Raw genomic sequence first — 144,179 nt, 5'->3', positions numbered from 1 at the left:
CAAAATAAGGAACCACTTTCAAACCAAATGTGTGTGCATTTTAATAAATAAAGTGCTTTGGAATTATTTTAAAATGATTTTTAGATGAGACATACGTTTACGTTAACCGAGTATGGGGATATCCTACCAAATGAAACGCGGATATCATTAAGTTAGATTGGCTGTTGTAATCAATACCACTATTTGTATTACTCGGGTGTTAAATCAGGCTTATTCAAGCTATTTTAGATACCTATCTCAATTTTGCCATAGATTCTCGACATCATGAAGTTCAAGATGTAGAACGTGCATATTGTTTTGGAAAAGAATACTTTGACATGATAAAAAATAATTATATAGTGGAATGTATTGTGGAATAATTAGGATTCCTAAAAAGTATTAAGAAATGATATGCAAAACTGAATATTAAATATCATATAATTTATATATATATATTTTTATATTTGAATTGAAAAATAAATTGCTTGCCTAAGATTTGGCTTATATAAATATCACCACTGTAGCTAAAAAAGAAACACCCCTGTTATTTTAGATAAAAATTCGAGAATATGCACGGTTTTTGAACAGAAATGTTGATATATAAGGATCACAAGAATGCAGATAATATAAATGGTTTGTGTATTTGCGAAGTCTTAAACATATATTTCCTTTCGTATCTTTTATTCAGACCTGAAAACATCATAAACATTTGCAACGTATTTTTAAAAAAACCTGAGCTTGTTTTCTGTTGTCAAAAACCCACCCTACACCCTTACAGCTACATTTTCTTTTGGTTTGCTGTCGTGTATGTATTGCAGTTCATTGGTAACAAATATATTAGATATTGAGAATCTAAAGATACAAACAATGTCCCAAGACTCGTTGTGACATACCTTTGCACACCAAATCATGTGATGCCTTTACAATGTCGGGCTGACTTCTTTTAATTTGAAAATTGATGTGGCAATTGATAAAGTCGGTGAACTGTTTACTCCAATAGTTTAAAGGAAACAAGAGAAAAGCTGTCAATGTGACAGCAAACCGGGTTTTCTTTTATGTGAACTGTATCCATAATCCATGTCAACACGTATCCAGTGAAATGGAGTACCCTATATGCAACATTTTGAAAAAAAATGACCAAATTCAAAAGCTAGTATTTTTTCATAAATCATCAGAAATCAAAATCCTAGCAATATGCACACCTCTGATATATGTACAATTGATCTGCAAAAGAACAACTTCCTATCTTGAGAACTGTAGGAGGAGTTATCCGTACAATGAGGGTACCCTATATGCAACATTTTGAAAAAAAATGACCAAGTTCAAAACCTGATTTTTTTTTCCATTAATTATCAGAAATCAAAATCCTAGCAGTATGCACACCTCTGATATATGTACAATTGATCTGCAAAAGAACAACTTCCTATCTTGAGAACTGTAGGAGGAGTTATCCGTACAATGAGGGTACCCTATATGCAAAATTTTGCCAAAAAATGACTAAGTTCAAAACCTGGTATTTCTTCGATAAATTATCAGAAATCAAAATCCTTGCAATATGCACACCTCTGATATATGTACAATTGATCTGCAAAAGAACAACTTCCTATCTTGAAAACTGTAGGAGAAGTTATCCGTACAATGAGGGTACCCTTTTGACAGCCGCCCGCCCGCCCGCCCGCCATTTTCACCGTTTTAATAACCGGATTTTTCCGTTGGAAAACCCGGTTAAAAACCCAAAAGGATATAAAAGAAATGATTGTTACTATATCAGACAAAATAGCTACCAATGAATTATAATGTAATGAATTGTAAAGTGCATATTTACAATCACTTCTTTCTGAAAAATGGCAGAATTTTTTTTATCAAAAGGATACAAATCAAAAATAATTTCGGGATCGCTTCGTTACTATATCAAGTAGTGCAACACTGAACCTGTATAGTCTCATATATTAACAATCGACAATCTGTGTTTTGTCGACCTTTTTTCACATTCCGCAATTTCTGAGTAAAAACATCGATCATTTTGATATTATTTAAAAAATAAACAACGTTATTTAGTGAACATGGCGTTATGAATAGTAATTGTTCTGTTGGCATATTCCATGATGCGCGTTTAAAAAGGTATAGCTCGAATAATAAGAAATATGTTTTGCTACTTTATACACACATTTAATTATGAATTATTTATGAACCATTTTAGAATGGGCTCATTTAAAAGGCTTGATCTTAACTGTGCAATGATATATTGTTTTCCCTTGGACTGAAATGTCACATTTTCATTGGTTTAAACATAACACGTGATTGCCTCATATATCTCTATATTTGTTCTGTGAGAATTAATGGCCGTCATTGGTCAACGCTTCGCTTACTCATTTCGACATTTCATAGTATTTAATACATAAACCGCATGCCGTAAGTTCTTAAAGTTTTTGGAGTAGTTGCCCTTTGAAATTCTTTAAAATTAGAGTAGTTGCCCTTAGAATATTGACGTCATATTGTTTTGTCTTGAGCAGAACAAAATGGCAGCGTCGAAATTTGCTCAAATCTCTGCAGAGAAAAGGGAGAAAACATGAAAAATTGAATAGCAATAAAACATTGTAGGTAAACATGGGTGAAGCAAAGATTTTTAAAAAGTATTTGAAAGGTGAGATTGAAAATTTTGAAGAGTTTAAATGAGTTAAATTGGACGAGATTTTAGGCATCTTGTACATGGCTGGGCCATGATCATCGCTATTTGTGAATAAATATGTCGCTAAATAGTCCTCGGGAAAACAAAACACTTATTAGGTTAGTTACTGACTCACTACGGAAATATATTGGGTTGATCAATCTCATAGACGGCTCGGCTTCGCCTCGCCATCTATGAGATTGATCAACCCAAAATATTTCCGTCGTGCGTCAGTAACTAACCTAAAAAGTAATATTGTACATTGTCATTTCTGTCAGTGTATACATGTACTTATTTATCGAGAGGTCATTGGTTTCGTTTATAATTATTGTATAATCTGAGATATTAGGTTTTTTCTAAGTATAAAGTTGTCGGAATTTTTAAAGAAACGTAATACGATGAATTTATCCCAATTATTGTCTTCATGTTAACTAAGACACCTCAAAATAATTATACATTTTGTTTGAAGAATTTGGATAGTGATGATTTATGATTTGGCTATAACGATGTTGTTTTAAACATAAAAAATTTACCATGTCTTTGACAACCTTTGATGATATCACATTCTAACTGGCCACAGTTGCATTTCTGCGTGCATAACCTTCCAAAGAATGGGTAAGGACAGCTAAACAAACAGTTTATCCCATAATATCCTGAAGGGCAGGCTAAGTATAAAAATACGAAAAATAACAATATTAACATATTCATGTACTGCCTTTTGTTTCCAAAAAAATATGTTTTATTTTCTAACCTTGACACTTTCCTCGAACCATATGATAATTAGTAACACATTCACCCCTAAAATAAAAAAAAGGACATATTTAATAACATTTCTTACATTTGTTCTTAAAATAACCGAGAAGAAATACAAAAACTTACGTGGATTTCTTTTGGTCATTGTTATATATATCCTGGCTACAATTTATCACTCCAAAACAGCTTAAGACACTCAAACAGATGTATTGACTAAATGCATGACAAACCATGGCCAATTCATAAACACATTTGGAAAGAATATATCTGAGCAAACTGCTATATCTCCAAACTCATTGTCAGAACTGTGTTATGAATGGCTACGAAAGTCATGTGACACAAAACGAACAAATCACTATGTTTTGTGAAAAAGAATAAGTGCATGTGTCTCTTATGAAATCCCGATATTTTTGGCATATACAGAGGTTTTAGAATGCCTGGAGAAATCCAGAGTTATTTTTTTTAAAATGTAACTTGAAGGGGCATGGTCACATTTTTTGGCAATATTTATTTTTCTGTTTGTAATATTTACAGTGTCTTCGTGAGGCATTTTTAACACTTGTAGTTAACCAAAATATGAGTTTCAGTTATCAAATTATAAGCGAGATACAGAGCTGACAATTCTTTGGTATGTATATAAAAGCTCTGATCATGTGTTTGTTTACATTCTGAAAGTCCAGGTTTAGACCTAAATTAATGTAACAAACATTAGGAACTGTTTATCTGTGTTCAAAACAAATACGCAGATATAAAAAAGATGAAAAAAAGAACTTGTTTCGGTATGTTTAACCAATGTAAACATAAACATGGCACGAACCTTGTTCACACAACAAAGAATTGTCAGCCCTGTATCTTGCTTTTAACTCTATAACTGACAATTAAATTGTGAAATGATCCCTAACACTGCATTACTAAAGCATTGTACACAATAAAAAAAAATTGACCAAAACCGTGGCCATGTCCAAAGAGAAAATAACATAAGATTAAGCATAGTTTGAATGAGTTTGTAAATTGTTCAGAAAAAATGGATTTATTTATAGAGACAATACAGCGTATCTTATTAAAAAAAAACGATTTGAAAAAATTGTCCGATCGGGTTCGGTATTTTTGTACTTCTCATGAATGTATAAACTTTCAGAAAATTTCAAAGTTCCCATGAAATAATTGTAATTATTTCATTAAAATTAATAATTACGTATTACCTATCACATATTTACATCGCAATGCGTTACGGGGTTCAGCCTTCTATACTATTACGCATGCGTATTTACTGTAAACAAAATACATGCAGGGTTCGCGAAGATTCTCCTGGACATGTTTGTTGATAATAATATGTCTTTTTTACTTCTTCCAGGTAATAATTGTTCAAAGTTTTTAAAATTACCACAATTATTATTTTGTAAGCATGTATTTTGCATGTTTATCATAGGCGTTGCTAAAACCTAAATTCATTTTTGCAAATGAAGCCCCTTGAGGGGTTATTTGACATATTTATGTCTGTTCATTTTAAAATAAACCGAAAGTGGTAAACTATTTATAAATTATCGAGTAAGTGAGGATGTGTTCCGTTGTGAGTTCCTTTAACCTGATGACCATGATGACCTTAGTCGGACGAATATCTTGTAGTTTTCAGCACGTGTCAATTACTGTCAATCAAAATCCACGTGGTACAAATAAACGATATTAGATTATTCCGGTTTGTACGACCCTTAATTTTTTGGAAGCACAAAATTACGTTAATTTAGTATGTGAAAGGGATTTTTATGTATTTCAACTATTACAATCAACGTTATTTCGTATTTCCTAACGATACAATAGGTAAATCTGAAGTTATCCACACATGTTTTCAGCTGTACTGTCTCTTTAAAAATAGTTTTAAAAATTATTTTAATTTAATAGTTCAATTTTTCTGAACCTTTCTTTCTTTTGGGATTTTTATACATTGTATTTTTCCTTTATTCAGATTAATCAATTTGTCTCTGACAACAATATTATATACATTCTGTTAAATAATGCTCATTTTAAAAATCATGTTATAGTTTGTAAATAACTATATTGTAGCATGTTTAGTTAAGTTGTATACGAACAGAAAAACCGGAGTAAATCTTTTATAAATGTCAAGTGATGAGGTAAAAGACAAAATGATTCCTTTGAAGATAAGACGCAAAAAGTGAATTACATTTGTACGTGTATTAGAATATTTATTAAGCTCTAGTATTATTGAGAGTGAATTTACTTTTTATGGTCCTAATCCTCTTTCATTAATACTCTATACGGATTGTATAATTAACGTATGATAACATAACCCAATAGACATGATTGTATACTTTCACATGTGATAACCTGTCAAGACTTCATTTTTCCATGAAAAGAAGAGAATGTGGTGAAGAAACCACACCGAAATTACCTTTGTACAGCATTGTATATTGTTTAGATTCACTTTTCACTTTGAAAAATCTTACATTAATTTGAATTGTGACCTCTCATATCAATTTCTCAAGATTTTTTTGAATATGCATGCAGTTAATATCATTTTATCCAAGATACCTGATGAAACAACTAAGAGAGATTGATTAGGACTAAATACTTTATTATGGTTTGGCGTTACTGGCCGCAGTGACTTTAGGCTACCAATGGGCTGCCTCACAACAATTCAAACAATACAACAATACGTGACGGTCCATCAATAGGCTCATTGCGCAGTGGGTGAGCGCAAATGCACAAACGTCACAAAATATAATATTCTGTACAGTGGGTAAGTGCAAATGCACAGACATACAAATGACAAAGTTATACACAAGGCTTGTGCGAATGGGTAAACGCAAATGCACAAGTTTCAAAGTTCAAAACACATTAAAATTGTCAAAGTTCTTGTGCAGCAAGTATGTGCGCGAATGCACAAGCATGAATACACAGCATTTTAAACACATTAACAGCATTATAAACACATTATATTGACAGTAAAAAACTGTATCCTATGATAATTTGAATGATTGCACTCTTCCATTGGAGTTGGGGTGCGGCGATAGCGCCATAAATCAACGACAATGTCAGGAATAGAACGAGTGTCTCTGCGACGATTTTTTGTTTAGAGCTGCAGGTATTACAAAGATTACGTGGGTGTCACACCGGAACTGAAGGTATCACAAAGGTTATGATGGTTGACCTGAAAAAAATAATGTAAAGAAAAGCAGTATGTGGTTCTAAGGAAAGGAAATGGGAGAGGAAGGGAGGGTAAATTAATCTAAAGAGTATACTTTATTACAGAGAATTAAAACATGTCTTACCAGTTTCAAGAAGAATCAAGAAATGATGCAAAAAGAGGCCTAATTTTAAAGCGAGTATATTCAACCGGAAAAATTCCGGAAAAACATAAACACTATTTATAGGTCTTTGGATAAATTTGCATATCTTTGACAAGCCAAGATATGCCATATTATCCAAGATACCTGATGAAACAACTAAGAGAGATTGATTAGGACTAAATACTTTATTATGGTTTGGCGTTACTGGCCGCAGTGACTTTAGGCTACCAATGGGCTGCCTCACAACAATTCAAACAATACAACAATACGTGACGGTCCATCAATAGGCTCATTGCGCAGTGGGTGAGCGCAAATGCACAAACGTCACAAAATATAATATTCTGTACAGTGGGTAAGTGCAAATGCACAGACATACAAATGACAAAGTTATACACAAGGCTTGTGCGAATGGGTAAACGCAAATGCACAAGTTTCAAAGTTCAAAACACATTAAAATTGTCAAAGTTCTTGTGCAGCAAGTATGTGCGCGAATGCACAAGCATGAATACACAGCATTTTAAACACATTAACAGCATTATAAACACATTATATTGACAGTAAAAAACTGTATCCTATGATAATTTGAATGATTGCACTCTTCCATTGGAGTTGGGGTGCGACGATAGCGCCACTTGCAAGGGTCATGAACGTTTGTTTATGACACTGCAACCGCCACCAATGGAGTGCGCCACTTTCCAAAAGTAACATTGGTGACGGCGGCAGGACCGCAACTCCAATGGTCACCACGAGCCAGTAGTAGTTAATTGTGATGTGGTTAGTCCGGAAGGCCAACACCGCCACAATTCAATAAATCTTGCAACGCACCTTTAATGGTATTTAAAAGGATATCATTACCCAGCTGGGGCAGGTGAACTCCATCAGGGTCAAACAACGTAGGTGGTTTTTGGGAAAACTGAGGGTTTTTGATGTAATGACCGCCCCTGGATGTTACAAATTTTATCGCTTCTCTATTCATTCGACCCCTTATTTCATTCATTGCTTTAACATTCTCTGAAAAGCGCCAAGCTTATCTAGGCAGGGCAGAGGACCAAACTATCGTTATGGTAGGGAACATGTCACAAATTCGGGACAAGGTTGTGGAAAGGAGCTCCGGCCGCTCTTCAGTGGTTTTCTGGCCAACATTGTTTGCTCCGCAATGAATGATGAGAAACTCAGGACGATCTTCTAACGTTAGCAACGTTGATAGCCTAGTATTAAGGTGTTGTAGCTTCATGCCACTATATCCCTGCCATAAGACTGAAGTATTCTCGAGATTAAGATTAAGCCCCCCCCCCCCTGTCTTGATACTGCACTCATAGCTGCTCGTTTGATGATAGAAGATCCGACAATCCAAACTCTGACAGGACCTAGAATTATCTTGTTTATGGTTAGTAAAATAGATACTGTTGGAATGATAAGGTTACCGAATGTATGTACGAAATGCATTAGAGCGCCATCGTCCTGACCCTTGGGTGACGTCACTGTGAACGCCTTGAATAGCAAGGGTTGTAGCTGCACCCATTCTAAATGAGTGGGAATTATAATTGGAGCTATCAACCCCTATTGCATTAAGACAACGCTTCAATATGGTGATAAATTGATAACGGGTCAATGGTTGACCTTCAAAATGAATAAACAATGGGCCAGTTTGAGATGTGCGCATGTGTAAGTGGGCATGCATGGCGGCAAAAGGACAAGCAACACCATTTGAAGCAGGAATCTGCAAGTTTGCCCCAACACCTAATTGGTCTGTCTTTGAATGACAAATTGTCAATTGAATGTTGGTCTGCTGCATTGTTTTGTCATGAAATTGGATGATAGTTGCTGGTGTGTTGCCTTTAGACACTGTGAATTCCCCAATGCGCAAGAGGGCGTGAAATGCTAAAGTGAAAGCTGCAGTGAATAGTTTGGTTTCGTATATGGTGTTGCATACAGTTTGCAATGTTGGTATAATTTTGTTTAAGAGCTGTAATGTAATAGGCAAACGAGTGTCCTTGTGTAGTGTTGTTCTTTGCATGCCCTGAAGTAGCTTTCTTATAATAAAATGATTAGTAGGATCTACATTGTAAATTGCTTTGCTGTAAAAACTGATGGCTGCAATGTATGACTGAGCTGTGGAGTATTTGTAGCCTGAAAGTGACAGATAAGCGATAAACCTTGTAATGTGAGTGTCGAGAGGTGGCCACAGACTGGGTAGGTTATGAGACCGGCGAAATGTTTCAAATGAATTGATGCCTGCTGTGTGTGTTTGCCTAGTGTTTACAGCAACTGAAGCGTTGAACAATGATTGGATGTGACTTGTGAGAGTAATGTCTGGAATAGGGCTGGAATGGCCTGCGGATGAAGGTCTGCCTAAGGTGCTGCTGCTCGAAAGACTTTCCACTGTTTGCGAGATATAGAATCAGCAATAATGTTTGATTTTCCCGGAATATGTTGTGCTTTAAATTGTATGTTGTGTTTTAAAGCCATTAAGACTAACGAACTGACAAGTACCATTACTCTTGGGGACTTGGCTGACTGTTTGTTGAGAATATGTACAAGGGAAATATTATCTACATGGAGGATGACTTTTTTGTTTTGCAAACGCAATCCCCATATCATGAAGGCTAATACAACAGGTACTAATTCGAGAAAAGTTATGTCCCGCAAAATTGGCTTGTTTAACCATGAAGATGGCCAGGTAAAATGAACCCACTGACCCTGAAAGAAACTGCCGCAACCAAGGTGGCCAGAACCTGCACTATCCGTGTAAAGTTGCAAAGTATCTAGTGTAACCCATTCAGTGTCTGTGAAGTATACAACGCCGTTAAAGTTGTCTAAAAATTGTAGCCATGTGAACATGTCTTCACGGATAGGGTTCGTAATTCTGATGTGATGATAGGGAGAGGACACCCCGGACATAACATTGTAAAATCTCCTATTAAATGCGTGGCTACCTGGGATGGTTTTACTAACGAAATTGAGCTTGCCCACTTGCCAGACATTCGACCTGCCGTAACTTCACTATATATTTTTTCCAAGAGAACCTCCTCACTGTCGGAAGCTGAACTCAAGTTTTTTGAAAAAACTGAAATGCGTGGTCCAGAGTATTGCAATTTAAAGCCATGTTTTAGACCATCCTCTAAATACCTTGCCGAGACCCTATTTGGGTATTGACTCAAATAATTGCTAATTGTGCTAATGATTATGGGAGAATACCCTAGGACCCAAATGTCTCTGGGGTTGACGAGGGTTTCCCGCCCAATGTTGGTTGGTGCGTGTTTGGTGTGCTGGTGTCTGATACCTGAATGTGGCATAAGAGTTGTTGCGGACTGGAGTGGATGCCCGAAAGGTGTTATTTGCATGCCTCGGGGGTGGGTTAGCACTGTTGTACAACATAGATGGATGGGTGCCATTGCATTTAAGGCATCGGTGTATGTACGGACAATGGGGCTTGTAACAGTTTGCTTTGATTGTAATCGAAGCACTTGTGGTGTTGGGTACTAGAAGATTTATTTGAATTGGCAGTCATGTATAATAACCAAAGCTCATTATCTATGATTCCCCAGTTCTGTGACGGGTTGTGTGCAATCCTTAGCCTAAATTGTTCATCGTACAAAACCCACCCATTAGAATTCTGCGCCCCTAAGCGAACGTCATGCATATATTTAATAAGCTGATGCGATCTAGGTGGGTGCACTGCAGTGTAAATGCTAAAATAAATGAGAAATGCATCTGTCCATTTTTCGATAGATGTTATTCTGGTTGTGGGTTTTGCTTGTGATATGATGTTACCCTGTGCATCAATTGTGAGAGTAGATGTTGCATGGGCATTAGTGGGGTCCCTTACCAATAATGTTCCCAGATTGACGAATTCGCCCTTGATGATTTTTTGCTTAATTGGTTGGTTTACATGATACCCAATGGGAACTGTAATAGAGTTGATTGGTTTAGGAGTAGGCTGATGGGTTGAGGTGATAATGGAAGTTATCCCTGTATCTGTGCATGTAGATGTGAGACTAGAATTGACAGGCGAAGTGAGGCCGGGCATTAGAGTGGTGGTTTGTTGTAATGTTGCTACAGGGGGATTAAAAATCACATTACCCGCCTGATCCTGGGCTTGCTGTGGTGGGGCTGCCTGTTGTAACAGTGCCGCCTGATGCTGTGGGGCTGCCTGGGGTAGTTGGACTGCCTGGGGCTGAGGGGGTGCCAGTTGAGCCTGGACATCTTGCTCGTTATTGTTGGTCTGTTGGCGTTGAGCCATGCGCCGGCCTGGCCTGCGTGCTTGTCCTGGGTCTTGAGTATTACGGGCAGCCGCCCGTTTAACTTGTCTCTTCGGCCTTGGCATTGACCCCGTTGATCTCGTGGTATTTTAAAACAAAAGCGAAAATTGTTACCTAATTAATTTGTAAATAAATTAATGTTAATCAATTTCATAAAATTCTATTGGTATATTGGTAGCTAACCCGAAAAAAGCAGTAAATTTAAGATCAAGCTAAAATAATGTGCGCCATTGAAGATTGCACTCGAGAGATTGTTGCATCTAAATCCATACAATCAAAGGACCTCAGTGGCCATCGAGCGGAAATCGGTGGCATATATGCCTTTTCTCGACTTAATAAAATTGATAAAAGTATTTGAACGATTAAATTAATCTAAAGAGTATACTTTATTACAGAGAATTAAAACACGTCTTACCAGTTTCAAGAAGAATCCAGAAATGATGCAAAAAGAGGCCTAATTTTAAAGCGAGTATATTCAACCGGAAAAATTCCGGAAAAACATAAACACTATTTATAGGTCCTTGGATAAATTTGCATATCTTTGACAAGCCAAGATATGCCATAATATTATTACATAAAACACAGGGAAATTCACTATATTGGTGCTCCACTTTGGCCCCGGAGTGTATCGTTATGTTCCTCTCAAATTGTCGTTTAACTGAATTCCACCTGTATCCCAAACGACCGTGTAGTGCGCTACCAATGCGCTAGGTTCCATTTGTCATCGAAAGCAAGACTTTTTGTCTTACCTAGATGGCCGAGTAGAGAGCATGGTGGCTGCTCAAAGCTAGGAGAGTGGGTTGCAGAGGTCATGAACCAATTAAGTAAAACGTAGATCACAAAAAAAAATAATTTTTGTTATTCTGAGAACGTACATTTTATCGTTAAGCCGGGACCTTACTGTCAGACTCACATTTGACCGGTACCGTAAAAATAGTAGAGATACTAAAAAAGAAACCCGACAACATCCTAATTTCTGTTCCATTTAAAAGAACCCGAATCAGTGATCATGATAACATGTTGTTTAGTTGACCAAAAAACAAGTAATAAATCAGAAGGCACGTGCTTTATACCTAATCCGAGTAACAGTTATGTCTTTTTTTGTATCTTCGTCTGTATTTTTAAGTAATGCTATTCAAACCTAAATTGCTCCAACGTTCGATCTAATCTGGGTATGAACCCGCTATAAGCAGAGCGTTATTTATCCACTATTTGATCAAATGATTTTTGTTGACTTAATTGAAAATGATAAAAAAAAATTCATTGATTGATGGATCACAATTGATTGAACAATCCTATTGCCGATGATTGATCATAGATAGATTGATTGAACAACCCTATTGCTGATTATTGATTGATTAAACAGTTCTATTGCTGATGTGATTAATTTATTTTCATTGATTGATTGATTGAACAAGTTAATTCATGTTGATATGATGATTGATTTCTGCAATGTGCAGCCATATACCAGCTTACTAACTGGTGGTAGGTCGGTTGTTAAAATGCATGGCTTAATCTTAATAAATAAGCCATGACTAAAGTCGCCAGTTTGTGTTCTGTTCTTGTCTTTTATAATGCTATTTTGTTTTAGTTAGGACATTGCTGTTTTTAATTTGTTTTAATATGATTCAGAATCTCAGAAAAAAAAAATCAAAATACGCGCAGGTTTGAGGATATTTGCATTGCAGAAAAAATAAATAATCCGCGTTAGCGCACAATGTTACTTGCTACCTAAATGCATATGGCTCATCAAAAAAGGTATCTTATTCCTTATTTTATATCTATCTCGGGGTCAATTAATTGATTTTATTCTCTTTTTTTTAAATCTATATGAGGGTCAATTGCATAGGTCCTATAAAAAAGAAAAACATTATCATGATCAGCATTTTCCAAAAAAGGAACAGTTAAATTGTCATATATGTTAAGGCTACCGTGGTTACAAAAATATCTTGGATATCGTGTCAGTCTAAAACAGGCTTAAGTTTCTATCGAGCAAGAAATGATTCAGACAAAAACGACACTAAAAATACATAAAAGACAACAACGACAATAACAACAAATGAATGCGATTTACTCATTTTTAGATTCTTGAATTAAAGTTGACATTTAATTACATACATCTATACAATTCATTTAAAAAAAACGTTCAAAAAATTTAAAAAAACTCGTTTATTCAAGAGCGAACAGGTCATTTAACTAGATCACGTATAGTGTATACTTAAGGTCAGACGACACGCTCCTCAGTTTTATATAACTTTTTCCAGGAATTTGTTGATGGTTTACTAGCTTTCTTGCAAAATATTAGGGTACCTTACCAGGCATTTCTGCAAAATACTAGAGTATGCAGTTTCCTATATAATCTTCTTGGAAATACAATTGAATGGCTGATATAAAAATAAATACATACATGTATACAGCACAGCAAAATTCCCTATAGATGAACTCTATCTCGGCCGGAGCAGGGATTTGAACTCACGACCTCTAGAAAATGCACGCTTCTGGCAGTGTGCAGCCACGGTTCTAACCACTCGGCCATCTAGACACATAACCACATCTAATTAAATTTTTTTCATTTTTAAAATAATCATAAAATTAATATTTTTTATTGGAACTCTCTATAACGAGGAGATACATAAAAGATTCTCGAGGAACGTGTCGTCTGACCTTATTTCCTGTCAATTTCTAAATGCATAGAAATTGGTTTTTTTCATGAATACCGGAAAATACTCGACTCGGTGGATATATTGCTCATATCAATATTGCTCATTGTATATTTTTGCCAAATTTTCTTTTTCGTCATTATTATTCTAGACGTAATTTTTAAAACACTACAGTAACAGCGATTTCAGTTTTTCAGACATTTAACGGAAAAATATATCTTTGGCATCATAATATAATTAAGTTTGTTGGTGATTGTCGATTTTTTTTTATCTAAATGATGCTAATCATTTATATAAAGATATACTGTTAACGCAACAGGTACAGAGTTTGTATATCTGATGATCATGCAAATGTTTCAGTTATACGAATGGTTACACGGAAAACAAACAAATACAAGGAATATCAATTTAAAATTTTGAAAATTTATCATTTCAGTTTTTCAATCAAATTGAATGTAATTGATTTCATAATTTGAAAAGGTTAAAAAAACAAGTGTCTCTCCAATTGTGTCTCTCCATTAATCACATTATTTTTTTTTACGGAAATTGATTTAAACATAATGCACATATATAAATAAATATATATATATATGAAATATATATGAAAAAAATCACAACACCAAAATAAACTCAACTAGTTTCATTTTAAATCATCAGGATGATTTAAAATGAAACTAGTTGAGTTTATTTCGGTGTTGTTTTTTTTCTTCATATAATACTACGTGTGTGGATTTATATATATATATATATATATATATATATATATATATATATATATATATATATATATATATATATATATATATATATATATATTAAACAAACATGAAAGTTGATGCACAGTTTTAACATAATGTACACAAGTCTTATACTACTATCATAAGGTATATTTAGCCCTAAATCATAGCAATTTTCCTATTTTTACATATTATGTATTTTCAATATTTGATTATAGTTTCTATCATGTTGTAGATAAATAGCGCAAAAAATGAATAATAAATGTACATCTTGTGTTTAAAATTCTTTCATGAAATAATGTTTATCTGCTTCGTAAATATTCTTTTTTTATCAGAGTGACGAGAAAATTTTCTATCTAAGGTCAAACAAAAACTACATAAGAAATTAACTTCATGTTTGATCTACTCAATCAGTGTCAGTTTGTTGGATCAAGTTCTTTTTTCTGTACACACGCCATACCTATATAAATTGTTATAGTTGACTCAGTAGATTTTTGTTTCAATATTCCGGCGCGTCTGTGGCAACATACTTTGAAAAAAATACGCACATCAATTTTCTGTTTACAAAGTGTGTTTTTAGGATAAATCAACGCACTTTGAATTTTTCAAAATATAAAACTATTTTCAAATTGCGTTAAGAGTGTAGATACTAAAAAATATTGATGAAACTTCCTAACGCACTTTGAAAAATTTTTTCGAACTAGGTTAACTTGGTCCCAAAATTAACGCACTTTGACATTTTTTTCAAAGTGCGTAATTTTTCAAAGTGTGTTGTAACACGCGCCACATCATACTGAATCTCTGGAAAAATAACTTTATTATTTCAAATCGACTTATTTTTCCACTTATATCAAACTAAAATATCAAACTACCCTTGATAAAATGCTAAATTCTGAAACCTCCATGCGTATATGACACCACAAATCTTGTTTTACTAAAACAATTGGTTACTGCTAAAATTATTAAGAATAGAGCTCACGTATCGTGTCGGACAAACAGGCTTAGGTTAACAGCAATAAACCACAATTGCTTTTCAAAATGCTGATTTTAAATTGGAGAAGAGCAAGATAATGCGAGAGAAAAAATAATGAAGGATTTATAAATGACAATCTGAATACGACGACCTGACGGGTGCTACCATTTAACATCGCTAGCACAAGACTTCTGAATCTGTTAGTTTGTTTCTATTGATACGACATATTTTACAACATGTCTGTATAAAAAAGAATAAGGAACCCATTAATCATTATAAATAAAGACAAGATGTTTTTTATGTAAATTGTCAAACTATGTAAGTTCATGAGAAAAGTAAAATAAGTCTAATCGAACAAATGTTATCAAGTTAGCTGAAAATGCATTGATTTTTTTTTAATATATATCCCAATAAGCTAAGCAAGATTAAAACAATTATTCGTTGTATAACAAATCATATATTATTTCGACAAAACCCTGAACATTTTTTTTCAAAGTGCATTAATATCGACGATATCAACGCACTTTGAAAAAAAAAGAAAATAAGTGCGTTGACTTGGTCCCAAACTTCAACGCACTTCTAATTATTTTTCAAAGTGCGTAATTTTTCAAAGTGCGTTGTAACATATCAGCTTTGTTAATGTAAGAGAAATAACTCTTTTCTAAAACTAGTAATAACATTGTTGTTTAGAAATTCTATATTACATTGTAGTTGTGCATAAAAACTATAGAATACATCGGTAAAAACACTTTACTTCCCCTTTGATCTATTTCGTTTTTAAAATGCTTTCATCTTTTTCCTTCAAAATATCTTCTTTCGGCAATTTTTGTTTTATCAATATTTTACAGGGATTGTGTTTTAAAGCAAAGAAAGAAAATCAAACGTTCATCTACGTGATATACATTCCATCGGTGTTAAAGGTAGGAACATTGCAATTGCCTACAAACCTAATCTCTGGGTATACATTTTATGCCCATTAATATTCATGCCCAGCCATATAATAAGAAAATGACTTGTACATCTGCATTGAGGCTGTTATGTTTAAAAATCGAATGAAAAACATTTTAAATATAACCAAATATCTATGATCATACACATTCAAAATTATAACAGCTGCCTTTCATATACATTTGTGATTTAAATAAGGTCTTCCGTTTTCAATGGTAGACCTTGTACTAATTCTGATGGAAATTCTTCATTATTGTTATTCTTCTTCTAGACATGTTTTAAAATCTTAATAACTTTTTTGTATGTCATCCAATTTCATTCAAATTTGGCAATCGGTTTTTAGAACGCAGTTCGCAGTTCGCAATTGAATAGTGAACTGCGTTCTATAGAACGCAGTTCGCAATTCAAAATTTTGTGCGATTGAATAGTGAACTGCGTTCTATAGAACGCAGTTCGCAATTCAAAATTTAGAATTCATATTTGGGGCCCGCTTGCCTTATATGCAATTGAATAGTGAACTGCGTTCTATAGAACGCAGTTCGCAATTCAAAATTTAGAATTCATATTTGGGGCCCGCTTGCCTTATATGCAATTGAATAGTGAACTGCGTTCTATCTAGAACGCAGTTCGCAATTCAAAATTTAGAATTCATATTTGGGGCCCGCTTGCCTTATATGCAATTGAATAGTGAACTGCGTTCTATAGAACGCAGTTCGCAATTCAAAATTTAGAATTCATATTTGGGGCCCGCTTGCCTTATATGCAATTGAATAGTGAACTGCGTTCTATAGAACGCAGTTCGCAATTCAAAATTTAGAATTCATATTCGGGGCCCGCTTGCCTTATATGCAATTGAATAGTGAACTGCGTTCTATAGAACGCAGTTCGCAATTCAAAATTTAGTGCGATTGAATAGTGAACTGCGTTCTAACTAGAACGCAGTTCGCAATTCAAAATTTAGAATTCATATTTGGGGCCCGCTTGCCTTATATGCAATTGAATAGTGAACTGCGTTCTATAGAACGCAGTTCGCAATTCAAAATTTAGAATTCATACTTGGGGCTCGCTTGCCTTATATGCAATTGAATAGTGAACTGCGTTCTATAGAACGCAGTTCGCATTTCAAAATTTAGAATTCATACTTGGGGCCCGCTTGCCTTATATGCAATTGAATAGTGAACTGCGTTCTATAGAACGCAGTTCGCAATTCAAAATTTAGAATTCATATTTGGGGCCCGCTTGCCTTATATGCAATTGAATAGTGAACTGCGTTCTATAGAAGCAGTTCGCAATTCAAAATTAAGAATTCATATTTGGGGCCCGCTTGCCTTATATGCAATTGAATAGTGAACTGCATTCTATAGAACGCAGTTCGCAATTCAAAATTTAGTGCGATTGAATAGTGAACTGCGTTCTATCTAGAACGCAGTTCGCAATTCAAAATTTAGAATTCATATTTGGGGCCCGCTTGCCTTATATGCAATTGAATAGTGAACTGCGTTCTATAAAACGCAGTTCGCAATTCAAAATTTAGAATTCATATTTGGGGCCCGCTTGCCTTATATGCAATTGAATAGTGAACTGCGTTCTATAGAACGCAGTTCGCAATTCAAAATTTAGAATTCATATTTGGGGCCCGCTTGCCTTATATGCAATTGAATAGTGAACTGCGTTCTATAGAACGCAGTTCGCAATTCAAAATTTAGAATTCATATTTGGGGCCCGCTTGCCTTATATGCAATTGAATAGTAAACTGTGTTCTATAGAACGCAGTTCGCAATTCAAAATTTAGAATTCATATTTGGGGCCCGAAATTTTCAGGGGCATCTACTAGTGGTATTTCACTACCACTGTTAAAATATGGTGATGCAGCTTTCTCTAGTTTTTAGCTCACCGAGCCGAAGTCGGGGGGAGCTTATGCTATACCCCCGGCGTCGGCGTCCGGACCTGGTTAAAGTTTTTGTTGCAGGTCCTCTATCTATATAAGTTATTACTTGTCCTATCTTCACCAAACTTGCATGGATGATGCATCTGGACCTACGTGTGGACTTGAAAGACTTGGATGCTGAATCTGGATCCTAAATTTCAGATGCTGAAGGAGGTTAGGGTTTTTGGAGCAGGTTAAAGTTTTTGTTGCAGGTGCCCTTTGATAGCAATATCTAAGTTACTGCTGGTCCTAACTTGACCAAACTTGCATGGATGGTGTGTCTTATGATACTGATCCACCAGGCAGACTTGAGTGCTGAATCTGAGCTATAGGTTTCGGATGCTGGAGGAGGTTAATGTTTTAAGAGCTGGTTAAAGTTTTTGTTGCAGGTGCCCTTTGATAGCAATATCTAAGTTACTGCTGGTCCGTACTTGACCAAAATTGCATGGATGGTGTGTCTTATGATACAGATGCACAAGACAAGCTTGAATGCTGAATCTGAGCTATAGGTTTCGGATGCTGGGGGTGGTTAAGGTTTTAAGAGCTGGTTAAAGTTTTTGTTGCAGGTGCCCTCTGATGATAATATCTTATTTACTACTGGTCCTTACTTCACCAAACTTGTATGGTTGGTGCGTCTTATGATACTGATGCACCTGACAGGCTTGAATGCTGAATCTGAGCCATAGGTTTCGGATGCTGGAGGAGGTTAAGGTTTTTGGAGCTGGTTAAAGTTTTTTGAGTAGGTGCCCTCTAATGATTATATCTTAGCTACTCCTGGTCCAAACTTCATCAAACTTGTGTGGATGGTGCGTCTTATTATACTGATGCACCTGAACGGCTTGAATAATGAATCTGAGCCATAGGTTTCGGATGCTGGAGGCGGTTAAGGTTTTAAGACCTGGTCAAAGTTTTTGAAACAGGTGCCCTTTGATGATGATATCTTAGTTATTACTTGTCCTAACTTCACCAGATGGTGCGTTTTATTATATTGATGCACCTCACAGGCTTGAATGCTGAGTTTGATCCATAGGTTTCGGATGCTGGATAAGGTTAAGTTTTTTTTAACAGGTCACATGTTACATAGATATTAGTACTATTTCAAACTTGCATAGTTGATTAAACTGTAATATGAATGAATCGCAGAGGAAGCTTCAGATGCAGAGCTTGATCTCCATTATCAAGGATGATAAAAAAATATTTTAGTTATTACAGGTCCTAACTTCACCAAACTTGAATGGATGGTGTGTCTTATGATACAGATGCACATGATAGGCATGGATGCTGAATCTCAGCCATAGGTTGCGGATGCTGGAGGAGGTTAAGGTTTTAATTGGTGGTGCCCTCTGATGATGATATTTTAGTTATAACTGGTCCTAACTTCACCAAACTTGCATGGTGATGCGTCTTATGATACTGATGCACCTGACAGGCTTGAATGCTAAATCTGAGCCATTGGTTACGGATGCAGGATGAGGTTTAGATTTTTGGAACAGTTCACATGTTTTATAGATGATAGCTTGCAAAGTTGATTTAACTATATCATAAATGAAACGCAAAGGTTGCTTCAGATGCAGAGCCTGATCTCCATTATCAAGGATGCTAAAGAAATCTCCTACCTCACTTAAACCTGCTTGATGTGGTTGTTGTTAAATGATATAACATGATTCCTATGATAAAGTATTGTATGATTTGAAACACTTTTGTTTAATATGATACAATATAATATCATATGTTATATTGTAAAAAGTTATATGATACGATATGATATGTATCATTTTTTTTTTATATTTTATGATATGATATTGTATCATGATAGTGTTCTGTATAGTATTGTATATAATGATACAATATTATATGATATTATATTGTATCTATAATATTGTATCATATAATATAATATGATATTGGTTTCTGTAATATACAATTATATCACATGAAATTGTATTATATGATATTTTTATATTATATTTTATCGTATCATACGATATTGTACAATATGATATTTGTTTATATGATATATAATTGTATCATATGATACAATATGTATTATATAAATAGTGCCTGTTTGGGAGGGTAACAGTTGAAATCGACACCCCTTCAAAAAACCATTGTCAACCGACGCGAAGCGGAGGTTGACAATGGTTTTCAAGGGGTGTCAATTTCAACTGTTATCCTCCCAAACAGGCACTATTTATTTTGTTATACTGAATGTCTTAATTTTAAAGAAAACCTAACTGCTTTTACATAGGAATAACGTGAATTCTACGGCGAACCGTACGCGCATAATTTTCGCGCATGTAACAATTTTTAATGTTACCCGTTGGTAAGTGCGTTGCTAACGCTGAGGGTAATAGAACGGATTATGAACTGCGTCTAAACAAACAAATGGCATTAATATTAAAAGATGTGAAGTTCCTTCTGCGCTCGCCCCAACAGTCGCACTTTAAACATATTATTAAGAAATGACTTTGAAAACTACTTTAAGAAAACTACCTTTAGGTGGTATGGGACACCTGACGATATCAATTAAGAATAAAGTACATTATATTTGAAATATTTTCACCGGTTTAGAATTTTCAAATTTTACAATATTTAATCAAAAAAATAGATTTTAAAAATATTTTGAGAGGTGAAAATTGTAAAAACCTCATAATAAAAGTACACATACCTGTGAAAGAAGTGCAATTGAAATAGTTAAAAGGGATATTTTCCAAGATAATTTCATTGACTCATTATCATCTTTCACTCAGAAAAATTCACAGGAAGGAAAACCGATTCCTTACGGAGATTTATAACGGGGAATGTTTACATCTTTTCTCCATTCGGAATACACTCGGAATACATCGCGCAATTTTACAACGTTATCATCCGGGCTTGCTGCAACGACATCACATTTTTTAGCATTGTATTGAAACCTGATCAGCTAACAGGGGCGTTTCGAATGAAATATCTTGGAAATTTTGCATACTTTTGAATGAACATCGTTTAAACTCTGAGGTATTTATAGATATCATGCAATTAAGCAAAATGAGAATCCAAGATATCTTGGGACAGAGTATAATAGCTTTCGATTGCTATAGGAAAAACCTTGAAATTTTCATATTTTTTTCATTTTTTAGGTCCCAGCCTAATGTAGTACAAACCTCTTACTTTCACAGGAGTTTTCTTAATGCGCATTTTGTCTTTCCAACAAGTTTGTCCTCGGTTAGGCAGTAAACAAAGGCTTTGAAATGAATGCCCGTCGTCGATTTACTATACAAAATCACGAATGTATGCTGACCCCTACCATGTTTAAAAGCTTCGTGCTTTTTATATACAATAAATTCAGCGCTAAAACTTGTTAATTATTATGGAATAGATATCAATAGATAATGTTAGGGGAAAAATATGCTTCATTTGAATCTTTATTTTTTTCACTTTTTACCGGGGCCCATAGGTATTCTACATTTTGAATTGGGAACTGCGTTCTAGATAGAACGCAGTTCACTTTTCAATTGTATATTAGCCCGATTCTTAAAAACTAGAGATAGCTGCATCACCGTATGTTCACAGTGGTATTGAAATACCACTAGTAGATGCCCCTGAAAATTTCGGGCCCCAAATATGAATTCTAAATTTTGAATTGCGAACTGCGTTCTAGATAGAACGCAGTTCACTATTCAATTGCATATAAGGCAATCGGGCCCCAAATATGAATTCTAAATTTTGAATTGCGAACTGCGTTCTAGATAGAACGCAGTTCACTATTCAATTGCATATAAGGCAAGCGGGCCCCAAATATGAATTCTAAATTTTGAATTGCGAACTGCGTTCTAGATAGAACGCAGTTCACTATTCAATTGCATATAAGGCAAGCGGGCCCCGAGTATGAATTCTAAATTTTGAATTGCGAACTGCGTTCTAGGTAGAACGCAGTTCACTATTCAATCGCACTAAATTTTGAATTGCGAACTGCGTTCTATAGAACGCAGTTCACTATTCAATTGCATATAAGGCAAGCGGGCCCCAAATATGAATTCTAAATTTTGAATTGCGAACTGCGTTCTATAGAACGCAGTTCACTATTCAATTGCATATAAGTCAAGCGGGCCCCAAATATGAATTCTAAATTTTGAATTGCGAACTGCGTTCTATAGAACGCAGTTCACTATTCAATTGCATATAAGGCAAGCGGGCCCCAAATATGAATTCTAAATTTTGAATTGCAAACTGCGTTCTATAGAACGCAGTTCACTATTCAATTGCATATAAGGCAAGCGGACCCCAAATATGAATTTTAAATTTTGAATTGCGAACTGCGTTCTAGATAGAACGCAGTTCACTATTCAATCGCACAAAATTTTGAATTGCGAACTGCGTTCTATAGAACGCAGTTCACTATTCAATTGCATATAAGGCAAGCGGGCCCCAAATATGAATTCTAAATTTTGAATTGCGAATTGCGTTCTATAGAACGCAGTTCACTATTCAATTGCATATAAGTCAAGCGGGCCCCAAATATGAATTCTAAATTTTGAATTGCGAACTGCGTTCTATAGAACGCAGTTCACTATTCAATTGCATATAAGGCAAGCGGGCCCCAAATATGAATTCTAAATTTTGATTTCCGAACTGCGTTCTATAGAACGCAGTTCACTATTCAATTGCATATAAGGCAAGCGGGCCCCAAATATGAATTCTAAATTTTGAATTGCGAACTGCGTTGTATAGAACGCAGTTCACTATTCAATTGCATATAAGGCAAGCGGGCCCCAAATATGAATTCTAAATTTTGATTTGCGAACTGCGTTCTATAGAACGCAGTTCACTATTCAATTGCATATAAGGCAAGCGGGCCCCAAATATGAATTCTAAATTTTGAATTGCGAACTGCGTTGTATAGAACGCAGTTCACTATTCAATTGCATATAAGGCAAGCGGACCCCAAATATGAATTCTAAATTTTGAATTGCGAACTGCGTTCTATAGAACGCAGTTCACTATTCAATTGCATATAAGTCAAGCGGGCCCCAAATATGAATTCTAAATTTTGAATTGCGAACTGCGTTCTATAGAACGCAATTCACTATTCAATTGCATATAAGGCAAGCGGGCCCCAAATATGAATTCTAAATTTTGAATTGCGAACTGCGTTCTATAGAACGCAGTTCACTATTCAATCGCACAAAATTTTGAATTGCGAACTGCGTTCTATAGAACGCAGTTCACTATTCAATTGCGAACTGCGAACTGCGTTTTAAAAACCGATTATCAATTGCATATAAGGCAAGCGGGCCCCAAATATGAATTCTAAATTTTGAATTGCGAACTGCGTTCTATAGAACGCAGTTCACTATTCAATTGCATATAAGTCAAGTGGGCCCCAAATATGAATTTTAAATTTTGAATTGCGAACTGCGTTCTATAGAACGCAGTTCACTATTCAATTGCATATAAGGCAAGCGGGCCCCAAATATGAATTCTAAATTTTGAATTGCGAACTGCGTTCTATAGAACGCAGTTCACTATTCAATCGCACAAAATTTTGAATTGCGAACTGCGTTCTATAGAACGCAGTTCACTATTCAATTGCGAACTGCGAACTGCGAACTGCGTTCTAAAAACCGATTGCCTTCAAATTTTCAGGGTGTATTGTAAATTAAATGTAATTTTTAAGTCATAAAAACAAAATAAATCGTATTTTCTGGGTTCGAGTCATTCTCCCCTTTTGAAAAAAATAGGGGCATTCGTTTCCGGACAAAGGCTCCGATATAGTCTGAAGCAAAAAATCCAAAGTTAGAAATCTTTAAAATTGACTTTTTGAATGTTTTCCTCTGATTTTTGTATTTTTTTTTCAATTGTACCACTTGAACTATGTAATCAAAATGTATGTTTTGAAAATTGCTAATTTTTACTCATGTTTTTGCTTCGTAACTTTTAAGTTTGAAATATTTTCTAAATGCATATAGAACATAAGTTGTTTATGAATTAAAGGGCTTTCATTTGAGACCAGAAAAAGCGGCTGGCCCATTATATAAGGGATCTAGGCGCCCGGAAAGTCTTCGCTGTATAACTAAAAAACGATACATGCTACAATAATGATGTCGTTGGAAAAGTTGTTCTTCATTATCTTATCAATCTAATTGTAATATAGTATTGTTTGGATATTGCGTAATATACGAGTAAAAACGCAGCACTGTTAAGGTTGCATATGCTTAAATTAAATTACTAAGAAATATGTCATCAAAAACGAACTACAAATGTGATGGTCGTATTAATCAAAACTCGCATACAACCTTTTCCAATAAACTATTATCTTCACTCAAGTGATCCATGTGTTACGACACACATATGCATTTAGAGTCATCACATGCCTATCACGTGACATCGATATTTATAAACATTTTAATATGTCACACACATTTGTCAATATCGCAAGGGCATACCCCGTTGCACATTTATCTGTTTTGCATGTATAATTTAAATGTGATCTCCTACACCCAAAAAGCACTGCTGATTGGAATCGAGTTAATTACAACGCTATATCCAAAAATACACTTGACAATCCATCATTTACTTGGGTATCACGTCATGTTTCATCAACGAATAAGACAAATTCGGAGAATAAAACAAAGGAGCAGCATTTTTCAGTTACCTCAAAACCTTCTTGATCACTGTGTAAAATATCAAAAGTATCTATGCAGGTTATACACTTGCGAAAGTGCGTTGAAGATAATATACATTATTTATGTATGTACTTATGTGCCAGGGGCTACAGCTCGCACTCTGTACAGAATGCAATTGATGATTTAGCTAAAGAGGATCGTTTATCCCTTCTGAAATATAAACCCAAAAACGAAGACAACAAGGTCCCATTTGTCACTACTTACCACCCTGTCCTTAGTGGCCTAAATGCAGTCCTTAAGAAGAACCTGCCAATCCTTTACAGCAATGATAAAATGGTTGAGGTTTTCAAAAAAACCCCGATGGCAGCTTTCAAGCGCCCTAGAAACCTTAAGGATATGGTGGTAAGAACCAAACTAAAGAACCTTTTGCCTAATGGTGGCTTTAGAACTTCTTCCGACACCAGATGTCTGTTGTGCAAACACAGCTCTGATGCAGACGACTTCTCTAGCCCCTTTACTGGCCGTACTTACAAAATTTTCGCAAATACTTCTTGTCGTACTGACAATTGTGTATATCTCATCAATTGTAAATTTTGTCAGAAATAATACGTAGGGGAAACAGGAGACCTCCGTAGGCGCATCGTTCCACCATCAAAACTAAGAAAATTAAAGAACCCGTCGGGGAACATTTTAATTTAGATGGTCACAAATGGGAGGACATGATGGTTTTGGTCATTGATCACAACCCTAACTGGACAGATGCGGAGAGAAAAAATAAAGAAAAATTTTGGATGCATAGACTGAAGTCATTCCGCCCTGACAGCATTAACAAATTAAGTGACTTCACCAAAATGAACATCAACTAAGTACTGATTTGTTTTCGTAGCAATATCACCATCTTCATCTTTTTCGGTCCATGTACAAACTATTAATCATGTTATTTATTCAAATTATTAGCTATTTCCTTAATCGGTTTTGTTCTTTTTCTTTATTTCACTTCCATTAGTTTTTACATTCATGATTATTTATGTGGTCTTTTACAGGGCCAATCTTTCCTACAAACTTTCACTACGAATTATCTTACTAGTACAACTTAATTAACAGCAACCCCCAATTAGCAAGTTAATTCGTTCGCGTTATCTCTCAGCACTCCTTCACAGACCGTCCGCTGCGTCGGACGGGATTTTTCTTTATTGGGCTCGAATTCTTAAATATAAAGATGTAGCTGCCACGTTTTGATCCGGTGTTTTAACATTATCTAGTTTTTATATATTATTTAGTTTAGTTTTGTAGATGTTTTTCTTCTTTCTTATGTAGTTTTCATTTTGTTGTCCTGAAGAAGGGACGGGTTGTCCCGAAAATTTGACAATATATTACTTTATTGTTCGTGTCGTTGGTTATTTTTAGTGCTTTTATATATATATATTTATATTTATATATATATATATATATATATATATATATATATATATATATATATATATATATATATATATATATATATATAAGGCATTGTATTTTTAAATCTTACCAAAAACATTTGAAATGTATTTGGATGAATTCAGTTAAGGGGCTGAAGCAGTTGATTGTAATGAGACACTGGAGCATAGAGCATATGGAATCAAACACTATAACACGGGTACCCCGCATCTTTCACCTCTTCTACACAACACAAGTAGTATAGGAGTTTACATATAAAGTACAATGTATAAGCTACGGCGTAAATGAAATCATCAAATTACCAATTTTTTAGACTTGAACTCCAATTTTATGCAGCGATACAAGTAATAGTTGATCAGTATGCAGTCTTTGAGGCTGGTGATTAGCTAATAAAGGCGTGAAAGACAAAAATAGCACCTCATATTTTGAAACCTCAAAGCTGTCACTCTTTTTCTTTCTTGGTTATGTATTCCGGCCAATTTAAACAAATAAAGTCAAAATTTTACAGTGCACTACATAAAAGCTTTGAATCGGCATAGCTGCGTTAACTCCGGATCCAGATTAGTTTCAACGAAATGTTATGACTGACCCTTGTCATTGAAAGCAAGGTGTACCGTATTTGCATGATGCGCGTTGAATGAAGGTGATGACAATCTAGTTGTAGCTATTAATATTGTAATGCTACCTAACAAGGATAATTGTATTGCTTTGAAAATTTGTTTAATTGTCTGCAAGGACAGTCAACGCGCCTGACAAATAATTTCATTAGAAAATTGTTCTGATAAATTAAACATGTTAAAAAAACCCTGATCATGTTGATAGTTAAGTCAGATCAGCAAAACAGTACAATATTAGAGATAATAATTCTCAGAGCAATTAACCTATATTGTATCATCTTTTTTATTCTAGACCATAATTTTACATATACTGGTAGTATAATTGTGACACACGGTTATATTGAAATTAATTCTAAATAAATATTAAGGCTTCTTTATTTCAAAGTAAACAAGCTGAATAGTGACATTTTTACTTGAAGCCACATGGATCAGCAGTCAGAAGTGATACTTAGAGCAATTTGTCAGAGTAAAAATGATTTCTTTTTTAATTAATTGGTACACATGCAAAAAACAAATTACTGATCATATACCAGTCCATGTAAATATACCAACAATCTAAAACAGTAGCACTATTTATCATCTACATTGATACATGTATGGTGTCGCTGATAAATAATCAATGTGGAACTGGAAGGTTGTGCATTCAGGTTAAATTTAATGTCTGATGGGGAAAAGCTGATAAATCGCCATTGACATTTATTTTGTCCAAGATGTTTTTAACAAGCTAAGTGGGATTTAAATGCTTTTAAAATATTCTTTAAAATTATATGCAAATAAAGTATTGATGTATTATCGTTTGTGTAACAAAATGATATGCTAGTGCGTTGATAAGTAATAAAACTTCATAATTATTTACAACATGTGGTCGTAGGAAAACACATCTCGATCCGTACATCACATTTTTTATCATACTGTTTGTGTTAGTTTATTGAATGATTTGTCCAATACTTACCATATGTCCTGCATAGTTCGACATCCACACGCATAGTATCAATCCTCAACATCTCGGCGCACATGCCTGCCATTTTGCTAGCAGCTAAAAATAGTCGTCGCGTCACGGATCGATACAAACTTCGGAAGAGAGCGGATCGGAACCAAACGACAATTTACGTTTTCATTGAAAATACATGTAAGTAAATAATGATCATGATTGTGCAATGAGGGGTTTGATATTTGATTAAACCCTCTTCAACAAGAAACTAAATCCAAAAACTAATCAACTACCATTATTAGAATGATGTTATTGACGTTAAATTATATATCTAATGAAAATTCATGAGTTCAAAGTTGATCAAAATAAGCCCCGCCTCCAAATTCCAGCTTTAACTGCGCTGCGAAGCTTCACATGAAGACACGCATACCCGCTTTCATTTTGCTTATAGGGAATAGATCTCTGTGAGTAATAGTGTTTTAAAGTCGCAGTCAATACTTTTCGTGTCTAAATATATCCCCAACTTATCACAAACATGCCTTTATCTGTGTTTACGAGAGATCTAACTCTTCAATACTCTGCAGTCTGGGTGTTACATTAGTTCAAAGTGATTTTCTAAAGCCCTGATTGGTCAGAAGTTAAGGTATTGTGAAAAGTCCTCCTATCAATATCTATAAGACCCTGACAAGTGTAAGGAGAAGGGAGGTGGTTTTATTAAGACCGAGTGACAATCCATTCTTGACTTGAAGCTGTAACGGAAGACCTCCTCGTTACTTGCAACGAGCTCGGCTCTAGTTAATTTGAATGATTGTAAATCATTAATGATCTTACAAAAAATTAAGAATTTGAATGAAAACTTTACCGTGGCCTAACAGACCAAAAATTCATTCAAAGATCAATGCAACTGAATGCATTTACACACTCTGGAAATCAGTCAAAATATTAAAAATAAATAAATATATCGACAAAAGCATACCAAAGTGTACTTTTTAAAGGAAATTTACGAGGCCGAGTACACTAGGCACGCGCTTACCTTTGCGCATCTTCTATATCAATGCAGACGTAGATGAAGAGTTATAACTTTCTTTGTATTGTGTTTTTATACAAAATTAACATTATACGTATGTAACATTTTTGAGTCGTAAAATTGTAAATGCATGATCTTAATTGGGCAGAATGTTATATTAGCAGTTACGCGTCATCGTTTTCTGATATCATTTAGTAATTATGCAAAATGCCGAAGAAAAGAGTAAATCTTGCTCATGTTTTTGAGGCGGAAGTGTATCCAGTGTTAAAGAAAATATTAATAGGACGTCAAAAGAAAGATTGAAATGTTTATTTAAAAAGTATTTTTTTGTTAATTAAAACAACATTTTTTCAAAGCAAATATATACCGCAATATGCTAAATTATGGGGAAGGGGGGTCATATATGATATAACTCCTGACCCGAACCAAGAGGTAATTTTTTTTTTCACCATTAAATGCCTTTTTAGAATATTTGTCATATATTTAAAAGCAAAAGAAATCCCGAGGGCAAAAATAAAGGATGCATGGGGAAAATGTGAAAAGGAAAACTTGTTTACTACATATACAAAAGAATTTACCTATAGGAACTGTATTGGTTTCTGTCTTTACAAAAAGCATATCGATTTCTGGTCCACATCTCGATTTTTGGCCATACACAGTAAACTTTAATGTTCTAGTTCTCATAACGTACAATCATTGAAAAACAAGTTTCAAAGTCGTTGTCCGAGTAGTATCAGTAATGAACATTTTTTGAAAATTTTTGTTTTTATTTTACATTCTTTAATACGAAACACGTTCTTTATATGCGTTTATTTACAACTAAGGACGTATTAGCAACTATCAGAAAGTCTCGCGTGTCACAATTTCAAATGTCGCACACTCTTTGGCTCTTTGCGACAAATAATGCACGTTGCCTTAGACTTTCCAACAAAAATAACAGGAAGAATGATGTTTGTAGATGTAGAATGATTCTTTACGAGGCGTTCGAAACTAACATCATTCAATGTTTATTTAACTGAACTCTTTTCCGTACGTATTAGCAGCTGCATCCTTTGGGGACGTTCCTGATGCGGGAATGGCCAGGGGACGGAAATCTGTAACTGACACACCCTTATTTTTATTTTATCTATAAACCTCCCTCCAGCAGTTTGGGTTAAAATGTCACCAGTGCAGACTTTCTTTGCAAAGAACGAACTGCAACTACATTGCAGTACTTCTCCCACAATTGTACTATTTCTACAGATGTTCTAGAAAGACAAAAGCAACAGTTTTGCTTTGCATGTTTTATTTTACGTGTCATCTGTCTCGAGTAATACAGAGTGAATGATTTTTGTCCTCAAACAAAGCGTGCTTACACTAGGGTATAGTTTGGGTTGATTGCATTTACATGTATATACAAGTATATACTTTTTTCATAGATATCTTTAATTAAAAGAGCAAATGTGAATTTCGACGTTAAATAAACAAGATGCACGAATCTGCATCAAACAAAAATAAAACGGTGTTTATTAATGACATTTATTTAAAAATTAAAAAAAAGAAGACAAAAAACTATGACCACAGATGGAATCGAACCAGGGCACTAAAACGTCATGTGTGGGACATAGCGTTTTTTTTATCTTTTATTTGCTAGCGCCTTAGCCTAGTGAGCTATCCAAGACTTACACTTTTAGAAAATAATATAGACCACTATGATAGAAATCAGTTTCTTAATTTTTTGTTGTTTTTTCGCAATGTTCGACCCGGCCGGGCTGGGGTTCACCTAAGAAAATTCAATCTTAATTTATTCCTTCGAACAAAACCTATCAAAATATATAAGATTTTTTAATGGGCAGTCTGGTCCTATAGGGTATCTAGGCCAAAAACAGTGCAGAAATATACCATTTAACTGAGAAAATGCCAACTTTAAAGATGAATAATAAAATTGCAAGAGCAATATAATAGGTTCAAAATGCAAATTCCAAACATTTAGGAATATGTACGATAGAAAGTTACCCAAAAAATTAATTTTCAAAAGTGATTTTTTCCGGGAAATCCATCTTCCCTATTGATCAGTTCTTTTTTTTTTTTAATTTGCAATAAATCCTTTAGCGCTTTTTAAACTCCAGTTTCAATTTCTATGGATTTTATAGTAAAAAAAATATAACTTTTGACACATCCTTTGAAAAAATTGGGAAGGTGAATATTTTTTTTGTCTTACAATCATTATGATTGATACATAAATTAAACTCGACACACGAAATTTCATCAAAATATGAAGGGTAGACAAAATTATACCCTGCTTCATTAAAATATTTTTGTTGATAAGCTTAAGTAAAACGTTTCGTACATTTAAAATGTCATGCGTTGTAAAATTGTAGGAAAGTAATTTGTCTCCCTTCATCTGTTAATTAACCAAGTTGAAAAAAACAACATATTTATATTTCATTGTATCCAAATATATGTACATATGTAAAGGAATTTCATAAAGCAAACAAAAGTTTTTCATTGAACTAAGGGTCAAATAAAATTACAAATTACACACATCAGTTGCGATTTTTAATGGTTTAAAATTAAAGTATAAATACAAGCCTCATTGAACAGTTTTGCTGGTGGGTGTTATAGATAAGGTAGATAAACGGTTCATGAAAATTAAAAGGGATTAGGGAGAGGGACACTTGTTAACATATATCTTCCAGCAAAATACTTTTTCTACTCATCTTGTTTTTTAATCAGAACAAAAGGGTAAATATGCAATTGGCCTTAAGTGTTCGGCCAAAAGGTGTTATGTGTTCATCGACTGTAAAATAATAATCACTGCACACTGCATATTATCTAAATTAAATTCTTTTTTAGCGCGTTACCAATTAATTTAATCAATTTTATGTAAATCATATAATTTTCTGTTATACATCTTTTAAACATGGAGTTTTTCTTCACAAAAATGATATTCATATCACATGTTGATATATATTTAAGAACACAAGTTTTAGGTTATTACTTAAATGAACATACAAGGAAGTTGCTTAGATAATATAAACTTTAATAAAACTATCTGAAGGTGACCCTTCAGTATAATCATGGGTTATTTCCCGTTTCTATGCAATGAACAACATCAAGATACGTATCTTCTAATGGCTTTTCATTGATCACATCTTGGTAGGTACTGTCACGTTGAACAAGAGAGTTTTGACCGTTTCCATCTATATGTTGGCTGTGAATTGGCTCTAAATAGTTTGGAAATGATGCGTCATGGTCAGGAACTTCTATACAGTCTTTCACAAGTTCGTCATTTGCTGAAGCGGTGTCCAGAACTTCAATGTAGTTGTGTTTTTCGTGTTTGTTAGTCCTAGGTTTCAGGTATGAATTACTACTACTACCAGTCGAATCATTACTGATTAAAGAAGAGTGCAATTCATCTTTCATTTCTATATTGAGATTTTCGGCGGATCGGCGTTCTAATGTGTTATCAATTTTATGATATGGCATACTTGTATCTTTGTTTAAAGTCTTCAGTTGGTAGTATTTTCCTTGCTGCTGGGGGTCATCGGCTTTACTTATTGCTGTCATCATAGCTTCGTTTATATTGTCATATGTTTCTTCGTCTATAGCCGAATCAGTTTTCTCAGTAATCCGTTTTGATTTTGATTTTCGACGGATACATGCATACAGTTTAACACAAGCCTGTATGCTGAGTATGCAAAGGAAAAATGCTATAAGTCCACCAATCGCTATGATGAGGGTATTGTTATCAAGTAAATTCGGCGATGTGGTTACTGGTGGAACACTGGAAATGATTACTCTATCGCTTTGAAACTCTTCGCTAACATTACTAAAGATAACGTTTGTAATTTCATAATGGTTTCCTGTCGTTTGGGATTCTCTTGTAGTACTTTCTGAGAAACGTGTAGACTCCATGAGATATGATGTCGTAGCTTCAGACGATTCAAATAATTCTGTCGTATAAACTGCCGTGCTGGAAACCACACTTTCATCTTAAAGATAAAATTTTGAAAATATATGTTCGTACAAAATAAAATATTAACATCAATCACTTGAAATAAAAGATATCATACTTGCACTGCATCCATATATATGATGACAATGTTTTTTAGGGCACTCGCACGAATTGCTGCAGAGATAACCATAAAAAAGTCCATCACAAGGAGTCTCGCATTTCTGACCTGTAAACCCATCTGCACAAACTAAAAATTTTGAGAAACTTAAAAGTAGGATTAATTACAGGTTATTTTTTATATACACATTGACTATAAAGTTAGCATGAACTATTCAGAAACTGACATTGTAAAGCTCTCCTAACCTAATGTAGTTTATTTAAATAATGAACAGATATTTAAAAATGTTCACTGGTATATGAAGTTGATTGGTCATGTGATCAACTCATGTGAAGCCAGAATGGCTTCTCAGTAGATTTGATCACGTTCCAACCAACTTCGTATACCGGTGAACATTTTATCATTGCTGTTCATTACTTACATGTATATTTGCGATTGAGAAAGACAAATCGTTCAGAACTGTTAAAATTACCTAGATTTTATGTTTACAATAATCTAAGCGATAAGCGCGTGCTATGATCATTATGACATTATGAAAAAGTTTATACAGAATTGAACGTCTTCGCTATTCTATAGGTTCATATAGGAAACATATTTGCAAATTTAATGTAAATTTACCTGTGTGGCAATAAATTAATATTGTTATTAAAACAAAGATCAGTACAAGATCAATACATTTACAAAATAAACTTACTATAACAATGTGTCCCATTAAACTGATGACCATAACAACATTCTTCAAATAATCTATAAAAGGAATAAAAACAAAATGTATCAAAGATTCAACATATGGTCAAAATATATAATACAGTACTAAGAATAAATTACATACTTCGCAGTTTCAAGATTTCTCTTGCACATAGTTAGTATCTGACTGGCGTAAGATAAATTATCGATGGCTGAAAAAATGGATGACACTTTAAAACACTCATCACGCATGATAATTTCCTGTTTCAAGTTGAATGTTCTGTAAGCCAATTTTATCCCATTTGCTAAATTGTATGGTGTTTCATTTTAAAACAAAGCCTATATATGTACATGTACAATGATTTTAAAACATAGAGATTCTCGATTTTTTATAACGCATTTTGCAAAACGTTGGTTTAAAAGCATTTTCGATAATATTTCATTTATAGCTACATTAAGCTTTATTTTTAGAGTATCGAACCCGGCCAAAGTGAAAACGAATTTGATTTAATCTTTCAATAAATAAAAAAATCATATTTTCATTTTTTATTTTTTTGGGAAAAATTATAGATTTGATTGTACATAATATTCTTAGCGTCATTTTATGAATATTTATAGAAAATGTATTATAACGGAAGCAGGCAGGATGATGGCTTTGTAAAGTTTTATAAACAATGGAATACAACTGTAAAAATATAAACACATGACGTGCAGACTAACTTCCTTTTGACCATGGTATTTTGAGTATATTTAATTGGCATTGAGGTGCATTTAACTTTTATGAGTTATCTTAATAAAAAATCAGGCTCAAGTACAGAATAATTTTCTTTCCGTAGTGATTCAAATTATTATTTGCACATTATATTGGGTTCCACATTCCGTCAAAATTAAATGTACAGTACCGATCAAACCCAACCTAACAGAAAGTAAACCCCAACTAAACCCTGGGTTTACTCTGGGTTTACTTTGGGTTTACTTGAGTGGACCCAGAGTAAACCCAAAATAAACCCAGAATGGACACAGAGAGTAAACCCGGCCAGAAGTATACCCCTGAGAGCAGATGCTAACTGTGTATTCGGAATACACAAGGGGTAGGAATTACAGGCAGTAGGATAGTAAGATTAAAATACTGGTCTGCTTCACACTTCAGTTGACCTCAAAAACAATTTCAAAATGCCAAGAATAAACCAAAAGTAAACCCCGAGTGGACCCAAATTTTCAAAAAGTAAACCCATAGTAAACCCCAATGATACCCAAAAAGTAAACCCAAGGTTTAGTTGGGGTTTTCTCTGGTGATAGGTTGGGTCCGATCGGTACTGTAGTTAAAAAGATCAATTATTGTTATGATGTTTAAATTACCAAAGGACCAAAAAATGTTTTATAAATTAATACAATGGAAAATGACAAAACAATAAGATTGGAAATGAAATTCAACGGAATGACAGATCCCCCGGTTGACAGGTCGATAGGATGACAGGTTGAAAGTTCAACGGGTCGACAGATCGATGGGTTGACAATTCGACGGGTTGACAGGTCGACAGGTTGAGGAATTGACAGGCAGATGGATTGACAGGTTGATAGATAGACAGTTCGACAGGTAGACGTGTTGAAAGGTTGACAGGTAGACCGATTGACAGGTCGACGGGTCGACAAGTTGATAAGTTAATAATGATTACCAATAAATGAAAATAGAACTTGAATTGTATTCTTTTTTATATTAGGTTGTAAACTTATCGAACTGTCTACATGTCAACCCGTCTGCCTATTTATCTGTCAACCATTTGAACTGAAGTGATAGATAATATGATAGATAATATATGATGGTTTTAGGTTGACTTTATCTACATTATATATCGACTTTAAATTATTATTTCTATAAACATTGTAAATAATGTATTGAAGAAACCAATTTACTCATAATAGTTTCAGGGGAACTCATGATAAAAAAAAATCAAGTAATACCGTCAATACACATGCATATGAAAGTACTTTGTGTAAAAATACAAATAAAATTGAATTGTTTTATTGATTACTATGACATTTGTTTCAGAAACATTACTTTGACAAAACATAGAGATAAGTAACAAATCCTGTTGTACAGTGTATTTAAATTAATTTTTCTGTAAACTAAATGATATGACACTCAACTTCAAAACATGATTTATGTAGGTGTGTGTATTTGCTGGCTATAACGTATACTTTATATTGAATACGTATACAAAATCATTTTCGTTTTTTATTGTTTTGATTTTTTATGGGGTTTTTTGTATTTTAGTCCACTAAGTCATGCGAACATTTTTGTATACTACAAAAGTTTATAATTTGGAAAACATGAATGCTGTTTCCTCATGGAAAAAAGCGGCTTGTATTAAGGAGATTTCGAAAACAAATGAGGCATTTAAATGAGGTCTAATAAAGGATACAATTGTGGAGAAATTTCTAATCAACCTTTCTAAAGTCCAATTTGATAGACATTATATTATACACTTATAAACTTATATAAAGTATGGTTTTCCTCTAATAACAGTCTTCATTGACAATAAGCTTTAATATATTATCTGTTTTTATATTAACTATTTTCAATTTCCAGTGTCTTTGCCTGTGATAACTACATCTATATAAATCAGATTTGAAACGAATAGTTTGATACATTTTATCGGTGACGCAAATGGCACACTGTTGGAGTGAACTCAGTAGGTGGAGAAATAAACGTAATGGAAATGACGTCAAAAGTCAATATTTTAATATTTATTCCTTCAATTGTTAAAAGTGTAATATTAGAAATCCTAAATCATTGTTTGAATATTATAAGGTGATCATTACGGTCGAGGCGTGATGAAATCCAATGATGGCTTAAGGTTTTTTTTCTTAACGTGCGATTTATATATGTAGCTTAGTAAATTTTATCTACTACTAGTGATCTTGCAATATTGTGTACGATAAATTTAACGTAACATTATGCCTGTAAGTGTTCGGTGTAAAACTACATATATGTTTTGGCAAAAATTTGATTGGGGACAGTACTTATATTTTTGATCTTTGATATTGCAGAGATTTACGTCCAATGAGCAACATTTCAACATAACTGATCCATACGATCTGAACATGTTCAATGTGCCATTTTTGAATTACGACTTTTTGTTTCCACAACGTCAATATAAAGTTATCCTTTGTTAACATTGATACATAGACAACTGTTTAATGCAAAAGCTTAGTTAATCATTTCATTTTTCATTATATACAGGATCGGAGTGTTGGAGCCAAGCGTTGATGTTTTACAGCTGTAACGTAAAACAACCATTTCGAAGCATATTTGCAGCCTGAACTTTGTCGTTTTTCCTTAGCTATCTCCTGTTAAATTATGTTACTTAGAATTGTTTATATGTCTTGTTCCGTCAATTTCCTCATATCATTTTTTTTTTCTCTCCAGTGCATCTTTATCTGAAGATTCATCTATAACATCTAAGTATGTATTGTCACTCATCTCGTCATGAACTTTAAGGTTTTCACCTGAATAGTTGTGCTCTACATTCTTCTCATTTATAACATCCAAGTATGTATTGTCGCTAAGATCACGGGAACTTTGTCCGTTTTCATCAATATTTATATCATGCAATGCCTCTATGTTATGTGGACACAATTTTACGTCTTCAGTAGTCTTTACCAGACAATCCTCATTCAAGTTTTCTGGTTTTTCATTGGTGTCGATTACCTTAAAATTTGTGTGCTTTTCAACTGTATTATTCATAGGTTTTAAATAAGCGTTACAACTTTCATTTGAATCGTAACTGAGCAAAGACGAACCTAATTCATCGCATTTCTCGATCATACCACCGTCAATGTATTGGCGTTTTGACTTATTGTCAATGTTCTTGTATGACATAATTGAATCTCGTTTTACGTTTTCCAGTTCGTTGTATTTTCCTGTCTGTTGAGAGCTATTAGCTTTATCGTTATAATTTGTAAATGTTGCTTCCTGCACTTCGTTGATTTCTTCATATGTTTCTTCATATATGAAAGGCTGTTGTTGCTTAGTCACCCGTCCTGTTTTTCGCTTTTGACATATACGCAGTTTTATACAAGCCTGTATGCTGAGCACGCAAAGAAAAAATGCTATCAGACCACCAATAACTATAATTAAATTGTTGTTCCCCGAAAAATTATCTGATGTAGTAAATTGTGTAATAGTGGAAGTTTTGACACTTGTATCATTGGCGCTATCTACAGCGATTCCTTGTTGAAAATATTTCGTGACAGTAGATTGCATTTTTGTCAGTGGTGAGTCTGGTCTAGAGTTTATATATAAGGATTGAAAATCATCTGTATATTGAGTTGTTGCCTCAGGGAGTTTAGAAAGCTCAACCGTATTTGTTGAGATACTGAACCTTCGACTTTCATCTAAAAATATATTGTTATAAGATCTTTAGGCAATATCGTCAAAATAAAATTTGAGTTTGACATAAAACTTTTTCGATTAATTATACATGTACCTGTTTCGCATCCATATATGTGATGGCAATTCTCTTTGGTACAGTTGCATCTAAAACTGCATAACCTGCCATAAAATGTGTCATCACATGTATCTCTGCAGTTTTGTCCTGTGAAGCCATCTGCACAAACTGAAAGCATTCATCATTTTTACTTAGGTAAAAGCGTATGAAGATATTATATAATAACAAAAAACAAGACATACAAGAATGTTGAATAACATTATAAAAATACAGTTTCAAACATCTAATGTTAATACATTTTTACTTAGATCGAATCATTTAAGATACTGCCAATTATTGATTAAGTAGATATGCAATAGATAAATTAATGTTTTCTATAACTCAACCTTTATTGTTATCAAGCTTGATTTTTCTTTTCCTTCATACATTAAGGAAATATAAGATGTATAGAAGACAAAAGATAACTTGGCTATTTGTTACATTTGATCTGATATCTTGTTATCAAATTTGAGAAAAGGATATTATGCAAAAGGGTGATTTATAATGATAAATGAGACATAATGTTACCTATACAATTTGATCCATTGAATATGTGACCATAGCAACACTCACTAGAAACTCTATAAAAGAAATAAAAGATAAAACATAACAATTGAATGTCTTATTCAAATAAAACTTTTTAAATCAAATTGAAAATACCTACTTTGCATTTTCAGGATTTCGTTTGCACATTTTTTGTTTCTTGCAGAATTCAGTTTAAATTCTGATATGCAGAAAAATGAACGGCTCTTTAAAATACTTAATACGCATGTCAATGACCTGCTTCCAATGCAATGTAATGATATATTATAATGTATATATACTGTGCTACTAATAAAACGATATTTATGTACAATTTCCAGATTAGTCAAATTCTATTTATAACTAATTTATCCAAAACATGTAATGGTGGTGTTTTTAGAAATTTTATATGCTGTTCTTTCCCAGTCCTTATCAGTTAATTGAATTATCAGAACTGAAATTTGAATCCATAGGAAAACTTTATTTTCATTTAGACATTTTATTCAAACTCAAAAGTAGTTGTAATCAATGTTCAATTAATTTCATAAATCCTGCTTAGAGGAAATTGTACAAAACATAATGAATAAGGAAGGAAGATAAATACAGGAAATAAGTGAATAATTGAAAATATGGTTGAAAAACAGGAAAATGTGATAATATATATTTTTCTCGAAATCTACGTATATTCTGTTTCCGTGGAATATGATAGCTATAGATTAAAAAAGTATCATAGAAATAATAAATACTACGATAACTTTTTATGTGGGAAATAGGTTGTAAAATCGAAATAAATAACTATATATAACTAACTATGCATATCTATATTTTGTATACTTATACTTTTTTATACGAGGGTCAATCAAAAAATACGAAGACAATGTGGCTGTCTATCATATATTTTTCATGTAAGTCAAACTAAACAGATTAATCTGTGCACCAACAGTTATGTTATTGATATGCAAAGTTTTAGTCCATTTCATGAAACGGTATTTTTGTTACCCCTTTTTAAAAACAACATGTTTTGTCACCACGGCGCACGGTAATGTTCAAAACATGACGTCAAGATCAAACACGCACAGTTTATAGATATACCCCTTCTTTATATCACGCTTAGTCTCTTGTGCCTTTCTTCTTACAATTTAAAATGGCACTGAACCACTTAACATCTTATTTTCACACATTTGTTCGAGAATCATTAGTTAGTTCTTCAAAGTTTTCATTTTCTAACCGTGTATCTCTTGGTTTACGGTAAAGATAACCCTGAACGTCGTTTGACATTACTTATTTTATGACCAAATATTTACAGATATTCTACTCTCTTTCGTACTGATTATATTCAAAAAACAATATCCACCACCTCCACAAAATTTATTACAGTATAACGCAAACTTGAAAATAATTGTTGACTTATTTTTTGTACCATTGAGCATTTTCACAGCTTGTATCGGCTTTTTCCTGAGTTAAATCCATTCTGTTTGTACTTCTTGTTGCGCCGTGACGTCCGGCGACGTCGATGTTTTTAGTCAATTCTAAAGAGGACTATCTGTCTTTAGTAACTAATATCTGTTAGACAAAGCAATATATCCCGTCATTATTTGGTACATAGAATATCATGACTATACTTAATTTGAGGTTTCAATATTATTTGGTTTTAAGCCCAATTTATAGAGATATTACTTTCAACATTAAATGTTTATTGTTGTCATAACACAAATTTTGACCGTGCGCCGTGACGTCATTTTTGCAAGATTAGATTCTAAATAATTTTTAGAAATAAAGAATTTTATTAACTTTTTTCTTGCAAACTGTTTGAAACTATTGCTAAATTATGTCTACCAAATTAAGTAATGATATGACGTTAAGTAACATAGCTATGACAAAAGTCTTCGTATTTTTTGATTGACCCTCGTATGTATCTAACTGATGAAATGCAATGAGAGAAAAATGCTTTTAAAAACCTGCACTCTATAATTCTAATTTAAAAAGCAAGGAAGGGTAAATAAAACACTTTTTTGTATCATTTTTATTGGATTGTTAAGCAGTTGTTTCAAATGCATTAATACGAGAATTTTTTTAATCTCAATTTGTCCTCACAATTCCATTTATTAAATTTTGAAGCATCGTTACAACAATTGATCAGTTATAAGGTACAATGTACAATGTTCTAGGATCATTCAACACTTTACTATATTAAGACGAACTATAGAAATTTAATTTATTTTGCCTTAATTCTGATTATCATTAGAAGAGGCAATCTATCTTAGTATTCATAGGTTAAAAAAGAAATACTGATTGTTTAACATTACATACATGTAATATTAGGGTAACATTAGGTTAGCGCGGAGGTAAAAATTCATATACAAGCAACTTTTTAAACACATACAACCTTGATTAGTGTGAATAGCTTCGATTGCTGCATATTTAATATTATTTTTACATTTCCAGTGTCTTTGCCTGTGATAACACTACGTATCGATTTTTGTACTATATAACCCATAACTTCAAATGACGTATAAATTGGGGAGCCAGCGGGGTTTGCTTCTTTATATTTAATCGTACAACGGCTGAAAATTTATAAAACATAAGTAATAAGGAATCATTATTTGAAAATAATGAGATGATAACTTCGGTCGGGGCGTGATCAAATCTTTCGTAAAGCCCTTCGGGCTTTATTGGATTTGATCACGCCCCGACCGAAATTATCACCTCATAATACTCAAAGAATGATTCCTTATTCCTTAAATAATTGGAGCATTATCGATAATTTTGTATACTCAGTAAAAATTAATTTTGTTCTGCTTTGCTACTATATTCTTGCAATGAACAAAAATTGATAAAATAAGTGGGACTGATTATAATTAAGAGAGGAAATATACATGAAGAAAATAAGCAGGCTGAAAAAGACCCTTTTACATATCACGTGATATTATTCATCATCAAAATCTCACCAGGTTAGGAAAAAAGTAGCAATCAGAAATAACATTCGTTGAGATACAACTTACAAATAAAAACACAGTGCCGGATAATCATACCAGTGCTAAGGTGACATTTTTGCACCCACCTAAGATGCAATTTCATAAAAAATTATATATACCAAATGATAGACCGTTGTCTGCCGAGTGTATACCCACTTTTATATAAAGTGTTTCTTATCTAACAGGTGAGATATTTATCGTTAAAAATTGATATACCAAAAAGGATGCATCAGTTTAAAAAGGATGAGGCCAACTTTGTATTTTTCAGAAAATCTTTTACACATATATATATATATATATTTCGACTAAATACTTTGATCAGCTGAAGGAGAAAACTTTACCTAAGAGCGCTCGTGTATTTTAAAGACTTTCAATTGTTAGGCAGAGCTAAAAGTCTACGGGGATTGGATGTGATACTGTGTATTATTTTCATTTATAATATAAATCTTCCCTTTAATTATCTTATTTAGAATAAAAGGAGATTATATAAGGATACATATATTAAAGATTAAGTACATGCAATATGTAACAAAAATTCCAAAAAAATTTGTGATCTATTTACTTGTGGCCGTATTTTAAATCATCCTTTTCATCTCAAAGGTCATTTAGTCATAAGCCTTACTGTTAGGATGAGATCCTATTGACTCCAACTGAATATGTAATAATTGTCGAAAAACAGTGATATGCAGAATAAAATGAGTATAGAATTATTTTTTTTTAAATACATTTTGTACTACAAAACTGCACATTTTAGTTGTGTTTATTTAAAGGTTCTATAAATAGTTATTAAAGTGTAGAAAATAAGTATCGATTGAAGAAATAAACATGCTTCAATCTGATTGAGAGTGTATAGAAATGGAATTTAATATACCATCAAAACCAACTTGCCATGGAGAAGACAACTATATATCGATCGTTGAAAGATCACACAAATGGACCAATATAGTTACGATGACTGAGTGATCAACAAATAATCATTAGTAATCATATCAGAGAAATAATTAACAGATTTGCAACTGATCGAAATCTCGCGGTCCGTTTTGTATAGTTTTCCTATTCTAAATCAGTATATCTTTCTAATAAACAAACATTTAAAATGTATTTTCATGAGTTTATGTCTTATAAACAATATCAAATTAAAAGAGGAGTTTTAGGAGGCAGTTGCCTACCGATCGTCCGAGATTTCGCAGATGTTTTAAAGCTGGCCTATATATGTTCTATCTATTAATTTTATTTTTCAATGTTCTGTTTCAAAAAAACGTCTAAAATCTATGCACATTTTTCATAAAAACACCATAGTTTTGGGTTAGGATCATTATCTCACTTATATATAGTTCTCAAAGTAAGGTTGGTCCCATAACATTTTTCAACAACAAAACACGCTTATTGCGGAGTTGCCAATTTCTGTTATTTATGTCTCTGATCAGATCAACCTAAAATTTTGAAGAAATCATTTTAGCGTAGAAGTTCAATTCTTAAAACCTCATATATAGAGCTCTTCATATTAACGGGATAATTATACTATAGCAGTTTACTCAAACTTTTGAAACACTAGAAAACTATCAAGAGAAATTTAATTAAAGATGTAGAGTGCAAACAGAATAATATCTTAAATAGCATAAGTATTTTATTTCCTAATTATATACTTTTTATGGGTTACTTTTAATGATATAATATTTGCTTTTTATAATATACCCCATACACTGCTTTAAATTTATTTATTCAACTCTGCATGGGATCAGCAATGTTTTACAAACGAACTTTTAGGCGCTTGTTTTATATACCAGAAATAACACATTCATGAAAACATTTATACAGTCAACATTCTTTTATTATAGAAACAAAATCATCATAAGAAACAGCGTTTTTTGAATGAAAACTAGAAATAGGATTGGCTAATTGAGAAGTGTTCATGTTTGCATAAATAAAATCTCTACAAGCTTCAATATTTTTTAATTTATGGACGGCTTCAAGATAATCATTATCTTCACATAGTTCTAAGTAACTGTTTGCTTTTCTTGTAAAGGAAGGAGATCTACTGTTAAGTGGCTTCTCAATCACATGATGCCAAGAATTATGACGTTTTAACTCTCTGTGGTGGTACAGCGCCTTGTGCGTGGTGAATGTCTTATATTTTTCAATATCTGTGTAATATTTACCTATCTCACTATATTTGGAGGAATCTGAAACCGTCTTCGACAACTGGTCGTAATTTGTTTTAACGTGTTCTTTAGTTTTATCAGGTATATCACCACTCAGTGCAGGCGATATTTCTTCTATCTCCATGTACATGTATACTTCTGTCTCCAAGTTACTCAGCGGCGTGCGCACCTGAATGTCAGGATCATTCGATGATTCATCATATTGTGTGTTTTGAAAAGGGTAACTAAGTTTCCGCTTATATATGCAGCAGAATATTATACAACCAACTACCGAAACAAATACTGTAGTAGAAGCAACAGAAACAGACACAATGATCGCTGATTTTACATCAAAGGTATCTTTCTTATTAGAATGCAGTTCTGTAATATCTGCGCTCTGTGTTCTATAGGTTGAATGTGTATCTGTAACACTTGATGATTCCTTTATTTCCGGTGTCGAGGTTTCTACTAATGGGGTAGAGGTGGGCGCGGAAGTGGTACTTGCTACAATAATCAAAATCAGTAAATTTAGATATACATTGTATGGAATGCAGTTGATTTTATAAAGGATGTATAAATTATAAAACAGTGTCCCTCTCGTGGTAGTTCTGAAAAATAAATACTTAGATCCTGTATCTACTGAAATTTTCCATATACTGATTTTCATTTCACAGTAAGATTAAACTTTGAGTTACAAATATGATTGAAAAAAACAGTCCGATATATCAATTTACTGAAACATTGAATTTAACCCAATTTAAAATCCATTCATTTTTTTACCATTGAGACAACCGGATACAATGTCACAATATTCATCATTTTTGCATTCACATGTTTCATAGCAGAGCCATCCATATTTTGGTATCACACACGTCTTCGAACAGTTTCGTCCGTAGGATCCATTGGGGCATTCTATTACAATGATCAGAACAAAGATGTTACGCTATCGCAGTGATGGACTTCATTATAAATTTCGTTGTTTTTACTATCATGAAATATAACAATTAACAACAAACAAGTATTTGTTATGATGTCGTTCTCATATGTATATGTCGCTGTTATGAAAAATAAATAAGCATGAAAGACTTATGATAGCACTCATGTATGTCCATGTTAGAAGCGCATTGCTTTATATGGCTTTTGAGTGAATGCACTTAAGCATATACTCCTTGTAGTATATATATTCATATCATTATTTGATTTGACTTTTAGATATCAAATCATAAGAATATTTTGAAAATAAATTTCTCGACACTAGAATGAAACCTTCTCAAATTTCTTGTAGGAATAAAAATTAACATATTACTTTTTTTTAAAACGCATGTACATGTACACGTGATATCATTAGTTTTTATCCTCATCTTAATTATTAACTAAGCTAAATTTCCAATGAAAAAATCTAAAAGTAGTGTTGTATAAGAAAGGGTATTGTTTTTTACTTACCAAGACAGTCTTTCTTTATGCTATCGAAGTAGTAGTTGTCGCAGCAATAATCTATTTTGCCATATCTGCCAAAATTGACAAACAAACATGTATAAAACTGAAAACATCAACAAAGAATTGGTCAGATATTATTGGATAAAGTACTCACGTGCCACAAAACTGGGAAGTCGTCAGCAATTTGAGATTAAATAGAATAAGTAAATAAATGGTAAAGTTCATCCTAAAAGATAAAGAAAACATTTTTAAAAGCTGCAAAACCCTTTGTAATTATTTTCCTCAATGAAACTGAGTAAAACACGGAAATAGAAATTTTTGTTTTTCATTCACGAGATTTATGATGAATTGTAAATATATTTAATTATTTTATTAACGGCAATGTTGCATAAGTTAATGAATTAAAATGGCATCTTTTTCCTGAGGACACATTAATTTCAACTATTTATGATTCTTTGAATGAAAAATTCTTGGCTCCTGGTTTTTGAGAACTGTCAATTCATGTTTCAATTAGTTGAGTTACATTGAGTAATCGATATATTTCGAGCATTTACTAAAATTGTACTCACACTAGGTTTTGTCTTTAAATTCGCGTTTACAAAGCATTTATAAACTCGTTCTGTTGCTAAGAGCAGGGTATTAATTTCCTGTTTTTGTTATACCAGCTATAAAAAGTCGAATTTGAATCAAATTTCAACTTTGTTTATCGCCATACAAACCTTTGTTAAGTGGCGTTTTCCCTTCCAAAGTTTATGTTCAGGAAATACTTAAATTGAATAATTTTTTTTCTATTTTGATATATACTTAAAAGTATGCTTAGTTTTTAGTAAAGACTACAGCTGTGATAACGTCAAATTTGATAACTTGATAACGCCTCTTTGTCACCAGATATTGAAATTATGAAATTCTAAGAATTTTTACAGAGTTCTTTCTTTTTGACTTGCATTTTTACGAGATTGGAGAAGCCTCAAACAACCAACAAAAATACGATTTTTGTTTGCCAAGTTTAACATGACATATTTTACCTATGTTTTGAGTTCAAAGTGAGCAGGATCTAAATTTGTTTAAAATTTGGTTAGACAGAATACATTCAACCCTTCGACGTATTTACACATGTACACATGTTTTCAATGATATGCATTTAAAAAAAACCATACAACCCCAAAAAGGGATGCATGTAATCTATTTAACTCGTCCCGTTTTAGTAAAATAAAAAAAAAAGCGTCAATTTCTCTCTGAAACATAAATATTGAAAAAATGTAACAAATATTCGATCAATAATTTTCAATTTTAAGTTTTGATTTATATTTTCATGTCAGTTTATTGCACAAAATGCTGAGTCTACGACATGTTCAAGGAATGAATTCAATATTTATTTGTTTTATACGATATAAAATGGTTTGGGGCAGTTTACGCTTTATAAACCGCGAAGCTTTATTTATTGTAGATGAAAACGGTCATTTGACCTTTAAAATGACGTAAAATTGTACAAAATTTAAACGTAACGTCGGGCGTATTGATACATTTTTGACGTTACTTTTACTATGACGTAGGCAACACTCTTTATACGATATACATTTTTTTAGCCAATCAGAAAGCGCGTTACAACCAGAATTAAATTATAAACGTATAACAGTGTGTAACTTTTCAACAGCGTTCGTGACATATGTCAGCAAAATATGCAAATTTACATTCCATTCAAATTTGACTTGCCTTTAAAAATAACTTCACAATATTTGAAGATGTGTAGCATATTGTTGGATTTCACATTAACTCAACAATTTGACATACTGAATATATATACATTGAAATTTCCTACGCCGAAATATCTTTTTGAATAAGTTTTATTGTGGATGAATTGCATTTTAGGACTTTTCAAATACAATGTATGAAGTAAAATGGAATGAAAAACACTATACGTTAGGCCAATAAAATCTCTATTAAAATGTTTTTGACATCAAACATGTTCGTAAGTTAAACTTTTTGATATGGAAAAAAAATTACCTTATTAATTTCAGCGATTATTCAAAAACTTTCACTTCGAAATAGATAGGATCAATTTAAGAAGTATGAACGTTGCAATTAAAAATGGGAAAACAATCATAATAGTCAGGTTTTTTTTTTTTTACAGTTGCTACATTTATAAAAAGAAAGACGTTTCAATGACAATAAAAAAACACCCAGAAACTTGAAACCCATTGTTTTATGTTTTTAGTTTAAATAGTAAAATAACAATATACTTCTTTCTTAGTCTGTTTTATTAGCTTGATACAACAGTCAAATAGTCTTTTGTTGAACCATCGCTAGTATTTTCACTATCACGTGATGTGTTGTCGTTGACACAAGCGGTAGAGACAGTTCCAAGCTTATCCTCAGAAATTGAACTGACTAATGAATTGGAACTGACAATGTTTGCCAGCATGTAACCGTCTTTATCCTGAGGCGGACTATTGCAGTGAGTGTTCGAGTTATGTTCTTCATTTATACTTCCAGTGATCTTTACTGGGTGAGTATATGTATGCTTAACATCTTCTTCGTGTATTACGTCTATATAGTCGTGGTCACTTGGTTCATGCCCATATGTACTCTCTTTAACAGGAATTGGTGCATCTACGTAATCTCTTCTAGTTGGAGATTGCTTTGATTGTTCCACCGACAGGGTGGTTCTTTCTATAAACGGATCATATCTTATCAAGTTTCCTACCGTATCAAAATCGTGTATTTCCTGGTAAGTGTTATTGTCCTCCTTAATTGAAATATTACTGATCGTTTTTGACGATCGTCTTCTCTGTGAACATTTCTCATGAATATGTATGCTTACGTAAATTGTAAAAATCACCAGAAACAGAACACAGACCCCTAAAATACCCAAAAGAACTGGGTAGTATGAGTTTAAAAATGATGGGGGTGGTGTAGTTGAGCCTAATAAGCTGTTTAGTGTCGCTCTACTTTCTTTAATAGAACTTGTTGGCTTTCTGTTAACCGTTGTACTACTTTTGCTAGCAATGGATGAAGATTCGGTCTTGGTAACGGTCGTTTCACCCACAAGGGAAGATTTTATGTTTTCTATTGTTGTAGTGATATACAACAAACTTGTAGTCGAGATCCGGGCCTCTAGTTATGAACAATGGAAAAAAATATGAAAATTAAAATATTTTTGTTTGTTTATAATAATTTTGAAATATGGTGCGTGTTTTTAGTTTTCATGTTACATAATGTAAGTGATCAAAGCATGCTGAAATTTATGAGTATATTGTAACTGAGTTGGAAACTATTAATAATTGAATATCAAAACAAGCACTGGAGTAATATTTGAATTGTTATATTTTAATTTCTTCCGTATCCAATTGAGCAATGCATCGTGAACATGTATAGCGATTAGGAATGTTTTACCTGTAATACGTGGACAACCATAGGACACATCACAAAGACTTATAGGACACCTTGAGCAAAGTTTTTGACAACCTACACCGTAGAAGGGTGCTACGCAGGACTTAGAGCATTGCAGTCCGTAGTAACCGGGTACACAGTCTACAAAAAATTACAATTATTTAATTATATATGGCTAACGATGCAGATTAACAGAATAACATGTATGCATTTACAATACCAACCAAAAATTACGTGTATGTGATAACAGTACCAACCAACACATTTGTTTAAAGTTGAATTCCATTGAAATTCGGGTGGACACGCTGGAGTTCTGAGCATGTAAATAAAAGATACATCAGTGTCCTCAAAGAAAGTTATACCTTAGCATGACTAAGAAACGAATGGCAGAATACTACTATAATGCAAGTATAATTTACCTGGATTCCTGTGTCATAGTGGATTCATTGAAACGTTGGTAAATAGTCTTACATTAAAGAATGGAACGGATTTTTGTCAATTAAAAATAAATGGATATAATAACTTTAATCTATATATGCCTTTGGATATGTGCATTGTGTGAAACACTTTAAATCTGCGGAACCAGGAAATTATTCTGATACTTCCGGGATTATGTTGAAATATTACATATTTACTTGTATATCAGTTATAGATTAATATTAATATATTTATCATACATATTAACATTATATGTGATTGATGTATATTTATGAATAGAAACTCTAACACCAACAGTTTGTAAAAAAAAAACAAAAACCCACATTTAAATGATCTTAATTCTTTTTGTAAGGAAAAGACTTCAATCAAAATGATGCCCACAAATTCAAAGTCATTAATAGAACCTAATTTATATGCTTAACAAAATCTAAAATCATGAGAAATCGAGTAAGAAAGTAAAAATCAATACATATTAGTAATTTTATAGAGAGGGATGTAGAGAATACCTATACATGTAATCTTAAAGTAATATATAGGCTTATGAATATGATCGAGCAGAGTACTGTTCTGTCAATCAATTTGATACAAGTAGTAAAAGTATTGTATTACAGCGGCCAGAAAATAAAGTCCTGCAATCGGTATTAAACGACCAATCAGATGAACATGTAGCTTAAAGTTTTGGAAATGTTGGTTTTGGAAATGCTTGATCAAGTTGCATAACTCAACCTTTTACACTGGTAAACAAGTATACACTTTAAAGGTTTCCTCCGATGAAATAGAAACGTCAAATTTAAGTTACCTTTCTTGCCTTGCCAGCAAATGCCAATCTTTTTTATTTGTTAAAAACATATTTCAGTATCTGAAATGTGACTGAATGTCATTTAGTCACCTTTCCAGACCATTAATTCAGTTAACATTCAGTTGACTGAATGGCAGAGCTTCATCCTATGGTCATACAAACGATGAATGTTAATGAATGATCGATGAGTTAGTTATTAGTTTTTTATTGATTCGGTTCTGATTTGCACACAAACTAAATTGAAAATGTTCACTAGCATCACTTTAAATAATATTTTATGCTCTAAATGTGCAAAAAGGGCCGTGTAATGTCATATTAATGTCATATTAATATTTTAAAATATTTGAACCAATATTACCTATACTCACTTCTGTTTTATTTGTAATTCATACAAGGTTTGCATAAAAAGCCATTACGACTAAATGGTGCACTCATCCTTTAATACTTTCCTTGTATAATATTAAAAAAAATAGAAATATTTCCAGACTTTATTGTACTTAATCGTACACCTTTACACCATGATAAAAACATCTGGTGAAAATAAGAATTACAATTTTAAAAAAATAATAAAAACTTAAGAAGGTGAGATTGAAAGAAAGTAATCATCTGTTTTAAAAAAGAATTTAAAGTTTGATACTTTTTTTCAACAACTGATAATTAAGTGAAGGAAAATCCAATTGTTTAGCTTTAAAATTAGAATATATTTCATTTCTTTAAACAGAGCTATTCACCTCAAGAATTTTATCATATATGTAGTGTTACGACTGGAAACGCCTACCTAGCGTTGTATACAAAAATAGATTTATGATATATGAATATTTGATAAAAATAATTCACAAACATCAATATTTATGCACAATAAGATAAAATAATGATAACACAAATTGTGGAGTTTATTTTAATCTCTTCTTTTTTTCCTATGATTTTGATTTTGACAATTTGATCAAATATTATAGAGTCATATCAGTGAAAAAATATCATTAAGATATGCTATACACGTAGTGATAATAAGATTATTAGGCCTGATTTAAGTTGAAAATGGAAACATTTTTTGTTTCATTAATAAACATGGATATCGTTTTGACAGATATATAGATTTATGAATACATGATTCCTTATTTAAAAAATAATTATGAATAATAATATGCCATATTTACAAAGTGAAATAGATATCATGTATAATTTTAGAATAAAAGAAAAACCTTGGTTTAATATATAAAATTCGATTTAAAAAAATAACTGCATAACTCAACCTATAGACAATTAAACAAAACAAAAACAATTACAAAATGGCGTAATAAATTTTAAAACCACAACAGCATTTAAAGAGTCCTCTTGCTTGACTTAATTATAAATATATATTTCATTTATTTTTAATTATTTCAAAAAGTAAATTCATGTCAAAATAAAATCAATAGATTACATCTTTTAACTATAAAATTGAAACACTTTATTTTATAATTTGAAAGCAATGCTCAACATAAAGAAAAATGTTGCATTTCAAACTACTAATGTACGATATTTTTAAGTATCATTTTTTAATTGTGATTGAAAATTCGTATATATACTGTGTTAAGCGTTTTTGTTCTATCAATGACAATACGCCAACGTTAAATTCCCAAGTAATTAGACCAGCAAAGTTTGACAATTGAGATTTACATTAGACTTTGTATGCTTTCACCGAAACAGGAAACTAATCATTAACCTCGCAAACAAACAAGGAAATATGAATCACGTATAATGATTCCTTTTTTAAAACCGAGAGGGTCATGATGCTTTAGGTTTGTACATGTATATCATATAAATGCAGGAAGTTTACGTACTGATATGAATGGACACCAGCCCAAAGACAACATATTTTTAGATGGACATTCAATTATTGCCATGTACAGTAGCACATACACATCTGCAGCAATATGACATACTTACAATTTTTCTAATGAATGAGAGAGAAAGAGAAGGAACAAGAGAGAGAGAGAGAGAGAGTAAAGAATAGACTTCTTATTAGTGAGTATACATTATCTATTACGATATGTACAATTATCAATTAATGTTTTCATGTTTCCTGACTGGAAAGAAAATATTTACCTATATGATGAAAAATGACGATAAAAAACGTCAACCATTTTAAAAAATCATAAAAGCGAAAAACAAATTCAAAGCAGAGCAACACGGACCTTTAAAAAGATTAAGGTGGGGTCAACTGCCTCGGAGGATAAAGCATCCACTGGCGACCGGTCGCACCAGCCGTGTGCTTATTGTCAAGATCATGAAAAAACGGGGAAAAACCGTAGTCAGTTCGATGTATAAATAATGGTTTAATAAGTGTAGAAAACGTCAGTCAGCATGTGACTTAATGAGACATTGTACTTTCATAAATTCATGTAACATGGTATACCTACTAATTTTCAGTATTTTAATACATCTCGACATCTATAATTAGTAGTCGAATTATAAAGTTACAAATATCAAAGCAGAAATCGAACTGATGTGTACTCAAATTAAGATGTTTTATTCAATTCAACAGGCATTATGGTGAGAAGTTTTATTGACACATAAAGTACATGTGAAACATACTCAATAATTCTGTTTGAATCTGAGTTATAACAAGTACTTGATGATAATTTACAGTAATAAAAGTTACGATAAAAATTACGATAGAGCACAATGAAAAATATCAAAATGATTTGGAAGTGAAAATATTATAGAGCATAACAGGCCGTATCCCTATACAATTAAACGACAGAATAAAGCATCTACTCAAAGCAATCAAAACTCAGAATATGAGTTTTGGAGGGAATTTTTTTTATATGTTAAGAGCATTATCATTAGTACCAAAAATATATAAATGATAAAGAAATATATAATATAATATCTTGACCCTGGTTTTCTGATTATGTAGCATATAAGCCAAAAGGGCCATTTTAAGATTAGTATCTTGATTTGAAATGCAATTAATTAGTTTTTATTCTAATTTGTTTAGTAAAAATATTTATACATTTCGAACAAAGTAATAAGGTAAAATGGTATAATAGAGCAAAAAACTTCATCAAGTATTATTTAATGACACCTCTATAATAATATAAAGATATCAAAAAACAAACAAAAACCAAGATTAAATTGCAACCAAAAAAAATACCAAAAAAACAAAAACAAAACAAAAACATGTACAATTATTTCCAATGAACATGTAGTTGACCTAATTTCAAATTAATGAGTTATATGTTTTGATCTATATCATTTGTAAGTGTCCGTTATTTCTAATTTTCTTCACTTTCGCAATGCTTTGTTATCTTTTTACTATGTTCCTCCATAGCTACATATTCATCAAGTTTTGTACCTTTATCCATATCAATGTAACTATCAGTAGAAATCTTTACTGATTTCGGAACTCTTAATACGTTGGTGTCCAGGTTTTCTTCAGCCTTCCTCAAATGAACTGGATACTCTTCATCAATTTGCTGTGGTTTGACATGCCCTTCACTGCTTTCCTTTTCATAATCAGATTTGAAAGCGGAATTTGCCAATGGAGTTTTGTGACTAATAAGTTCAGACGTAGCCTTACGTTTTGTTGGAAGAGCTGTATAATGTAAGTTGATGTCTTGTATTGAGTGCCGAGTAGGTCCATGCTTTTCATTATTCAATGGAAGTTTTTCAGCGCACCAGACCTTTTGTAATGTTTTAGATTTTGGGGACAAGTAGCCACCTTTTTCCGCCTCGTTCATTTTTGTAGGAAGCGTTGAGTATTTTGTCCTATCTGCTTCACTCTGTTTAAGGTGTTCGTAGTCATCATTTATCAAGTGATAATCAGAGGTAGAAGGAACCATTTGGTCGTCTATTTCGCAGTATGTGCTACTATGACCTCTGGTGAACGATACAGTTTCCCTCATATGAACTCTTCTTTTTTGCTTTCCTCTAATTTGCACAGCAATAACAACAACAAGCAGTAATATGACTATTGAGCCTACAATGACGATCACGATAATGACTGTGTTGTTTTGAGATGCTGGACTCCCAGTTTTTTCTTGGATGAATTCTCTAGCAGTGTTTAAATGTTCCGTTTTGAATGTCGATATCGTCGAAGAAATATCCGATGAAGTTTGGGGTACAACGTTACTTGTGCTAGGTCTGACAGACTGTTGTTGCAAGGTTATCTTTTGAACTACTTCCGTAATAGATTCTGGAACTGGTTTAGTTTTCCAAGTATCTGCTGTGAAATTGCCTGAGAGATCAGTCGAACTTTGATCTATGAAAGAAGTACTTTGTGATGTTTTCATTACTCTTAATACATGTATTATAAACATGCACATAAAGTATTATATAAATAGTGTGTCCGTATTAATTGTGAAGCCTGTAAAACAAAATGAAAAATGTGTTACCATTGATTTTGTTTATGCATCCCTCTGCAGGGTCACACTTTTGGTTGTCAGTGCATTTACATTCTAAAATACATCTTCTACCATAGGTAGGATAAGAACAAGTATGGGTGCAATTTGGTCCGAAAGTTCCATCTGGGCAATCTGTAAAAACACATTTCAAAGCATTTGTAATTAATTAAATTACACTTCATTGTAAGTTGTAATGATAGAAAAACAACAACTAAGGAAGCACTAACAAAAGGAGTGCTGGAATAAGTAGCCATTATTAAATTACTGTGTGGTGATTAACTGTAACATGTAATTTTAAAAGCTACATATACGAGGTTTATGGTATGCGAAAGCCAAAGGAACAAGAGGCCCATGGGCCACATCGCTCACCTGAGGAACAATAGGTATGATAAAATCAGCTCAATGGAGTCATAATACAAACTATCTGGACAATGTACAATAATTCATGTAAATCCTGTATAAATAAAATCCATTTTCCCCTGGATATTCTTATGTTTATAATCATTAGTCCCTATTCTAACAGGATGATTTTATAGCCATATCATATGTTGAGTATTGCAGTTCTAAAAAAGATCCGTAACAATAGTTTATATATGGGATATAAACGTACATCAAACTCTGAACCTTCTCGTGAGGCCAAAGAATTGTCCTGGGGCCAAAGTCTTAACAATTATAAAGAATCATCTGGCTGATTAGTTTTTAAAGATTTGCCCTATATATTCCTTTGTTAAACTTTGACACCCCCCCATTGTGGCCCTACCCTACCCCTGGGGATCATTATTTTCACAACTTTGAATCTACACTACCTGAGGATGCTTTCACACAAGTTTCAGCTTTCCTGGCTGATTAGTTTCTGAGAAGAAGATTTTTAAAGAATAACTCTGTTTATTCCTATGTAAAACATCGACCTCCCATTGTGGCCCAAACTTACCCCCAGGGGTCATGATTTTCAGAAATTTGAATCAACACTACCTGAGGATGCTTCCACACAAGTTTTAGCTTTCCTGGCTAATTAGTTTCTGAGAAGAAGATTTTTAAAGATTTACTGTATATAATCATATGTTAAACTTCGATCCCCCATTGTGGCCCCACCCTACCCCCGGGGGTCATGATTTTCACAACTTTGAATTTACACTACCTAAGGATGCATCCACACAAGTGTCAGCTTTCCTGGCTGAATAGTTTCTGAGAAGAAGATTTTTGAAGATTTACTGTGGATTCCTATGTAAAACGTCGATCCCCCATTGCGGCCCCACCCTACCCCCAGGGGTCATGATTTTCACAAATTTGAATCAACACTACCTGAGGATGCTTCCACACAAGTTTTAGCTTTCCTGGCCGATTAGTTTCTGAGAAGAAGATTTTTAAAGATTTACTTTTTATATTCATATGTTAAACTTCGACCCTCCATTGTGGCCCCACCCTACCCCCAGGGGTCATGTTTTTCACATATTTGAATCTACACTACCTGAGGATGCTTCCACACAAGTTTCAGCTTTCCTGGCCGATTAGTTTCTGAGAAGAAGATTTCTAAAGATTTAATCTATATATTCACTTGTTAAACTTCGACCCCCCCCCCCCCATTGTGGCCCCATCCTCAGGTGAGCTCAAAAGGTTAAGTTTACAATTCAATAAGTTGGTTTCTGGAAGAACAGATTTTGAAAATTTTCGTAATAAATATTGACAATTTTTTTTTACTTTTTTAATCTTTAGCTTTTAAGATCTGTGTACAAACATAGAATTGTGAGAAAATCTCTGTATCTTGCTTATAATTCGAAGCTTAACACTCAAATATGGCTAGTAAATAGAAATTGTAAACAATTAAACACAAGAAACATGCACTACATGTATAATGAATTATATATATACATGTATATACCTACATATTTCCGTAAGCGATATCAAACTGAATAAACTAGAGAAAATGTCGAGCATCTCAACAAAACCTATTGCATTAATCTACCATTACGCAAAAGATAATGCCGAATTACCGATAGAATGAATTGTATTTCAGTACCCCTACATCAGATTTTGCTTAATTTGCGCAGGTAAACAGTTAACGTAACTGTTTGATTTACCGAAGTCTCTGTTTGATTTGATACGTAAAAATCACGAAATACAGACGATAGTTTCCAGGTTACAAAGCATAAATAATGAAAACGAAACGAAAATCAGAACAAGCTAACACCAACGTCATGTGTGAAAACTGTCAACGCATTGAAATATTTAGCCTCAATTTACTTCACAAAATCGGCACCAATATATTTTTCATGTTTCAAAATTTCCCTTCATACGCGAACTGTTGCACAACAAGCAAATTCATCATAGTCAGATCGACCCTTTTTCGTATAATGTCATGGCTGCTTTAAACAAAGAACCTCGTTTTAGAAGTATGGAGTACGAGTCTTGGTAAAATGGGTATGCAAACCCGGGCCGTGGCAAAATAAATGCCGGGGCAGATCGGCAATCGTCAATTCCAAATACGCATTATTTTGCAGCAATATCTACAGCGAATACAAATATACTAGTCCATCAAATATCCTGAAATTTTAATGAGATTGGCAGATTAATAACCGAAAATTTTAAGTTTCACTTGGTACATGTAACCATTTTATGTCACAATTTCCAGGATTTTTAGACCTCTTGCGATTCAGTGAGATTTGTATATGTGTTTAATTAATAATAACACTTTCAGCATATTCTGACAGTTGCCATGATATCTTTGTCAACAGAAGTCAACATAACGAAATATCTGAAATAAACAGATACATAAACATAGAAATATCTCGTTAAGTTAACAATGCAACTTTCATGAATCATGTATCATTATTTTTAAACATATATCTTTCCAATTACGACAAAGAGCACACAGCGCGTGTGACCGATCAGCAGAGGATGCTCACTCCTCCTAAGCACTTGATCCTACCTCTATCTATTTGGAGGTCTGTGTTGCTCTGCTTTGAATTTGTATTTCGTTTTATGGATTTTTGAGATGGGTGACGGTTTGGTATTGTCATTCTTTTATATAATAGAATCAGTTCGTTTACTTAAGGGTATTAGAGAACTTTATTATTATTTGCCTCTTTAACCTTGTTAAAAGATACCCTAGAGATTTTTATGCATGTTTGTGTTAAGTTTATAGATTAAAAGATCATACAAACGGCGAGTTACCAGTACAGGCTCCATTTTTGACATAAAAGTCTACAGGACAGTCCACTGAAGCAGATGCCAGTCTGAAAATAAAGGATAGACTATGATAGCATCTTAATTATATTTGGCAGTGTGCACTAAAAAATGATGTTTTTTATATGTACTAAAATTATCGATCAAATGCTAGCATATTATCATCTTTATTTACCAGCATATCTAAATGCAATTAACAGAATAAAATTCTCTTACATGTAATTTAAACTGAAATTTTACTCACATTCCATAACAAATCAATTTGATAAAAACCAGTACAACCAATTTAGAAGAATTGTCCATCGCTGTACCACAGACAAACAGCAATACATCTCTTTATGAGGAAGTTTGACATATTAAGTACTACTTACAAATACGTGTACAAGGAGAGGTCATTGGATATGAACCCACTTCCTATTGTAATTCATTATAACATCAGAGTGAAGTTTTATCTCCATAAGTGTTAAGTATAAATAACAATATTAATGAAAGCAGATGCAAATACACACGGGCTGTGAAACGAATTAAATTCGTGAGGGCAAATGTTCGTAATTTTTTTTCAATTTTACAATTCGTGTTGGCGTAATTTCGTGTATTCTCTTATACCTACAACAGTAAATATGGCTTTACATGTTTAACCATAGTTCATAAATTCTTGGTAACACGTGGATGAGAGGTACCCACAACATCCACGATAATTGAGTAATCACGAATCTCATGAGTCCATAGTGCCTAAACTCCCCTTTGAAGATTTGTGTATTCTAAAGTACTGAAAAATTATTTTTGAGGTGTGTGATTCGAAGGAAATATGGGTATTGAAAAAGAGGGAAAGGGTATATATGCTTGTATGGAAGACTTTAGTCTCGAACATATGTTTTAAAATATTACATATTGAGTTTCTTAGAGACGAGAAGGGATGTACTTTGCCCGAAAATGAGTAAGCGTGGAATTCTTATAATTTTCCCACATAGACGATATCTTTTACAATTTTTCTGTTTTAGTACCAGTCAGTACTTTGATGAGAGCTCTGTTTTTGACTTAAAGCAAATGCCATCAACACTCAGTGCAAATAGGTGTCAAGTAGTTTGATAGATATATTTATCAAATATGTTCCTGAGAAATAATGCGGCTAATCAAATGAAGTTAAGTTTATATAAGGAACTAAATTGTTAACCTTAATGATATAATTTTTATAAAGATGTTGTTTCTCCTGTCATTGACCATTGTGCAATTTATTGTAATTACTGGTCACTGGTTTCATACTGGGGAACGTTTCTTACATTAAGGTCAAATTTAAATTTACTGTGTACATTAGCATTATATTTCTTATTCTCGTATAGATGCATTAAACAACGCATTATATTTTGATCTGAAAGATTCAAGAACACATGCACAATTTGATAAGAATTAAAAAGAGTATAACATTTTAAACTTACCTAGAACAGAACAAATCTTCTTAAGGCTTTGAAATTTTTTTTTTGTATAATCAATCTATTAAAGCATATGTTAGATCGAAATGAGAGTATAAGAATATAGCACTGGAGAGGAAAATTTAGTCTTTGATAGATATTTAATTGTTGGTACAAAAAAGAATAAAAAAGAAAGATTGAGAGAAGAGCAAAATAAATTATTTGGGTAAACTGATGTAGACTTCAACTCTAACGCATTAAACGTTGATACTGGTGGGGTTTGTTATCGCAAGCTCAATATTTTGGAGTTCCTGGCGCATATTTAAAAGCATAAAAGCATTATAATAAACTAGGTGGGAGCTGTACAAGTGCTAAATAAACTTTTGATGTCAATGTTCCATTTTTCCCCATTTCTGTGCTAGATAATTCAATAGTGTAACCCTCAGCAAAAGATCGTTTGTACAAAACTTACATACGGTCCTTGAAATTGAATGCCTTAATGCAAACGACCGTTTTGCTAGTAATGCACATGGAAGGGTATGAAAAATACAAACATTTAACCATTTAAACTGCTTTTTTGATGTCTATGGATGCCTTTCCTTATAATTAGTTTATCATATACGTTTATCATATATAATATATGATACATGGTATTGCATGTACAAATCCACATTTAAAAACATGGGAAAATAATGCAGTTTTGGTAAGTTTTGCATATTATAACAAAGTTAATATTACATCAAATAGAATTACAAATAGAAAATAGTAAGATTCTGAAATGAGTATCAACTATGCAACAAAAGATGACTTTATAATCATTTCTTTCATTGTCTGCAGTAGTTGAGCCAGTAATTTTCATACGGTATACATGTAATTAAGTACAATATATAAAAATAATTATGAAATAAAAGATCAAACGAAAGTGAGTATATCAGGGCATTCAGTCATATCTGATTTGTTTACGTTACACAAAAGATTAACCGAGACAAACCACATGAAGGTACCTATGTGAATATATGATCAATCCTAACTGAAGTTCTTTAACTGTATTAATCGATGATTGAATTTAAATTGAAACATCAACTAAAATCTCCCGTTTGAATTATTAGCGTTTAGAAGAGGTTATCGGTTATCTGTGAGTGTGATCATTTTGATATTCTATTATTTTTGTTTGATAATGTTTTGGTTTAGTATTGGTTATCGTTTTCTCTACTACTTACACAGAATATAAACGATACTTTTACAGAAAGGTAATATGCAAATGCTGTTTCACAGATAGTTTGTAAAAGCATCTGCTTCCACTTTTACTGGAGACAACGCTTCCATCTCAGGAAAAAAAATGCAAGAAAGCTACATGTAATCAGGAAGCGATATTTAAAAATCGGTGATCTATATAAATCAAATTACGCTTAAAATTACATAAATTTCTTAGCGTAAATAAAAATTGAATATAAATTGCAAAATCTAGTGGTATTATTACAGATAAAATTATTATTATGTCTACCAGGAAATGGTAGTTATACATGTAGGTTATCCTTCGAAAAAGCTAAAGCTGACATGAAGTCACAAAAGTATTTAATCGCCATATCTTTTTGATCATTTTCGCCTGTTACATTAATGTAGTATTTTTACTTCTACTTCCTTAAAAAATTGTTTGTCGTTTGTAATTCATAGATATAGAAACTATAGAGAAATTTTTAGTTAAAATCATCCAACCAAAGCTTTCATTATGACTTATATTTATTTAACTTAAGAATGATCTTAAAAAAAATTTGGGAATTGTCATCTATAGCTTGAAACTATTAAACCATGTGATTTCCGTTTGGATCAGTGATACAAATGATTTTGATACTAGATAAAAAAAATGTATTCGTACTGGTCCAACGCCACAATAACAAATTATTGATAAGTTTGTCCAGCAACCAATTCATTTTTTTATCATATTTGAAAGATAATTAATTGTATCATGTTGTTGTTGATTAATTTTTGATTTTTAATTTTGTAGTTCAACAAACAGATTTTTAAGAAAATAGGCTCAGTTATTTTTCCTCAAACACTTCAATCTTTCGAAGAAGGTACAAAGGAAATCATCTTAATTTTTGAAAGAAAAGGCTCTCGATTTCCTTGAATAGTCATCAAAATGATTAGAAAAACAAGATGGTCAATTTTGGTCTACTTAACATAGCACACGAATCAAATAAGGAACTTGTCTGGTATAATAATTGGTTTTTAAATCATACATGTATAATAAAGAGTGTTTCAAGTAGAATGTGTTAAAGAAATGAACTTTTAAAACAAAAATAAATGAAAAATTAAAAATAAAATAAATTGTATTCCACATGAGCAAATGTTGATGAGTTTGTCACACTGGACATGTATTTTCGAAAAAGTTAACACAAACTATATCTAAAATAGTATTATCAAGAATAATAGATTAAGTTAGGCTACTCTCAAACTTCACTCACGTCGTTTATTACTATATATTTTATACAATATAGATGAAAAATGCACCACTCGATTTTAAGAGTGCAGATCAGATAATACCAAAATACATAATTTAAAAAAAAATAGATTCTTGACTTGAACAGAAATATTATGTTGATGTTCACGTATTTGTAACTATCGCTTGGTTAACACTAAACAATGGACACTTCATTAAACATTTTCTCGAAATTGATAATTAATTTAGCCCTTCTTTACTTCTTAATGGCAATACCAGTATGGTCCATTTATCGCTAATATGAAACTTTACTGACTTCCTTGTCAAACACTTTAAACCTGTTTATTTACAAAAAATTAAGTAGAATTTGTAGCTACGCCCTTACTCTTCCTTTTCCTTAAACATCATATGGTTCGGAATTGAACTTTGGTGACTTATGTGATTAAAAAGAATTGCACTCTTGCTATACATGGAGTTGTCCGATCGTTCGTTGTTGAAAAAATTACACCGGCTCTAATAATGGCAACGTCCTTTATGAACACATAGAATACTGATTAAAAAAAAATTTCGGATTTAAAACACAATAAATCATACATAGGACCAACTAATCGGAAAAAAAAATCATTTTAGAAGAATTGGGACACTTTTATTTCATTTGATCCAAACTTTGAAAATTTTATTTAAATCATTAATGTAATATTAGTTTTTTTATTAATAGTTACATTAAATAAACATAAACACACAAACGTAAATTTTGGGAAAATCACAAAATGACAATCATTGGGTTGTGTTAAAATAAAGTTTTCTACGAATTTCATACAGTTTGTTTCATAAAGTTTGTTTCATATTTTATCTTTAAAAGAATTACAGAGATCATTAAATTACTACATAGTTACATAATTACAAATAGAACAATAAAATTTAAACATTATTTACTTTCAGAAAATAATGGGGCTCTTTAAAAATACAATTGCAAATCATATATTGATTTGAATCTTTTTTAAAATTTCATATATGGGAAAGTCATTCCAACAGGCTTTTTAAAAAAGTCAGCGATGATAGATATTCAAATCTTGTTACAATTGTTAAAGCTGTCGATTTAGTCAATATAAATGTTACCTAGGGTAAATTATACGTGCCTGAAAACCATATATATGGAATTAAGTCACTGACAAAATAAGATTCAGTAAACAGTTAGATAACTTAATGTCGCAGATTTATGACAAGGTTTTCCAATAGCAGTGGCATAGTTTCAATATAATATAGAAAACAAGTAGAATTTTATACATCTATACATAAAATAATTGTTACTTTTTAAGATAACATGCATGTATTGTACTCGTATTAAGCGTAAGGTATGACCAGTCGCCGCACTCCAGCAATAGATTGTTTTGTGAATTTATGTACATGTATATAAAGGAACTTATGTGATCAAAATACCTACAGTTTTTATGCATTGTGTATCTATGTACATGGATATTAAGGAATTTGTGTGACCAAAACACCTACAGTTTTTATGTATCATATATAACTATGCATCGAGTGATTACTCATTTTGATGGTTTAGGGGCTTGAATGGTACATGGGTGTAATGTTGGGTTTTTACACTCTTCCCAATAACTAACGAGCTTTTCAAACTATTTGACTGATCCTAAATATATCTCAATTTGCTCCTAATCGGTGTGCTCCGCAAGTTTAGATATGGAAGAGCACATGACTAGAATTTAGACCTGTTGTTTCATATCACTTTTTGAGTCCTTAACAAAACATTTGCCGTATTTCTCTTTTCAAAATTTAAAACTAGTATATATTTCAGTGAATAAATTGACTATTACTTGTATATGATAGATAAGTATATTTGATATTTTCTATAGTTAAAAGTATTCCAAATATTTTCAGTTTTGAAATTTTCACTTTAATAGAAACTTACTCGTTTAATTATGACGTGGTGATGTTACATATGTATAACATTCTAAACTATTTCATAATTAATGAGATTTTTTAAATTTTTTATTTTTTAAATTTAACCTAAAATATGATTGAGAAATTTGATATACATGTAATACATTTGTTAATACATCATCTGTGAAACTGTGACATAACTATTGGATAAACCCGTGTATTGTACCATATCAGAAATATACTTAAAGAGACACGGCGACAAAAACTAGTGAATTGGATAAAATAGAATTTTTAGGTTGATTAAATAACTGTGGACGCTAACGCCCCTTTCCCGTCTACATTTTACATACAAATATTTCGGAATTTCTGTTAAATATTCAAAAACAAATTTATCTACTAAAAAGTACTAGTATGATCAAATCCTAATTGGTTTATATCAAAATAAAATATGAGAAAAATATTATTTAGCAGTCAATATGTGCATGAAAACTTAATTATCACATGGTTACTTTGGATATTAAAGTAAGATTTTATTCTAATTCATATCTGTTAATTATTTTTTGAAAATTTACAAAACAAAATTATTTTTTTTTTGAATGAATTTCGGTCAGTAGACATATGCCCCCCCCCCCTGAAACAACAAATCTTTTGGTATAAACAAGCTAAATAACAATATATTAAACCCTTCTAATTAAAGGAATTTTTGTTTCACGGGGGGAGGAGAGAAAGATGTTTTAAAAAACATTTCCGTTGTCCGTTTTTTCTATTATGAAATGAGCTTTTTTAACCTAAAGTACAACGTTATCTTCTTTGCTTTACAAAATCATTCATATTTAATGAAAATATACATAAATGTTTACATTATTATAAAAAAGATAACTTTAATTAGACAATTTTCAGAAAATGACTTTAAGTTAGGCGGCAAGACAATGCTATCGTTCGCAGTCCTTTGTTCAGTTTTTTAAAATTACAAGTTTGTAAAGTAAAAGATTTAATTGTTATGGATAAAAATATAATTACTTGTTGGTCCAACACGAAAATGTTGTTCGCTCTTCCTTCTACAATTGTACACTTGCGGAGAAATGATATGAACAATCATGGAGTCACGAAAAACAATCAAAGTAATGGAGTACTGACGGGAGTTGATTTTATCGATTTTTATTTATTTTAAAATCAAAAATAAGTTATTTTGCATTGCAAGTACATGTAGTTTCTATCTGTATTTGAATAACGCACATTTTCATAATGTTAATTCTCGGACTTTTCCCTCACGAATTTCGAGTAAACTCCATATAATTAATGTTGAGTAATTAAAGATAGAATTATATCTATCAAATTATGTATCAATAATCGAAATATTTCTCGAAAATTGTATTGATTCAAGCAATATTGAACTCTAGTCTCGTTCAAACAGACGCTCGGCCGTCGCCGTTAATCTCCGAGAGACTCTCTACTTGTCAGACATTTACAGAGACAGACGAGCGTCGGGTTGAACGCGACTATATATTGCACCCTAGATAGGAATACATACGACTACAAAAATTCTCTAAAATTGTTCGCAATACTTAAAATCTTACTGTTTTCAATATATTTATATATAAGTTTACTTGAAAAAACAATGCTTCAGCATACATTACATCGAATTTATCGATTTTTTTCAAGAACTAAGTCTTGTCAGCGATGATGATTTGTGCTTAGGTCCACACACCGTTTCAGTTCCAGTTTGCCAAAGTAACTGGATAGGAGAGTTGATTAAAATCAACTCCCAAAAATTCTGTTGACCGAGGGCTTTTATTGATTCTGTAAAGAAAAAGATTGCTAGAGAAAGGAACAGGGCGGCCGTATTCAAAACAAAGGTATAATATCTGGGCGACCAATATCAGAAATTGATGTTGAAGAAAGTCACGTGACGCTAAACGTAACCTAAAACCCTTCCGGATCATGTAGTCGTTTTCCGTCACATTCAAAGTACATAATTTTTCTGCGTTCCGGTGAAGATGAATACACAAAAACTTGGCAATGATCATCTTTCTTCCAAATCTTTTGATTTTATGCAAAAAGTTTGAGTCAACATGTCTCTTTAAGATTCGTATTTTTGATATGCTTTACAAGTTTATTTGATTTATCATGAACATTCGGCGTTATCAATATTAAAATCGTCATCCTGGCATTTCTGCAGTATTCTTTGCAGGTAGCTCTGTGTACTTTGCTGCATATGCATCTTGCAATTGTTCAATTAATTCGTAATTTCTAAGTTCAATTGGTATGTTGAATTCTGTTCCTCTCGTGTTTTTCTAATCAATTTCAGAATAGGTGTGCACTTGATATTGACTAGTTACTTTGAATACATGTGTTGACCAATTGTTTTTATTATGTGGTTTAATTTTATATCTGACGACTCGAAACACTATTATAACAAGAACGAGCGAAATAACAATAAAAGAAGAAGCGATCTGCAATGCAAACACCAATATTGATGAGGAATCGCTCATTTTAGAATCATAGGGTTGAATTTCATGTTCATTATCATTTGAATTGTTGGTCCTCTTTAATTTGCTTCTTTCAAAGGAAATGTTGTCAAAAGATTTCTGAGTTCCTTGCACTGAAATAAGGAGATTCTAAATTAGGCTTGATATGAATATATTATTTTCTACTTTATTGGTATAGTATTATGTTACTTTATTATAGAATATTAATGAATATTCTATTTTATTTGTTATCTTATACATGTATTATATAATCATGCTTAATACATATGTATGAGCTCTTACCAGTAACACATCCAATTCTTGCGTCGCAGACTTCCTCTGTACAATTGCAATTACCGTCCATACACTTCCGACTGTATTTAGGATACGGGCATTTAAAAATGCAGTTAATTCCAAAATATCCATTCTGGCAAGCTATGAATTTATAATAAGAAAAAAAAAAACACTAAAACAAACTTAGAGTTTAATTATATTTATAAAAACAAGCTCATAATAATTTTTTTTAACAAGTACGCACGGCTGCATTTTCCTGCTTTCAAAAAAAGTCTGCACAACATTGAGATGAGTTTCCCGATGTTAAATAAAAAAAAATAATTGCAGTTAAAGAGTAAGATTTTTGTTTTAATGAAAAATGTGTCTTACTTTTAAACAAACGCTTACTTTAAACAATCTTTTTCAATAGAAGACGGCTGAAAACTCAAAACAAACGCAATCCAAAACACGTGTTTCATCTTGGCCATAGTAAAACAAATGTTAAAATAATACATGCAACCCAGACTTTAAGATATTATGGAAATTATTTATATTCTCTGTTACATAACCCATAGTGCTTATGGCACCAAAATAACAAATTTTCATTTGGTCTTTTTCATCTGTTGTCTATGGGCTGTGGAAAGGGTAAAAATCACGTTTATGCAAAACAAACAACTAATTTTTAAAAACATACTAAAACACGAAACTAAACAAACCAACAGCTTCGTTTGAAAAATCAACAGACACCGATGCAAGACTAACGATCACCATCATAAATGCAAAATAACATTTATGCAGTATTTTGAAATATGTCTAACACTGTTCTAATGCAATATATAACTTGTTTAATAAAAAATTAGATTGTTTAGTTTATATCATTGTTTATAAATCCACGCACATTAAATGATTACACAAGAAAGGCACGTACATGTCTCATCGTTTTTTAAAGTGTTGGGGGGAGGGGGGGGGCGGAGACGCATCCTTATACCATTGACAAGCAAAAATAAAAAAATTATCTCTTTAAAAACTGACATTCTCACTTTTTTTTATCCTTCCAAACTCGGATTAACGAGAAACATGTTTAACAGATATTTACGCTAGATCTAGTCAATATTGATAATAGCGAGCGAAACGAGCTCTAAGAACCAGTGTGCGGGGGGAAAAGAACGAGCTAAACCTACAGATTCATCTAACAAAATTTTTTGTCAACTTCCCATAATGCTCTCCATGGTGCTATGCCAAAAATGGCCGACATTTAACTCGTAATTTACGTGGCTTGCAATTGAGGTTTGAAGACACGTTATGAGTACCGCACAAACTTTGTTGAGACCCAAGATATTTGTTACATACTTCCATACCTTCATATTGAGTCGAGATATGTAAACAAAGACAAAAAGGGTCTTGGATGACGTCACAGTGTTCTTGCACTATATTCCCCTCGATAAATTTTGAGGTTGATCAAAAATCTGTTATGTGTTTACTGGCTATTTCAGTAAACCCTGCGATATCTTCCTCGTTGACATATGATTTGTTTTTTTATTATTTTTGATATAGAGATTATATAGATATATACTAGCAAGAGTCATGCTTTACTGTCATATCGATCCAATTTTAACCTAACTGTGCATGCATGAACAGTATGCAGTTACTTGAGTATATGAGAAGGGAGGAAATAAACAATAGGACGTTTTGAACTAAATAAAAAAGAAGAAAGAGAAAAAAACAGTGAAAAATTTATGCAGATATTGCATATAGTCAACCCATTAAATTTGAAAGTGGGAAACTACACACCTACAAATAGGGACCTCTCTCTCTCTCTCTCTCTCTCTCTCTCAAATTCTTTTACGTTCGTTGATACCAGTAAATAACACTAGGCTGATAATGATGCAAGATATGTGTAATTCTTGCTGCGCTCGCCACAATGGTAGCACCGTAAAACATATTAATTTACTGTTATATGGCAACGACAACCTACCTTTACATATTATCAAAAGCATTTTTGCTTCAGTACAAATGTTTAAAGACGAATCTTTCAGATTGAAATAATTTTTATGTATATCTATAATATAAAAGATTTTTCTTTTGTTCAAAATTTATATTCATGACAATTATTGTTGTTAGAACTTGTTTTTGATCCTTTTTAATAAGTAATAATACTAATTTGGATTACAGAACTCCATGTACTTAACTTACAAATTTATCTAATGAATGTTACATGAATAAATGTGTTCTGAATTAAGCCTTGTAAATGAAAAATATTTTTAATTAGAATTTTTTATTAAAAGTTCAAAAGTGCACACGGAGGATGCTCACTCCTCCATGGCAACTGATCCTACCTCTATCTTTTTAGAGGTCCGTGTTGCTCTGCTTGAATTTGTATTTCGTTCTATGGATTTTTGAGATGGTTGACATGCAGTTGGTTTAATTGTCATTTTTTAACTTAACACGTTACCCGCCCTTCCGTGTTTTTGTGCAACCTTGTCCGAGCCAAATCTACGTGTTGGGGAATCATTGAAAGAAAAATATTTAAAGTAAATAACCTTACTTACATAAGTGGTCGTACCGTAATGAGTTACATGTATGAGGGATATACTTATTTATGTAGATAGATAACCGTATAAATGCATATTGTATGCATATTTTGATACAATCAAGTAGTTAAACAATATACAACATGTTGTTTTGTTTCCACAATATTTAGAACATGTCTCAATCAAATATGTACGCTTAGTTATGGTTTTTCAGTCTGCATTTTCATCAGGAGTTTGATGCTGCAATTTTTTTACCCTAAAATATCACGCTTGGAAGGCATGCTTCATAAGTATGTGAAATCTATTTTGAACCAATATAAGATGTTATTTATACGTACATACTATAATTTTCTATATAAAAAAGACAGCTGCATACTTTCGTAATTACATCATTTTGGTTTTAAAAGTTCAACAATCAAGAGTTTATTTTATACTTAAAGATGACTAAAGTGGTAAAGCACGCATTTTCACTAATATAGTAAACGTTATCGTTTAAGAAATAAAGCTTAACTCGTCGATTCTTCCTAGAATGAAAAAAAAATTCTTTTTATAACCATACGCTTTTTGTAATCGATGTCAATGTTACCATATGCGACATGTACATGAATTCTCCTCTTGCTCACTTAAAATATGTGAAAAGGACCGTTTCTCTAGATTATGTTTAGATAATTTACCTTTATGTTCGTATAGAAATGTGCCATCAACTGATATAGATTAACATATAATATAATACACAAGGAAAGAAACGAACCTTTGTAAATCAACAGCGGGTCCTCGCTTCCAGGCACATTTTATATCTAAAGCAGTATTTAACCCACCCCCTAAAAAACAAAAAAATAAAAAAAGATTTATTTAAATGTTTAAGTTGAAAACTAAGAAATCTTTAAGAATAGATTTGAATTATTTGCTTATGCAACTATGACTCCTTGTGGAATTTAATTCTTTGTCTTAAACGTTGTCAGGAAAAATCTTTTAATTTATATATTTTTATATTATAAGATTTATAATATTTATCTAAAATAGTGTTTTGTGACTACATGTACATGTATATCACATTTTCATAAGAAGCTAACCTTTAAAAACAATATCTTTTAATATCACAAGTGTTATCCTTCTCACAATACTTAAGAAATAAACAACGTTATTAGTGAACATGGCGTTATGAATAGCAATTGCTCTGTTGGCATATTCCATGATGCGCCCTGTATTAGCCTAGACCTTGACATTTAGCCATTGTATCAAAAATTAACATTTAGACTGTAATGTATCTTTTAATTCACATAGATTTGTTAACAGAATCAATGATATGTTATAACAGTATTTCCGTTAAAATGTTAATATAAGACATGTTTTAATTAAATACAACAATTTTAATGAGTTGGAGAAAAACACATGATGCATCATATAGTGGTTTAAATCTATAACGTTATGGGAAAGTATATGACATCACACCTTTATGACGTCATAGTATACAGACAGAGCAATTGCGATTATAGAAAAATAATTGCAGTTCCTCCGTATGGACTTACAGCGGGAAAGAACAATGGATATGCAGATATTAATGTATATTTGTAACTTATATTTACAATACACAAGCTATTGTAAAATATAACAATGTGCAATCAGATTACAAAAAAAAAAATTGGAACGCATTATTACTAATAGGAGTTTGATATGTCAAAGCAACAGACATAAAATTAAGCCAACTAGATACGACTGGCTTTTTCTAGTACACTCTTAGCTTATGATTGAATTTACGAAACGTAATAACTAATTTCCCGTGTTTTATGGATTTAGAGTTTAAATCACTTCACTTCTCCCTTCAATGATTACAATAATGAAGTAAAACGGATGAAAATTTGAAACCCCTGCCAACTTCCCGGTTCACTATGGATGGTTTGTCTTTTATGATTTTAAACAGAATACTTTTAACTGAATCATCTAAAACACAAAAACATACCTCATTGTATGAATAATCAGCTTTGCAAAGGACATTTTGCTGTTTGAAGAGATTTCGTTTCGTGTAAATTTTTTATTAATATTGAAAATATAAACTTTTCCGTAACATAAAGACATGAGCAGAAATAAGGAATCAATTTACACAATTCGATATCCAGGACCATGACAGGTGTCTTCAAGGAAGCAAACAGATGACCAGATGTATCAATAATTATCACAGTCAATGAAGTCAGTTGAATCAGTTTTACCAATTTGATTTCAATTTCTGAACAAGGAAAAAGTGACTCCATAATTAAGTTCAACTATGTCTCTAAGGATATAGGTAAATTATCCTGAGAGATTTCCGCTAGATGACTTCAAATGAACATAAATTAAAGCTAGAACCTGCTATTGCTTTAATTATAAATTTTAGACCATTCGAAAACAATTGGTTTGCAATAAGCAAACCTATATAACAATTACCAGTTCCTCTTACTGATATACAAATACTACAGCAAGAAATTCAGAGTGCACGGGTTTATTTTCCAAGAGCACACATATAAAAGTTTACATTTATATTCCTTTCTTTTACATATCAATTACAACTATACGAAAGTCAGTAAATTAAATGTATATTACCACCGATATTGCATGTAAAATTGATATTATATTTTCTAAAAATACAGTTTTTCTCAGGAAGTAAAAATCAGTTGCAGTGAAGTTTCCTCTTTCATCGGAGAATTTGCTATCTTTATCGACATAAATCGATAAAATGAGGTTAATAGAATAAAGATAAATAAAAACTACTATTTTTGCTTTATTTAAAATCAATTGATTAAACCTCTATTAACGAAATCCGGATCTTTGTAGAGATACAGTGATTTGTATATTTCTCATGAACCTTTAAAATCTGTAAAATTATTAGTAGCAGATTCATAAATTAGCATGACGATAGTTTGAAGTATTTATTAAGTAACCATATATTTAAAACAAATCTTTGTTTAACATATACGAAAACTGAATACCAGAAACATATCCATATATTTTTTAACAATTTACAATTAATTTCATTTAAACAGTAAAAGAGACATTTAATAGTTTTATATGATCACTAGTACAATTCTTCTCTGTAAAATCATGATTTACTCTAATGATGATGAAAACTTCTCGTTTTGATAAATATATTTAGGTATGTCTATCTGTTTAAAATGGAAATATTTTTTTTTCTAATTTATACATTTGTATATGCAATTTTTTTGCTTGTTGACGTTCATATTTTCAAGAACCTCAGAAGTGAAACACATTAGATTTATCAACCATACGATATTAAAACACAGAACCGTATTAAAAATATATTTTTTAAAATCATTGGTAGTAATATTCGTTTTTGATTGTCTTTGAGACATTGATAAGAATATATTTCAATAAACTATCCGAAAGTACTTAATTTATATGATTACATTAGTACATAATTCTTAGAAAATAATCAACGTTAATTGATGTATTAGTAGGTTAACATCTACCTTACAAAACAATTTAAATCATTTTTGAAATAAAAACTTGATATTTTTCAACAATATATACGTTCTTGTTACTTCATTATTTAATGTCGATATACATGTTGAACAATCTTTTGATAGGCATACAGCTTAATATGTACATTTGCAGATTATAATCTGTAATTCCTTCAAAGGTTTGGATCAGAATGTATTTATAACCCTTTGTTTTCAGCATTCATAGACACGTAATCTTTCGGATCCTTCTTCTCCATATCGATGTATCCGCTGATGTTGCTAGAGGTCTTTCCCTTTCTTTTTGAGAAAGTGTCAAGATCAACCTTGTCTTTTCTCATTTGTATTTCGGGTTCAGTCCTGTTAACCTGCTTTTCTCCACTTTTAACATCGTGTTGAATAGCATCATCATCATCATCATCATCATCATCCAAGATCTTCGTCATTAAGATTGTAGACATAAGCTTCCTCTCCTCATTTGAAACTCCTTTCCTCTTTGGAAGCTCTGTATATTTCATTTCATTTTTATTTGAATGATCGATTGATTCATAAATTTCAACTTCATCTGATTTGTTGCATTCTGTTTTTTCCATGTTTTTCTCATCAATCTCGCAATATGTATCAACATGACGTTGACTGATCACTCGGGATCTTCGTTTTGATAAAAATATTTGATTGTGCGAAAGTAATTTACCTTTCATTTGAAGTACCATAACAATTACAAGCGAAATAATAATAAGAGTGCAAAAGACTGAAATTACAACCACCACTGTTGATGAAGACTCACTCTTTTTGGAATCAAATTTATCGCCACTGTATTTATTCTTTTGTTCAGTGATTATTAAATTATTCTCTTCTGCAGATGTGCTTTTTTCAAAGGATATGTCGGCGAAATAGTTCTGAGTGTTTGGTTCTGAAGTATTAAAATGTAGATATTCACCAATTTTGTTTGACATGGATATTTTACAAACAGTTTAACAAAGCATTGATTATGACATATATTTTGTCTCCAATAAGAAAACGTCCACCAATTAAAGAGTGAAATGAAAATAAACGGTTGCTTGCCATTGTTATGAAAAACTATTTATGTCTAACAAAATATGATTCATTTTTATGTATTCTTACGATAAACACATCCGGTTTCTGGGCTACATAAGTCTTTCGGGCAATCGCATTTTCCTTCCATACACCGACGTCCATAACTAGGATAGGGACATGTGAAATCGCAATTTGGTCCAAAATTTCCATTTGGACAAGCTAAAGATAACGAAACAAACAATTACGAATAAGCAACTTTTAATGTTACTATCTAATTAAAACAAAAATATACTATCTGGTTTAAAGGTATACACACGAGTGCATTTTCCTTCTTTCATAAAAAAGTCTGCACAGCATTTGCTATTGTTTCCTGATCTAGATAAAACAAAGCAAAGATGTATTGGTGAAATGATTGAACGATTTGAAAATATTTTGACAATCAAAATAAAGAAGAAGTAATTCTTACTTTAAACAGTCTTCTCCTGTGGAAGAAGATTGGTTACTCAGAAAAATGATAATCCAAAGAACTTTCTGCATCAATGATATGCGTGTCTCATAATAGGACATCATGGGCGATCAACGGCTACAGAAAATAGTATGTACGCATGGAAATGTTTTTTATTTTAATATCAACATGCGGTCAGACTAATTTGAGTTATTTCAGTTATCCAAGCACTTAATTCAAGTGCTATGATTTTCGTCAAACTTCATCATAAAATTAAAAAGTTACGTATCATGGAACGCCTCTACGATCATCATTAGTGCTTTTCAGATTGAATGTATTAAATGAAATTAAATTTCCTGTTACAAAGTTTATAAGTTCGTGGCTAGACTTGACAAATACCAGGTCTGTAAAAATACTTAAACATATTGAATTCATATCAACTGTATCAATTATCTTTTGATGCGGTGACACGGTTCTCTGATTTAGTTTTTTTAAAACCTTTTATACGTATATACGTATATAATTTTGTAATGGCTATAGGTAGTAAAACAAATGTCATAAAAGATAAAAGTTGAAGTTAAGGTTTACTATTGATGTATTCTGATAAATTCAATCCAAAAAATGCATTCGTTATATTCATTAAATCCCCCAAGAGAAAGACACCATCCACCTACCTGAATTGATTCTGGAAAATTAGGATGACATCATATATGGCATGACTTATAACCAGACCCAATGACGATTCGGAGTAGTGATAATAAGCGGAAACCGCGGAGAACCTATGGTGTTTACTATCTAGCGAGTTAATCAAAAAGGTGGAATTCCACTTCCATAAATGTATTTAAATCTTAATGCTTAAATACTATTACGATTTCTGTCTTTATTATTTAGTTCAGCAAATATTGAATTGTTTATTTCTGTAGATTTGTTTTGTGTTTGTTTTTTTTGTGAAAGGTTATGTTGTAGAAATAGTTCCGCATGATTGGCTTTGTATGGTGTTTTATAAGTATTCACAAATGTTGTTCACATGGACTTGTTACAATGATACATGTATCTATAATCATAAATAATGCTTATTATTATCCATTTACTCACAATATCAAGGAAAGATAAATGAAGAAACATACATTTCGTCTGTAATAAAACATCAATTAAAGAAAAACATTTTTTTTAAAAATTGTTGACCGCTGATTTAATGAAAAACTATTTATTTATAACAATACACGATCAATTCGTATGTATTCTTACGATAAACACATCCGGTTTCTGGGTTACATAATTCTTCCATGCACTCGCAGTCTCCTTCTACCGACGTCCATAACTAGGAAAGGGACATTTTAAAATGCAATTTGGTCCAAAATATCCATTTGGGCAAGCTAAAGATGCAGAAATACAAAGAATTACGAATAAACAACCAGAGTGAGTTGCAAAAAATACATTTATTGAAAATTCCTTATTAAAGGCGAGGAATTAATATCTGGGTAAAATCGCGAGAAGCACATCTCGCACATTCTTGCAGGAAGCGTTGAGTATTTTGTTTTATTCTATTTAAGGAGTTCTTAGTCATCATTTATCAATTTATAAGCAGCAGTTGAAGGAACCATCTGGTCGTCCATTTCGCAGTATGTGCTACTATGACCTCTGATAAACGTTATATTTTCCCCCATGCTAACTCTTCTTTTTTTCTCTAATTTGCACAGCAATAACAACTACAAGCAGTAAAATAACGATCGAACCTACAATGACGATCGCGATAATTACAATTGTTTTGAGATGTTGGACTGTTTTGTTGGATGAATTCCTTAGCAATTTCCAAGCGTTCCGTTTTGAATGTCGATGTCGTCAAAGATACATCCGATAAAGTTAAGATTAGAACATTACCTGCGCTATGTCTGAAAGACTGTTGTCGCAAGGGGATATTTTGACCTACTTCCGCAATAGATTTTTTAACTGGTTTAGTTTTCGAAGTCTCTACTGTGGAATAGCCTGTTCAGTTGAACTTTGATCTGTAAAAGAATTACTGTGTTGTACTCAAATATCATAAATACATGTATCATAGACATCCACATAATGTATTATATAAATTAGGTGTCCTCATCTATTTTGAAGCCTGTAAAACAATAGGAAAATGTTATACTATTGAATTTGTTAATGTTTATGCATCCCTTTCCAGGGTCGCACTTTTGGTTGACAATGCATTCACATTCCAAAATACATCGTCTACGAAATGTGGATGCAATTTGGTCCAAAAGTTCCATCTGGGCAATCTGTAAAAACACATTTTAAACCGTCGTGATTAATTACTTTACATTTCATTGTAAGAGATAATGATAGAAAAATAAGAACAAAGGAAGCACTAACAAAGGAATTGTCTGAATAAGTAGCCATTATGAAATCATCGTGGGGTGATACACGGTATCATGTAATTTGAAAAGATACCAGGCGTATGATATGCTGAAGCAAAAGGAACCCCAAATTTGATATACACGTCTCTTGAAGCCTCAACTGTTTGTGTTTGTACATTGTAAGCACTTAACATATGCTCAATATTGTGATCTAAATTAAGTTGGTCTTGGACATGTATGATTTTTCCTAAAACAATTCAATCTTTCGAAGAAGGTACAAAGCAAATCATCTTATTTTTTTGAAAGGAAAGGATCTTGATTTCCTTGAATAGTCATCAAAATGTTTCGAAAAAGAAGATGTACATTTTCGGTCTACTCAACATATGACACAAATCAAAATATGGAACTTGTCTTGTATAATAATTGGTTTTTAAATCATACATGTAAAATATAAAATGTTTTAAGTAGAATATGTTAAAGGAAATAAATTTTCATTAAAAAAAATAAATGAAAGATTAAAAATAAAATAAATTGTATGCCACAAAATGAACAAATTTCTATGAGTTTGTCACACTGGACATGTATTTCGGAAATTTGACACAAACTGTATCTAAACTAAAAATACCTAACAGTGGAAAATTACCACTTGGTAAACAAAAAAATACAAATAAAATGATCAATATGCATAAGCTATTTATGGACATAAATGTGTTTTGTAACTATCACTTTGGTCAACATTAAACAAATAGACTCTTGATTAAACATTTTCTTAAAATATTTGGCTTCTACATTGAATCAAGATTGATATTAGTCCTTCTTCACTTGTTAATGGCGATACCATTATGGTTTATTTAGCGCTTTTATGAAACATTACCGACTTCCTTGTCGCATACATAAAACCTGTTTATTTACAAAAAAATCAAGTAGATTGATCAAAATTTGCAATTTCAACCTCACTTTTCCTATTCCTTAGACATGGTATGTTTCGGAACTTTGGTGACTTATCTGCTTAAAAAAATTGCACTTTTACTATGCATGGAGTTGTCCGATCGTTCGTTGTTGAAAAAATTACACCGGCTCTGATAATGGCAACGTCCTTTATGAACACTTAGAGTACTGATTCAAAGAAGAATTCGGATTTAAAACACAATATACCATACAAAGGACAAACTAATCGAAAAAAAATCATGTTAGAAGAATTGGGACACTTTTATTTTATTTGATTCAAACTTTGAAAATTTTATTTAGATTATCAATGTACATTGCAATATTAGTATTTATTAATAGTTACTTTCAATAAACATAAATATACAAACGTAAATTTGGAAGAAATCACAAAATTTAGAACCATTCCTTTGTGTTTTAAAAAAAGTTTTTTTGATGAATTTCTTACAGTTTGTTTCATAAAATTTTGTTTTTTATTAAGGTAATGCTAGTCGCCGCACTCCAGCAATCGATTGATTTTACGGGCCGCCGGAAGGCGGTCCGTTATTTGATATACATTTAAATATTGTTACTGCGTTTCTGCGGGATAGTTCTTTTTTAATAGAATTAATATTATGCTTCTTATTTATGAATCAAAAATTAATTTTCATGAAGAAATATGTTTTATGCCTTTTAAAAAACATCACATATTTTTTGTTTTACTCGTAAATGAAAAATAGGTCATACTTAGTAGACTGTCGTGCTTGGTGCGTTATTATCGAGACTATAATCTATTCGGAAATTTTCGGAGTTCTTCATTCTTTTCAAAACAATGCATCGGGATACAGTAGGTATGCGGGACATACTAAAGACCTGAAATACTAAAGACCTGAATGTCATTGAATTTTATGTAAATGATTTATTTGAATTTCTATGTGCCGTGTCAATTAAAAAGACTTTGTATGTATATTTATTATATCTCCATGTAAATGTGGTAGAAAATATCATGAAATGACATACATATCAATTATTTACGCAAAAATATGACATAAATGATATTTTGAATCGACTGGAAAATTTGAACTAATCCATTTTTATTTTATCATGGGGTCCCTTGAAATCATATAAACTAATGCATTAAGTTTTAATTCAATACAATGCAACAACAAAAAACCAAAATGGTTTGAAATACATAATTTCAAAAAGAAAAATGATGAGTTGAACTTTGTATTAGAGTAATGTACAAATCAATGCGTTCTCCAATACTTCATAATATGGCAATGATCAGTAACAGACTCGATTCTCTATGATAATAGTAAAATGTTAAACTTCAAAACAAGTTGCTGAAAGTATATTAAACTTGACCATAAAAATGAGTACAACCAACTTTTATTTTCTTCTTTGTAGTGTGTTTTTATGTAAACGACCAATGATTCATTCAACAATTGCGGCCCATTTGACGCTTGCGTCAATATGATTTCTTGTGTGTATTTATAAACATGTATATAAGAGGAATTTGTGTGATCAAAATCAAAATTTTGTATTGTGTAATTACTCATTTTGATGGTTTGGTGACTTGGGTGATATTTTTGGGCTTTTTACACTTTTCCCACTAAGAGTTTTTTCCTGCAACTATACTGATCCTAAATATATTTAATTAATTATTTGGTTTCTAATCGGTGTGCTCTGCAAGATTTTCCATTTAAGAGCACATAACTAAAATTGAAACGTTTTGTCTCAAATTAATATTTGAGTCTTTTACAAAATACATGTATTGGCCGTATTGCTCTATAAAAAAATAATAACTAGTATATTTTTCAGTAAACAAATCATTACTCTTCATCGTATATGAAAGATAAGTGTATTTGATATGTTCTATAATATTTTATAGTTGGATTATTCCAAATATTTTCAGTTTTGACTTTTCTCTTAAAAAACTTACTCGTTGAATTATGACATGGCGATGTTAGATATATATCACATTCCAAACTTTATCATAATTGATAAGAATTTTAAGAATTTTTATTTGTATATAAAATACCAGTGTGAATTTTGATATATCATAATTTGTTCATACAGCATTAAGGAAAAGCGCGACAATTGTGTGAGATAACTTTTGGATAAAACCGTGTATTGTGTCATTTCTGGAAGAGATTCGTATTTCTAAATATGCTTTACAATCTTATTTGATTAATCAGGAAAGTTCAGTGTTATCAATATCAAAATCGTCATCCTTTCTTGCAGGTTACTCGGTGTATTTTGCTGCATCTTGCGATTGGTCAATTGATTCATAATTTCTAAGTTCAATTAGTATGTTGAATTTTGTTCCTTTCTTGTATTTTTCATCAATATCATATTAGGTGGGCACTTGATCTAGACTAGTTACTTTGAATACTCGTTTTGAAGAATTGCGTTGATTATGTGGTTTAATTTTATATCTGACGACTCGAAACACTAGTATAACGAGAACGAGTGAAAAAACAATAAAGGGAGAAGCAATCGGTAATACAAACACCCAAAATGATGAGGAATCTATCGTTATGGAATCATCGCGTTGCATTTTATGTTCATTAACATATGAATTGTTGGTCTTCTTTAGTTTGCTTCTTTGAAAGGAAATGTTGTCAAAAGATTTCTGCGTTTCTTTTACTGAAATAAAGAGATTCTATGTTAGATTTGATATTTCTATATTATTTTTTACTTTATAAATTATGTTACTATATTATATCATATTGATTAGTATTCTATTATATTTATTATGTTATATCAGATATCAGGCTAAATACATATGTATGAGCTCTTACCAGTAACACATCCAATTCCTACGTCGCAGACCTCTTCTGCACAATTGCAATCTCCTTCCATACACTTATCTAGGATACGGGCATTTAAAAATGCAGTTTATTCCAAAATGTCCATTCTGGCAAGCTATGAATTTGACATGTAATAATAAAATAACACTAAAACAAACTTACAGCTCTAACATAATTATAAAACAAGCTCATAATAAAAGTTTTTAAAAAATACGCACGGATGCATTTTCCTGCTTTCAGAAAGAAGTCTGCACAACATTCAGATGAGTTTCCCGATCTTAATTAAAAAATAAAATAATTGCGGTTAAAGTTTAAACCTTTTGTTTAAATGAATATTGCGGTTCTTTTTTAAACAAACATTTACTTTAACCTTTTTCAATAGAAGGCGGTTGAAAATTCAAAGCAAACGCAATCCAAAACACTTGCTTCATCTTGGCCACAGTGAACAAATGTTTAAGATATTACATGCAACTCAGACTTCACAGAATTAGGGAAATATCATTTGCTGTTATATATATTCCCTATTTCATAACCCATAGTGCGTATGGCACAAAATAAGCAAATTATTTTAGACTTTTTTTCACATGTTGTTGCTTTCAAAAGTTATGCATAATAAACTTGCTATATTTGTATGATGGTTCAAGCAAAATAAAACGTCGTTTCAAAATTTATACAGCCTGGGAAAGAAATCAAGGAAATTCTTAAAGGTCATATAAAACAATATCCTGATCATATTGAGTTATCTGTGAGAATGAGTTTAAAAGTGCCCAATTAATGAGACTGGCATTTTTTTTGTGGATATTTTATGCAAAATATCAGCGCCACAGTCGATCAAAAATAACTCAATCAGGAAGAGGAACATCAACCTACTCGGCTTACATCCCTTACAGTGTACTTACGACGTCGGTAAGACCCGATCGTCTTATAAAGCTATGCAGTTAATACAAATATCCATGTCATTTTGCAGTAGATTAAAAGAAAAATAAAAGAAAAAAAACCCATTTCATATGAAAACTCATTAAATTATACAATAATAAACAATGGCAGTACATTTTCTCTAAAGAAATTACCGATAAATCGTATGTGTTTTTTTTTTGTTTAATTTGAGAGCCTGTTCATATTTAGTTTAGAGACTCGAGAATGAGTGTTTTCGTCATGCAAATATATGGGTGTATATTTGCTTTGATTTAATTAGTTTGAATGAAATTGTCAAATTCAAATTTAACTGATCGTTTTTACCTATTTGCACGTTCATGCTATTCATTATGATTTTTTTTCTAAACAGCTTATAGGTAACATAAGCAACGTGCTGCTCATTTGCTTCACGATTAAATTTTTTGTTTCGTTTTCAAATTGACAAATATGTTGCAATTTAATGTTATTTTTGTCGAGGAGAAATTTCTTCAAATGTGTTGATTTTGAAACGTGCACTGTTTTGATATATGTGCAGTGTTTTCATCTTTTACGGGTGCTGAGTTTTTACGGTTATGTCTCAGTAATGGAAGGGCAGAAAAATCTTATTTTAATTTTTAAATCTTAAAAAAACATATTTTAACATTCATTTATATCAAGCTTTACACTTATGAAAGAAAATCATAGTGTTTAAAATCGTTTCATATGACTTTTATTCAAAACAATATAATGTTAAAAAATAAACAGCATGTTAAAAAGTTCACCTTGATATGAACTTGGTTGATCACGTGATCATATTCTGTGTAGCCCAAACAGCTTCTCAAACGATTTGATCACTTACTAACAGAACTCATAAACCCTGTGAACTTTTTAACATTGTTGCTTTTTTTTACTTAAATTTAAGTTTGTTTGAGAAAGGCAAATTGTTTAGAAGTATTGACATAACAGTGGGGGTGTTTTGTTTATAGTAATGCAACCATCCAACGATAAGCGTGTGTGGTAATCATTGTGACGTCATTAAAAAGTTTTCGTTATTATATGGATTTATACATGTATAAGGAAATATGTTTGCAAATGTAAATTTATACCGTTAAAAATGCCTTAAAAATGTTTCTGAGTCATTTTCACATATGTTAATTTTACCTCTGGTTATTGACCATATGTAAACATATTGGTCATTGACACACTTGATCTATTTTCAGTGTTATATTATCATAGCTTATGAAATATGCGTGTGTTAATGTTTATCGTCAAAAAGTTTTACGACACGAATGCAGAGAATATTTACACGTACTAACCAAATAATCCCACCTTCATTTCAATTATTAACAATACCACTACCACTATAAAATAATGGTGAAGTGGTCATCTCTATTTTTTGAGATTCGGGATTATTCGCAATTGAAAAGTGAAATGCGTTCTAGAACGCAGTTCGCAATTCAAAATTTATTAAGTCCTATTTGTGGCCTGAAATTTTTATGGTCATCTACTAGTTGAATACCACAACAACTGTGAATATATGGTGAAGTGGTCATCTCTTTTTTTGAGATTCGGGCTTATTCACACCACTAGTAGATGACCCCAAAAATTTAAGGCCCAAAATTTGAATAATAATTTTTGAATTGCGAACTGCGTTCTAGAACTTTTGAATTGCAAATAGTGTTTAATGAGTGGGGCTCGAATTAAAAAACTAATGGTGACAACATTACCATATTTTCACAGTGGTAGTGTATATTAAGGATAGGGGCCCTCAATGTTTCCGAGCCCGATGGTTAAAATCCCATCATAATAAATAGTGTTCTGTAAGTGAATGCCCGGATCTAAAAAAAACTAGAGATGACTACTTCATAAAACTTTCACGGTGGTAGTGGTATACCACTAGAAGATGACCCTGTAAATATCAGGCCCAAATATGAATAAGTTTTGAATTGCTAACTGAGTTCCAAAACGCAGTTCACTTTTCAATTGCGAATAAGCCCGAATCTCAAAAACAAGAGATGACCAGTTCACCATATTTTCAAGGTGGTAGTGGTATTCCACCATTAGAAGGTGACCCTGAAAATCTGAGGCCCAAAATATGAATTATAAATTATGAATTGCGAACAGCGTTCGAAATCGCAGTTCACAATTCAATTGCGGAGAAACCCGAGTCTCATAAACTGGAGATAACCACCTCACCATAGATTCACAGTGGTAGTGATACATCACTAATAGATGACCCTGGAAATTCCAGAATCAAAATATAAATTATAAATTTTGAATTGTAAATTGCATTGTAGAACGCATTTCACTGTTCAATTGCGAATAAAACCGAATCTCATAGACTAAAGGTGACCACTTCACCATATATTCACAGTGGTAGTGGTATAACACTAGTTGATGACCCTGAACATTTCAGGCTCCAAATATGAATTATTAATTTTGAATTGTGAACAACAGCGTTCTAGAACGCAGTTCACTTTTCTATTGCAAATCGCGAACTGCGTTCCAAAGACAGATTCCCAAGATGAATTAAGTGTTGTAAATGAAAAAAAAAATTTCATTAGAATTTTTGAGTAAAAGTTCAAAATGTTTCAAATAACACGTCGCCCGTCCTCCTGTGTGTTTGTGCAACTTTGTCCGAGACAAATGTGAGTTTTGGAATATCATGGGTAAAAAAAAACCTTTTTTATAGTCAGTAGCCCTACTAGGCGCTTATACCTAATGAGTTACATGTAGATGGATGTTCTTATTTATGCAGATAGATAATCGTATAAATTCTATGCTAATTAATTCTGATAAAATTAAGCAGTTTAACAATATACAACACGTTGGTTTGTTTCCACAATATTTAGAACATGTTTCAAATTATGTAACTGAGTTATGCTGCAATTTTCAAACCTAAAATAGCACGCTGGGAGGGCAAGCTGAATAAAAATGTGCCACATATTTCGAACCAATGTTAGATGTAAGGCACATATCATAAATTTTCTGTGTAAAAAGACAGCTGCATACTTGAGTACTTACATCATTTTTTGTTTGATAGTTCAACATCAAGAGTATATTATTTAATTGAAAATGATCACATGGGTAAAAGGCACACAGTTTTGACCAATATAGTAAACGTTATCAAGGTTATCAAAATAGCTTTATATAGCTTATAACACGTTAAACCTGACCAGAATAAGTGAAAACTATGACATGAAATATATTTTTATCACCGAATACTTTTCCTAGTCAATATTGATTTAAACATATGCTACATGTACCCCCCCCCCCATGTCCTTCTAAAAAATTGTATGCAGAGATAATTTCTTATTTCTCTGTCTACAATTATCTGATTTATATTTTGATTATAATTATATCACTTAAAGCACCTATTCTTTTAGACATTGGCCATCTAAATAAACATGTAATATAATACACAAGGAAAAAGCAACATTTTGTATAAATAACCAGTGATTCCCCGCTTCAAGGCAAATTTTCTATCTAAAAGAAGTGTTGCCTTTAAATTAACTTCCAAGAAATATCCCAACAAAAATAATAATGGAGAAGTTTTATTTAAATGTTTAAATCGAAAACCATTTTAAGGAAAGGTTTGAATTATCTGTAAATGCATCTAAGATTCCTTGTTGAATTCTATTATGCATTAATTGTTAGTTTGTCTAAAATGTTGTCAATAAGAAATATTTTAATTTATATATTTTTTTATATATTAAAATATACATTCAATCTAACTAGTGTGTTTGACTCGACTGCATCATATTTTTACAAGTATCTTAACTTTTAAATAAGAACTATTATTATTTCAGATTTAATCCTTTTCACAATACTAATGTATATCTTTAATATTATAAACCATAAATTGTTGTGTGCAATCAGATTACGAAAAAATGGAACGCATTGTTTGTGGTAGAACTTCGTTATTTAAAAGCAATAAAAAGGATCTGACTGAAAGGTTTAAAACCACAACAAACCAAGCCAACAAGACACGACTGGTTTTTCTAGTATAATGTCATTGTAAGATTTACGAAAAATGATAACTTATTTCTTTTTTCTATGGATTTAATGTTGAAATCAATTCACTTCTCTTTTCAATGACCACAATCCGTCTGTTCTCTCTATCTGTCTGTTTGTCTGTCTATTTTTCTGTCTTTCTCCCTCTCCTCTCTGTCTGTCTGTTTGTCTGTCTCTTTCTCTCTCGTCTGTTTTCTCTATCTGTCTGTTTGTTTGTCTTTTTTCTGTCTTTCTCCCTCTCCTGTCTGTCTGTTTGTCTCTCTCTCTCTCTCACTCTCACTCTCTCACTCTCTCTCTCTCTTTCTCTCTCTCTCTCTCTCTCTCTCAAAAATTCTTTTTATAATTGATAACTAAATAACATGACAATGGAGCAAGGTATGTGTAATTCGTGCTAACTGTGCTCGCCACGACGGTAGCACTGTAAAACATAATAATTAAAAGTAAATCGGATGTGGACTTGAAACCATTGCCAACTTTCTGGTTTACAATTAATGGTTTTTTTCTGTTATGATTTTAAAAGTGCAACATTAACTGAATCTCCAAGAACACAAAAATATACTTCGTTGTATGAAACAGCAGCATTGGAAAAGGAAATCTTGCTATTTGATGAGATTTCTTTACATGTAGAAATGTTATATTTAAAATATAAACTTTTCCAAATTGTAACATAAACACATGTGCAGAAATAAGGAATTAAATTACGCATTACAATATCCAGGACAATGACAGGTGTCTTTAAGGAAACAAACAGATGACCAGATGTATCAATAATTATCACAGTAAATGAAGTCAATTGAATCAGTTATACCAAATTAAATTCAATTGATGAACAAGAAAAAATTACTCCATTTGAGCATGTCATCTCCATAGTTAAGTACAGCTATGTCGACAAGGATATAGGAATATGATCACGAAAGATTTCCGCTACAAAACTTCAAATGAACTTAAAATAAAACTAGAAATAGTTTTTGCTTTAAATGTTTAGTCCATCAGAAAACAAATCCATCTGCAATAAGCAAACCTTAAACAATTACTAGTTCATCTTCCTGATATACAGATAGTAAAGCAAGAACTTGAGAGTGCAAGGTTTTATTTTACAATAGCACACATACACAGGTTTATATGTATGTTCTTTTCCTTCATATTTAAATACAACTTTATGAAAATCTGTAAATTAAATGTATATTACCATCGATATTATATGTAAAATTAGTATTATATCTTTTTTTAATGAAGTTTCCTTTTTCATCGGAGAATTTGTTATCTGTATCAACATCAACATCAATCGACAAAATATGGTTAATAGGATAAAGATAAATAAAAAATACTTTTTTTTGTTTTAATCTAAAATTGATTTTGACTAGACCTTTATCAACGAAATCCGATTCTTTGCAGAGGTACAATGCTTTGTTTATCTATCATGTACCCTTAAAGACAGAGCCTGTAGTTAAAATCTGTTAAATTATTAAAATCAGATTCATAAATAAGCATGACGAAAGTTTGAAGCATTTATCAATAAACCATATTCATAAGAAAAACCTTTGCTTAACATATACGAAAACTGAATACTAAAAAACATAAACATGTATTGATTAACAATTTACAAATAATTTTATTTTAACAGTACAAGAGACATTTAATATTTTTATGTGATCACTAGTACAATTCTTCTCTGTAAAATCATGATTTAATGAAATGATAATGAAAACTTCTCATTTTGATAAACATGTTACGGTATGTCTATTCAGGAAGGTAGCATCGTTTTTTTTAAAGTGTAGGGGGGGGGGGAGAGGGCAGACTCATCCAAAATCCAAAAAACAAGCAACAAAAATAATTTTAAAAAAATTAAACTTTTTTTTGACATGGTCCCATAATCGTTAATTCGTTTTTGTATGTAAATTTAAGAAAAATCTATCTTTGCTGCAAAAAAGAGTGGTGCTTTAAGCTTGCTTTTTGTTTTAAATAGTAGATTTTTTTTAAATTTATAAATTTGTATATGCAATTATTGTGCTTGTTGACGTTCATATTTTCAAGAACCTCAAAAGTGAAACACGTTAAACTTATCAACCATATGATATTAAAACATAGAACAGTGTTAAAAATATTTTTCTAAATCCTTGTTAGTAATAAGCGTTTTTGATTGTTTTTAAAACAATAACTAATAATATATTTTAATAAAACTATACAAAGTTACGTAATATATATAATTTTATTAATAAAAAATTCTTAGAAAATAAATTAGAAAATAAATTAACATTAAATGATGTATTAGTAGGTTAATTTATTGCCTTAAAAAATACCAACTTAAATCATTTTTCAAATACAAATTATAATTATACAAAGTATGATCTGTAATTTATTTAAAGGTTTGGATCAGAATGCAATTATAACCCTATGTTTTCAGCATTCATGGACACGTACTCTTTTGGATCCTTCTTTCCCATATCGATGTATCCGCTTATGTTGCTAGATGTCTTTCCCTTTCTTTTTGAGAAAGTGTCAAGATCAACCTTATCTTTTCTCATTTGTACTATGGTTTCATTTCTGTTAACCTGCTTTTCTTCACTTTTAGAATGGTGTTGAATATCATTATTTATATTACCATCATCATCCAAGATCTTCGTCATTAAAATTGTCGACATTAGCTTCCTTTCTTCATTTGAAACCCCTTTCCTTGTTGGAAGCTCAGTATATTTTATTTCATTTTTGTTGTTTGAATGATCGATTGATTCATAAATTTCAACTTCATCGAATTTGTTGCTCTCTGTTATTTCCATGTTTTTCTCATCAATTTCGCAATATGTATCAACATGACGTTGACTGATCACTCGGGATCTTCGTTTTGATAATAAGATTTTATTGTGCGAAAGTAACTTGCCTTTCATTTGAAGTACTATAACAATTACAAGCGAAATAATTATGAGAGTGCAAAAGACTGAAATTACAACTACGGCTGTTGATGAAGACTTACTCTTTTTGGAATCGATATTATCGCCACTGTATTTATTTTTTTGTTCTGTGAATAATAAATCATTTTCTTCTGCAGATGTGCTTTTTTCAAAGGAAACGTTGGCAAAATAGTTTTGAGTGGTTGGTTCTGAAATATTGAAATGTAAATATCCACACATTTTGTTTGACATGAATGTTTAGTCTAACCGAGCATTGTTAATTACATAAAGTTTGTCACCAATTAAAGAGAGAAATAAAAAAAAAATAAGCCGTTGCCTGTCATTGTATTGAGAAACTTTTTATGTTCAACAAAATACGATTCATTTTTATGTATTCTTACGATAAGCACATCCGGTTTCTGGGTTACATAACTCCTTCGGGCACTCGCAGTCTCCTTCCACACACCGACGTCCATAACTTGGATAGGGACATGTGAAATCACAATTTGGTCCAATATATCCATTTGGGCAAGCTAAAGATAACGAAAACAAACAATTACGAATGAGCGACTTTTATTGTTATTGTTTTGATTAAAACTAAATGTACTATCTGGTTAGAAAGTGTATACACACGGGTGCATTTTCCTTCTTTCATGAAAAAGTCTGCACAGCATTCACTACTATTTCCTGATCTAGATAAAACAAAGCAAGTATTGGTGGAATGATTGAATGATTTGCAAATATTTTGACAATCAAAATAAATAAGTAGTTATTCTTACTTTAAACAGTCTTCGCCGGTGGAAGAAGATTGGTTACTCAGAAAAATGATAATCCAAAGAAGGTTCTGGACCATTGATAAGCGTGTCCCATAGTATGACATAGTGGGCGATCAAATGCTATCGAAAATAGTATATACGCACTGAAATATTTTTGATTTAAATATCATAATCAACATGAGGTCAAAATTATTTCAGTTATCCAAGCTCTTATTTCAAGTGCTATGATTTTTGTCAAACTTCATCATTAAATCAAAAAGTGGAACGCCTCTATCATCATCATTAGTGCTCTTCAGACTAAATGTATTAAATGAAATTAAATTTCCTGTTACTAAGTTTATAAGTGCGTGGCTAGACTTGACAAATACGAGGTCTGTAAAAAATACTTAAACATATTGAATTCATATCAAATGTATCAATTATCTATTGATGCGCTGACACGGTTCTCTAATTTAGATTTTTTAAAAATCATTTCGCAAAGAATACAATTTCGTAATGGCTTTATGATAATAAAGTATAAAGTTCCAGTTTACAAAAAAATATAATGACTTGGAGGTCGAACAGTGGATTCTCTGTAATATTATATTTCTACAGTTACTGTTTAATGATAAGCATTAATTTTTATAATAATTATCCAGAAAACTTGTAAAGACATTTAAATATGATAAAGAACAAAAATTAAGATTTTTTAGCCATCCTAAAATGTGCCTGAAATGATTTCGCTACAACATTGATACTTGACAAGTCTTTGAGAAAGATTCAGTCAATTCACAGCTGCGATGGATCTAGATACCGATCTTACCCTACACCAAGTATATCATAAAATCAGCTGTGTTACTTCCTTATGAGTGTTCGATAATACAGGAGCAAAAGGGGAAGGGGGCTTGTTTACACCTACCACCCTGGATTTTCTCTTCCAACGAGTTTTGTTGTTAACAAACTTTGTATACTTGTCGTTGGTCACTTCTAGTACTTTACACATTTGATTTGCTGGTCAATTTACTATAATTACTAGATCTGACCTCGCAAAAATGAGAGAGAGAGAGAGAGAGAGAGAGAGAGAGAGAGTGAGAGAGGTGATGTTTTTCCTTAAAACTATCACCATTTTTAATTTGTTTCTAATCTTAGAAAAAGTGCAAATATCCATAATGCTCTCATTTTACAAAGAAACCTCTATTTTCAAAAATACTAAGTCGCCCAAAGCCATTGGAATTTTAAGGTCAAGACAATGTAATGCAAACTATCTGTAGAATTTCTTTTACATCTAAGCTGAATTCTTAAGTTTGACAGGATATTTGTAGAGCACACAAAAAGGAAATCTTTGGAATTTTTATTCAAGTTAAATATTGGAGCCTGAGTCAAGTACGTTGACAGGCATGAAGTGCGAATGCTCGCTGAATTGACTCGAAGGAGAAACTTTAGTTAATGTTTCATTATTGATTTAAAGATAAAAATGTTGATGTAGAATGCTGACTAATTGCGAAATATTGATCTTGGGACATTGTCTGAGACAATGTAAAATAAATGATTTAATTCAATTATAATGAAAACTTCTCATATTGAAAATTATGCAATGGTATATTCTAATTTTGATTCAAATGGAAATATTTTTTTAAAATAATATATGTCATTATTCGGCTTGTTGACGTTTGGATGTTCAAAAACTCAGACATGAAACAGGTCGAATTTATTAAACATACAATATTAATAATGAATAATATTTTTAAAAATATTTTAAAACGCATTGTAAGTAATAATCGTATTTGAGGTTTTTAGCAACAATTATTAATAATATTAATATATTTTGATAAGCTATACAAAATTACTCTTTAATAGTTAATGTAATTACATTAGTACATCATTCGATAACTTAACGTCAATTTATGCATTAGTAGGTTAATTTTTACTTTAAAAAAATGAATTTAAATCAGCTTAAAAAAAACATATTTTCAATCATGTATATTGTTTCTTCTCCACTTAATGTTACATTCAAAGATGTAGTTTGGAATGTGTTTACAATCCAATATTTTCAGCATTCATGGACACGTAATCTTTTGGATCTTTTTTCCCCATATCGATGTATCCGCTTATATTGCTAGATGTTTTTCTCTTCCTTTTCGAGAGCGTTTCAAGACCTACTTTGTGTTTTCGCATTTGTACTTTGGATTCATTTATGCTTGCATGTTTCTCGTCACTATTAGCAAGACAATCATCATTCAAATCACAATCCTCATCCAAGATCTTCTGCATTGAAATGGTAGACATAAGCTTCTTGTCCTGATTTGAAACTCCTTTCCTTGTTGGAAGTTCCGTATATTTTATTTCACCGTTGTTTGAATGGTCGATTAGTTCATAAATTTCCACTTCATCGCATTTGTTGCATTCTGATTTTTCCACGTTTTTCTCATCAATCTCGCAATATGTATCAACATGACTTTGACTAACCACTCGAGATCGTCGTTTCGATAAAGATATTTGATTGTGGGAATGTATTTTACCTTTCATTTGAAGTATTATAACAATAATAAGGGACATAATAATGAGAGTGCAAAATACAGAAATTACAACTACTGCTGATGATGAAGAATCACTCTTTTTGGAATCCATAAGACCACTATTGTCTCTTTTTGGTTCAGTAAAATATGCATTGTTTACTTCTGTAAATGTAATTTTTTCTAAGGATGAATGGCTGGAATTTCTGTTCTGAGTGATAGGCTCTAAAATATTGTCAAAAATATGTGCACATTTTTTTTCATCGAATTATATATATTATTATATATAGAAATAATAAAACAAATAACGGATGTCATGTTAATTTGAAAACTAAAATAATATAGCTCTAAAACGTCCTTTTTATCATTTTATTCACAAATTAAAGGTAGAAAATTAAAAACATATCAAAGTAAACTTTATAACATGTTTTTGGTCTGAAATTGAATAAACCAACGATATGAAATTAAAACAGATTTTTTTGCCTGTTGTTAAAGTGAAAATATATTAATTATTTAGGAAACATATTTTATTCGCAGGGATCCTTACGATTGACACATCCGGTTTCTGGATAACATAACTCTTCTGGGCACTCGCATTCTCCTCCCAAGCAACGACGTCCATAACTAGGATAGGGACATGTGAAAAAGCAATTTGGTCCAAAATATCCAATTGGGCAAGCTAAATTTTAAGAAATACAAAGAATTACGAATTAAAAACTTCTGGTATAAATAAATCATGACCAGTCAAAAAATACATTCACTGAGTTTGGAAGCAAAAAGTTATACACACGGGTGCATTTCCCCCCTTTCATAAAAAAGTCTGCACAGCATTCACTATTGTTTCCTGATCTAAAAAAACAATAACAAGGATGAATTACATGCAATGCAATTACTCGTGAATAATATGAAAACCAACACCAAACTAGTAAAAAATCTTACTTTAAACAGTCTTCTCCTATGGAAAAAGATTTATAACTTATAAAAGAAATAACCCAAAGAACGATTTGCATCATCGCCATTCTTTTCCTATAATATGACACAATGGATAATCAGCGGCTAGATTTATGCGAAACAAATCTTCCTTCTTCAAAATATTTCGATTAGCTATAGATCGAACTGGACCCGTTGACGCAAGCACTTATTTCAAGTGTGCTCTGATTATCACAAATTTTATCATTCAATGAAAAGGTAACATACCATGGTACGCCTCTTCAGACTAAGTGTATTAAGAGAACTAATGTGAAATTAAATTTCCTGTTAATTCGTTTACAGGTACGTGGCTAGAATTAACAAATACCAAGTGTGTAAAATTACTTAAAAATCTTGCATTTAGATTAACTTTATCAATTATCCATTGAGGTGATGACACGATGTATAGTTACGATGCTTATAATCTTTTTGCATAGTGTTATATTTTGATTAATTATATGATACCTTAAAGTAGAACAAGATATATGTGATATCTGTGTCTAAAAGTGATACTCCCGCTCTTATGTGAAAATAGAAAGAAAGCAAAGTCCACATTTAACAGGAAGTTGATATCGAATTTGGTCAAAAATCTATCTCGCCATAAAGCAGTACTAAGCAAAAATGTGTTTAAATTTGAACCACCTGCGATAAATTGTTGCTGATTATGAGAAATCTTTGACGAACTTTTGTTAGACAATTTAGGTAAAAAATAAACAAAGTAGTCATTTAACGGGAAACTGACGCATGCCTGTTACAAAAATGAATCCCCTCAAGTGACATGCCCAAACAAAGAGTGTGTAAAATTTCTGCGAATAATATTTACTGAGAAAAATGTGAAAAAAAATTGTTACAAACCAGACAGACAGACACACTGGGTTACAATAGTATGCTCCTTTACCTTCGGAGCAGGAGTATACATTTTTTAAGTTGGTATTACTCTTACTCTTGCTAACAAAAAAATATTTCGACTTTGTAGTCAAATAGTAGCCGCTTTTTGTTGTTCTACCTCTACTGTTTTCACTTTGCAAGAATTAATCAGTAAAATAATATATATAAAAAAAATAAAAATAAAATGAAACTATACACAGAAGATTCATTGCAAAACAGACTGATTCTCTGCAATAGGCGCGTCAGTAACTTATACATGTACAAGCCTACTCGGACTTTCTTTTAAGTTGAAGAAGTGTTCCCCATTATTATCTGAATAAAAGCATGCATGCATGTGTATACATTATATAATAAAAACAACTTAACTAGACTTGACACCTAGTAGAGTAGCAACCGAATACAGGTAAAAATGACGAATGTGATTAATTCTAACTTTTATCTGATTTGTTTGTTTGTATTGGTATAATTAAACAGTTAAATTATACCATTGAAGGAGTCAGAAAGGCAGAAAGCCTATTTACCAAAGTCAGACAGTGGTATACTTTATTTGCATATTAAAGCGGCATGATCACCATTTTGGTCAAAAATATATTTTTCGTTTTTAATATTTACAATTCTTCAGTAAATCATTTTAATAGACAATTAAAATTGAGGGCCAGTCATCTACTTATAAGCGAGAAACAGCACCCACAATTTTCTAGCATGTAAACCAGCTCTAGTGAGCACTGATGTTTTTGTGTACATTTCAAATATTTCATGTTTAGACCTTAAATGAAAGTGAATACACTAGGAACTGTTTATCTACGGATGTATCAAAACGAATCAGCATATTAAAAAATCAGCTTGAAAAAGAACGGAAACCGGCAAGAGCCTTGTTTACAAAGCAAACAATTGAGAGTTTGTATTTATACTAAGTCTTATAGTTTTATGACCAACACTCAAATTACTAATGCATTGTAAGCCCTGAAAAGTAATCGTGACCATGCCCTTTACCGTTATATGTACATGTTTGAAAGTTCTGCCATTTCAATTCACATAATATTTCTATGTTGGATCTTTTGTATTCTCTTTTTTGTTTTTGGTTTAATAATACTAAAAAATATTTGATCGGATTTAAGTATGGTAGACAGCAACAGTGCCACACTAACTTTGCAAAGAAAATCTAAAAATAATTATAATAAATAATATATACTTCAATTATCAGACATTAGGAATGATTTGATGAAAAAATATGTTAAGATAGACCAAATGCACTATATGTTTTGTATTTGCTGTCAAAATCTTTTATAAATAAAACTTAAGAAGTTTTTATGTTTATACCTACTTTGGCATCTATGATTTTATATTCTGACTGTTAATTAATAACTTGATGTCTTCATTCTCTGAATGTTAGTACGACAGGTTTGCATACTTCTGACCCGATTTATATGAAAATTGTAACATTGTTTTAATGTGTCATAAATTAAATAGTGTTGAATATCAATTAATCGGAAGAATAATTGTTTCATTATATTTAATGAAAGAAGAATATATATACACCGATTAGATTAAGCGGTAGATAGTTATTAGCCTATTAATTACTATACATATAATATACATAATTATTATACATATTATTATATATCAATTTTTCATTACCCGTTGGGGAAGCATATTGTTTGAACATTATATATCGTATAATATGTATTATAATGATTTAGAAATCTCTCTTTCAATTAGTTTATATATAAAACAGATTCACTGTGTTCCATTCCACTTGAAAACTACTGCAACTTTGAAACAAACACCTACGATTGTTTTCCTTTTTTCTGATTTATGTTCAGTTTTGCTACTGGTTCCCTTATTGCTAACATATATCTATGTACTCTTGTCAATTTGTTTTAGATTGAGTACACTTCAAGCATTTTGAAACTATGTCAAATGGAAAAACGCAAACTGAGAAAAATAAACTTTTATTCTTACATTTCCCTTATCAATTTAACATCGATATAAAAACAAAATAAAACAAACTAAAGTTTTATATAAGAATGTAAATAATTCATTTATTTTCTTTCAATTTTAAAATGAAAAGTATCTCGCATCAAACACAAACGACAAAATCTTTCAAGCACTGACTTTGATTACTATCTCATTATTACATTTTGTAATCATAGTTTTTGTGGAACAAAATCAAGAAAACTTGAAACACGTTGTCATTTTGTTTACTAACATAATGACAAAACCTGTTGCAGATTGTGTGGATTTCAAGATCCACAATTTGAATAATAGTAATTGAGGAAAAATGATTCAAACAAAATTGATGAATTTCTTTCAAACACGTTTCAATCATTAGTCCATTATCGGTTTCACCCAATCTAATTAAAATTAGATCCTTCACGCTCTCGTATTTGATAGCGGCACATCAAAAACGAGAGCGTGAAGGATCTAATTTTAATTAGATTGGGTTTCACCGAAGGAAACTATAGCTTTCTTCTGCGTCTGTCAGTCCACCTGACTGTCTGTCCGTCAGTCCAACTTCAGCTTTCTACGTTTTTTCTTTATGCGTTTAAGGAATAATTATATATGGTATTTGCTGAACAGCTTCAAAATTTCAAACAACAGATCAAATTTACACTATTGTATCGTCTAAACGGCATATTTATGAGAATATTATTTATTTTACATTATGTTATTGTTACATTATTACAGGGTGTGGTTAGAAATAATATTATGCATTACTCGTATCATTACTTTTATCATCTCTAACAAACTAATGTGTTCTGTGAAATAGTGTCAAGCATTGTGTTGTTCATTGTTTTTGTATTATTACTATCGGCTTCGGGCTATACAATATTAGAGAACCAGATCAACTGTTTGGTTTGATTCGTGGTACAGAAGACTGTAAAAATGGCATTGGGCATAACAGTGCATTGTTTTCACAAATTCTATCAGCGAATGACTTGGCAAAATAACTCGACATATAATAAAGAGTATTATTTAACACAAATTGTACTGTGGTTTCATCAATATTCGTTGAATACCAATTTTCGTGGATTTCGTTGTTAAGTTTATCCATGAAAATTAAAGTTAATTGAAGTGCAATTTCTACTAAAAGTTTGTATTGATAGGATCATTGGCCACGAATTTAAGTATCCTTGAAACTTTGTTTTTCACTTTAACCTCGAAAATTGATACCCTTGAATATTAATGAAATCACAGTACAGTGTATTTAATTTCGATGCCAGCTGTATAGTTTCAATTTGCTCTGTTCTTTCATCTCTTATTAATGTAAAGCATGTCATATATGATCAATAAATTGAACAGTAAAAATTCCCATATGAAATATGTTTCATGCAATTAAAGTAAATTTATTTATTTATAATACAGGGTCTCAAACTTTAGCATTCTTAATCGAAGAGGTTACAAGTAGGGGACAGGTATTGATTATGCAATACTCTTAGAATGTTTGTACCGTAAGCTTTAATGATAAGATTGTCAATGGTAGGGACAACTCTATCTCTTCTTAAACTTTTCGATTTGATTACAGATAAATGTATATCGCAAATTGCAATTAATCTACTGCCGACAATCACCCAAGACATTAAATTCAATATCATGGTTTATATGCTCCTTTTACATATAATTTTTAATGCTTAAAATAATAATATAAGAGATTGTGTTGAAGCATTTCAGCTTTCAATTTATTTTAAAAAGGAATTATATGTAAGTATTTACATTTTCCAGTGTCTTTGCCTGTGAGAACACTACGTATCGATTTTGTACTATATAACCCATAATACAAATGACGCCAAATTGAGGCGCCAGCGGGGTTTGTTTATTTATATTTAAATATTTAATCGTACGATGGCTTAAAATTATATAAATATAAGCAATAAGGAATCGTTCTTTGAATATTATGAGGTGATAATTTCGGTCGGAGCGTGATCAAATCTATCATAAAGCCCTTCGGGCTTTATTGGATTTGATCACGCCCCAACCAAAATTATCACCTCATTATACTCAAAGAATGATTCCTTATTCCTTATTTAATGCCCCTGATAAGTGTGGACTTTGCTAAATGTTTGATATAATAAAAGTGAATCACTTTAAAAACAAACCAGTTTTAAAATCCTTCTTTTTTATCACAGTTCATGACATGAGCTTTTTTATTAATATGATAAACAAATCAGATATTGTAAACAAGAATTCGCGTTCTTCTAAATCATGTTTATTTTAAAAGTGTCAAAAATGCTAGTATTATCATTTTCTTTTTTAAAAGGTTTAATAAGAATATATCTTTAAATGTTAATTTTTTGGTCGGTCATAGACACATGATCTTCGGAAATTTTCTTCTCCATTTCAATGTTTCCACTTATCTTGGACGAAGTCTTACCCATTCTCTTTAAGAAAACTGCATGATGAACCTTATTTGTTCTCATTTGTACTTCGGATTTCTTATTGGCTACGCATTTCTCTTCATCTTTGTTATCATCTCTAGAATCATCCAAAATCTTATACATTGATAAGGTAGATATCAGTTTTCTCTCTTGCTTTGAAACACCTTGTCGCATCGGTAGTTCTGTATATTTCGTTGCGTCTTTCTTGGATTGGTCAATTAATTCATAAATTTCAGGTTCAGGGCATTTGTTATCAAGTTCATTGTCTTCCATTTTTTTCTCATCAATCTCATAATAGGTAGTTGTTTCACGTTGACTAGCCACCCTAGAACCTCGATTTGATGAAAAAAATTGGTTCCGTATTTTTATTTTGCCTTTGATGCAAAGTACAATAACCATAACAAGCAAAAGTATGATAAGCGTGAAAACAATTGATATTACTGTCACCGCTGTTGATGATGATTCACTCTTTTTGGCATTGTTAATTTTGCCATTATGTTGATGATCATTCACATTTGAGTCTAAGATTCTTTCTGAATAAAAGCAATGATATATCAATATAAGGAATAAGTAATCAAATTTAAGTGCGCTATTCTGAAAATAAAAAGATTTTTAAGGACTTTTCCTACGAAATTTGTATTTTAAATGAATGAATATTAATGATTCAGCACTTCTTTATGAATAAACATTGTCACTAAAGAAAGACCAAAGACCGCATAGGATCTTAACAGGATACTTAAATTAAGGAATTCAAAAGTGTTTATAATGATATATAAGCTGTCGAATAAAAGTTATTTTGACATCTATGGTCTTTTTGTCTACAATTAGTACATTTGGTTTGTCGGATTGTTTACAAGGCACATTTCTTGAAAAAACTAATCAAACAAACAGGGTAGTCAACAGTCATCAGATTAAAAGATTTCTTTAGCCATACATTACTTTTTTGTAAAAAAAAAATCCAAATATTTAAGCAGCTTCAAAATTTAAATCGTTTTCTACAAAAGTTAAAAGGTAAAATTAACGTTCAACTTTTCGTGGAAATAATATTTGTATATTTAAAGAATTCTTACGAGTTTTACATCCAGTGTCTGCATTACAGTATTCTTTAGGACACGTGCATTTTCCATCCAAACATCGTCGTCCATAAGTAGGATATGGACCAATCTAATTAAAATTAGACCTTTCATCTCGCTCTCTGTTATATATGGATACCGCTCGTGAAAGGATCTAACGAGCGGTATCCATATATAACAGAGAGCGAGATGAAAGGTCTAATTTTAATTAGATTGGATATGGACACATGTAAGAACAGTTCAATCCAAAATATCCTTTTGGACAAGCTATAAAATATTAAATGAAGAGAAAACGAAAGACATAAAGGCATCTGTTTAGACAAGCCTGCTCATACACAGAATGTATCCATATATTTTTCAAAAATATACCAACGGATGCAATTCTTTCCTTTCATGTAGAAATCAGCACAACATTGAGTTGAAATTCCCAATCTAAATAAAATAAAGATAAAATAAAGTAATAATAATTTATTACGTGGTTTTTTATCCTGTCACAAAAAGTTTTAATCTGATAAAATATCTTACTTTAAGCAATCTTCCTCAATGGAATGAGTCGCAAATACAATGCACAAAAATACTCGCCACATCATGAAAAATCAAAGTACATGTACATTCATTTCGAATAAATGGACGTTAAAATGGGGAAAATTAGAATAATTTGTGATTATATTAAAAATTTCATCGACCGATTGAACATACAGAGATATAAAACTTGTTACATTCATCAACTTACACTTATTACTTGATAAACGCTAATTCAAAAACATCTCTATACTACAAGTAGTGTCCATGACAATCAATGTGCCCAGAGAGATATATGGAGTCATATTTGTCTATTTTTTCCTGTATGCTCATTGAGAGTTCAACTACTCTCGAAAGATCATGCGACTATACAAATTTTAAACAGCCTCCAGACAGTATGGTATTCCGTTGAGGCCACTAGCACCTTCGCACTTTGGCCTTTAGGGCGAAGATGCGAGAGTAAGTGTGCGTGGAGCTTTTTATTGTTCATGATTATTTTAGCTATAAAAATGGCATCTGTGGAAAAAGACGAACTTTTAAGAAAGACTAGTATTGCTATTAACTTACAATCTTCACACTTTGCCGTATAATGAAATCCAAATATTACTGAATTTATTAAGAGTGAACGTAGTTTGGAAGTGCACACACATTATGGTGGATATTGCATTTTATATGGAGTAAATAATGATTAGGCTTAGCCAACACTGGAAAAAGATAAATCAGATAATCTAGTAAAATATTATTTAATTTTCATAGCACAAATGCCACCAGAGTGTTTAACGCACTTGCGTACCAAAAACATCCGAGAGCATTCAGCAAACATCGGGCGACAACTTCCATCAAATTACATGTAATCGACCGAGAGAGAGAAAAGGCGAAGTAGCGGTAGTAACATGGCTCCTTTGCCATAGCACTTCGCAATTTGTCGTCGCAACTGCGCACGTTCACCTTAGCACCTTTGCACTCTCGCATCTTTGCCCTAAAGGCAAAAGTGCAAAGGTGCGAGTTGCCCCAACAGAACACCACAAGAAACTGTTCCCGCCTAAAACTAATTCACGACATTTCATTCTTAATCCAATATGAAAGCTGAACACCGCTCGTAAATAGGCACTGTCCACCATATTTCTCTTTCAGCACTGCTTTCCCTACAACCCGTATATAAGCCACAGACTTTTTAAACAGTTTAAAGCATTTCGCTGTAGGTGTCTAACTTGTATGGACGTACATCTTGCCTCGCTTTATTCGGTCGCTATGAAATTATCAAGTTTTACGCACTTTTCTCTAGCCAGGACATCAAATAAACTGGTCAATGCATTATTTACAAACAGAATATGCGCAAAAAATAAGAATAAAATTCAGACAAATTCGAAGACAACTAAAGACAGACTAAACGTTGACCTCGAGTTTCTGGTGTGCAACCGGATGAAACGAAATCAAAGGTTTATATACCAGGGGCTTGTGTAACAATGCTTATTCACGAGCAGTACATGTATTCAGTTTTAAGATTAATGATGCATAACAATTTCTCCGCTACATACGATCATTAAGAAAAACATTTTTTCCAAGTGCCGCAACCTTTTCGTTCAGAAACTTGCAGCCTGCTTTCAAAACAATGACTTAAATATTTATTATAAATTGTTTTAATATCATTACAAAAGTGATTAAAACTTTAATCTACGTGCCTAATACAACATGTCGTCTTAGAAAGCAAGCAGCATAGTGTCATTGCCCTTCCTGATCAAAACACCCACTTGAGATACCTTTTAACTTTACTTCTTTGATCTTTTACGCTTTTTAATATGTTTCAAAACATATGAAACGTATCTTGACGACCTATTAACTGAACTGTTGTGCGTGGTCACAATTTTGGTCAAAAATTAATTTTCCTATTTTAATGTACACAATGCTTCAGTATGGATTTTTTAATAGGCAAAATAATGAGTGCCATTGCTGAGTTATAAGGGAGTTACAGAGCCTAGTACAATTCTTTTCTATGTAAACCAAGATTTTGTTTACATTTTGAATGCTGAAGTGAAAATTCCACTTACAGACCTAAATTAAAAGTGTTAAACTTTAGAAACTGTTTATTTTTGCTTAAAATAATAGAGAAGATAGACAAATCAGCTTGAGAAAGATGTTTTATTGGTATGTTGAACCTATGTAAACAAAAACAGGACACGAATCTTGTTTATATTAATAACAAAGAATTGTGAGCCCTGTATCTTGCTTATAACTCTTTGACTCAAATTTCATTTGATCATTAGAAATGCATTCCTAAAGCATTTTATATAATAAAAGCAGAAAAATAGAATTTGAACAAAATTGTGACCATGCCCTTTTAAGTTTATTATCTGAAGTTTGATCTTTCTTCGATGATTCTGAATTATTTTTTGCACATACTCAAAAGCATCTCTCAATGTTATTTAAAATTATATCCTTTCAGTAAGTAAGAGTAAGATGTTTTATCAATGTTCAGTTGATAAGTGTGTATACAAGTCCCTCTCATCTAAAGCAACACAACCTACTTTGCAAGATTGGCCAAAGATTAACAAGAGGCACATTTGGCTGCTACAAACAAAGAGTTTTTTTTTAATTAATAAGGCATAAATAAAAGATTTAATTTTACAAATTCAAGATTTGTTCGATTATTAATTACTGTGGTTTCATTAATATTCAAGGGTATCAATTTTCGTGGATGAATGAAACTCCCAGTTTCAAGGATAGGTAAATTCGTGGCCAATGACCCTATCAATACAAAATGTTAATAGAAATTGCACTTCGATGAAATTTAGTTTCGTGGATCAACTAAACAACGAAATCCACGAAAATTGGTATTCAACGAATATTGATGAAACCACTGTACTAAATTTGGAACCTACCTTTGTGCTTTCCTTTAGTTTATGTTTTTGAGTAGAAAGAAATATGAACGTCTCTTTCGGTTAATTTTGATAAGATGACTCAAACACCGTTTCTCTTTAACCGCATGACTCTTCGATATACACATGCATTATGAAAAAAACCAAGATAGTTTTGATGGGGCCTTAGTAAACTTTAAAAGTATTCAATTTAAATATTTTGATTTTTTAAAGTCTGTAAGGGGTGTGTGTGGCCATCTTGTTCATTTCATTATTAAAATGTAAACATTCTTTGAACTGGATTGCTTCTATCAAAAACTGATCAAACTGTTGTCAAAAGATTAAAAAAAAACAATAAATATGAGGTTTAAAAGCTGTTTGTATGCATCTGGAACATACAAGAACAGAACAATGTCGTTTTAATAACTTAAATCTGCTGAAGAACTGCGAAACTACACTTATTTTGAAGATCTAAAATTATGAAAAAAGTATGAAACGGGTTCATCGGTGTCTTCTCTACAATCATTTTTTGAGAAAAAAGTTTAATCTTGCAGAGTAATATTGTAACTTTGCCTCAAGTAATGTCAGCATGGGGCATATTTTTAGAACAAAAAAAATCAGTCCATACTTAGAACTCCTGTGTCTGTTGAGGGACATTGATGTTTATTTTCATAGATAAAGTGATTGTCAATTCTAAACAATATGTGCTGAATGTGTGAGTCTTCTTTATACCAGTCCCTAGTTTTTTTTCGATTCTATAGTCATATATTAAAGTACATTCTATTTAGAAGTGGGGTAGGGGTCCAAAATATTAATTTACCAAAACTTTTAATAATATGTATATTTATTACCTAATCAAATGGATTTTGTTGTTTTATTACAAATTAAATATTTGCGTCTATTTTGATCTGCCGGTCAATAGACTGCAATCTATTAGACCGCCGGTCAATAGACTGCGATCTGTTGGACCGCCGGTCAATAGACTGCGATCTATTGGACCGACAACGTATTTCAGAACGCAGGTATGTTAATGTTACATCCTTTTGATAGTTCTCAGGGAATGTTCCTTTACAAAGACGCTGTTTTAAGTACTATGTGAAGCCAAATTCAATGTTATCAAAATGGAGTATCAAATAATCAACAGTTTTAAACCTTTATATAAGGTAAAAGACTATTTAAAATCTAATGGGTTGAAGACTCCCCCTTCTTTGTGTAAACTAATATTAAATTGAAATATTGTAATGCATGTAACAGGTTTTGTGATTGTAAAAGATGAAAAAAAAAATCTGAGTATATTGCATAATGGCACGAAAACCATCTGCAATATGCAAATTGTAAACCCGAGAACTATAAAAGGAATTAGGTAATGAAACAATTATTTAATGCTTGAACAGTCAATAGACCACAATTTTTTCCCTTGGTGCAGAGAACAGCTCAGTATGATATATTGCCCTCGGTCGTTGGCCTCGGGCAATAGATCATACTGAGCTGTTCCCTGCACCAAGGGAAAAATATTCTGGTCTATTGACTGCTCAAGCATTAAATAATTGTATAATATTAAATTGTTGAAATAACCAGTTTTAATAAATTAATTTTGTCTTACTACAAAGAATTGTAAGCTAAGTGTCTTGCTTATAACTCTGACACTTAAATTTTGCTTCATCATGAAAAATGCACTAAAGCATTATATTCTTAACAATAAAAATAGAAAAATTAAATTTGACCAAAATTGCGACCATGTCCCTATAACACTTAATAACTTCCTAATGTTTTCTGTGTTTCACTTTTACAAAATTACCAGGATTGTCAAATTAATAAAGGACTACATTTAAACACTTAAAAAATACACTTATACTTGAAAACAATATTTAGTTAACTACGATTTATACATGCTATTTATGTTTGATATCCTATGAAACACTTCCTTCTTGAAGCGGTGTATTGCAAACTTCCAGGAAATAAAAACCAAATATGAGGAAAACAGACGCACCCATAACATTGATGAAGAATGAATTAGTACAACCTCATCTAAGTACTTACTGGTTTTGATATGGCCTCATTGCCATTAAATTATCTTTCAACAACATTCAATAACTCTAGACAGAACATCTGTATAATTGTAATTTTAACACATCGCACACTCACACATATTAAACACTGTTAGTTTTAGTTTGTGACAGTATTTATATTTTTCGAAATCAGACTGTCTCAAGTAAAGCAACAAGTTAACAAAGGGAAATTTATATGCAATATGTAAATCATTAAGCACGATATATTTCGAATATTGTTTTCTATGAAATAGTATCAGGGTTAAAGGCCCGCTAAGATAGAAAACTGTCCGATTTTGCCATCCAGAACTGTATTCGGCATATAATCAGTATATAAATCATATTTCTATGCTCTAGGTTAGAGTCAGTCTGATTAACTTCGTACATTCAACTAGCTCCTTTATTTTGATGGTCGCGACCATCAAAATAAAGGAGCTTGTGGAATGTATGATTTTAATCAGACTGGGTTAGAATTTGCATGCATAACAATAATTGAAAATATTTCGATGCCAATGAGGCAAATATTCTGAGATTACCAACTTTTTCATAACACATGTGACAAAGAAGTCAAATTACATACTGTACATGTATGTAACACAAGCATTGCTTTAGTGACAGATTAATTTTCAATGAAACCGGAGAGTTTGTATCTGTATGAAATTATGAATTTTGATCTATTTCATTAATGAAAAATGACGATCACAAACCGCCAGCCATCGCAAAAGTTAATTTATATTAGAGGAAATCGTTAGCATTTATATAAATATAATATAGATGCTTTAATTTATGTAATTAGGATATTGCTGTTCATTAAAAAAAATCAATGTCAATATTCACGGTAAACCTTAAACAAACCAATGCTACTTCGGGTGTTTTTATTGCTGCTTATCTAACTCTTCCTGATACCTAGACTTTTTGTGAAGATTTTGTATAATCAGAGACATCCATAACATTTAAGGTAAATTACAACTTATAGTACTAGTATACACTGCTTGCTGTTTCTAAATTTTCTTCTATATAGATAAAACTTTTATTTGTTTGGTGTACTTTGGATGAAATAAAATAATTTTCTTATAGCAATTTTGTTTTGTTGAAATTTAAAATACATTTTTCAAAGACTATGAGAACGATCGTACTTAAAGAATTATTCACTGGAAGTTTATATCAATTTCACCTTTGCAATTTTAAATATCAGACAAGGGTATAGCAGAAATGAGTTGGTGCATTTAACGTTCCAAAAACTTTCACATGTATGTAAATACCTTTTTTTTCTTTAAATGTATTAAGATAATATATTTACATGTTCCAGTGTCTTTACATGTACCTGTGATAACACTACGTATCGATTTTGTACTATATAACCCAAAACTTCAAATGACGCCAACTAGAGGCGCCAGCGGGGTTTGCTTATATATAATTTAATATTGAGTTGTAGGATGGCTTAAAATTATATAAATATAAGTAATAAGGAATCATTCTTTGAGTATTATAAGGTGATAATTTGGGGCGTGAACAAACCTATCATAAAGTCCTTCGAGCTTTATTGGATTTGATCACGCCCCGACCGAAACTATCACCTTGTCATACTCAGAGAATGATTCCCTATTCCTTGAATATGTACGTTTAAATTTTATCTTTCATAACGTTTCCGAGGAAAAGAAAGGAATCCTTGAGTACCCATAATGTATATTGAACACCGTCTTTTTATAAAAATTGTATTTTACTTTATATTATTACGTGTTAGCACTAGATATGATTTGTTGCATTCTGTTGTTTCCATGTTTTTCTCATCAATCTCGCAATATGTATCATCATGACGTTGACTGATCACTCGGGATCTTCGTTTTGATAAAAAGATTTGATTGTGCGAAAGTAATTTACCTTTCATTTGAAGTACTATAACAATTACAAGCGAAATAATTGTGAGAGTGTAAAAGACTGAAATTACAACCACCACTGTTGATGAATACTCACTCTTTTTGGAGTCGATATTATTGCCACTGTATTTATTCTTTTGTTCAGTGATTATTAAATTATTCTCTTCTGCAGACGTGCTTTTTTCAAAGGATATGTTGGCGAAATAGATTTGAGTGATTGGTTCTGAAATAGGTAAATGTAAATATTCACAAATTTTGTTTGACATGGATATTTTACAAACAGTTTAACAAAGCATTGGTAATGACATAAATGTTGTCTCCAATAAACAAAAACACTAATTAAAAAGTGAAATGAAAAATAAACAGTTGCCTGCCACTGTTATTAAAAACAATTTATGTCTAACAAGACATGATTCATTTGTATGAACTCTTACGATAAACACATCCGGTTTCTGGGCTACATAAGTCTTTCGGGCACTCGCAGTCTCCTTCCACACACCGACGTCCATAACTAGGATAAGGACATGTGAAATCGCAGTTTGGTCCAATATATCCATTTGGGCAAGCTAAAAATAACGAAAACAAACAAATACGAATAAGCAACTTTTATAGTCAATATCTAATTAAAACAAAAATATACTATCTGGTTTAAAAGATATATACACACGGGTGCATTTACCTTCTTTCATAAAAAAAAAGTCTGCACAGCATTTGCTATTGGTTCCTGATCTAGATAAAACAAAGCAAAGATGTATTTCTGGAATGATTGAATGATTTGAAAAATATTTTGACAATCAAAATAAAGAAGTAGCAATTCTTACTTTAAACAGTCTTCTCCATTGACAACTCAGAAAAATGATAACCCAAAGAACTTTCTGCATCAACGATACGCGTGTCTCATAACATGACATCATGGGCGATCAACAGCTACAGAAAATAGTATGTACGCATTGAAATGTTTTTGATTTAAATATCATAATCAACATACGGTCAAACTTATCTGAGTTATTTCAGTTATCCAAGCACTTATTTCAAGTGCCATGATTTTTGTCAAACATCATCATAAGATTAAAAAGTTGTGTATCATGGAACGCCTCTATCATCATCATTAGTGCTCTTCAGGCTAAATGTATTACACGAAATTAAATTTCTTGTTACTAAGTTTATAATTTCTTGACTAAACTTGACAAATACAGGTCTGTAAAAATACTTAAACATATTGAATTCATATCAACTTTATCAATTATCTTTTATGACATTTGTTTTACTACTTATAGCCATTACAAAATTTTATACTTTGTGAAAAGATTTTGTTTTAAAAAATCTAAAATCTAAATTAGAGAACCGTGTCACCGCATCAAAAGATAATTGATAAAGTTGATTTGAATTCAATATGTTTAAGTATTTTTATTATCCTTTTAATCACAATATCAAAGGAAAATAAATAAAGAAACATAAATGTTGTCTGTAATAAAACATATCAATTAAAGGAACACATTAACAAATAAAAAAAATTGTTGACTGCCGTTTTAATGAGCAACTATTAATTAGTTGATTATGTAATAATCATTGTTTATATATATATTAAACTCTTTCAATCTTCCCTTGGGGCACCCTATGTTTATAAGTTATTTTTAGACAAGCCTCGTTTTCAGTGTAATTTTCAGCGTCAGTAGCCATTATTGTTTTGTTTGATAATTCATCTAATCTCAAGCCATCCTCTTCCATGGACTTATTTATCTACTCTTTTTGTGAATTATCGCTTTCCTGGAACATGGATTATTTATTTGTGTTAGTGTTTCATTGGTATGATTATTCTTTTTAATTTTTTTTACTTGAACTGTGAACTTTGAACAATGGCTTCGGGTCGGAGATCACGCGCCAATTCTTCTAACGTTATGCCTCCTGTAGAGGAATCTGACAATCCTTCTAACTGGACAGTTACAGTTTTAAAGAAGAAATTGGCAGATATGGGAATAGTTATCAATGCACAATTATCTCATAGCGTGTTAAAAAGAATTTATTTAGACAATGTAGACAATGGCGTTAGCGTCCGAGAAGGTACCACGGCCTGGCCTTCCGATTCTAATACAGTGCCTCCAGTCAGGGCTGTCCAAAGTACAGACTTGCCTGTCAGTAATGCAGCTGGATCTTTGAATTTGCCTTACTCAAGCGGTTCGCTCGTTCAAATGCCCGGAGCCAGTCCGGAAAATTTAAGGCAGTCCGGTCTTGCTCAAACATTAGTATCGCCCATGTCAACAACAATGGCCGACAATGTCCTCGTTTCCACGTTGCAACTGTGTCAACAAGCTTTGACCACGTTGGGGCAATCTGTTAATAAAACAGACGTCAACCAGTTCAACCTCAGCACAGCTATGGTCAGTCCCGGAGCTGGAACTCCTGCGTCTCAGTTGTCAGAAGTGGATCTTGTTTCGCCTGATATACGGGCAGACATCATAGCAGGTAAGGACGTGAATTTAAACGTCTTACTCATACCCAACTATACTACGCCATCTCATAAGAAAATCAGAGAGAATGACGAACGTCTCGTGAGAAATTTGACTTTAGATGAATTCATAATTGCATTTGGACGGTACAAACGTATTATGTGCAATGCATATCCCAACAGAATGGATGAATTAGACGCATACTTGTCTCATATCATCGAAACTGCCTACATCTGGCCCGAACGTTTTTATGAATATCATCAGGTTTTCTCTAACAAATGTGCCGCTTTGCTTCTACAACGAAATATCAAAGTTGACTGGTCTAAGGGAGACAATGAGCTCCGTATGCTAATCTGTGCTGGTTCCCCTGTTAAATCTTGTGATTTTTGTGGATCCAATATTCACAGTTCGTCCATGTGAGCACAGAAATATTTTCGGAAAAATCTAAACAGTAGACCTTCCATGGCAATTCGTTCATCTCGACAGGCCGTTGACATGCACGGGCGTGACGTCAAATTTCATGACGGAGAACAAATCTGTAACAATTTTAATACTTCTAAAGGTTGCTCAAAACCATATTGCAAATATTTACACATATGTAAATCTTGCAAGTCAAACCATCCCAAGATTGAATGCAATCAAACGAAGACTGACGCAAAAACTAAAGTCGCTTCAAATCCATCACCATCTCAAAAGTGACTGGGCCCTTTGACTAATATCAATATAGACAGACTTCATCTCGAATTGGCAGAACATCCTGATAGAAACTTCGTAAATTACTTGTGTTCAAGCTTAGAGTTCGGATTTGATACCCTTGTGACTTACGAAAGTATTAATTCTTATGAATGTAAAAACGCCTTATCAGCCAGAAAAAATCCATTGGTGGTCGATGAACTTCTCTATACTGAAATTCAAAGAGGTTACGTTAAAGGACCATATCCCTCTCCGCCATTTGAAAATTACAGAGTCAGTCCTTTAGGAATAGCAACACACAAATATTCTGGCAAGAAACGATTAATTTTCGATTTGTCTTCTCCTCATAATAATGCAGAACCCAGCATCAATGAACTCATCAACAAAGATCTATGTACATTAAGTTATGTCAGGATAGATGATGCAATAGAAAAGATTCAAGACTATGGAGTAGGAAGCATTCTGTGTAAAACTGACATGACTGACGCTTTCAAACAAATTCCAATTGTACCATCACAATATCATCTGTTCTGTTTCAAGTGGAGAAATTCTTATTTTTATTATGTTCGTTTACCTTTTGGATGCAGATCAAGTCCAAAATTATTTGACAACTTATCTACGGCTATTTGTTGGATTGCCAAAAACAATTATGGTGTAGATGCCATTTTTCATTTATTAGATGATTTTTTGACTATAGATAAACCAGACGCTTGTGGTGATAGAACTATGGCACTTTTGTGTACCATTTTTCATCGACTGAGATTACCCTTATCTGAGAAAAAGACTATTGGACCTACTTGTGAATTAGAATACTTGGGCATTATCCTAGACACTGATAAAATGCAAGCTAGGTTACCACGTGAGAAAATTGACAGAATTTCCCAGTTTATTCTACAGATTTTGTCTCAAAAAAGTTGTACGCGCAAGGACCTCGAACAATTATTAGGGCATCTCAATTTTGCTTCAAGAGTTATTCTCCCTGGACGTTCATTTGTTTCCTACTTGTACAAATTAATGTCTTCCGTTAAAGAAAGTTATCACCATATTTACCTTAACCAGGAGTGTAAAGCGGACTTGCATATGTGGTTAACGTTTTTAAAAAATTAGAATGGAATTTCAATGTTTTATGATAATTTCAAAGTAAACGCCTATGATATGGAGCTGTTTACAGATGCTTCCTCCACTTTAGGCTTCGGAGGATATTTCCAAGGTCATTGGTTCAACAGCAAATGGCCTGAAGACTTACCATCAGTAGTGGATTCTAAATTATCTATGGCCTTGTTAGAATTATATCCCATTGTCGTCGCATGTATTCTTTGGGGTGATCGCTGGTGTGGAAAAAGAATAGTGTTTTACTGTGATAATCAAGCGGTTGTTCATATCATTTCAAAAGGCAGATCCAAAGAACCTACCATCATGAAATTTATGAGAAGACTTACTATGTGTGCGGCACATAATAACTTTGCGGTGTATAGTACTTATATACCTGGTGTTCAGAATGAAATAGCTGACAGTTTATCTCGATTTCAGATGGACAGATTTCGTCAACTGGCTCCAGATGCAGACAATCTCAGTACCCAGTTGTTTTAACTTCCAACTCTTGTATTTGGCATTCTTGGTTCAAATTCAAAATTCTTGTTGTTTAAATTTTTGAATTTTCACCAATTTCCCCCATGTTTTTCTAAGGGGATAATTTGTACGTAATTTTAACTCTCTTTAGAGGGTTAATTTTGTCATTTAAGTATCCATGTATTTTGTTGGAAGTTATGTTACCCGATTACAGGGTGTGTTTTTTCCTTCGGACAGTATTTGTCATTTACTTACATCTGTTAATCTTAGCTGTAAACAGTTAGTAGTCCCAAGTGTCCAATATGGAATGTTTCAATAAATTGTTGGTAAACTATTTTAATCTTGTTATATATATATATATATAAATAGTTGATTATGTAATAATCATTGTTTATATATATATTAAACTCTTTCAATCTTCCCTTGGGGCACCCTATGTTTATAAGTTATTTTTAGACAAGCCTCGTTTTCAGTGTAATTTTCAGCGTCAGTAGCCATTGTTGTTTTGTTTGATACCACCATCCACCCCGCCACTCACCTTAAAAAATTGCCAATGGGTATTATGTTGTTGCTGTAGTCTAGTATACATTGGTCATTGTTTGTTCATGATTGTTTATTTTAACCATGCTTCTTTTACACTTGAAATTACACCCTCTATACATGCAGTAGTTTACTTAGTCTCAAGACTACTAGTCATAGCCATGCTGACGTATGGCACTTCATCATGCTTACGCATGATATTTCTTAGTTTATTTTAGTCTAGACTCATGCTTACGCATGATATCATATAGTACTTTTGATCTCCAGACTACTAGTCATAGCCATGCTGACGAATGGCACTTCATCATGCTTACGCATGATATCATGTAGTACATTTTAGTCTCTAAATTACTAGTCATAGCCATGCTTACGTATGGCACTTCATCATGCTTACGCATGATATCCGGTAGTACATTTTAGTCTCTAAATTACTAGTCATAGCCATGCTGACGTATGGCACTTCATCATGCTTATGCATGATATCATGTAGTACATTTTAGTCTCTAAATTACTAGTCATAGCCATGCTTACGTATGGCACTTCATCATGCTTACGCATGATATCCGGTAGTACATTTTAGTCCCCAGACTGCTAGTCATAGCCATGCTTACGTATGGCACTTATCATGCTAACGCATGATATCCTGTAGTTCAGTTTAGTCAAGACTTCCAGTCAAAGCTATGCCGCGTATGGCATTCTTGGTTCAAATTCAAAATTCTTGTTGTTTAAATTTTTGAATTTTCACCAATTTCCCCCATGTTTTTCTAAGGGGATAATTTGTACGTAATTTTAACTCTCTTTAGAGGATTAATTTTGTCATTTAAGTATCCATGTATTTTGTTGGAAGTTATGTTACCCGATTACAGGGTGTGTTTTTTCCTTCGGACAGTATTTGTCATTTACTTACATCTGTTAATCTTAGCTGTAAACAGTTAGTAGTCCCAAGTGTCCAATATGGAATGTTTCAATAAATTGTTGGTAAACTATTTTAATCTTGTTATATATATATATATATATATATATATATAAATTATAACAATACACGATCAATTTGTATGTATTGTTACAATAAACATACCCGGTTTCTGGGTTACATAATTCTGCCCTGCACTCGCAGTCTCCTTCCATACACCGACGTCCATAACTAAGAAGGGACATTTGAAAATGCAATTTGGTCCATAATATCCATTTGGGCAAGCCAAAGATACAGAAATACTAAGAATTACAAATAAACAACCAGAGTGAGTTGCAAAAAAAATACATTTAATCAAAATTCCTTATTAAAAGTGAGGAATTAATATCTGCGTAAAATCGCGGCGATAAGAATATCTTGCGAATTTTTGTAGGAAGCGTTGAGTATTTTGTCATATCTGTTTTTTTCTATTTAAGGAGTTCGTAGTCATCATTTATCAATTTATAATCAGCGGTTGAAGGAATCATCCGGTCGTCCAATTCGCAGTATGTGCTACTATGATCTCTGGTAAACGTTATAGTTTCCCCCATATTAACTCTTCTTTTCCTCCCTCTAATTTGCACATCAATAAATACAAGCAGTAAAATGACAATTAAACCTACAATGACGATCGCGATAATGACAATTGTTTTGAGATGTTGGACTCACGGTTTTTTGTTCGATTGAATTCTTTAAGAATTTCCAAGCGTTCCGTTTTGAATGTCCATGTCGTCAACGATACATCTGATAAAGTTTAGATTAGAATATTACCTGCGCTAGGTCTAAAAAACTGTTGTTGCAAGGTGATATTTTGACCTACTTCCGCAATATATTTTTTAACTGGTTTAGTTTTCGAAGTCTCTACTGTGGAATAGCCTGAGAGATCAGGCGAACTTTGATCTGTAAAAAAAAGTACTGTGTGATACTCCAGTATCATAAATACATGTATCATAAACATGCACGTAATGTATTATATAAATCATGTGTCCTCATATATTGTGAAGCCTGTAAAACAATAGGGAAATGTTATACCTTTGAATTTGTTTATGCATCCCTCTGCAGGGTCGCACTTTTGGTTGCCAGTGCATTTACATTCCAAAATACATCGTCTACCATAGGTAGGATAAGAACAGGTATCGGTGCAATTTGTTCCAAAAGTTCCATCTGGGCAATCTGTAAAAAAACCATTTTAAAGCGTCGTGATTAATTACATTACACTTCATTGTAAGAGATAATGATAGAAAAATAACAACAAAGGAAGCACTAACAAAGCAATTGTCTGAATAAGTAGCCAGTATTAAACCATCATGGGGTAATACACGGTAACATGTAATTTGAAAAGCTAACAGGCAAACGATATACTGAAGCAAAAGGAAACCCAAATTTGATATAAACGTCTCTTGAAGCCCCAACTCTTTGGGTTTGTACATTGTAAGCACTTTACATACGCTCAATATTCTAAATTAAGTGTTTTTCAAGCTTGAAATTTCATAAATTTTGTTTAAATATCTGTGATAGCATATTGCTATCAACGGTACGTATAAGTGTCACTTATAACAACTTAAACTTGAAGCCTTATTCCCCGCTTAAGAAAAACAGTAATTGAATAGAATGAAATTAATTATATCTATGTTTGTTCTTATATCAATAAATAGAGCCAATGTGACAAAAAATACAGCTGTAACAATATCAGCATATTCTGACAGTTGCCACATCTTCGTCTACAAAAGTGAAAACAGCCAAATATATGTTATAAATAGATAATTATATTAACATAGGGAAATCTAGTTAAGCTAACAATTCAACTATCATGTATCATTATATTTAAAGGTGATAAAACCAGTGTTTACTTAAGTTGGGTCGCGGGTTTGCTTTCGTCATCAAATTCTGTACTCAATTTAGACAACTCGACTGGCTGTTTTGTGCATATTTTTATGACGTCATAAAGGAGACATCTCATGGTTTCCCGCTTCACATTTTCTAACGTCAAATGCTCTTAGTTATAATAAAGTAATTCGATTTAGGTCTATAGTATAAATACTAAAGTAGTAATTCATACCAAGTCTTAGTTTTCATGTAAGAATCGTAAGTTGGAAATGCAGATTGGAAGCAATACATCATTACTACGTAGATTATTAGCAAGAATTGGAGCGTTACTTTTTAACTCTATGTGAAATTTTCCATAATAGCTAAGTAATGACAGTCATGTAGTCTCAAACTTGAGAGAGAGAGAGAGAGAGAGAGAAAGAGAGAGAGAGAGAGAGAGAGAGAGAGAGAGAGAGAGAGAGAGAGAGAGAGAGAGAGAGGGGTGTCTATAAAATAGTTTGGGTCGGTAATAATTCTACAATAGAAAAAAATAACAAGCATTAATAATAAGTATATCGTAACTAGTTTGACCGAAATAAGGGAGGAGCAAAGCCAGGGAATTAAATTTTCTAAATTAGTTGTGAAGATTGTGATTACCAAAATAAAATCCATATCTTACAAATATCATCCGTTTTCTAGATTTGAGACTATTCGCATATATTTACATCAACATTTAACATAACATTTGACAAAGAGAATGTGGAAATTGGGAACCTACTTAAAAATTTGGTACCACCCTTTCCTTTACATTTTAGAAATAGAAAATACTATGCTCTGCATTCTCAGATTTAAAATTAGAGGGCAAAAGTGGGTTTTTTTAATATTCTTAATAGCAACTCAACAAATCTTTTTATTTATTTTTTTAAATGTCTTTATAATACAAAAGTAGAATTAAGAATTATTGTTTTTTACAGGCCAATGCTAACTGGGGGTACACAGAAGTCCTTATAATATAACTTCGAATTCATAATAAAAATATGCTTTTTTATCTCCGCATTATTTTCATACTATCCAAAATTGCTTTTTCAGAAATGTTAAGCTTCTAGTTTAAACCTAAGAAGTCTAAATTTGATTTTTAGGTGATGTTATCGCTAAATAAGTGGAACGGGTTAAAAATAAATGACGTTGTACTCACGACGTCAAATACGAAAATACGGCAATTTTCGGTAAAATTATCAAAATAAAGATTAAATAGCAAAAAATCTAGCTAGAACATATATCATTTATTTTACATATAATTATCTAAATTACTTTTTCTTTACGCACAGAAACAGTTGATAAATTTGTCTAAACTGTTTAAAAGTTACCTGCAATTTCTCAAAATAACTTCATCTCGAAAAATGCTCATTTACCTATGTATTCATTAGAAAAGCGTCAAAACAGCACCATCAACAATACCAAGTTTAAGGCTGTATTGCATAAAAACAGCGAAGACAAATTTCATAAATATTTTATATAATGAACTGTAAATCCTACAGAACGATTTGACAAATTTTCAGGGTATGTTTTCTCGTGAGATTTTTTATGGGGTAAACCCGCAACCCACCTTAATGATATTAAAGAATTTAAATATCATTTGCCTAAAATAACTGCTAAAATAACTAAAAACCTGCTTTAAAAACAGAGATTGTAACGCATGTTCATGATTATTTTTAGATTAAAAGATTAAACAAACGACGAGTTACCAGTACAAGCTCCATTTTTAACATAAAAGTCTACAGGACAGTTCACTGAAGCAGATGCCAGACTTAAAATAAAGGAAATATTTGAGTAGACTACGATAGCATTTAAATTATATTTGACAGCGTGCAATTAAGAATTTTTTTTAACTCGTATTAAAATAATTAACGATCAAATGCTATCGCAGCATCATCTTTATTTATCATAATATTTAATTGCAAGTAACAGAATGAGGTTTTCCTATTTGTATTCTAAAAATGAAATTTTATTCACTTTCCATAACAATGCCATTTGATAAATATCAATACAACTAACTTAAAAGAATTGTCCATCGCTGTACTACAGACAAACAGCAATTTATCTCTTTATGAGGAAGTATAATATAAGTACTAATATATGAATTCATTTACAAGGAGAGGCAATTGGATATGAACCCGCATCATAAGTGTTAATTAAGTATTATAAATAATAATATTTATAAAAGCTGATGCAAATACGCACGGGCAATATACCGTGGAACCAATAAAATTCATGGGGGCAAAAAACTGGGGGGGGGGGGGTTAACTTTAATAAAGTCTCTCTTACCCCCCCCCCCAGTTTTTCCCGCAGCAAACAAAAGTGTTCCTAAATTTACCTTAAAAGATTGAAATATTAATAGTGATATTGAATATTGGAGTCATACTAGTAATTCTGTAATTCATTCAACGGTTTAGATCAGAATGTGTTTGTAACCCTATGTTTTCACCATTCATTGACAGGTAATCTTTTGGATCCTTCTTCTCCATCGATTTCTCTTTCTTTTTGAGAAAGTGTCAAAATCAACCTTGTCTTTTATCATGTGAACTTTGGGTTCATCCTTGAATCCAAGATCTTCGTTATTGAAATTGTAGACATAAGCTTCTTTTCCTGATTTAAAACTCCTTTCCTTGTTGGAAACTCCGTATATTTTATTTCACCTTTGTTTGAATGGTTGATTAATTTCTAGTTCATCGCATTTGTTGCATTCTGTTCTCTCCATGTTTTTCTCATCAATCTCGCAATATGTATCAACATGGCGTTGACTGATCACTCGGGATCTTCGTTTTGATAAAAAAAAAATTTATTGTGCGTATGTAATTTTGCTTTTCATTTGAAGTACTATAACAATTACAAGCGGAATGATAATGAGAGTGCAAAAGACTGAAATTACAACTACCGCTGTTGATGAAGACTCTCTTTTTCCGGAATTAATTTTATCGCCACTGTATTTATTTTCTATTTTCTTTTGCAGATGTCCTTTTTTCAAAGGCAAAATAGTTCTGAGTAACATATAGATTCTATTTTTCTCTTGATATTATTAACAATGCTTTAGTAATGCACTTCTTATTATCAAAAAGAGTCAATCGTTAAGTTATAAGCAAGATAGGGGCTCACAATTCCATTGCCATGTACACAATGCTCGTGCCCTGTTTTTGTTTACATAGATTCAATAGACCGGTAAAAAAAAAATTCAACCTGATTTGTCCGTCTTTTTATTCATTTTAAGCATAAATAAACAGTATAACACATTCATTTTAGGTCTAAAACTGGAATTTTCACTTCAACATTCAAAATGTAAACGAAAACTTTGTTTACATAGCAAAGAATTGTAAGCTCTATAACTCGCTTATACAAAGTAACTCAACAAATGGCACTCAAATGTTAATTGCCTATTGAAAATGACTAACTGAAGCATTGTAAACATTAAAATTGAAAGAAAATAATTTTAAACAAAATCGTTACCATGCTCCTTTGATGTATAATATAAAAATAAAATTCCCTCAGGTTGCATTGCTAATAAAATAAAAACTGAATAATAATAATAATTAATGAAGACTAAACTGGGTTTCTGAAAGGTAGATTCATTTGAGAAAATATAAGAATGCTATATGATATCAAAATCAGATCACTGGCCTTTTAATGTTGTAGTTATTATGCGGAAGGAATGTCCTTAAGGTAAAGAAAAACATTATATATCAAGATTATAGATAGGAGAGGGAGGGGTAAGAATTATTGACTATAAAGAATTTGTTTGTGCATTGAAATCTGCATTGATAAGAAGACTAATCCTCTCTAATACAAAGTGGATAAAAAAGTTTTAATTAGAACTTAGAAACCCAACGCGAAAAGGGTTTAGACTTTGTTAACAACATTAAAATGTAATGATATAATTAATCGCTTTTGGAAAGAACTTTTATTAGGTTGGGTTAGAATCGTTATGTCTTATAGTCAACATGACATAAAAGTGCTCAATGAACATATATGGTTTAATCATAACATTAAGATTATCAATTCATCAATTTTTATAAAAAGTTACGTTAACTCTGGTAATGGATTTATTAAGAATTTGATGACAGAGGAAGGCAAATTTGTAAGCAACTCTCAGTTGAAATGTTAAGACCAAGAGGCAATTCTTGAGCAATTGAAAGCCTAAAAAAATAAGTTAAGGAAGAATATAGACTATTTATTCCAAATTCTCTAAATACTTTTTACAAACAAAGCAAAGGATGCATGTATACTGTGTACTTATCAATAACAGAAAAAGAACCAATTCGTGTAACAAAGAAGTGGACAGATACTGGATTAATCTTTGCGTAAAGAAAAAAAGATTGGAATAACAGTTTTGAACTCCCATTTAAAGCAATATGAGCTGTACTTTTTTAAAAATTTTACTTTGGTGCAAAACCCTGCTAGTATGATAAGTCTGCATGTAACTTAAACTTTGATGATAAATTAGTTTTGAAAAAGTCTGTAAGTTTTATCAGTTGAAAGATTTATCTTCTAAGGAATATACAACAGATCAATTTTTGTACATGATGACAATAATTCAATTTTGCTCCAATTAAAGAAACAGTACAGCTAAAAACACATGTGTGAATAACTTCAGATTTACCTATTGTATCGTTAGGGAATAAGAAATCACGTTGATTGTAAAAGTTGAAATACATGAAAATCCCTTTGTTGACATTAATTGACACGTTCTGAAAACTACAAGATCTTCGTTCGACTACGGTCATCATGGTATACGAGGTTAAAGGGACTCAATTAAACGGAACACATCATCACTTTCTCGATAATTTATTAATGTTTTACCAATTTCGGTTCATTTTAAAATGAACAGACATAGATATGTCAAATAACCCCTTAAGGGGCCTTATTTACAAAAATGAATTTAGGCTGTAGCAATTCCTATGAAACACGCAAAATAAGGGCTTACAAAATTATAATTGTGTGGAGATCAAAACTTTCTTAGATGCTGTTATTGTTATAGGACAAATGTTTAAAATAAAAATCAAAGAGGTTAAAAGATGGAAGAACTGATGTTTCAGCCCCAGCAGCACCCCAACCCCTATGCAGCTAGGATCTTTCACCTATGAATTTCGCTTTTTTTCCTTATTTAAAGTCGAAACTGCGTGGACAGAGATTTTCGGACCCAAATGATCTACGATATGCCACAACAGACATTATACAAAACTTGACAAACAATGGTATGAACGCGCATTTTATTAATAGGTGATATGACTAAATGACTATGATAAGTGTTTGGAACTGAAAGGTTTTACTTTGGTAAAAAGTAATATATTTGACTTTAAGTTGTTTCACGTCACCTGACGTCGCCGAAATATGCTCCGTAAATCTAATTCATGCAAAGTAAAAATCGCTGTATCTTTTGAAAAAAAAAGTCATGACTCGCTGCAAGTCATACATAAATGTTTACATCTCTGCGCATGCGACAGGCTGATTTACCAATCCATGTATTTACTGTATGGACCGTCTAAAATTATTAATTTTAGCGAATAATCAATAGTTTTTTAAAGCATTTTTTAAGGCATTAGCTTTTAGATTTTACAAGGCATAGGTCTCATTAAACGTACATCTTCACTTATGTTACAATTTTTTTTTTCTCTTAAACAGTACACTGTAATACATGTGAAGATCAAGAACGTTTTTAAGGAGGAGGTGGGGGTGGACCCCCCCCCCCCCCCCCGGTCGGTGGATGAGAAAAAATTGTTTTTCCCAGAGGGGGGAGGAACGTTCTAAAGCATAAGTTGGCAACTTTACCATTTGAATTTACTAAAACGGGGATATCAGGACCCCTTTATCAACACCACCTCCTAGATCCACGCATGTTAAGTAGCTGCAACGGACTTTGTTACACACCTAAACAAAGGACCTTCCCCATGAAAGAATTGACAATCTTCAACATAATTAATGGATAAAATATGCTGTATACTAAACAAACACTTCTTATTTGAACATACTTCATTCATGATCAACGGTCTTTTTAAAATAATTTCAATTTCTTTTTTAAATTATAATATATCAAAAATATTAAAATAAAACAGTACATAATAATAACATTGTATAATTCTCTATATAAAATAAATTGACAGTATGCTATTAGCTCAAAGTTTCAAAATATTGATTCATTTCTGTTTTCATAATTCTCGTTATTATCAGCATAAATGGGATAAATTTGTTTGTATTTGTTTTCAACATCATTATCTAAATTCCTTTGCGGTGCAATGGTAGAAATTAGCTTCTTCTCCTGATGACGTTTCTTTGAACGGTCGGTTAGTTTATAAATTTCAACCTCATCGACTGTTTGGCATTCATATTTTTCATTTTGTTTTTCATCAACCCTGCAATATGTATCAATGTGACGTTGACGAACAACACGGGATCTTCGTTTTGATAAAGAGATTTGATTGTGCGAATTTAATTTGCCTTTTATATGAACTACTATAACAATGACAAGCGAAATAATCATGAGAGTACAAAAGACTGAAATTTTAACCGCCACCGTTGATGAATAACTCTTTTTGAGATCAATATTATCTCCAATTGAATTGTTTTCTTCTGAAGATGCGTTATTTTCAAAGGATATGTTGGCAAGAGAGTTCTGAGTAATTGGCTCTGAAATACATTAAGGGAAATATTTACAAATTTGTTGACATAAAATTATTAAAAGTAGCTTACATGTATTACAAAGATAAATATATTTCTAAATATTGCTTAGTATTATACATTTACTCACAATATTCAAGAAAAAGGAATTGAAGACTGAGACTTAAGAAAAGCATTGGTAATAACATATATTTCGTCTGTAATAAAATAAAATGATTAAAGAATCAATATTACAGCCACTACCTTTATTTTTTTGGTACAGTAGATATTGGATTGTTTTCTGCAGATTTGTTTTTTCACAAAAGTTATGTCGTCGAGATAGTTCTGCGTGATTAGCTTTGTAATGTGTTTTTATAAGTATTCACATATTTGGTCACATGGAATTATTACAATGATGTGTATAATTCTAAATATTAATTATTACTATCAATTTATTCACAATATTAAAGAAAGATAAATTTAAAAAAAAAAACTGAAATCAATGGCTGTAATCAAATATATCAATTAAAGATGTTGGACTTCTGGTTTTTTGTTGGATGAACTCTGTAGAAGTTTCCAAGCGTTCCATTTTGAATGTCGATGTCGTCAAACATACATCTGATAAAGTTTAGGTTAAAACATTACCTGCGCTAGGTCTGAAAGACTGTTGTCGCAAGGTGATATTTTGACCTACTTCCGTAATAGATTTTATAACTGGTTTAGTTTTCAAAGTCTCTCCTGTGAGACCAGTCGAACTTTGATCTGTAAAAGAAGTACTGTGTGATACTATGATATCATAAATACATGTATCATAAATATGCACTTAATGTGTTACATACATTGTAAATCATGTGTCCACATTTATTGTGAAGCCTTTTAAATAATAGGAAAAGGTCATACCATTCAATTTGTTTATGCATCCCTTTCCAGGGTCGCACTTTTGGTTGACAGTGCATTCACATTCCAAAATGCATCGTCTACCATAGGTTGGATAAGAACAAGTATGGGTACAATTTGGTCCAAAAGTTCCATCTGGGCAATCTGTAAAAAAACATTTGAAAGCGTCGTGATTAGTTACATGTCATTGTAAGTGGTAATGATAGAAAAACATCAACAAAGTAAGCACTAACAAAAGCATTGCTTGAATGTGTAGACATTATGAAATTATTGTTAGGTGATAAATGGTTACATATAATTTTAAAAGCTAAGATGGTTATGATACGCTAAAGTAAAAGGAAACCAAAATTTGATATACACGTCTCTTGAAGCCTAAACTGTTTGTGTTTGAAGATTGTAAGTACTTTAAATACGCTCAATATTTCGCGAGATCTTAATTAAATTTTTCAAACTTGAAGCCTTCATAAACTTGTTAAAATGTCTGTGATAACATAATGGTATCAACCGGACGTATAAGTGTCACTTATAAAACGTAAACTAGGAGTCTTAAGAAAAACAGTAAATAAATGGTATAAAATATATATCTTATGTTGGTTCTAATATTAATAAAAAGAGCCAAAATAGGAACTTTAATTGCAATACCCGAAAAACTATTAAGTTTCATTTGGTACCTGCAACCAGTTAATGTAACCATTTGCATTACTTTAGACCTCTCAAAGCAATTAAGTGATTTGTATATATATAAAAAAAATATTTTCGTCTACAAAAGTGACGATAGCGAAATATCTAAAATAAATAGATATATAAACATAAAAAAATCTCGTTAAGCTAACAATGCAACTATCATGTATCATTTGTCATTTAAACATGTTGAAATCAGTTTGTTTATTTAAGGATATTAGAGAATATAAATATCATTTGTTTAAAAAACAGCTTAAAGTCTGCTTGAAAAATTGTTAAGCATATTTGTGTTTATCTATAGCTTAAAAGATTAAACAAACGACGTGTTACCAGTGCAAGTTCAATTTTATATATAGAAGTCTACAGGACATTCATATGACGCAGATGCTAGTCTGAAAATATATGGAAACATTTGAGTAGACTACGATAGCATCTTAATTATATTTGGCAGTGTGCACTTAAGAATAGTTTTTGAACCTGTATTAAAATAATTATCGATCAAATGCTAAAACAACATCATCTTTTTATATCATATTTAATTTCAAGAAACAGAATAAAGTTTTCCTATTTGTATTCTAAAACTGAAATTTTGCTCACTTTTCATAACAAATCCATTTAATAAATACCAGTACAACCAACTGAAAAGTTGGTTTAAGGTTGGTATTTTTTTTTCAATTTTCATTATTTCTAGGTCTAACTCTAGATCTGCTAGATACATGTTAAAGATAAAAAGACTTTCAACTGCCTTTGTTATATCGGGCAGGATATAACTGCTTTGTATGTCTAGACAAAGTTTTGTTCGTTTGTGTATATCTAATTAGAGTCTATTGTTTGTCCAACTTAAGAAAACCCCTGGAACTAACACAGAATATACAAGATATACACAACAGTTGTGTCGTGTGCCCAGGTGCACGTTTGTGTATATCTAATTAAAGTCTGTTGTTTGTCCAACTTAAGAAAACCCCTGGAACTAACACAGAATATACAAGTTATACACAACAGGTGTGTCGTGTGCCCAGGTGCACATCAGGGTTTCTAAAGGCGTTGAATCTTAGTATGTACGAGTATACGATAAGTCTAGTGAATAAAAGTTAATTTAGATTTGTAATTCATTTTCAAAGTATTATTTCCTAGCTCTGGGTTTCAAAAATGTTACGTCTACAAATTAAAGATACATGTATGTAAGAGTAAAATCTTGAGACTAATTAATAAATGTACCGGTGATCATAAATAGGGGTTATTTATTTAAATATATGTATAAGGGTAAATATGTCACATACCCGGCCTGGTACATCATACAATTGTATGTACAAGTATATGTATACATCATTTGCAATTGCCACATGCAGTAAATACGTCACCGGTAATTGGTAATATTGTTTGTTATAGAATTGATAGTTTAAAGATCATGTATATATGTTTAAATATTTAAACATACTGGAACGGCGCCGCGATTATGAAAATCGGGAAATTGAACAAATACCCTAATAGTTTCAATGCATTTCATAAAAGAAATGATTTTATTTTCTTTCTTACATTTTTATAGCTATATATTAGATGAACGTATATCTACTCGGTTTAAATTTATGAACTAAGAAATCCTACTAGTGAGCCTAACGGTTTCCATTTAGGTATAAAGTATTTTTGTTCACTGAAGACCAAGTTTCGTATTTCATTTTAAATACATGCATGCGTGTAATTTATAAATTAGATATACTTGATTGGTTTGTCAATGGTTTGTCAAAATCTTTTCAAGTAAACACATTCAATACATTGATTCAATATCCACTGATATATAGGATATAAAAACACCCTTTTATATGTAAGTTGCCGTGGCGCAGATGAAGTGTGGTGATGCTAGTAAACAAAAAGTCCCGGGTTGAATTCTCGCCGTGGGCGTTGTTTTCTTTTTTTCATTTTATTTTCTAGAACAAAAACCGTTTTTAATACCTTTCCTTTCATAAATTTAATACATTTTATTGGTAAATTAATCACAATATTGAATCAATTTTTTTAATGGCTTAAAGGTGGCTTAAAGGTGGCTTAAAGGTACTTAAAGGTGGCTTAAAGGTAGCTTAAATGTAGCTTAAAGGTGGCTTAAAGAAGTTTGGACATTAAAGACCTATAAGTTGTCCTTAAAGGTGGCTTAAAGATGGCTTAAAGATAGTCTTTAAGCTGCCTTTAAGCCACCTTTACGCTTTCTTTAAGCAACACATATAGCTTAAAGGTGGCTTAAAGATCGTCTTTAAGCTACCTTTAAACACCTTTAAGCTATCTTTAAGGAGGACTTAAAGATGGTCATTCATCCTGTGATAATCAAACGACCTTTCATTTGATACCATGAAAAAGGGGCTGGCCCCTAATATTAGGGACCTTTAGGGCTCTAAAGTCTTTTTCCTATAGTTCTTTACCGAGAGATATTTTGTAATAGATTATAGAAGCAAATATATTTATCTATCAGTTATGTAGCTTAACAGTATAATGATTTTCTGATGTGTTACGTAATTAGGGATTTTAGGGGTCAAAAGGCCAAAGTTTTGATCACCTTCAAAATTGACTCAGCAGCCCCAATAAGGAGATAAGGGACCGGCCCCTAAAACATTCTTTCTCAGACATCTCAAGAATGGTAATGAATTTCTAAACACTTGTTGAACAAAATATCTCTATAATCAAACGACCTTTCCTTTGATACCATGTAAAAAGGGTTAGCCCCTTATATTAGAGATCTAGAGGGTTCTAAGTCGTTTTCCTTTAGTTCTTTACCGAGGGATAGTTTGTAATAAATTATAGAAGCAAATATGTTTATTTATCAGTTATGTAGCTTAACAGTATAATGATTTTCTGATGTGTTACGTAATTAGGGATTTTTAGGGGTCAAAAGTCCAAAATTTTGATCACATATATATCAAAAAGAAAAACTATTTTGAAATGCAGTATAAAAGAAAAGATGCTCAAAATGATGTATTAAACAACATGCAACCTTCAAAATTGACTCAGCAGCCCCAATAAGGAGATAAGGGACCGGCCCCTAAAACATTCTTCCTCAGACATCTCAAGAATGGTAACGAATTTCTAAACACTTGTTGAACAAAATATCTCTATAATCAAACGACCTTTCATTTGATACCATGTAAAAAGGGTTGGCCCCTTACATTAGGGACTTAGAGGGCTTTAAAGTTTTTTTCCTATAGTTCTTTACCGAGGGATATTTTGTAATAGATTATAGAAGCAAATATGTTTATCTTACATTTATTTAGCCTAACAATATCACAATTTTCTCATGTCTTACATAATTAGGGGTTTTAAGGGGTCAAAAGTCTTAAGCTTTGATCACCTATATCTCAAAAATAAAAAAAAATTGATATGCAGAATAAAAGAAAAGATGCTCAAAATGATGTACTTAACAACATGCAACCTTAAGGATTTAATTCAGTGGCCCCAATAAGGAGATAAGGGACTGACCCCTTAAACGTTTTCACAGATATCTCAACAACTCAAGAAACACTTGTTGAACAAAAAAATTCTTACACCTGAAACAAAATAGTATCTGACCCTGAAAACGTAGACCCTCTTTTCCTGTTTTAAGTCATGTTAAGCTGTTAAATAGCAAAGTCAAGATCGATCATAAATCTCAAGTTCTAAAATCAGACGGAAGACCTCCTCGTTGCTCGCAACGAGATCGTGTCTAGTTAAGGTCTTCCGTTTCCAACGGAAGACTTTATCCTTTTCGTTCGGTTTCTTTTTCCCTATTTTTTTTTTCTTACAAATGTTGTACAAGCGAGTTTTCGGAAACGGCTCGGTCGATTTTTATGAAACTTTCAGATCTGATAGAAGTTGATCTTAACCTTATTGGAAATTTTTTATCTTGATGACGTCATATCCGTTTCTGAGGTATTGATGAATTAGTGATTTTTTGAGTGTCTGCTTGTCCATTGAACTCCTCCTAAACGGAAAAAGATATTGAGATCAAATTTTCAGTGATGATAGACGAATGATTGAAGATATGTCTAAAGGCAATCACAATTGTCTAGCTCGAAGAGCCTAAAAGTTCGCTTGAACCCGAAAATAAGGATTTTAAAAAAGTCATGATTTTTTGTGGTTTTCTTTCTTTATCTCTTTTCTTAAAAATATTTTGTTAAAACTTGTAACGCAAAAAAGTTTATATTTATAAGAGCTTTCGTTTAATACCAAGAAAAAGGAGCTGGCCCCTAAAATAAGGGACATAAATGAGTCTAAAGTCTTTGATTTGTAGCTCTTTACTATGTTGATAAGCAGTATAGAAGAAAAGATATTTAAAATGACGCACTCAACAATATTCAACTCTCAAAATTTCGTTAAACGGCCCCGATAAAAAGATTAGGGGTCGGCCCCTAAAACTCTTTTTCTCAGATATCTCAATAACGATAACGAATTTGTAAACACTCGTTGAACAAAATGTGTGTCGTTTTAAGTGACCTTTCATTACATTCCAAGAAAAAGGGGCTGGCCCCTGAAATTAGGGGCCCAGACGGGTCTAAAGTCTTTGATTTGTAGCTCTTTACTGAGAGTTTTTTAAACGTTATAGAAGCAAAAGTGTTTAATTTACTGCGATGTACCCATACAATATAATGACTTTCTCAGATGTTACGTAATTAGGGGTTTTTAGGGGTCCGAAGTTCAAAAATTTTGATCATCTATATCTGCTTAATGAAAAATATTTTGATAAGCAGTATAGAAGAAAAGATATTTAAAATGACGTACTCAACAATATTCAACCCTCAAAATGTCGTTAAACGGCCCCGATAAAAAGAAAAGGAGTCGGCCCCTAAAACTCTTTTTCTCAGATATCTCAAGAACGATAACGAATTTGTAAACACTCGTTGAACAAAATGTGTGTCGTTTTAAGTGACCTTTCATTACATACCAAGAAAAAGGGGCTGGCCCCTGAAATTAGAGGCCCAGATGGGTCTAAAGTCTTTGATTTGTAGCTCTTTACTGAGAGGTACATGTATTTCGTAATACGTTATCAAAGCAAAAATGTTCATCTTACTGCTATGTACCTATACAATATAATGACTTTCTCATATGTTACGTAATTAGGGATTTTTAGGGGTCAGAAGTTCAAAAATTTTGGTCATCTATATCTGCTTAATGAATATATTTTGATAAGCAGTATAGAAGAAAAGAAGTTTAGAATGACGTACTCAACAATATTCAACTCTCAAAATGTCGTTAAACGGCCCCGATAAAGAGATAAGGGGTCGGCCCCTAAAACTTTCTTTCTCAGATATCTCAAGAACGATAACGAATTTGTAAACACTCGTTGAACAAAATGTGTGTCGTTTTAAGTGACCTTTCATTACATACCAAGAAAAAGGGGCTGGCCCCTGAAATTAGAGGCCCAGATGGGTCTAAAGTCTTTGATTTGTAGCTCTTTACTGAGAGGTACATGTATTTCGTAATACGTTATCAAAGCAAAAATGTTCATCTTACTGCTATGTACCTATACAATATAAAGACTTTCTCATATGTTACGTAATTAGGGATTTTTAGGGGTCAGAAGTTCAAAAATTTGGTCATCTATATCTGCTTAATGAAAAATATTTTGATAAGCAGTATAGAAGAAAAGAAGTTTAGAATGACGTACTCAACAATATTCAACTCTCAAAATGTCGTTAAACGGCCCCGATACAGAGATAAGGGGTCGGCCCCTAAAACTTTCTTTGTCAGATATCTCAAGAACGATAACGAATTTGTAAACACTTGTTGAACAAAATATGTGTAGTTTTAAGTGACCTTTCATTTAATATTACGGAAAAGAGGCTGGCCTCTAAAATTAGGGACTAATAGGGGTATAAAGCCTTTTTTTACTAAGGGTCTTTACTAGGGGTTATTTTGTAATAGGTTATAGAACCAAAAATATTTATCGTACTGTTTTGTACCAATACGATATAATAATGTTCTCATGTATTACATAATTTGGGCTTTTTTATGGGTCAAGAGTTTTAAGTTTTGATCACCTATATTTTCACCTATACCTTGTAAAAGAAATTTATTTACAGCAGTATAGAAGAGAAATGCTCAAAATGATTTACTTAACACTATTCAACCCTTAAAATTTCGTTCAACGGCCACAATAAGGAGATAAGGGGTCGGCTCCTAAAACTTTCTTCATCAGATATATCAAGAACAGTAAAGAATTTTAAACTATAGGGGCCTGAGGCAAAAAAGTTTAACCTTTTCTATCTCAATTGGAATAAATACAAGTATTAAAAAACAACGTAAGAGAACTTATAAAAACGATTTAAAAAGGATTATTACTCTACTCCGTTTTCAAGGTCATGTTGTGTGTCGAAAATCAAAGTCAATGACGTCTTATCGCCTTCTAAAATCGAACGGAAGACCTCCTCGTTGCTCGCAACGAGATCGTGTCTAGTTCTTTTTCTTTTTTCTTCCTAGACGCGAACTTTGAGGCTTCATATCGTGCTCATTTCTGAACGGTTTTTGCTCAAATTTTCAGGGCTAATGGACTTTACAGAACACTATCTTCATCAATTCATAAAAGTTAGAATTCCCTTTTCGTTAACGAGTTATTCCCCTTTTTAATTTTTTTAGGGCCTTTGGTTTCCAGACAAAGGCTCTTAGACTATGATAGCAGGGAATGGGAATCTAACGAATTTGAATAGCAGAGACATTGTAGTAGTGCACGTCGGTTTTTTGTTTTTCGATTACATTTTTTATCTAGGAAAAGGTAGGGGGTCAAAAAACAGGATTCCAAAAAATGCAAAAATTTAGACATATTTTGCCTTTATTTTTTAACGAAAAATATTTTGTTAAGACATGTAGAATAAAAGTTGTGCAGAATATTAAGGGCTTTCATTTGACACCAATAAAAAAGGGTTGGCCCCTTAAATTAAGGGCCAATAGCCCCTAACAGTTTTTGCTTCATAACTCAAAAACGGTTAGGATTTTGATATGGCTGTTGCTGGAAAAGTTGTTTGTTGGGATCTCATAAAGGTCGTAACAATGTAATTTTGTAAGTGTTTTGTGTAGTATGAGTGTAAAAAGCTTTACGAAAGTCTTTGTGCGTACAACTGGCGTAAAGTTGCCGCAGAAAGTATGCTGGTTTATACAGGAGGCATTAATTTATAAGCATTGTTTTTTTGTTGGTATACATGCTTTCTTTGAGGAGTTTAAGTTATTGTTGTTAAGTTCTTATAGTTCATAATCATTAAAAAAGGCCATTGGAAAACAAAACATTCTTTTTCTTTTCTAGTAAACCACAAAATATGGAATTTCGTTGTGATTACACATAATTTTTTATGGATAAAACGATTGGGTGTACATTAAGAAATCGTTCAGTTAATTAATAAAAGCAATGTCAATCTCAATCTAAAGCAATAATAGACATAGATCAATTGTGGGTTTTAAGTTTAAAATAAATAACTTCTATTTGATAGAGTATGGTCATTATGCTGCAAGCTTTTCAAATCTTCCTGGGTTCTGAGCTGTGCCTGTCTGTGCATTGTACATGTACCTTTACGTAATATATTCTTCGTCCACGGCCGATGAGATCAGCCACGGCTGCACTACCTAGCGGTAATTAAGCGGTTATTTAATACACAAGATTATCACACCGCGACGCACACTTACATGCATATGAACGTTTTTGAGTTAATATAGCCGTAAATACAAGAACTGTTTTAATTTAATGCTATAAAAGTTTGTCCATCTTATATTTATTCGATTGAACGTTTGAGTGTAAATGAATATTAATGAGGGATATTACTCCAAATCGGAAACATCGTAAGACATAATTAATGGTTAGTTTGTTTATGTAAAATATTTTAAAAACTGCCCGGCAGTACATTTCCTCTAAAGAAATTACAGGTAAATCGTATGTGTTTTTATTTTTGTTAAATTTGAGAGCCTGTATATATATTTAGTTTAGAGACTCGAGAATGAGTGTTTTCGGCATGCAAGTATATGGATGTATATATGCTTTGATTAAATTAGTTTGAATGAAATTGTCAAATTCAAATATAACTGATCGATTTTACCTATTTTACCTATTTGCACGTTCATGCTATTCATTATGATTTTTTTCCAAACACATTATAGGTAACTAAAGCGTGCAGCTCATTTGCTTCACGATTAAATTTTTGTTTCGTTTTCAAATTGACAAAGATGTTGCAATTTAATGTTACTATTTTTGTCATTGAGAAATTTCTTCAAATGTGCTGATTTTGAAACGTGCACTGTTTTGATATATGTGCAGTGTTTTCATCTTTTACGGGTGCTGAGATTTTACGGTTATGTCTCAGTAATGGAAGGGCAGAAAAATCTTATTTTATTTTTTAAATCTTAAAACACATATTTTAACATTCATTTATACGAAGCTTTACACTTATGAAAGAAAATCATAGTGTTTAAAATGGTTTCATGTGACCTTTATTCAAAACAATATAATGTTAAAAAATAAACAACATGTTAAAGGTTCACCTTGATATGAACTTGGTTGATCACGTGATCATATTCTGTGAAGCCCAAACGGCTTCTCAAACGATTTGATCACGTACTAACAGAATTCATAAACCCTGTGAACTTTTTAACATTGTTGCTTTTTTTACTTAAATTTAAGTTTGAGAAAGGCAAATTGTTTAGAATTTTTAACATAACAGTGGGGGTTTTTTGTTTACAGTAATGCAACCATCCAACGATAAGCGTGTGTGGTAATCATTGTGACGTCATTAAAAAGTTTTCGTTATTATATAGATTTATACATGTATAAGAAAATATGTTTGCAAATGTAAATTTATAACGTTGAAAATGCCTTAAAAAATGTTTCTGAGTCATTTTCACATATGTTAATTTTACCTCTGGTTATTGACCATATGTAAACATATTGGTCGTTGACACACTTGATCTATTTTCAGTGTTATATTATCATAGCTTATTAAATATGCGTGTTCAAAAAGTTTAAAGACACGAATGCAGAGAATATTTACACGTACTAAACAAATAATCACAACTTCATTTCAATTATTAACAATACCACTAGTACTACCACTATAAAATAATGGTGAAGTGGTCATCTCTATTTTTTGAGATTCGGGCTTATTCGCAATTGAAAAGTAAAATGCGTTCTAGAACGCAGTTCGCAATTCAAAATTGATAAGTCCTATTTGTGGCCTGAAATTTTTAGGGTCATCTATTAGTGATATACCACTACAACTGTGAATATATGGTGAAGTGGTATCTCTTTTTTTAGATTCGGGCTTATTCGCACCACTAGTAGATGACCCCGAAAATTTAAGGCCCAAAATTTGAATAATAATTTTTGAATTGCGAACTGCGTTCTAGAACTTTTGAATTGCAAATAGTGTTTAATGAGTGGGACTCGAATTAAAAAACATTAACAACATTACCATATTTTCACAGTGGTAGTGTATACTCAGGGTAAGGGCCCTCAATGTTTCCAAGCCCGATGTTTAAAAGCCCATTATAATGAATAGTGTTCTGTAAGTGAAAGCACGGATCTAAAAAAAAAAACTAGAGATGACTACTTCATCAAACTTTCACGGTGGTAGTGGTGAATGCTGGAGAAAACGTACCCAGGAGAAAACGTACCCAGGAGAAAACGTACCCGGGTACGTTTTTTCCAAGAGAAAACGTACCCTATGAAAATAATAAATAACGGTTTTCATAGATATTCTTAAATGAAAGAAAATAAAATATACAATGAACATTTGTATCATTTGTTGCTGTTGTTTTTTAATTGCATAGTCACCATGGTCACGTACTTAAATTAAGACAATAATTTGTAACATATCATACACGAACATGGCCTGAGCAGTTTAATTAGTCGACAATTAATCCACCATTAATGAAAACATTAAATTATTAGTTTTTATTGCAATCTCATTTGAAGAACTAAATGATGAGTATATCAAGAAGTCGCGGGGGTTTTTTTCTCCATTTTTTTGAAAATTCTCTATAATACAAGGTTGCTTAATATAACCAAGTTTAAGTCTTTGAAATATTTGTTTGATTCATATATATGGAAACTACTACGAGATGTAACATTGAACAGTCAATTTGCTTCCGACGCCACTGACATGTGCTAACCGTAAATGGATAATTAGAAGAAGTAGACTGAAAACACTTTATGACAGGTCATTATTTCGTACTAAAATAAAAGTTGCTACAATTATTATAAAGATATTATTCATAAAATAAATATATTTCTATACATATATGCATTAAAATATGCATTAAAGTAGAATTTGAAAATTATTTAATATGTCCAACCCCTTTAAAATTATAAAGTATTAAATTCATATATCTATAAAATTCTTACATTTCTGTACATTTATTATGCAAAATAGTATTTAAAAATATTAAAATATTTCATAGAGTACGTTTTCTCTTGGAGAAAACGTACCCGGGTATACCACTAGAAGATGACACTGTAAATATCAGGCCCAAATATGAATAAGTTTTGAATTGTGTTCCAAAACGCAGTTCACTTTTCAATTGCGGATAAGCCCGAATCTCAAAAACAAGAGATGACCAGTTCACCATATTTTTAAGGTGATAGTGGTATATCACCATCAGAAGATGACCTGAAAATCTTAGGCTCAAAATATGAATTTTAAATTTTGAATTGCGAACTGCGTTCTAGAAAATCTATGCTATGCTAACTAGTTTTGATAAAATTAAGCAGTTTAACAATATACAACACGTTGGTTTGTTTCCACAATATTTAGAACATGTTTCAAATTATATCACTGAGTTATGGCATTTCAGTCTGCATTTTCCTGAGTAATATAACGCTGCAATTTTCAAACCTAAAATAGCACGCTGGGAGGGCAAGCTGCATAAAAATGTGCCAAATATTTCGAACCAGTGTTAGATGTAAGGTATATATCATTAATTTTCTGTGTAAAAAGACAGCTGCATACTTGAGTACTTACATTTTTTTTGTGTGATAGATCAACATCAAGAGTATATTATGTAAATGAAAATGATCACATGGGTAAAAAGCACACAATTTTCACCAATATAGTAAACGTTATTAAGGTTATCAAAATAGCTATATATAGATTATAACACGTTAAACCTGACCAGAATAAGCGAAAATATGACATGAAATATATTTTTATCACCGAACACTTTTCCTAGTCCATATGATACATGTAGCCCCCCCCCCCCCATGTCCTTCTAAAAAATTGTATGCGGAGATCATTTCTTATTTCTCTGTCTAAAATTATCTGATTTAGATTTTGATTATAATTATATCACTTTAAGCACCTGTTCTTTTAGACATTGGCCATCTAAGTAAACATGTAATATAATACACAAGGGAAAAAGCAAACTTTTGTATAAATAAACAGTGATTCCCCGCTTCAAGGCAAATTTTCTATCTAAAGGAAGTGTTGCCTTTAAATTAACTTCCAAGAAATATCCCAACAAAAAAAATAATAATGGAGAAGTTTTATTTAAATGTTTAAATCGAAAACCATTTTAAGAAAGGGTTTGAATTATCTGTAAATGCATCTAAGATTCCTTGTTGAATTCTATTATGCATTAATTGTTAGTTTGTCTAAAATGTTGTAAATAAGAAATATTTTAATTTATATACTTTTTAATATATTAAATTATACATTCAATCTAACAAGTGTGTTTGGCTCGACTGTATCATATTTTTACAAGTATCTAAACTTTTAAATAAGAACTATTATTCTTTCAGATTTAATCCTTTTCACAATACCAATGTATATCTTTAACTAATATTCACAAAAAACTGAATATTATAAAACAAAATGTTTTGTGTGCAATCAGATTACGAAACTAGAGGCCCATGGGGCCACATCGCTCACTTGAACAACAATGGGCGTTCAAAAGATATTGTGCCATATGGTCCCTCGGTAGAATAACAAAAAATAAATATTGTAAAGTATTCGAATTTTACACTTATTTTTGCATACACGTAATCTTTCACATTGTACCTTCATGAAATACTATTTTTTACCAGAATAAGAAAATCTTACGCAAGACATAAAACTAAACATTTTGTAGGGGTACATTATCAAGTTGTTTACTTCCAATTTCCTGTATTTTCGTTATGCCCCCCCCCCCCTTTGTAAAGCGATCAAAATATAGCACATAGGTACATTTTTTTTCATCAACTACTTACTACTTATTGTATTTAAAAATATATATATAGTAGTTATTGTATTCTATTTAAAACACCCTACATGTATAGATGTGAAGATGAAAATTGTACCTCAATGTGCTCAATTTCTCAAAATAAAAACATTCAAAAATTTAATTTGTCTTCTCCATTATAATTAAATGACTGTTATTTACCTCGCGTACAAACCAGGATAATTTTCCGCTGTGATATTTTCTTAGGATTAGCGATAATTACTTTATCCCCGCAACAGAAATGTGTCAGAACTATGGAAACTGTTTTAAAGATGTCGTTTTTTTTTACTCGTGTCTGAAAAACTATCAAAATTAATGTAGATTTCACATTATTTATTGTATAAAGAGGGGGCCCCAGAGAGTAGGTATATACAGAATATCATTCTTTTATTTTGTTTGTACAAGTATTTAACATACTTTAATTCATATAGAATGTTCTAATGTTCAACCATTTCAGCGTCAATCGTAGAATTATAAGCAAGATACAGAGCTCACAGTTCGCCTAGGTTTGAGTCATATTTTGTTCACACGAGTTTATTACATTCAGCTTTAAGATTTTTAACTTAGTATTTCCAACTTGATATTGGCCTAAGATTTTCAATTCTTTTATTCACTCAAGACCAGTTCACTGGTATTTGAGGTTCAAAATCAGTTTATACAAATGTACACAAACAAAGTCAAGGATCATATGTACAGTATGAGTAATAATGACGAAAAAAGGTTAAGTTTACAATACAATAAGTTGTTAAAGTTGGTTTCTGGAAGAACAGACGTTGATAATTTTCTTAATTAATATTGACAATTTTTTTACTTTTTTAATCTTTAGGTTTTAAGATCAGTGTACAAACAAAGAATTGTGAGCAAATCTCTGTATCTTGCTTATAATTCGAAGCTTAACACTCAAATATGGTTAGTAAATAGAAATTGTAAACAATTAAACACAAAAACATGTACTATAACAAATAAAGAACACAATTTATTTTTTCAAAATGAATCATATACATGTATATACATGTATATACCTACATATTTCCGTCAGCGATATCAAACTCTATTTAAACTGAATAAACTCAAGAAAATGCCGAGCATCTCAACAAAACCTATTGCATTAATCTACCATTACGCAAAAGATAATGCCGAATTACCGATAGAATAAATTGTATTTCAGTACTTTTTTTATACATCAGATTTTGCTTAATTTGCGCAGGTAAACAGTTAACTGTTTGATTTACCGAAGTCTCTGTTCGATTTGATACGTAAAAATCACGAAATACAGACGATAGTTCCCAGGTTACAAAGCATAAATAATGAAAACGAAACGATAATCAGAACATGCTAACACCAACGTCATGTGTGACAACTGTCAACGCATTGAACTATTTAGCCTCAATTTACTTCACAAAATCGGCACCAATATATTTTGCATGTTTCAAAAATTTTCCTTCATACGCAAACTTTTGCACAACAAGCAAATTCATCATAGTCAGATCGACCTTTTTTCGTATAATGTCATGGCTGCTTTAAAAAAAAGAACCTCGTTTTAGAAGTATGGAATACGAGTCTTGGTAAAATGGGTATGCAAACCCAGGCCGTGGCAAAATAAAAGCCGGGGCAGATCGGCAATCATCAATTCCAAAAATGCATTATTTTGCAGCAATATTTACAGCGAATACAAATATACTGGTCCATCAAATATCTTTAAATAATTTTAATGAGATTGGCAGATTTATAACTGCCAATCTTTTGTTTTGCCCGGCCAAGTCTTGCTTCCCAATTTACCGGATGTCGAACCCGAAGCTTTTAAACTGATTGAAACACGCCTTTCCTTTATTATTATTTTAGTAATAACTCCGATTTGAAACAGAATTAGCCCTTAATTTTTGCAATTTATATTTTCCTTTTCATAAGGATAATTTATGCTAAACTACGTTGAATTAGACTCAGTAGTTCTTGAGGAGAAGATTTTTAAAAATGCACCCCCCCTTTTCTACAGTTTCAAGGTTTTCTCCGCTTTGAATACAGATCTGACTTTTATTTCTGCAATTTAAATTTGCCCTCCCATAAGGATGCTCTGTGCCAAATTTGGTTGAAATTGGATTAGCGGTTTTAGAGAAGAAGGTCAAAATGTAAAAAGTTTACAGACAGACGGACGGACAGACAGACGGACAGACGGACGACGGACAAAATGTGATCAGAATAGCTCACTTGAGCTTTCAGCTCAGGTGAGCTAAAAATGGATCGTATTATTTGTGGCAGAACTTCGTTTTTTAAAAGCAATCTGACTGAAAGGTTCAAAACCACAACAATCAAGCCAACAAGATACGACTGGCTTTTTCTAGTATAATGTCATTATAAGATTTACGAAACATGATAACTAATTTCTCTTTTCTATGGATTTAGTGTTGAAATCAATTCACTTCTCTTTTCAATGACTACAATAATGGTAATAGTAATACAAACAAATATAAGAACCAGTGTGTGCGGGAATTAGAAGGAGCTAAACCTATAGATTCATCAAACAAAATGTTTTGTCTACGTCCCATAATGCTCTCTAATGTTTTCACCCCTGGTGCTATGACAAAAATGGCCGACATTTTATTCGCAATTTACGGTATCTTGAGGTTTGAAGACACGTTCTGAATTCTGCACAAGCTTTGGCAAGACCCAAGAGATTTGTAACATGCTTCCATACCTTCGTATATTTAGTCGAGATACGTAAACAAAGACAAAAGTAGGTAATGGATGACGTTACAGTGCTCCAGCATTGTTAATTACATAAAGTTCGTCACCAATTAAAACACCAATTAAAGAGAGCAATAAAAAATTAAGCCATTGCCGGTAATTGTATTGAGAAACTATTTATGTTCAACAAAATACGATTCATTTTTACGTATTCTTACGATAAGCACATCCGGTTTCTGGGTTACATAACTCTTTCGGGCACATGCAGTCTTCCACACACCGACGTCCATAACTTGGATAGGGACATGTGAAATCGCAATTTGGTCCAATATATCCATTTGGGCAAGCTAAAGATAACGAAAACAAACAATTACGAATAAGCGACTTTTATTGTTATTATTTTGATTAAAATTAAATGTACTATCTGGTTAAAAAGCTGTATACACACGGGTGCATTCTCCTTCTTTCATGAAAAAGTCTGCACAGCATTCAGTACTATTTCCTGATCTAGATAAAACAAAGCAAGTATTGGTGGAATGATTGAATGATTTGCAAATATTTTTACAATCAAAATAAATAAGTAGTTATTCTTACTTTAAGCAGTCTTCGCCGATGGAAGAAGATTGGTAACTCAGAAAAATGATAATCCAAAGAACGTTCTGCACCATTGATAAGCGTGTCCCATAGTATGACATGGTGGGCGATCAAAGGCTAACGAAAATAGAATTTACGCCATGAAATATTTTTGATTTAAATATCATAATCAACATGAGGTCAAAATTATTTCAGTTATCCATGCTCTTGTTTCAATTGCTATGATTTTTGTCAAACTTCATCATAAAATTGAAAAGTGGAACGCCTCTATCATCATCCTTAGTGCTCTTCAGACTAAATGAATGTATTAAATGAAATAAAAATTCCTGTTACTAAGTTTATAAGTGCGTGGCTAGACTTGAAAAATACGAGGTCTGTAAACATACTTAAACATATTGAATTCATATCAAATGTATCAATTATCTATTGATGCGGTGACACGGTTCTCTAATTTTGATTTTTTAAAAATCTTTTCGCAAAGAATACAATTTTGTAATGGCTATAAGATAATAAAGTATAAAGTTCCAGTTTACAAAAAAATATAATGACTTAGAGGTCGAACAGTAGATTCTCTGTAATATTATACTGCTACTGTTTAATTATTAGCATTATTTTTTATATTAATTATCCAGAAAACTGGTAAAGATATTTAAATATGGTAAAGAGCAAAAATTAAGACTTTTGAGCCATCCTAAAATGTGCCTCAAATGATTTTGCTACAACATTGATACTTGAGCAAGTATTTGAGAAAAATTCAGTCGATTCACAACTGCGATCGATCTAGATACCAATCTTACCCTACACCAAGTATATCATAAAATCAGCTGTGTTACTTTCTAATGAGTGTGCAATAATACAGGAGCAAAAGAAGGAAGGGGGCTTGTTAACACCTACCACCCTGGATTTTCTCTTCCAACGAGTTTTGTTGCATGTTAACAAATTTTTATACCTGTCGTTGGTCATTTCTAGTACTTTACACATTTGATTTGCTGGCCATGTGTCAATTTACTATAATTACTAGATCTGACCTCGCAAAAATGAGAGAGAGAGAGAGAGAGAGAGAGAGAGAGAGAGAGAGATGTTTTTCCTCAGAACTATTACCATTTTTAATTTGTTTCTAATCTTAGAAAATGTGCTTAAGTGTTCTTTACTACAAATAAATTCATCATAAATATTCATTATACTCTCATTTTACAAAGAAACCTCTATTTTCAAAAATACTAAGTCGCCCAAAGTCAATGGAATATTAAGGTCAAGACAATGTAATGCAAACTATCTGTAGAATTTCTTTTACATCTAAGCTGAATTCTTAAGTTTGACAGGATATTTGTAGAGCACACAAAAAAGAAATCTTTGGAATTGTTTTTCAAGTTAAATATTGGAGCCTGAGTCAAGTACATTGACATGCATGAAGTGCGAATGCTCGCTGTATTGACTCGAAGGAGGAACTTTAGTTAATGTTTTATAATTGATTCAAAGATAAAATGTTGATGAAGAATGCTGACGGATTGCGAAATATTGATCTTGGAACATTGTCTGAGACAATGTAAAATAAATGATTTAATTCAATTATAATGAAAACTTCTCATATTGAAAATTATGCAATGGTATATTCTAATTTTGATTCAAATGGAAATATTTTTTTATATAATATATGTCATTATTCGGCTTGTTGACGTTTGGATGTTCAAAAACTCAGATAAAACAGGTCGAATTTATTAAACATACAATATTAATAATAAATTTTAATTAATAAAAATATTTTAAAAAGCATTGTTAGTAATAATATTAATATATTTTGATAAGCTATACAAAATTACTCTTTAATAATTTATGTAATTATATTAGTACATCATTCGATAAGTTAACGTCAATTTATGCATTAGTAGGTTAATTTCTACCTTAAAAAATATCAAATGAATTTAAATCAGCTTAAAAAAACATATTTTCAATCATGTATATTGTTACTTCTCCACTTATCATTCAAAGATGTAGATCGGAATGTGTTTACAATCCAATATTTTCAGCATTCATGGAAACGTAATCTTTTGGATCTTTTTTCCCCATATCGATGTATCCGCTTATATTGCTAGATGTTTTTCTCTTCCTTTTCGAGAGCGTTTCAAGACCGACTTTGTCTTTTCTCATTTGTACTTTGGATTCATTTATGCTTGGATGTTTCTCGTCACTATTAGCAAGACAATCATTATTCAAATCACAATCCTCATCCAAGATCTTCTGCATTGAAATGGTAGACATAAGCTTCCTGTCCTGATTTGAAACTCCCCTCCTTGTTGGAAGTTCCGTATATTCTATTTCACCGTTGTTTGAATGGTCGATTAGTTCATAAATTTCCACTTCATCGCATTTGTTGCATTCTGATTTTTCCACGTTTTTCTCATCAATCTCGCAATATGTATTAACATGACGTTGACTAACCACTCGGGATCGTCGTTTCGATAAAGATATTTGATTGTGGGTATGTATTTTACCTTTCATTTGAAGTACTATAACAATAATAAGGGACATAATAATGAGAGTGCAAAATACAGAAATTACAACTACTGCTGTTGATGAAGAATCACTCTTTTTGGAATCCATAAGACCGCTATTGACTCTTTTTGGCTCAGTAAAATATGCATTGTTTACTTCTGTAAATGTAGTTTTTTCAAAGGATGAATTGCTGGAATTTCTGTTCTGAGTGATAGGCTCTAAAATATTTTAAAAAATATGTGCACATTTTTCTTCATCGAATCATATATATTATTATATATAGAAATAATAAAACAAATAACGGATGTCATGTTAATTTGAAAACTAAAATAATATAGCTCTAAAACGTCCTTTTTATCATTTTATTAACAAATTAAAGGTAGAAAATGAAAAACATATCAAAGTAAACTTTATAACATGTTTTTGTTCTGAAATTGAATAAACCAACGATATGAAATTAAAACAGATTTTTTTTGCCTGTTGTTAAAGTGAAAAAATATTTATTATTTACGAAACATATTTTATTCGCAGGGATCCTTACGATTGACACATCCGGTTTCTGGATAACATAACTTTTCTGGGCACTCGCATTCTCCTCCCAAGCAACGACGTCCATAACTAGGATAGGGACATGTGAAAAAGCAATTTGGTCCAAAATATCCAATTGGGCAAGCTTAATTTCAAGAAATACAAAGAATTACGAATTAAACACTTCTGGTATAAATAAATCATGACCAGTCAAAAAATACATTCACTGAGTTTGGAAGCAAAAAGTTTATACACACGGGTGCATTTCCCCCCTTTCATAAAAAAGTCTGCACAGCATTCACTATTGTTTCCTGATCTAAAAAAAACAATAACAAGGATGAATTACATGCAATTCAAATACTCGTGAATAATATGAAAACCAACACTAAACTAGTAAAAAAATCTTACTTTAAACAGTCTTCTCCTATGGAAAAAGATTTATAACTAAGAAAAGAAATAACCCAAAGAACGATTTGCATCATCGCCATTCTTTTCCTATAATATGACACAATGGATAATTAGCGGCTTGATTTATGCGAAACAAATCTTCCTTCTTCAAAATATTTCGATTAGCTATAGATCGAACTGGACCCGTTGACGCAAGCACTTATTTCAAGTGTGCTCTGATTATCGCAAATGTTATCATTCAATGAAAAGGTAACATACCATGGTACGCCTCTTCAGACTAAGTGTATTAAGAGAACTAATGTGAAATTAAATTTCCTGTTAATTCGTTTACAGGTACGTGGCTAGAATTAACAAATACCAAGTGTATAAAATTACTTAAAAATCTTGCATTCAGATTAACTTTATCAATTATCCATTGAGGTGATGACACGATGTATAGTTACGATGCTTATAATCTTTTTGCATAGTGTTATATTTTGATTAATTATATGATACCTTAAAGTAGAACAAGATATATGTGATATCTGTATCTAAAAGTGATACTCCCGCTCTTCTGTGAATATAGAAAGAAAGCAAAGTCCACATTTAACAGGAAGTTGATATCGAATTTGGTCAAAAATCTATCTCGCCATAAAGCAGTACTAAGCAAAAATGTGTTTAAATTTGAACCACCTGCGATAAATTGTTGCTGATTATGAGAAATCTTTGACGAACTTTTGTTAGACAATTTAGGTAAAAAATAAACAAAGTAGTCATTTAACGGGAAACTGACGCATGACTGTTACAAAAATGAATCCCCTCAAATGACATGCCCAAACAAAGAGTGTGTAAAATTTCTACAAATAATATTTACTGAGAAAATGTGAAAAAAATTGTTACAAACCAGACAGACAGACACACTGGGTTACAATAGTATGCTCCTTCACCTTCGGAGCACGGGTATACATTTTTTAAGTTGGTATTACTCTTACTCTTGCTAACAAAAAAATATTTCGACTTTGTAGTCAAATAGTAGCCGCTTTTTGTTGTTCTACCTCTACTGTTTTCACTCCGCAAGAATTAATTAATAAAATAATATATATAAAAAAATTAAAATAAAATGAAACTATACACAGAAGATTCATTGCAAAACAGACTGATTCTCTGCAATAGGCGCGTCAGTAACTTATACACGCCTACTCGGACTTTCTTTTAACTTGAAGAAGTGTTCCCCATTATTATCTGAATAAAAGCATGCATACATGTGTATACATTATATAATAAAAACAACTTAAAGCTGCTTGGTCCGATTTTTTCGTAATTACAGTATCAACATTTTGTTCATACAAATCATTTATCTTACAGAGTTATGGACTTTCTCCTATTTACACCAGCAGAATCAATCTCCTTTCAAAGTTAGAAATATTCAAAGTAAATAAAAATAATTTCTCTTTGGGCAAACGAAAAAACAAACCAAAATGCATCACGGGAATGTTTAGAAAAGGAAACCGCATGGTTTCGTCCCCCGAATGATTGGGGTTATTCAACCCGCATGCTATGCATCGATTGTAAAGAAAGCAGACTTTAGAAATATTGGCAAACAAAACGTAAACATGTTTATTTGTAATTTGTCTGATCATTTGTCTGACCATTTCGACCTTTATTTAAAGCGATGTCAAATTCGTAATACAACCATACCCGTCTCGTCGTCAGGGGTGAAATTTAACATGAGGCTAAATAACGCGGTACCTTTTAATGTCGTTTGTTTTGTTAGCAGATTTTGTACGTATTTTTCTTCATTGAAATTTGGCTTAATTGACTGGGAAGACTACTGCAATGTCTATTATTATACACATACTAAGCATAGCCATCGTTTAAAAGCGTGCATAAAATTTGATATAAAATCGGACCAAGCAGCTTTAACTAGACTTGGAACCTTGTAGAGTAGCAAACGAATACAGGTAAAAATGACGAATTTGATTAATTCTAACTTTTATCTGATTTGTTTGTTTGTATTGGTATAATTAAACAGTTAAATTATACCATTGAAGGAGTCAACAAGGCAGAAAACCTATTTCCCAAGGTAATACAGAGGTATACTCTATTTGCATATTAAAGCAGCATGATCACCATTTTGGTCAAAAATAAATTTTTCGTTTTTAATGTTTACAATGCTTCATTAAATCATTTTTAATAGACAATTAAAATTGAGGGCCAGTCATCGACTTATAAGCGAGAAACAGCACCCACAATTTTCTAGCATGTAAACCAGCCCAAGTGAACACTGATTTTTTTTTGTACATTTTAAATATTCCTTGTTTAGACCTTAAATGAAAGTGAACTGTTTATCTACGGATGTATCAAAACGAATCAGCATATTAAAAAATCAGCTTGAAAAAGAACGGAAACCGGCAAGAGCCTTGTTTACATAGCAAACAATTGAGAGTTTGTATTTATACTTATAGTTTTATGACCAACACTCAAATTACTAATGCATTGTAAGCCCTGAAAATTGAAGCCACGAAAAGTAATCGTGACTATGCCCTTTACCGTTATATGTACATGTTTGAAAGTTCTGTCATTTCAATTCACATAATATTTCTATGTTGGATCTTTTGTATTCTCTTTTTTGTTTTTGGTTTAATAATACTAAAAAAAACATTTGATCGGATTTAAGTATGATAGACAGCAACAGTGCCGCACTAACTTTGCAAAGAAAATCTAAAAATAATTATAATATTGAATATATACTTCAATACAGAAAATTATCAGACATTAGGAATAATTTGATGAAAAAATATGTTAAGATAGACCAAATGTACTATATGTTTTGTATTTGCTGTCAAAATCTTATATAAATAAAACTTAGCAAGTTTTCATGTTTCTACCTACTTTGGCATCTATGATTTTATATTCTGACTGTAAATTAATAACTTGATGTCTTCATTCTCTGAATGTTAGTACAACAGGTTTGCATACTTCTGACCCGATTTATGAAAATTGTAACATTGTTTTAATGTGTCATAAATTAAATAGTGTTGAATATCATTTAATCGGAAGAATAATTGTTTCATTATATTTAATGAAAAAAGAATATATATACACCGATTAGATTAAGCGGTAGATAGTTATTAGCCTATTAATTACTATACATATAATATACATAATTATTATACATATATATCAATTTTTCATTACCCGTTGGAGAATCATATTGTTTGAACATTATACATGTATATCGTATAATATGTATGATAATGATTTAAAAACCTCTCTTTCAATTAGTTGATATATAATACAGATTCACTGTGTTCCATTCCACTAGAAAACTACTGCAACCTACGATTGCTATCCTTTTTTCTGATTTATGTTCAGTTTTGCTACTGGTTCCCTAATTGCTAACATATATCTATGTACTCTTGTCAATTTGTTTTAGATTAAGTACACTTCAAGCATTTTGAAACTATGTCAAATGGAAAAACGCAAACTGACAAAAATAAACTTTTATTTTTACATTCCCTTATCAATTTAACATCGATATAAAAACAAAATAAAACAAACTTAAGTTTTATTTAAGAATGTAAATAATTCATATATTTTCTTTCAATTTTAAAATGAAAAGTATCTCGCATGAAACACAAACGACAAACTCTTTCAAGCACTGTCTTTGAATACTATCTCATTATTACAATTTGTAATCATAGTTTTTGTGGAACAAAATCAAGAAAACTTGAAACACGTTGTCATTTTGTTTACTAACATAATGACAAAACCTGGTGCAGATTGTGTGGATATCAAGATCCACAATTTTAATAATAGTAATTGATGAAGAATGATTCAAACAAAATTGATTAATTTCTTTCAAACACGTTTCAATCATTAGTCCATTATCGGTTTCACCCAATCTAATTAAAATTAGATCCTTCACGCTCTCGTATTTGATAGCGGCATGTCAAAAACGAGAGCGTGAAGGATCTAATTTTAATTAGATTAAGTTTCACCGAAGGAAACTATAGCTATCTTCTGCGTC

The 144,179-nt window shown here is 31.9% G+C and overlaps 9 protein-coding genes and 1 long non-coding RNA gene across 17 annotated transcripts; all 10 read right to left on the bottom strand.

Annotated features, from left to right (window-relative positions):
- Window positions 1-5,969: 5,969 nt before the first annotated feature.
- Window positions 5,970-11,530, bottom strand: LOC136273012 (lethal(3)malignant brain tumor-like protein 3). The gene is made up of 2 exons (XM_066076599.1): window positions 10,789-11,530; window positions 5,970-6,566 (listed from the first exon to the last, which is right to left on the bottom strand). Exons 1-2 carry the CDS (start codon window positions 11,030-11,032, stop codon window positions 6,553-6,555), a joined length of 258 nt encoding a protein of 85 aa, XP_065932671.1. The 5' UTR covers window positions 11,033-11,530; the 3' UTR covers window positions 5,970-6,552.
- Window positions 11,531-31,080: 19,550 nt separating this feature from the next.
- Window positions 31,081-33,928, bottom strand: LOC105334850 (uncharacterized). Of its 2 annotated transcripts, none has more exons than XM_034444655.2 (4): window positions 33,720-33,928; window positions 33,582-33,634; window positions 32,888-33,007; window positions 31,081-32,806 (listed from the first exon to the last, which is right to left on the bottom strand). In XM_034444655.2, exons 1-4 carry the CDS (start codon window positions 33,824-33,826, stop codon window positions 31,890-31,892), a joined length of 1,197 nt encoding a protein of 398 aa, XP_034300546.2. In that variant the 5' UTR covers window positions 33,827-33,928; the 3' UTR covers window positions 31,081-31,889. The 2 variants fall into 2 exon arrangements, with proteins under 2 accessions (XP_034300546.2, XP_011436752.3); XM_011438450.4 differs by having other exon boundaries at window positions 31,083-32,806; window positions 32,888-33,016; window positions 33,720-33,904.
- A 1,740-nt stretch (window positions 33,929-35,668) lies between these two features.
- Window positions 35,669-38,846, bottom strand: LOC105334851 (uncharacterized). The gene is made up of 4 exons (XM_011438453.4): window positions 38,729-38,846; window positions 38,593-38,645; window positions 38,065-38,193; window positions 35,669-37,972 (listed from the first exon to the last, which is right to left on the bottom strand). Exons 1-4 carry the CDS (start codon window positions 38,755-38,757, stop codon window positions 36,984-36,986), a joined length of 1,200 nt encoding a protein of 399 aa, XP_011436755.3. The 5' UTR covers window positions 38,758-38,846; the 3' UTR covers window positions 35,669-36,983.
- Window positions 38,847-43,379: 4,533 nt separating this feature from the next.
- LOC105334852 (uncharacterized) lies at window positions 43,380-45,982 on the bottom strand. The gene is made up of 5 exons (XM_034444581.2): window positions 45,709-45,982; window positions 45,294-45,365; window positions 45,146-45,210; window positions 44,483-44,614; window positions 43,380-44,206 (listed from the first exon to the last, which is right to left on the bottom strand). The coding sequence occupies exons 2-5, from the start codon at window positions 45,362-45,364 to the stop codon at window positions 43,380-43,382; spliced, it is 1,095 nt and encodes a 364-aa protein (XP_034300472.2). The 5' UTR covers window position 45,365; window positions 45,709-45,982.
- Window positions 45,983-47,379: 1,397 nt separating this feature from the next.
- Window positions 47,380-49,904, bottom strand: LOC105334856 (uncharacterized). 2 transcript variants are annotated; one of them, XM_066076598.1, is made up of 4 exons: window positions 49,767-49,904; window positions 48,787-48,842; window positions 48,533-48,670; window positions 47,380-48,253 (listed from the first exon to the last, which is right to left on the bottom strand). In XM_066076598.1, the coding sequence occupies exons 1-4, from the start codon at window positions 49,814-49,816 to the stop codon at window positions 47,400-47,402; spliced, it is 1,098 nt and encodes a 365-aa protein (XP_065932670.1). In that variant the 5' UTR covers window positions 49,817-49,904; the 3' UTR covers window positions 47,380-47,399. The 2 variants fall into 2 exon arrangements, with proteins under 2 accessions (XP_065932670.1, XP_011436759.3); XM_011438457.4 differs by lacking the exon at window positions 49,767-49,904 and adding an exon at window positions 48,949-49,151.
- Window positions 49,905-52,261: 2,357 nt separating this feature from the next.
- LOC117681150 (uncharacterized) lies at window positions 52,262-57,740 on the bottom strand. Of its 3 annotated transcripts, none has more exons than XM_034444425.2 (4): window positions 57,582-57,740; window positions 57,326-57,387; window positions 54,146-54,286; window positions 52,262-53,988 (listed from the first exon to the last, which is right to left on the bottom strand). In XM_034444425.2, the coding sequence occupies exons 1-4, from the start codon at window positions 57,638-57,640 to the stop codon at window positions 53,027-53,029; spliced, it is 1,224 nt and encodes a 407-aa protein (XP_034300316.2). In that variant the 5' UTR covers window positions 57,641-57,740; the 3' UTR covers window positions 52,262-53,026. The 3 variants fall into 3 exon arrangements, with proteins under 3 accessions (XP_034300316.2, XP_065932666.1, XP_034300315.2); XM_066076594.1 differs by having other exon boundaries at window positions 52,262-53,976; XM_034444424.2 differs by having other exon boundaries at window positions 52,262-54,012; window positions 57,582-57,739.
- Window positions 57,741-70,814: 13,074 nt separating this feature from the next.
- Window positions 70,815-88,239, bottom strand: LOC105334860 (uncharacterized). 4 transcript variants are annotated; one of them, XM_066076595.1, is made up of 5 exons: window positions 73,967-74,085; window positions 73,314-73,430; window positions 73,164-73,222; window positions 72,935-73,066; window positions 70,816-72,722 (listed from the first exon to the last, which is right to left on the bottom strand). In XM_066076595.1, the coding sequence occupies exons 2-5, from the start codon at window positions 73,415-73,417 to the stop codon at window positions 72,010-72,012; spliced, it is 1,008 nt and encodes a 335-aa protein (XP_065932667.1). In that variant the 5' UTR covers window positions 73,418-73,430; window positions 73,967-74,085; the 3' UTR covers window positions 70,816-72,009. The 4 variants fall into 4 exon arrangements, 3 of the variants coding, with proteins under 3 accessions (XP_065932669.1, XP_065932667.1, XP_034300312.2); XM_066076597.1 differs by lacking the exons at window positions 73,164-73,222; window positions 73,314-73,430; window positions 73,967-74,085 and adding exons at window positions 87,804-87,862; window positions 87,950-88,236 and having other exon boundaries at window positions 70,815-72,722; XM_034444421.2 differs by lacking the exons at window positions 70,816-72,722; window positions 72,935-73,066; window positions 73,164-73,222; window positions 73,314-73,430; window positions 73,967-74,085 and adding exons at window positions 85,356-87,379; window positions 87,572-87,703; window positions 87,804-87,862; window positions 87,950-88,239.
- A 1,474-nt stretch (window positions 88,240-89,713) lies between these two features.
- On the bottom strand, window positions 89,714-91,532 carry LOC105334859 (uncharacterized). The gene is made up of 4 exons (XM_011438462.4): window positions 91,378-91,532; window positions 91,229-91,287; window positions 90,986-91,117; window positions 89,714-90,663 (listed from the first exon to the last, which is right to left on the bottom strand). Exons 1-4 carry the CDS (start codon window positions 91,455-91,457, stop codon window positions 89,960-89,962), a joined length of 975 nt encoding a protein of 324 aa, XP_011436764.3. The 5' UTR covers window positions 91,458-91,532; the 3' UTR covers window positions 89,714-89,959.
- Window positions 91,533-97,935: 6,403 nt separating this feature from the next.
- Window positions 97,936-98,393, bottom strand: LOC136272338 (uncharacterized). The gene is made up of 3 exons (XR_010710318.1): window positions 98,270-98,393; window positions 98,118-98,176; window positions 97,936-98,011 (listed from the first exon to the last, which is right to left on the bottom strand). It is a non-coding gene; the product is annotated as an uncharacterized lncRNA (long non-coding RNA).
- A 40,335-nt stretch (window positions 98,394-138,728) lies between these two features.
- Window positions 138,729-140,270, bottom strand: LOC136272337 (uncharacterized). The gene is made up of 4 exons (XM_066073785.1): window positions 140,171-140,270; window positions 140,020-140,078; window positions 139,776-139,907; window positions 138,729-139,452 (listed from the first exon to the last, which is right to left on the bottom strand). Exons 1-4 carry the CDS (start codon window positions 140,248-140,250, stop codon window positions 138,749-138,751), a joined length of 975 nt encoding a protein of 324 aa, XP_065929857.1. The 5' UTR covers window positions 140,251-140,270; the 3' UTR covers window positions 138,729-138,748.
- Window positions 140,271-144,179: the final 3,909 nt, after the last annotated feature.

The sequence above is a fragment of the Magallana gigas genome, chromosome 2, assembly GCF_963853765.1.
Source record: "Magallana gigas chromosome 2, xbMagGiga1.1, whole genome shotgun sequence".
In the NCBI taxonomy this organism is placed as follows: domain Eukaryota; kingdom Metazoa; phylum Mollusca; class Bivalvia; order Ostreida; family Ostreidae; genus Magallana; species Magallana gigas.
Note: the sequence above shows the minus strand (reverse complement) of the source record. Positions and strands in the feature narration are given on the sequence as shown.

Coding starts and splice junctions, on each gene's coding strand:
- LOC136273012 (XM_066076599.1), bottom strand. CDS start 11,032: ATGCCAAGGCCGAAGAGACAAGTTAAACGGGCGGCTGCCCGTAATACT.
- LOC105334850 (XM_011438450.4), bottom strand. CDS start 33,826: ATGCGTGATGAGTGTTTTAAAGTGTCATCCATTTTTTCAGCCATCGAT. Junction 33,635..33,719: donor AGAAATCTTGAAACTGCGAA/GTATGTAATTTA, acceptor TTCCTTTTATAG/ATTATTTGAAGAATGTTGTT. Junction 32,807..32,887: donor TATATATGGATGCAGTGCAA/GTATGATATCTT, acceptor TTTATCTTTAAG/ATGAAAGTGTGGTTTCCAGC.
- LOC105334851 (XM_011438453.4), bottom strand. CDS start 38,757: ATGTGCAAACGAAATCCTGAAAATGCAAA. Junction 38,194..38,592: donor CAATGGATCAAATTGTATAG/GTAACATTATGT, acceptor GAATGCTTTCAG/TTTGTGCAGATGGCTTCACA. Junction 37,973..38,064: donor CATATATGGATGCGAAACAG/GTACATGTATAA, acceptor ATATATTTTTAG/ATGAAAGTCGAAGGTTCAGT.
- LOC105334852 (XM_034444581.2), bottom strand. CDS start 45,364: ATGAACTTTACCATTTATTTACTTATTCTATTTAATCTCAAATTGCTG. Junction 45,211..45,293: donor ACTTCCCAGTTTTGTGGCAC/GTGAGTACTTTA, acceptor CAATTTTGGCAG/ATATGGCAAAATAGATTATT. Junction 44,207..44,482: donor TGTATCCGGTTGTCTCAATG/GTAAAAAAATGA, acceptor TGATTATTGTAG/CAAGTACCACTTCCGCGCCC.
- LOC105334856 (XM_066076598.1), bottom strand. CDS start 49,816: ATGTTTTTAACAAATAAAAAAGATTGGCATTTGCTGGCAAGGCAAGAA. Junction 48,843..49,766: donor TTGCTGGCAAGGCAAGAAAG/GTAACTTAAATT, acceptor TTACATGCTCAG/AACTCCAGCGTGTCCACCCG. Junction 48,671..48,786: donor AACTTTAAACAAATGTGTTG/GTTGGTACTGTT, acceptor AATTTTTTGTAG/ACTGTGTACCCGGTTACTAC.
- LOC117681150 (XM_034444424.2), bottom strand. CDS start 57,640: ATGGACAATTCTTCTAAATTGGTTGTACTGGTTTTTATCAAATTGATT. Junction 57,388..57,581: donor AAATTGATTTGTTATGGAAT/GTGAGTAAAATT, acceptor CTTTATTTTCAG/ACTGGCATCTGCTTCAGTGG. Junction 54,013..54,145: donor ATGCATAAACAAAATCAATG/GTAACACATTTT, acceptor CTTCTTTCATAG/ATCAAAGTTCGACTGATCTC.
- LOC105334860 (XM_066076595.1), bottom strand. CDS start 73,417: ATGATGTCCTATTATGAGACACGCATATCATTGATGCAGAAAGTTCTT. Junction 73,067..73,163: donor GAAAGAAGGAAAATGCACTC/GTGTGTATACCT, acceptor CGTTATCTTTAG/CTTGTCCAAATGGAAATTTT. Junction 72,723..72,934: donor AGAAACCGGATGTGTTTATC/GTAAGAATACAT, acceptor TTAATACTTCAG/AACCAAACACTCAGAACTAT.
- LOC105334859 (XM_011438462.4), bottom strand. CDS start 91,457: ATGGCGATGATGCAAATCGTTCTTTGGGTTATTTCTTTTATAAGTTAT. Junction 91,118..91,228: donor GAAAGGGGGGAAATGCACCC/GTGTGTATAACT, acceptor CTTAAAATTTAG/CTTGCCCAATTGGATATTTT. Junction 90,664..90,985: donor AGAAACCGGATGTGTCAATC/GTAAGGATCCCT, acceptor ACAATATTTTAG/AGCCTATCACTCAGAACAGA.
- LOC136272337 (XM_066073785.1), bottom strand. CDS start 140,250: ATGGCGATGATGCAAATCGTTCTTTGGGTTATTTCTTTTCTTAGTTAT. Junction 140,079..140,170: donor ATAGGAGAAGACTGTTTAAA/GTAAGATTTTTT, acceptor TGTTTTTTTTAG/ATCAGGAAACAATAGTGAAT. Junction 139,908..140,019: donor GAAAGGGGGGAAATGCACCC/GTGTGTATAAAC, acceptor CTTGAAATTAAG/CTTGCCCAATTGGATATTTT.